This window comes from Dendrobates tinctorius, unplaced genomic scaffold, assembly GCF_039654945.1.
Source record: "Dendrobates tinctorius isolate UK_male_01 unplaced genomic scaffold, ASM3965494v1 ptg000145l, whole genome shotgun sequence".
Classification (NCBI taxonomy): domain Eukaryota; kingdom Metazoa; phylum Chordata; class Amphibia; order Anura; family Dendrobatidae; genus Dendrobates; species Dendrobates tinctorius.
Genome location: NW_027361812.1, coordinates 8300453 through 8444631, shown reverse-complemented (window position 1 = coordinate 8444631; position 144179 = coordinate 8300453). Strand labels below are relative to the sequence as shown.

Sequence of the window (144179 nt, the reverse complement as noted above, 5' to 3'; positions counted from 1 at the left end):
TGTATTGCTACATTGTGCCGCAGTGACTGTTGTCCTTGACGGCACTGTTGGGTTTCGTGCTAGGCGTATTCTAGCAGGAAACCCAACAGTGTCATCGGGGTCTACAGTGACTGCTTTGAGTATTGTATTGCTACATTGTGCCGCAGTGACTGTTGTCCTTGACGGCACTGTTGGGTTTCGTGCTAGGCGTATTCTAGCAGGAAACCCAACAGTGTCATCGGGGTCTACAGTGACTGCTTTGAGTATTGTATTGCTACATTGTGCCGCAGTGACTGTTGTCCTTGACGGCACTGTTGGGTTTCGTGCTAGGTGTATTCGAGCAGGAAACCCAACAGTGTCATCGGGGTCTACAGTGACTGCTTTGAGTATTGTATTGCTACATTGTGCCGCAGTGACTGTTGTCCTTGACGGCACTGTTGGGTTTCGTGCTAGGCGTATTCTAGCAGGAAACCCAACAGTGTCGTCGGGGTCTACAGTGACTGCTTTGAGTATTGTATTGCTACATTGTGCCGCAGTGACTGTTGTCCTTGACGGCACTGTTTTTTTTTTTTATCAACAGTGGACAAAGTCCGAACACGTTGGCGTTCGATCAAGGACCGCTTCAACAGTGATGTTCGTGCTGAGGGCCAGGTTCGCAGTGGATCTGCGTCAAGGACCAGAACTAGATACCGTCACTATCACGCGTTGCAGTTCCTAAGACCGGTCCTTGCCACAAGATCGTAAGTATTATACATTTTGGGTTTTTATTTTTATTAATCTGTGTTTTTCTAATCCACAGCTGATGCTTCTTGTAAAGGCATGGTAGTAATGATTTTCCTTTCTTCCACAGCACCTGGATCAGCACCCTGCAACCTGGCCCTGGAGCGGTCCTTCCTCGGACGTCCTCTGACCCGTCCCAGCCATCCGACAGCCAGGAAGCACCTTGCAGGTCCCACACACACACAGCTGGTGACCAGGAAGCTGGGCCATCAGGTGTTCCCCTGTCCCAGGTCTCTGCCACTGGTTATGCGGGCACTACCCGCCAGCGGCAGAGGGCCTTGGACAGGAATGTCTTGCCCGAGTTTATGCATTTGAGCGAGACATTTAATTCCAGCCTCAAGTCACTGTCCGACAGAGTTGAAAGCGGTTTTGCACTGATGGAACGTGGTTTTAACCACTTTGAACACCGCTTCAATTCTGTAGAACAGCGCCTTGACCGTCTGGAGGCCGACCTCAACAGACCAGCACACCATTTTTTTAGTAAGATTGAAAAGGGCATGGCGGAACACCTTAGTCCTGATCAACAGCTGAATGTGCTGCAGGCCTGCAACAATGCTTTCTTGCAGGCTATGCAGCATAATCGGTACGGTCAGCAGTCAGTGGTGTCCTTTCCACCTGTGCCACCATTGACTCGCTTCACCTCACTACCGACTTGTGCTGCATACCACTGGACGGACACCTCTCTTCAAAGCCAGGACACCCACCGTTACACCACCACAAGTCTGAGTGCAGCTGGTCACTTCACCGACACCACCATGGCAAGCGCTGCTCCTGTCTGGAGCACCACCGCCAATCCCATGCATGCGTGGAGCTCAGCCACCACTAGGCAAACATGGAACAGCCCTGCCGCTACAACAACATGTAGTAGCCCTGCCACCACCACTCTGCAAACCTGGACCATCACTGCCGCCACCAGTCCTCCTGCAAGGACGAGCACTGACAACGAAGAGCAGCAGCAGCCACCTCAGCAGCAGCAGCCACCTCAGCAGCAGCCACCTCAGCAGCAGCCGCCACCTCAGCAGCAGCAGCAACCACCTCAGCAGCAGCAGCCACCTCAGCAGCAGCCGCAACCTCAGCAGCAGCAGCCACCTCAGCAGCAGCCGCCACCTCAGCAGCAGCCGCCACCTCAGCAGCAGCCGCCACCTCAGCAGCAGCCGCCACCTCAGCAGCAGCAGCCATACCAGCAGACGGGGGACCTGCATTCCATATTTGCCCCTAGTTCAAGGCGAAATCAATCAAGGCGGGCATTGGGCCAAAGTCGGTCCAGGCACACAAGCCTACGGCGACATGCCATTACAACTAATGTACCTGAACAGATTTCCTCTCCTACAAGTGTTCCTACTTTAATTCCCTTAACTGGACTACCTTCCCCCACAAGTTTTGTTGCCCCTTCCCCTCAAACACCGTCTTCAACTGCAAGTGTTGCATATTCCCTGCACACCCCCAAATTGAAACCATCTGCCCCCAAACGCCGTAAAAAATAATTTTTAGTTTTATTTTTGTGATAAAAAATAAATTTACATTTGTGGTTCACCATTAATAAGTTTCATTAATGTTGTTTGCGCCGCTCACACACACTGATGGGTAAATACATGTTAAAAACAAACCCAAGGGCTAGTATAGTCATATGTGAAATACCACGGCCTAGTATAGTCATTCCAAGGCCTAGTGTAATAACTCTATTTTTACCAAATAGAATCTGGTTTCATGAAAAACAAACTGTTGAAACTTGTCTAAAAAATAAGTTTCTTTCTAGTTTCACCAGTTTGTTTTTTGTGAAACAAGATGCTAGTTGTTAAAAATCGAGTTATTACAGTAGGCCTTGGTATGACTATACTAGGCCGTGGTATTTCACATATTACTATACTACTAGCCCCAAGGCCTACTATACTCATATTTGAAATACCATGGCCTAGTATAGTCATTACAAGGCCTAGTGTAATAACTCTAGTTTTACCAAATATAATCTGGTTTCATGAAAAACAAACTGTTGAAACTTGTCTAAAAAATAAGTTTATTTCTAGTTTCACCAGTTTGTTTTTTGTGAAAAAAGATGCTAGTTGTTTAAAATCGAGTTATTACAGTAGGCCTTGGTATGACTATACTAGGCCGTGGTATTTCACATATTACTATACTACTAGCACCAAGGCCTACTATACTCATATTTGAAATACCACGGCCTAGTATAGTCATTCCAAGGCCTAGTGTAATAACTCTATTTTTACCAAATAGAATCTGGTTTCATGAAAAACAAACTGTTGAAACTTGTCTAAAAAATAAGTTTCTTTCTAGTTTCACCAGTTTGTTTTTTGTGAAACAAGATGCTAGTTGTTAAAAATCGAGTTATTACAGTAGGCCTTGGTATGACTATACTAGGCCGTGGTATTTCACATATTACTATACTACTAGCCCCAAGGCCTACTATACTCATATTTGAAATACCACGGCCTAGTATAGTCATTACAAGGCCTAGTGTAATAACTCTAGTTTTACCAAACTGTTGAAACTTGTCAAGTTTTGTGAAACAAGATACTAGTTTGCCAAAATCGAGTAGGCCTTGTGGCCTTGTTATGACTATACTAGGCCGTGGTATTTCACATATGAATATACTAGTAGGCACAAGGCCTAATATACTCATATTTGAAATACCACGGCCTAGTATAGTCATTCCAAGGCCTAGTGTAACTTACTTGTATTCCCCATGGACTTTCATTGGGGTTGGGTTTTGAGGGTTGTGTTTTGAGAAAATCACATACTTTGTTTTAAACTAGTTGCACAATTTTCGATTGAAAAAAAAATTGTTTCATGATTCATGGCCTGCAGCTTTGCTCATTCCAATATATTTCACGCAGACTAGCAATGCTGAATTTTAACTCATATGTGTATTTAACTGCCCAGGTGTGTGAACATAAAAAAATTCAGTTATACATGGGAAGTTTTTTAATTAATTGGAGTTTAAAAAATATAGTGCACTCAGTAATGGTATCAAATAAGGATTTTTATTACCATAAACAACAACATTACACCATTTCATCTTGCCAGTGCACCCGTCCTACATCAGAAATAAAGTAGGCCGCAAATTTGTCCCTCATTTGGCCAACTTCAACGGATGACCTGAGAGTGTGCTGAGTGAATTCAGGCAATGGGTTAGGAGCATCATCGTCCAGTTCAAAGGTCGGGTGCTCTTTAGCCATCACAAAGTTATGTAGAACCACACAGGCCTTCACCACCTCATCGACTGTTTCAAGTTTAAGATTAATGGCCGTGCCCAGAATTCGCCATCTGGAAACAAGAATCCCAAAAGCACACTCGACAGTTCTTCTGGCCCTGGTCAGCCTGTAATTAAATATTTTTTTGGTGTGGTCCAAGTCCCGGCTGGAGTAGGGTTTCAGTAAGTTTCCGCACATTTGAAAAGCCTCATCGCCAACCATTACAAAGGGCAGTGGCGGAGCTTCGGTGTGAGGAAGAGGCCGTGGCATAGGGAAATTAAATTGGTTGCCATACAACCTCCGGCCCATGTCTGAGTTTTTAAAAGCCTGCGAGTCATTACCACGGCCAAATGCTCCAATGTCCACTGCTACAAACATACATCCGGCATCCGCAATTGCAATGAGTACTATTGAAAAGTACTTTTTGTAATTATAGTACTCAGATCCCGTTCTTTGGGGTTTGATGATCCGTATGTGTTTCCCATCAACAGCTCCCAAACAGTTGGGAAAATTGCATACTGTCCAGAATTTGTCAGCAATTTCCATCCACTTTTCAGCGGTGGGCAGGGGCATAAATTCTGGGCAAAGAACATTCCAGAGAGCCCGGCAGGTGTCAGCAACAATTCCAGACAAGGTAGAGATTCCAATACGGTACTGGAAGTGTAGTGAGGATAGGGTTTCTCCAGTCGCCAGGAATCTGTGAACAGACAAAGAAGTAAAATTAATATTTATGTATATTATTTTTAAAAACTATAAAATAAGATATTAGTACATTCACGAAAACTAATTACCCAAGGTTTTGAATACTAAATTTCCATAAAAAAACATCAGACCACACCCCTTTGTTTTTAAAACATACCGTAATGTCACCAGTAGCCGTTCCTCAGGAGGAATCGCACGACGGAGCTGTGTGTCCTGTCTCCGGATGGATTGTTGGACACGAGCAAGCAAATCCATGAAACTTTCGTGGGACATCCGGATATAATCATTAAATTTCTCCGGGTTTGCACGTAGCTCGCTGTAGAGGGTGTGGTATGCCCCACGGCTCTCCCGGAGTTCAACAATCGGATGTATCCACATACGCCGCCGTCTTCGCTGCCTCTCTCTCTTCCTTTGTTCATGGCAAGCAACTGCATACGCCTGAGCCATCGCGATGTCCAAATCCAAGTTGAAGTGAAAACTCTTCCAGCGCAGATCCATGGTCACGAGAAGAATCAAGCAAATGTGAAGAATACTGTAGACAAGGTCTATATATATTAACATACCACACCCACAATGAAGTCCCATTGGTCTTGTGTGTTGTTGAATGGTTGTATTTTCTTTTTTGTGGGGTTTTTCCAAAATCTGTAAAAAAACGCAAACGCACAAAAAACGCATACAAACGCGCAAAAACGCTGCGTTTTTTTCCTGCATGCGCATTAAAATGCTGGAAAAAAACGCAGCGTTTGTATGCATTTGTATGCGTTTTTTTAATGCGTTTTTTTGCGGGAAAAACGCGCTGCAAAAAAAAGCAAGTGTGAAACTAGCCTTAGATAGCTTCAATTTGGCCGTGATAACAGCCGTTACACGGTACTGTGAGAGGAGCGTACACCTACACCGCTGTACGGTGTATGTAAAATTGTCAAGCTCTGTGTTTTTGTATACGGACTGACACACGCTGTCTCTCTCTAGTTTTGAATGTAATCAAACAGCAGATATACTAAACTGTTTGAAAAACGGACAAAACTATAAGGTGTAGGTCTGTAAGAACGGACAAACAAACTCCTTGGCTTTTCCTTACAGAGTCGCACACCTAGATAGCTTCAATTTGGCCGTGATAACAGCCAGTACACGGTACTGTGTGAGGAGCGTACACCACTGTACGGTGTGTGAAAAAATGAACGCTCAGTACCTCACCAGGACAAAACAATAAAATTTGGATTGCTTTTAAAAAAGCAGTTTTAACACCAGTGTGCACACAGCAATGCAGCTAGCCTTAAAAGGCAGGCTAATCACCACCAGCGCTGCTGCACAAAAGCAAAAATCTTCACCTTTCACTGCACAGTAACTACAGTGAAAAGCGGAAAAGCAGAAGCAGTTTTTCTTTCTTTTTGCCTTCCTAACGCTTTCCCTACAGAATCAGCAGCAGCAGCAGCTCTCCCTATTCTGAGATCAGCATGAGTAACATGGCGGTTGGCGTGCACGCCGTTTTATACCCCCTGTGACGCCCCACAAAGCAAGCCAATCACTTGCATGCCCTTCTCCAAGATGGTGGTGACCGTTGCCTATGTCATCACGTTGCCCACAGTGTCCGTTCTTCCTGATTGGCTGAAAAAGGGCGCTAAAGCATCTTTTGAAACGCGACTTTGGTGCTAAAGTCGCTGACCTCGTGGCCAACCTCAAGCTAAGGTCGGGTTTCGTTTCATGAAGCCCGATTTTGGCGAAAGTCGGCGACTTTTGAATTTTTTCAACCTGTTTCGCTCAACTTTATTCAGAACTATAAGTCTCTGTTGGATGATTTCCTTGCTCAATGCGATACAGCCTTGATTCAGCAAAGGAAAAAAGGTCATGATCATAATAAATAATGGCTAGGGCCCTGAAAAACTCTTCCACAGACTGCAGACACATAGAATCCTATGGAAGAGAAATCGCCCAGGACTGAGGATCCCCTTGCAACAGTGAAATAGCAATTCCTACTCCTTGCTCTTCATCTCCAGAAGAGTAAGGACACAGTTTAAACTACATTTTGCATGCCTCTTTAAACACATAAAACTTGATCCTACCCCCAGCAAACCTGTCCGGGAAGGCAATTTTGGACCAGCCTACCTGCAACATCCACCACAATAGGAGCCTGCAGCCACAGCCGTTGCTGCTGAACCTCAGAACACAAGGACAATCTCCAGTGACAACCTATGCAGCTGATCTAGCACAGCAACGGGATCAATGAACCCAGCAAAAAAAACCATAATTGAGCAAATTTTTTTGGATGAAAGAGGAACGATCATGTGAATCTAACCTAATAGCGGAAAGTGGAGCTGAGCTTCGCCTTCTGCTGCTGTGAGCAGGCTGCGGGATGCAGTGACAGACAAGAGGCAGAACAAGAGTTAACATTTTTATTACAGAGGAATACTCCACGCAGGGAGGTGATGGGTTAAACAGGGGGTATTGGAGGTGAGATATAGAAAAGAACAACTGTTTATGAAACGAGTACACTTATCAGTCCGCTGGCTTTCTGGCTGCAGAGGCGTGGAATCTAATGGTGGTGCCCATGCAAGCGGTACGTGAAGTCTCTGGCGTGGTCTTGAAGAAGTTGAGGATCTGGTTCCCGACGAAGGCGGCGTATCCTTGCTTTCCTAAGCGAGGTATTGCATTCATGGTTCATTGTGCGGGATGCGGCACAGTCTGTGACACTGCCGGAGCGTGACTCACTTTGGCGGTGAAGGCAGGGGAGGAATTACCCAGTTCTGTATGGGTCACCAGGTCAGTCTTAGGCGGCACGCTTGCAGCAATCACCGGACTGGAACGAATCGGCTTCTCAGTCACAGAAGTCAGCAGGCACACAGCAGCTTGCTGCTCACATTCAGTTTGCTTGTATGCAGGGGATCTACAGCACGGGCCTGCACTATCACGTTGCTCTAAGCAGGGAGCACCAACCTTCCTCTGCAGCATGCTCTATCTTCCCGCCAAGTCTCCCGCTTTCCCGCGCACAGTGCCTTTTATTCTTGACACGCCCCCTCCTGTCAAGTGCAGAGGTCGGTCCAGGTCAGAAAGTCTTCCCCCGGGCAACAATGGTGACAGCCCCAGCAGTTTCGAGACCAGTGCAAGAGAGGTACCCCCGTTCCGGTCAATCTTCCTACACTGCTAACCTATTAAATACTGCTGTTAATTTCTTTACAGCACATGGTTAGCAGACTTGCCTTTCAAAGATTCCATTGTTTTCCCTGCAAGTGGATCACAGGGGACTGACATGTTGCTATCACAGTAGAAGACCCCTATAACTGTTGTGATGGTGCTCCTATGAAAACCAAACTGTGGCTGATGTTCATATGAGACCGTGATCTTTACTGTATAGTTCAACACAACCCACTGGAAAGAAATCTACAACAAATATATCAGAAAAAAGTTTAGCATCGCCATAATAGTTATATAGACCTGGAGAATCATTTTTCCAATGTTTGTCGTAAAAACAAAATCCAAAAACAATTGCAGAATTATGTTTTTTGTGCAATTTCACTGCACTTTTTTATTTTTTCCCAGGACATTAAGTGGAAAAATTGGATGATGTAATTCAAAGCTACGACTCGTTTTTAAACAAATCAAACTTCTGTGTAAATCTTTATATATAAATCTGAATGTGTATGTGTGTATCTTTTCAGAATTCACTGGTACACAGGAGAACTTCACTGAGCAAATTATGTTGAATTAACAGCATTTACTTCTTATGGGTAAACATGAGATAAGAATTCAGAAGCACACAGCCATGCTGCTGTAATACATAGAGTTGAGCGAAACGGGTCACTCATATTCAAAAGTCGGCGACTTTCGCTGAAGTCGGGTTTCATGAAACGAAACCCAACCATAGCGTGAGGTCGGCCACGAGGTCGGCGACCAAAGCGCCAAAGTCGCGTTTCAAAAGATGCTTCCAGCGCGCTTTTTCAGCCAATGATGGAGGATGCACACTGTGGGCAACGCGATGACATGGGCATCGGTCACCACCATCTTTGAGAAGGGCATGCAAGTGATTGGCTTGCTTTGTGTGGCGTCACAGGGGCTATAAAAGGGCATGCATGCCGACCGCCATCTTACTTCTGCCGATCTTAGCATAGGGAGAGCTGCTGCTGCTGCTGATTCTGTATGGAGAGCGTTAGGCAGGGAAGAAGAACGAAAAAAACTGCTTCTGCTGTTAGTGATTTCCACTGTACAACACAACAATTTGTGTGCAGTGACAGGAGATGCTATATTTTGTGCATCAGCTCTGTTGGTTATTAGGCTGCCTTATAAGGCTCCCTGATAGCTGCATTGCTGTTTGCAAACTGCTGTGCAAACTGCTTTTTTAAAAGCAAAAATACTTTTCTTCCTCTTTTCTGCACAGTTACCAAGCGCTAATTTTTCCACCCTTTTGTGTGTGCAGCAGTCCTGCTTATTAGGCTGCCTGCGTCCATACTTGGACTGGTAGCATCAATGTCAGCAACCTCAAATCTCTAGTGAGATCCAAATTCTCATCAATCCTATAGACACCCTCCACCTTATCATACACCATCCAATTTCAGCCTGTTACATTGAGGTGTAATCTCTACTGGGCCAGAGACAATAGTTCAGCGTCCTCAAATCTCTAGTGAGATTCAAATTCTCATCAATACTATAGACACCCTCCACCTTGTCATACACCATCCAATTTCAGCCTGTTACATTGAGGTGTAATCTCTCCTGTGCCTGAGACAATAGTTCAGCGTCCTCAAATCTCTAGTGAGATCCAAATTCTCACCAATCCTATGGTAACAAACTACTTCTCCTCCCATATCGATGTTCTCCCTCACCGGTCATTCCCCTTTGACTATTGGGCCAGTAAACTTGACATCTGGCCTGAATTGGCACAATATGCCTTACAGGAGCTCGCTTGCCCTGCTGCTAGTGTGTTATCTGAACGAGTCTTCAGTGCTGCTGGATCAATCCTGACAGAAAAAAGGACCCGTCTGTTGACCCAAAATGTTGATGATCTAACCTTCATTAAAATAAACCATGCATGGGTTTCCAAGGATTTTGTCCCACCCTCCCCTCCTGACACGTAGGTTGCCAGAAAAATGGCTTGCTTTTGTCCTCCTCTTCTGCGGACTTCTCCAATTACTCCATTTGCCGCTGCTGAATGTCCAACATCAACTTATGCCATTTTTTCCTCCCTAACTGGGCTGCCTCCCCCCACAGGGCCGGGGTCACCACCTGGCGCACGCACCTGTGTGGGAATTTCCCACGCAGCAATGGCATAAAGTGAGACTAGGGACTTTTTTTTTTTAAGTGGCGGAGGAATACAGTGCGGAAGGATACCTACCTTCCGTCATTGGATTCCTGCAGCCCGTAGAGAACGGCAGCATCAGCTGATGCTTCCGTTCTCTACCCAAGATCGTCGTGGGACACACTCGTGGACTGCTTCGGATCGTGGGTGAGTATTTTTGTGGTTTGTTATGTTAATATTTATTCCGTAAAAGACAATGGCTTCGGGGAACAATGTGACAAGTATTGGTAAGTATGTTACTCTATGTTATATGTACTGTATGTCTATGTATGTATTGTATGAATGTATTGTATGTAGTATGTATGTAGTATATATGTGGTATGTATGTAGCATGTAGTATGTATGTAGTATGTATGTAGCATGCATGTAGCATGCAGTATGTATGTAGCATGCATGTAGTATATATGTAGTATGTATGTAGCATGTAGTATGTATGTAGCATGCATGTAGTATGTATGTAGTATGTATGTAGTATGTATGTGGTATGTATGTAGCATGTAGCATGCATGTAGTATGTATGTAGTATATATGTGGTATGTATGTAGCATGCATGTAGTATGTATGTAGTATGTATGTAGTATATATGTAGTATGTATGTAGCATGTAGTATGTATGTAGCATGCATGTAGTATATATGTAGTATGTATGTAGCATGTAGTATGTATGTAGCATGCATGTAGTATGTATGTAGTATGTATGTGGTATGTATGTAGCATGTAGTATGTATGTAGCATGCATGTAGTATATATGTGTTATGTATGTAGCATGCATGTAGTATGTATGTAGTATATATGTGGTATGTATGTAGTATGTATGTAGCATGCAGTATGTATGTAGCATGCATGTAGTATATATGTAGTATGTATGTAGCATGTAGTATGTATGTAGCATGCATGTAGTATATATGTAGTATGTATGTAGCATGCATGTAGTATGTATGTAGTATGTATGTAGTATTTTTTTTTTCTTTTTTTTTTTAACATTTAACACATTAGCCGGATGATGGGACTACTACTGTCCCATCATTGGCTAATGTGTCAATCACTGTCATGGTAGCAGGCATCGCCAGATGGGACTTATAGTCCCATCGGACGATGCTTGCACAGACCCCCGGACATCAGCACAGCCCCCCGGCAGGCCGGCACAGCCCCCCGGCAGGCCGGTACAGACCCCCACAGGGTGCACAGACCACCGGCAGGCCGGCACAGCCCCCCGGCAGGCCGGTACAGACCCCCACAGGGTGCACAGACCACCGGCAGGCCGGCACAGCCCCCCGGCAGGCCGGTACAGACCCCGGGCAGTCCACACAGCCCCCCGGCAGGCCGGCACAGCCCCCCGGCAGGCCAGTACAGACCCCGGGCAGTCCACACAGCCCCCCGGCAGAGACCCCCGGAAGGCCCGAAATGACGGCGCATCATGATGCGCCCACACCGCGCATCATGATGACGTCAGGCTGTCAATCAACTTTGAACTTCCGATTCCGATGCCGACTTCCGATATTGAAAAAATATCGGAAGTCGGTATCGGAATTCCGATACAGCAAGTATCGGCCGATACCCGATACTTGCGGTATCGGAATGCTCAACACTAGTGATGGGTTCCACAGTTCTGCGATACAGCAAACCTTTCTTCACTGTTTTCGCTGTCTCTACAGACAAAGTAATTGAGAGTCAGCATCGCCTCTGAGAATTCTCCCGGGAGTTTTTACCGTGATTAGTAATTCCAAAATTTCTGCAATCAGTCAACTTTCCGTCTGTACTTGAATCCATCTTGTTTCCTCTTGCGGAGAGTCTGGACTGTCTTACTGAGACTGAAATATATATGAAGATTGAAAAATACCCCAACAGTGTATACTGGTGTACGCTTCGAATACATAACCCTTTTTCTGCTTTTTAGATTCTTGTCTAATCCATACTGAGGCTGTGAGTATCTTTGTCCAACTCAGGAAATATACACGCAGATTTTTAATGTTTAAACTATGCTATATATACCTGTTATCCGTTGATACTGTACCCTTTCTCAACTTTGTACAATCACGTCAAATCCATACTGGGCCTGAGACCCTCTGAGTCTGCCTCCTGATATATAGACATAGGTTTTTTATGTGTAAACTACGCTACATAGATACCTGTTATCCGGTGATACTGTACCCTTTCTCAACTTTCTACAATCTTGTCAAATCCATACTGGGCCTGAGAACGTCTGAGTCTGCCTCCTGATTAGAGATGAGCGGTGTTCGAGTTGACCTGTTCGCCAAGTTAAAATTCCAGCTGTTTTGGGCGGTGTTAGATCTGTTCGTCGAACTCGAACACTTTGCTTAAAATTCGGCTGTTCGAGGCTCCATTCGAGAACAGTTCGTTCACCAAAAGCGTAACTTCATTTTCACATTAATAATGGTTTTCAATGTTAATAGACTGTTTCATGGCATAGTAGCGGTGTGTGGTAGCAAGCGGTGTAGTACACCTGTCAAGGAGCTACACCATGTGTGTTTCTAATTATTTTTTACCGCATCTTGTCCAGAAAATCCTTTTGGGCCTTGTAGCACTGTCTGCTACTCAGCAGAGCAGCCCACCAGTGAACCTAGCTATGCCGCCTGTTTATGAAAGAACCAGTTTTTGACTGCATTTAGCACAGTTAATACTTTAGGCCTAGTAACTATGTCTGCTACTCATCAGAGGAGCCCACCCGTGAACCAAGCTGTGCCGCCTGATTATGTAAGAACCAATTTTAACTCCATTTAGCCCAGTGAATACTTTGGGACTAGTACTGATGTCTACTGCTCAGCAGAGGAGCCCACCTGTGAACCTAGCTATGCCGCCTGTTTATGTAAGCACTGTCTGCTACTCAGCAGAGTTGCCCACCCGTGAACCAAGCTATGCCACCTGTTTATGTAAGAACTGCGTGCTACTCAGCATAGGAGCCCAGCTGTTAAGCAAGCTACAGCACCTGTGGTTTGGACACTTAATTTTTTCATTTTTTTCTGGAATGCCGGTTAGGCCTAATTCCGGTTGACCTGCACTTACTGGGAAATCCTCGTTCGCGGGGAAGAATTGGATTCCCAGATCCCCATCACTAACGGGGTTCAGCGGGTTATCTGCACCTGTAAGCGACACACGCTGGACCTTTCAGTGTAGCGCACAAGGAGCCCCGGACATGTAAGGGCATGACAGACCTGTTATTGATCGATCTCGCGTGCCAGAGCCTCGCGTGTCCCTCTATTAAGCTTCACGCGTACTGCGGGGGCATGCCGGAGTCTCGTTCGTTAACGGAATTAAGCTGACAAATCGCTAGCACAACTAAAGACGGACATCCACCACCACCCACAGAATTGACAAAGCTTGCAATCTGTCAATCTTTTCTGTAGCTGGCATGGTTGAGGTTTCCCGGGTGGAGTCGAATTAAGCTGCAGGCTCCACTCCTGGTGGTGCGCTTCTGGACATTCCTTTAAGGTTCAGCTTTGCAGTCATACTGCCCCCGGAAGCCAAACACTTTGCCTTCATGGACGCTGTTCGGAGGTTCGTGGGAATAACGCCGCCCGATCGGCAGTTTGCCTAATTTATGGTGGGAAGTCCGAAGGTATATGATCGTCTTCGATTTCAGATTTTTACTGTTTTTTGGTATTTTACATTTTTATTCCAGCCTTTCTTGACTTCATAAGGGCATGACATGCCTATATCTGTGTCTCCTCCTCCTTTTACTCCTCCACCTCTTTTCTATATGTAGTTGCCGTTTTCCATATGTTATTTTTGTATTCTGAGCATTTTGTCTGCTTTGGGACACCTTTTAAGGTGTTTTGTAATTGTTTTCTATGTGTCTGTATGTGTTTGTGTTTGCCTGCCATTGTTTTTAATGTTGTTCGACGTTGTTCGTCGAACGCTCGACAAACATTCGACAAACTTGCATCGTTTTCGACGAACCAAAACGAACTGGAACACTAGCGGGGTGGCTCATCACTACTCCTGAATTTATAGACATACATTTTTAATGTTTAAACTATGCTATATATACCTGGTATCTGGTGATACTGTACCCTTTCTGCCAGGAAGTCCTCCTCCACCCACCACTCTAAGTGTATCATTGACACCTGGAACATTGTCCCACATGTGTGATTATTTCTTACGGATCTTCTTGTTATATTGTGGTGTGATCCATCCTGAGCGTGTGACAGTCTGTGGGTTACTCCTGCAATTTAGATGTACATTTAAAAATTACCCCAACATTAGTGTATACAGCTCTACGCTTGTGATACATTACCCATTTACTGCTTGTTATATTCTGGTCTAATCCAAACTGACCAAGTGAGAGTTATTTTCTGACTGTGGAAATAAATACTGAGATTGACAACAATGACCCCCTACACTGTGTACATCTGTACACTTCAGATCCATTACCGTTTTCCGGCTTTTTATATTGTGTTGTAATCCATACTGAGCCTGAGAGCGTCTGTGTCTGTCTCCTGAAATATCTATGAAGATTTAGAATTTTTAAACTATACTATATATACCTGCTATCTGATGATACTGTACACTTTTTCTACTTTTTATATTCTTGTCTAATCCATACTGTGCCTGTGAGCATCTCTGTGTGACTGATGGTATATATAGGGAGATTGACAATCATCCTTTGACTGTATAGAGCTGTACGCTTTTGATACAGTACCATATATCTGATGTTATTTTGTGTTCATTTTCTGCAACATTTTGAAGTTTGGTGGAAGAGGCTGCGGACGTGGGCGTGGGGGGGCCAGCTGGTGCCGATGGTGGTGGTGCATCTGCTGGTAGTGGCAAAAGCACAATAGCAGCTAAGGCAGGAGGTGTTGAGCCTGCGTCATGGTCTGGCTCCGGAATGCCTGGAAGGCTACCTTTTCTGGGAGTAGGTTAACCGCTTTTAAAGCCGGAGCATCAGGAACTGGTTTTGGCTTACATTGCCAAAACAGACTCCAGCAAATATGCCCTCCTCTTCTGAAGTTCCAAAAAATGCAAGCACTGAGTGGTCAAGTGCTGGCTCCTGGTCAGGAAGAACCCCTTCCCTTGTGTTCTTCACCCCCATCAAAAGTGAATGATGTAGCAGGCCACACTTCACATTAGTCCATGTAGCTCTTTCTATCATACCATGCCTGGGTTATCAAGTCAAATCGTGAATTCCCCAGTCCAAGATGAATCTGACATGGAGTGTGGGTGGCCAGCCAGAGCAGTGGGGTTAATCGGTACCGGGCCAGTGTCTCAGAGGGATGTGTCATGTTGGTGGTGATGATGACCCATTCCGTGGCCCTGGGCGTCCATGCAAAGGGGTGAATAATGTTTATAGGTGAATGATACGTGACGCCACCTGTGGTTTCTGATCAGATTGACCCGCGCTGCAGTGTCGCTTCTCTGGGACAGATGTTGTGGTGCAGCTAAGATGCAGAAGCCCTGCACAGGTAGGGCCGTAGTCGCAGGGCAGATGAAAGAGTTGGTAGATGGTGTGCAGTGCAGGATGTAGCAGAGCCGTGTACCAGGTGCAGGAGAAAGATGACAGACACAGTCGTTCAGTTCCTTTACCTGTACTTGGTAAGTGCCGTCCAGGACCCAGAGTACAGATGGAGAAGGAGTTGGTGAGCCTGGAAGCAAATTTGGAATTCTCTCTCTGCTGATAGGTAGTATGGCATCTGTTCTAGCGCTTATCTGAGGTACTCGCTGTACTGAGTTCACTGAAGTTCCCCCTGTTGACTCTCTTTTGGAACTTTCTCGTATGGCAGGCAGGCAGCCATAGCCTTTTCCTTCTGGCTCACACACGTCGCTGCTGGGGCCTCTGAGCCTTAGTTGGGAACAGAGCATTTGCAGATGCTACTTCCTCCGGTTTCGGCTGCAGGAACGTCAGTGTGCCTACAAACTCGGAGACCGGAATCTCGACCATGCGCTCCAGCTAGGAGTGAGCCTTAACTCTGCTCATCCTCCAGCTCCCCTTCTCATGTCCACACACTTCCCCTTCCCTTCACAGACTGCCCAAACTTACCTCCTCCCAACCACAGAGAGCAGCTCCTCAGCAGTCAGGTTCAGAGGTCTCCCTGCTGGCCTGGAGTGGGAACTGAGTTGTGTGTTGGTTTAATGTAACTGCTAGAGAGATCCTTCGTTGCTCCCAAGCATGACATCACACTCCCTAGGAGGAAGGTAATGCCACTATGGCGACCGTACTCCTGGGGGCGCCACAAGTGCACTGATGCCCAGCCATTGCTAGATGATTCTGCTGGTACATTGACCCAGACCACTACATTCCCCTCGCACTCTACATAGCCAGAATATAACCCTGATGAAACTCAGGTTCCCCTTCCCGCATACTATACCACCTTACACGGTGACAAAGAGGAAGGTACAGATGAAAGTGCAGGTTCCTTGAGCAGGTGGGGGGCCATACTCATGGGCAACGGCACTGGCACAGGGCCCCTCATAGTACGCAAGAGTGTCTCTGCCGGTGGGAGGGCCCACCACCCGCCGTCAGACACACCGCCATACTATGAGGGGCCCTGTGCCAGTGCCATCGCCAATGAGTGGGCCCCCCCTGCTTGCTCAGGATCACAGCACTTGCAAAGTTGAAATACTTACCTCTCCCTGCTCCACCGCCATGACATCTTCCGCGTTTCCTGACAGTGATATTCTGATCAGAGAGCGCAATGACATCACGTCTGTACGCCCAGACTAGTACAGGGATTCCCTAGCGAGGAGACTTATTTGAAGAGACTTATTTAATTGTTTTCAATGTTGGGACAGCAATTTTTGGGGAGCACTATACTCTGGAGAATAATATATGGGGCCCACCATTCACTGGAGCATTCCAAAGGTGGACATCAGACACTGGAGCAGCATTTACAGGGCCCATTATACACTAGAGCATTAGAAATGGGGCCCATTATATATGGAGCATTATTTGGGCCCATAAGACAGTGCAGCTTCATCCATGGGGACCAACATATACTGTAGCATTATGTGGAGCTCATCATATACTGTTTCAGACATTATATGGGACCAATGATTCTGTATGGAGAAATATATGGGCTGCATTACTCTGTATAGCGCACTATGCGGTGGCCATAATACTGTATGGAGTAATATACTGTCCGTTTTTGGAGCTATTGGAGAATTTAAAATGGATATCAGTCATGAGATGTAAAAAGTGAAGTATTTTTCACTGTACTATACCGCTATTTCTGTGCCATATCGGAGCATCATGAGTTGTGCTATGTGTTAAAGGGGTGCTCTTTGGCCCAGGGCACATGAAAACCTGGAGCCAGCCCTACCCCCCCTCAAATTTAGCCAAATAACCCCCATTTTTCAGTGCGTAACTAGTATTATGAAGTAAATTAAGGTTGAAATGCTTCAGTAATAAGAATTGATGTTTTTGGCATTCAAAAGGGCACTGTAGGTGTGTTTCCTGTCCTCCACTCCCTGCCGACTTTGCTTCCCCATTGACTTGCATTGGGTTTCGTGTTTCAGTCAGCCTTCGACTTTTCACTAGTGTTGAGCATTGCGATACCGCAAGTATCGGGTATCGGCCGATATTAGCTGGATCGGAATTCCGATTCTTAGTTCCGATACTTTTTTCATATCGAATACCGGAATCGGTAGATCCCATAATGCTAGGAGCCCGCTCGATTTGATTCAGCCAATGGGGATCCTCAGAAGTGTGGGCACATCCTGTTAGGCATGTAGGCATGTTAACTACTGGCATGGCTGTGATTGGCTGCTAAAATGATGTCATGATGCACTATAAAAACCGCAGCAGCCGCCATTTCGGGTTCACTCTCTGTGAATTCAGTTAGGGACAGGCTGCTGTTGAAGACTGTGAGGGACAGTTAGAAATAGCGATCATCAAAAATATCTGTTGCTCTACCCAGGCTACATAATCCACCACTGTAGCATTTTTGTAGCCCAGCAGCGCTGTTTTAATAGCTGTCTGCAAGGGCTGTGTGAGTGCAGACCCACGCTGTGTACTGTGTCCTGCATGCATGTCTGCTTGTAGGCCACCCAGTGTGTGTCTCTGCCTCATACACATTTTTCTTTTATTGCTGCTTTTTTTTTCTCCTGTATAGTGTGCTTCCATACGTATCCATATACGTTGGTTGCAAACACTAAAGGAGTGGACAGCGGAGCCTTTCAGCAGGCTTTCAGTGCTATAGCCCATTTCTCTGCACTGTTTTTGGCTGTCTGATAGGTCTCTCTGTGTGTAAGTGCAGCTCACGTTGCAGTGTGTTCTACAGCCACCGCTGGTTGTAGTCCGCTCAGCGTGCGTCACTGCCTCATACACAGTCCTTTTTTTTATTTATAGCAGCAAATTTGTCCAGATTTTTGCTTCTATATTAGTGTGCTTCCATCCACATCCATTGTCATTGGTTGGTTGCAAACACTATATAGGATTAGATAGAGGAGCCTTTTTGCTGGCTTGTGCCCTTCAGGGCCAGCCAGACTAGTATCACCCTATTTTTTGGAGCCTCATCGATTGCATTGTAGGTTAGCTTCCTGCATTGTAATCGCTCCAAAAAGTTTGTGATACTATAGCTTTCAAACTTTGGTCACATCCTTTTATTTTTCCCCAAAAAAAAAAAAAGGAAGTAAAGTTCACCCAACACTCACTTTAGAGTTGTGTAGGCCACATTAGATCATATTAAAGTGTAGTACACACACTCTTGTCAAAATTAGTGTTTCTTATACTGGTTAGCAGGTGTTCAGGAATAAGAACACTAAGCCCCCACTTTTTTACTTTTCTGCCTATCTTTATCAGTCTACCAAGATGAAGAAGGCAGGGAGTAAGGCACGTGGTCGTGGCCGTGGAGTTTCAGCAGGGAGAGGACGGGGGATTCAGCAGGGAGAGGACGTGGGGATTCGGTGCCTGCTGCGGCCACCAGTGACCCGGCATCCCCCACTTTTACCAGGCAACAGCCCTTCATGCGCAGCTTTGTAGGACCTCGCCGTACCCCACTGCTGTGTGACGAACAAATTGAAGCCGTTGTCGGATGGATGGCAGCTAACGCATCCACTTCAATGACGTCTGCATCCTCCCAAGGCCAGAGCACTGAAGAGCAACCATCTATCTCTTCACCACCTGCCAAATTGCCCAGGCAGTCTGAGAGCCCTGGACAGGATCCATCTCAATCTTTACTTCTATTCTCCGAATCTGTTGTCTTGGAAAGAGGTGGCCAGCCAAGCAGCATTCTAGAGCGTGAAGAAGAGGGAGTATGCAGTGATGCGCAACTGCTTTGTCCCTCTGAATCTGAAGAGGCGAGTGGGCCAGTGCCTATTGTCAGCACACCTCAGTACTCATCTGATGATGATGAGACTCAGTTGCCAATTTCTGGTGCATACGGTGCTGGCGAGACAACCCAGGACCAGCCAGTGCTTGAAGAGGGGAGTGTAGATGATGAGGTCCTTGACCCATCATGGCGACAGCCACAGGAAGGTGGTGGGAGCAGCTCTGAGGAAGAGATTCCCCGAACGGCCAAAACAGGAGGAAGAGGGCAGGGGCAGACTTGGTTGCCTGTAGCCTCCACTTTGGCACCCGTGAGGAGCAATCCTCTTCCAAAACACAAAACGGGCGCTCCCAGGACTTGCAGTGCGTGGTCTTTTTTTGACACAGTTGCAGATGACATTTGCTTTGTCAAATGCAAGCTGTGTCATCAGAAAGTTAAACGAGGGAAAAATGTGAGCAACATCAATACCACAAATATGTGGAAACATGTGCGTACCAAGCACGAGGTGGAGTTACACAGACACACTGAAGATGTAGGCCAACCTTCAGCAGCACCTACCACCTCTTCAGCTCGTGTTGGGGCCTCTTCCTCCAGATCACACATAGCTGGCTCGGCTTCTTCACTGGAACGCCATGGAAGAACCACTGCCACTGTTGTCCAGAGACCCAGTGAAATTCCACCCACTGAACCATGTTCTCAGTCATCATCACACTCCCAGGCCACTCACCAGCAATCGGTAGCACAGGCATGGGAGAAAAAGCGGCCATACTCGGCAAACCATCCCCGAGCACTGGCTCTGAATGCCGGCATTGCCAAACTACTGGCCCTTGAGATGCTGTCATTCAGGCTGGTGGAGACTGACACCTTCCGGAACTTGATGTCATTGGCAGTTCCACAATACAATGTGCCCAGCCGCTTTTATTTCAGCAGGCAAGCCGTCCCTGCGTTGCAAAAGCATGTGGAGGGAAAAATTAAAAATGCGCTACTAAACGCTGTCAGTAGCAAGGTCCACCTGACCACCGATGCGTGGACCAGTAGCCATGGACAGGGACGATACCTTTCCCTCACTGCCCATTGGGTTAATGTTGTGGAGCCGGGTACAGATCTGGAGAGTGGCTCTGTACGTATTCTGCCAACTCCAAGGATTGCGGGAATGCAGTCTGTACATATTGAGTCCTACTCTAGTTCCTCGGAATCAGCACTGCATGAGCCTGTTAGGACAGATATGAGCACAGGTGTGGCCAAACGTCAACAGGCCGTACTTAAATTAATTTCTTTGGGGAATCAGAACCACACAGCACAGGAGCTCTGGAATGCCATCAAGCAGGAGAGCGATGTGTGGTTTGTGCCTGCGAATCTCCAGCCAGGTTTGGTAGTGAGTGACAATGGCCGAAATCTAGTTTCAGCTCTGGGCCTAGGCAACCTCACTCACATACCATGTCTGGCACACGTGCTCAATTTGGTCGTGCAGAGCTTTCTGAGGGACTATCCTGATCTTGATGCACTGCTGCACAAGGTTCCCCTAGAGTGTGCTCACTTGCGGTGTTCCAGCAAGGCAAGATCTCGCATTGCAACTCTGCAACGCCGATTCCGCCTGCCCGAACATCGCATCATATGTGACCTCCCCACCAGGTGGAATTCAACGTTACATATGTTGGAGCGTTTGTGTGAGCAGCAGGCAGCAGTAATGGAGTACCAGCTGCATCAGGCGCAAACAAGTTGCACTGTGCGCCGGTCACACTCCACCACCACTGAGTGGGCCACTATGAGGGACATCTGCCAAGTTTTGCGTGCCTTTGATGACTCCACGCGGATGGCCAGTGCAGATGATGCACTAGTCAGCATGACTGTCCCCCCTATCTGTCTCCTTCAAAAAACCTTACAAGCACTAAGTGAGGAGGTTTTTGAAGAGGTCGAGGATGAGGAGTCAGAAATGCCATCTGCTTCTGGCAAGTCTGCGCAACGTGGTTCCACACAAAGGCCTAGGCAGGGGACACTTAGTGAGGAGGATGATGAGGAGTCAATGGATGAGGAGGAACACATCTCTCCAGAGGAGGGAGGTACACAAGGCTCTAGTAGTCAGTGTGTACAGCGAGGGTGGGGTGATGCTGAGCAGGCTGAGATGCTGCCTCAAGCTGGGGACAGCATTTCCGGTCCAGTTGGCAGTCTGCAGCGCATGGTTGATTTCATGCTGCAGTGCTTGTTAAATGACCGTCGCATCGCCAACATTCTCCACACGGCTGATTATTGGGTGTACACCCTCCTAGATTCTCGCTACTGGGACAACTTACAAAGCCTCATACCACAGTTGAACCGGGAGCGTAAAATGCAGGAGTACCAAGAAACACTTGTGCAGGCCATCATGTTCTCCATTCCCCCCCGCAAGTGTTGCTGGTAGTGCTTTTCAAAGCAGCCATGTGGGTAGAGGCAGTGGAGGAAGCTCTGCACAAAGAGGTAGAAGAGGTAGTGCCGCAGGACAAGGTAAGGCCAGTATGGCCCAAATGTGGAAAAGTTTTGTGGGACCGCCACAAACGGCTACACCATCAAAGACGGCTCCAGTCAGCAGGAGGCAACGTTTCCATCAGATGGTGACAGACTACTTGTCTTGCCCTGTTAGTGTACTCCCAGACGCCTCTTCCCCGTTCAAGTTTTGGGTCTCTAAGCTGGATACATGGCCAGAGCTTAGCCAGTATGCATTGGAGGTGCTGGCTTGCCCTGCTGCCAGTGTATTATCAGAACGTGTCTTTAGTGCTGCAGGTGGTGTGGTAACAGACCGACGCACGCGACTATCCGCCGATAATGTTGACAGGCTTACTTTTGTGAAAATGAACAAGGCCTGGATCTCACCTGAATTTGCCAGTCCTCTTCCAGAACAAATAATTGGCTGGCAACAGGATCCAGGTCTCCTGTTGTGTTCATGTTTCTATGACCTGAACTGTAACTCCTGGGCTACAACAACGCCCGTTGTTGCTCAGAAGTGCTGTCCACACAGGCAAAACACTCACTCATGTGTAAGTGGGGTTTGGTAACGTCAGCTGATCCCCTGCTGTGTGTACGTCAAACTCTCCTGCTGCCTACAACTTCTGACTACCTCTGATTTAATATGTTCTCTGATTTGCCCTCTGTCTCCACTCTGTTTTGAGTATTTCCTCAGGCCTCCAACACCGCCTGTTTCTGCTCTCAAGTGCCGTCTGCACAATCAACACTTGTTCCTGTGTTACCATGGTCCTGTAACATCAGCTGATCTCCAGAGGTGAGTCCGGCAATGTCTCCTGCTTTGTCTACATTCCCACTACTTGTAGTGGAAAAGTGGACAGAGCAGGAGACATTGCCTGACTCACCTCTAGGGATAAGCTGCTGTTGCCGAACCCCAGTAACACAGGAACAAGTGTTGGTTGTGCAGACGGCATTTCAGAGCAGCAACTGTCGTGTTTGGAAGCCTGAGGAAATACTCGAAACAGAGTGAAGACAGAGGCCTAATTGGAGTACGTTGACAGTTAGTAGTAGTCTAGAAACAGTAGGCCTCAGCCTACTACCTGATTTTCCCTGGGCTCCGACAATGCCAGTTGGTGCTCAGAAGTGCTGTACGCACAGAAAAAACACTCGCTCATGTGTAAGTGGGGTTCGGTAACGTCAGCTGATCCCCTGCTGTGTGTATGGCAAAGTGTCCTGCTCCCTCCAAACTCTAAGTGCCTCAGATTTACACCTGGCTCCAAGTAGGCCTCGGCCTACTACTTGATTTTCCCTGGGCTCCGACATCGCCAGTTGGTGTTCAGAAGTGCTGTACGCACAGAAAAAACACTCGCTCATGTGTAATTGGGGTTCGGTAACGTCAGCTGATCCCCTGCTGTGTGTACGTCAAACTCTCCTGCTGCCTACAACTTCTGACTACCTCTGATTTAATATGTTCTCTGATTTGCCCTCTGTCTCCACTCTGTTTTGAGTATTTCCTCAGGCCTCCAACACCGCCTGTTTCTGCTCTCAAGTGCCGTCTGCACAATCAACACTTGTTCCTGTGTTACCATGGTCCTGTAACATCAGCTGATCTCCAGAGGTGAGTCCGGCAAAGTCTCCTGCTTTGTCTACATTCCCACTACTTGTAGTGGAAAAGTAGACAGAGCAGGAGACATTGCCTGACTCACCTCTAGGGATAAGCTGCTGTTACAGAACCCCAGTAACACAAGAACAAGTGTTGGTTGTGCAGACGGCATTTCAGAGCAGCAACTGTCGTGTTTGGAAGCCTGAGGAGATACTCGAAAGAGAGTGAAGACAGAGGCCTAATTGGAGTACGTTGACAGTTAGTAGTAGTCTAGAAACAATCTAAAACTGCCACCACGTAGGCCTCAGCATACTACCTGATTTTCCCTGGGCTCCGACAACGCCAGTTGGTGTTCAGAAGTGCTGCACGCACAGAAAAAACACTCACTCATGTGTAAGTGGGGTTCGGTAATGTCAGCTGATCCCGTGCTGTGTGTATCGCAAAGTGTCCTGCTCCCTCCAAACTCTAAGTACCTCAGATTTACACCTGGCTCCAAGTAGGCCTCGGCCTACTACCTGGTTTTCCCTGGGCTCCGACAACGCCAGCTGGTGTTCAGAAGTGCTGCACACACAGAAAAAACACTCGCTCATGTGTCAGTGGGGTTCGGTAACGTCAGCTGATCCCCTGCTGTGTGGACGGCAAACTGCTGCTGCCTCCAAATTCTAACTACTTCTGATTTAAACATTCTCTGATTTGACCTCTGTCTCAAGTATTTCCCCTGACCTCCTACACCGCCAGTTCCTGCTCACAGTTGCCGTCCACACATTCCACATGTGTTCCTGTGTTCCTGGTGTTCTGTTACGTGAGCTGATCCCCCAATGTGTGTCCGACACTGTCTCCTGCGCTGTCCACCTTCCCACCACAAGTGGCGGGAATGTGGACAGAGCAGGAGCCATTGCCAGGCACACATCAGGGGATCTGCTCACATTACAGAACCCCAGTAACACAGGAACACGTGTGGATTGGGCTGACGGCTACTGTGCGCATAAACTGGCGGTGTTGGTGGTCAGGTTAAATCCTGGAAACAGAGTGGAGACAGATGCCTAATTGGAGCACGTTGACAGTCAGTTGTAGTCCAGAACCGATATAAAACTGCCACCAAGTAGGCCTCGGCCTACACCATGATGGTCCCTGGGCTCCAACAACGCCAGTTGGTGCTCGGAAGTACTGTCCACACAGAAAAAACACTTGTTCATGTGTCACTGGGGTTCGGTAACGTCAGCTGATCCCCTGCTGTGTGGACGGCAAATTGTCCTGCTCCCTCCAAAGTCAAACTACCTCCGATTTACACCTGGCTCCAAGTAGGCCTCGGCCTACACAATGATGGTCCCTGAGCTCCAACAGCGCCAGTTCACAGAGCACAGTCGCACGAGCACTGCATCCGCAGTTGACAGTGTTGCAAACGAGGTGTCCCCCTATCGATCAGCTAGTGGAAAGCGTCAGCAGGCTGTGTTGCAGATGATGTGTTTGGGCGACAGACACACCGCGGAGGTGCTGGCCGAGTACTTTCAGCGACAAACTGAGTCATGGCTGGGCAGTATACATCTTGAGGCAGGCAAGGTAGTTAGTGATAACGGCCGTAATTTTGTGGCAGCCATAGCCCTTTCAAAACTCAGCCACATACCTTGCTTGGCTCACACCTTGAACCTGGTGGTGCAGTGCTTCCTCAGCAATTATCCGGAGTTAACAGCCCTGCTCCAGAAGGTGCGAAGACTGTGCGCGCACATCCGCCGGTCGCCTGTACACTCCATTCGTATGCAGAAGCTGCAGCGATTGCTCCACCTTCCCAACCACCGCCTCATTATCGACATTGCAACAAGGTGGAACTCCACCCTGCACATGGTTGAGCGGCTGTGCGAACAGAGGCAGGCCATAATGCATTTGTGGGAGGATACACGGTCAGGCACTTTGAGAGCAGACATGGAGTTGACAGATGTGCAGTGGTCGAAGCTGAAAGACCTCTGTAAAGTCCTTCAGTGTTTTGAGGAATGCACACGGCTGGTAAGCGCAGACGACGCCATCATAAGCATGAGCATCCCACTTATGCGTCTGCTCATGCAAACTTTGACGCACATTAAGGAGCAGGCGTCTGCAGCCGAGGATGATGAGGAAGAGGAGGAGGGAAGCCTTGATGACAGTCAGCCATTGTCTGCTCCAGGAAATCTCCTTGACGAGGTGGAGGAAGAAGAGGAAGAGGAGGAGGAGGATGATGATGGGGATGATTATTTAGGGGAGGAGAATGCTTCTCGTGGGGCAAAAGAAAATGTTGGCGTGGCAAGGTCTGGTACAGAGTTTGTGCGTGACTGGAGGGATGTGGATTTGCCAGAAAGTGCTCCTCCACCCAGCACTCGCAGTGCATCATTGACACCGGGAACATTGACCCACATGTCAGATTATGCCTAGCAGATCCTAAAAAGGGACCCCCGCATTGCCAAAATGATGAACGATGACGACTACCTGGTTGGACAGCATCCTGGTTCCACGCTATAAAGGCAAATTCCAAAACATCATGCCACAGGAGAACCTTGACCTAATATTGGCTACTAAACAAGCAACTCTGGTTAACCGGTTGGTTGAGGCATTCCCAGCACACAGCAGCGGTGATGGTTCTCACACGAGCCGTACGGGCCGGGGGCAGCTTGGCAGAGGTGTTCCTGGTGCACACAGCAGAAGTGGCGTTGGAGACAGGGGTTTCATGACAATGTTGTGGACTGATTTTTCACGGACCGCTCACACAACTGGTAATACTGCATCGATGGAAAGTGACAGGAGACAGCAGTTGTCAACTATGGTTAACAACTACTTTTCCTCCCATATCGATGTTCTCCCACACAGGTCATTCCCCTTTGACTATTGGGCCGCTAAACTGGACACCTGGCCTGAATTGGCACAATATGCCTCACAGGAGCTCGCTTGCCCAGCTGCAAGTGTGCTATCGGAAAGAGTCTTCAGTGCAGCTGGATCAATCCTGACAGAAAAATGGACCCGTCTGTCAACCCAAAATGTGGATGATCTAACCTTCATTAAAATGAACCATGCATGGGTTTCCAAGGATTTTGTCCCACCTTCCCTTGATGACACATAGGTTGCCAGAAAAATGGCTTGCTTTGGTCCTCCTCCTATTCCGCGAACTTGACCTATTTCGCCTTTTGCAGCAGCTGAATGACCCACATCTACATATGCCACTTTGTAAACCTCCCTAAGTGGGCGCCCCCCCCATGGCCGGGGTCACCACCTAGCGTACAAAACCGTGCGAGTGCCGTTGCCCTGGACAGGTGGGTAGGCTGACTCGGGCGCGGGCACTAGCATAGGGTCCCTCATAGTGCAATCAAGTGTCTCTGACAGTGGTGGTGCACACCCGCCGTCAGACACACCGCCGTACTATGAGGGGCCCTGTGCCAGTGCCATCTCCAACGAGTGGGCCCCCCCCGCTTGCTCAGGATCACAGCACTTGCAAAGTTGAAATACTTACCTCTCCCTGCTCCACCGCCGTGACATCTTCCGCGTTTCCTGACAGTGACATTCTGGCCAGAGAGCACGATGACATCACATCTGTAAGCCCTCTGCCTAAACAGTCCAAGTGCAGTGAGATGGAAGATGGGGATGACGAGGAGTCCAGACTAGTACACGGATTCCCTAGCGAGGAGAATTATTTAATTGTTTTCAATGTTGGGACAGCTATTTTTGGGGGGCACTATACTCTGGAGAATGATATATGAGGCCCACCATACACTGGAGCATTGTAGGGCCATAGTCGCAGGGCAGATGAAAGAGTGGGTAGATGGTGTGCAGTGCAGGATGTAGCAGAGCCGTGCACCAGGCGCTGGAGAAAGATGACAGACACAGTCATGCAGTTCCTTTACCTGTACTTGGTAAGTGCCGTCCAGGACCCAGAGTACAGATGGAGAAGGAGTTGGTCAGCCTGGAAGCAAATTTGGAATTCTCTCTCTGCAGATAGGTAGTGTGGCATCTGTTCTAGCGCTTATCTGAGGTACTCGCTGTACTGAGTTCACTGAAGTTCCCCCTGTTGACTCTCTTTTGGAACTTTCTCGTATGGCAGGCAGGCAGCCATAGCCTTTTCCTTCTGGCTCACACATGTCACTGCTGGGGCCTCCGAGCCTTAGTTGGGAACAGAGCAATTACAGTTGCTACTTCCTCTGGTTTCGGCTGCAGGAACGTCAGTGTGCCTACAAACTCGGAGACCGGAATCCCGACCATGAGCTCCAGCTAGGAGTGAGCCTTAACTCTGCTCATCCTCCAGCTCCCCTTCTCATGTCCACACACTTCCCCTTCCCTTCACAGACTGCCCTAACTTACCTCCTCCCAACCACAGAGAGCAGCTCCTCAGCAGTCAGGTTCAGAGGTCTCCCTGCTGGCCTGGAGTGGGAACTGTGTTGTGTGTTGGTTTAATGTAACTGCTAGAGAGATCCTTCATTGCTCCCAAGCATGACATCACACTCCCTAGGAGGAAGGTAATGCCACTGTGGCGACCGTACTCCTGGGGGCGCCACAATTGCACTGATGCCCAGCCATTCCTAGATGATTCTGCTGATACATTGACCCAGACCACTACATTCCCCTCGCACTCTACATAGCCAGAATCTAACCCTGATGAAACTCAGGTTCCCCTTCCCGCATACTATACCACCTTACACAGTGACAAAGAGGAAGGTGCAGATGAAAGTGCAGGTTCCTTGAGCAGGTGGGGGGTCATACTCATGGGCAACGGCACTGGCACAGGGCCCCTCATAGCACGCAAGAGTGTCTCTGCCGGTGGGAGGGCCCATCACCCGCCGTCAGACACACCGCCATACTGAGGGGCCCTGTGCCAGTGCCGTCGCCAACGAGTGGGCCCCCCCTGCTTGCTCAGGATCACAGCACTTGCAAAGTTGAAATACTTACCTCTCCCTGCTCCACCGCCGTGACATCTTCCGCGTTTCCTGACAGTGATATTCTGATCAGAGAGCGCGATGACATCACGTCTGTATGCCCTCTGCCTAAACAGTCCAAGTGCAGTGAGATGGAAGATGGGGATGACGAGGAGTCCAGACTAGTACAGGGATTTCCTAGCAAGGAGACTTATTTAATTGTTTTCAATGATGGGACAGCTATTTTTGGGGAGCACTATACTCTGGAGAATGATATATGAGGCCCACCATACATTGGAGCATTCCAAAGGTGGACATCAGACACTGGAGCAGCATTTACAGGGCCCATTATGCACTGGAGCATTGGAAATGGGGCCCATTATATATGGAGCATTATTTGGGCCCATAAGACATTGGAGATTCATCCATGGGAACTAACATATACTGTAGCATTATGTGGAGCTCATCATATACTGTTTCAAACATTATATGGGACCAATGATTCTGCAGATTCTGTATGGAGAAATGTATGGGCCTATTACTTTGTATGGCGCACTATGCGGTGGCCATAATACTGTATGGAGTAATATACTGTCCATTTTTGGAGCTAATGGAGACTTTAAAATGGATATCAGTCATGAGATGTAAGAAGTGAAGTATTTTTCATTGTACTATACCGCTATTTCTCTGCCGTATCAGAGGGTCATGAATTGTGGTATGTGTTAAAGGAGCCCAGTGACACTCTTTTGCCCAGGACCCTTGAAAATCTGAAGCCAGCCCTACCCCCCCCCCACAACTTTAGCCAAATAACTCCCAGTTTTCAATGCCTAACTATTATTATAACGTAAATTAAGGTTGACAATCTTATGTACTAAGAATTGATGTTTTTGGCATTAAAATGGGCACTGTAGGTGTGTTTCCTGTCCTCCACTCCCTGCCGACCTTGGTTTCTCGTTGACTTGCATTGGGTTTCGTGTTTCAGTCTGCCTTCGACTTTTCACGATAATCGGCCGATTGCGTTTGACTCGACTTTTGAGAGTCGGGTTTCATGAAACCCGACTCGACCCGAAAAAAAGGCAAAGTCACTCATCTCTAGTAATACAGTCAAAAACTAAAGTAAAACTAACATCAACAGCAGAGCTTCCCTCCCAACAAAATGGCGAACATATAACTTCACACTATCGCGATCTGCTGTCAGGCTAGTGTAAAGTCCTCCTTTATATAAACAATAAGTCCATTTCTGTTGCATATGCAAACAAAAACTACGACTCATTTTTAAACAAATCAAACTTCTGTGAAAATCTCTATACATAAATCTGAATGTGTGTGTGTGTATCACCAACCAATCACGAAGCAGCAGAGTGGGACACCAACCAATCACGAAGCAGCAGAGTGGGACGTGGGTGGAGAGCAGGGCTGAGGATAGATACAGCAGGACAGTGCATGGAGAGCGGGGCTATGAGGAAGACAGTGTTCTGGACAGGGACCAAATAGTGCCAGCACCCTCCCAGCACTGTCCTGGCTCAGTCGGTGCTCCCCTTCGCCAACTGCGCTATCCCCCCTCTCCGCTGCAGCTTCCCAGCCTAAATTTAGTCCCCAGCTTCTACTGCGGCCTACTACAGTGCTAGGCCACGGCACCGCAGGCCGCCCAATCATATGCGCTGCAGCTCCGCCCACTCCGACAAGTTCCGCCAACTCCGGCCGAACGAACAATCTGCGCACCTCTCTCTCCTGGTCCCAATGTCACCGCGTGTGGTGCATGGAGAGCGGGGCTGTGGAGGAAGGAAGACAGCGGGGCTGTAGAGCAGGGGACTCAAACACGCGGCCCACGGGCCACATGCGGCCCCTGAGGCAGGCGTTTGTGGCCCGCGGTGCACTCACTCCCTGAGGCAGGGGGAAGGCACGCATTCAGGAGCAGCGATGGCATTGGCTGTTCTGTGCGCACACACTGCACAGGACCTGTGATGAGGTCACAGGAGGGAGAGGAGTCAGGGGGTCACATGATCAGGGGCCTCAGTGTGTGCAGGATGGATGCTGCTGTCTGTGTGCTGGTTGTCATGGTACTGGATGAAGGTAAGTTTATGCGTGGGGTCAGGAAAGGTTTACAGGGTGGATGGAGCAGAGCCCTGTGTGTTTGAGGTGTATGGAACGGAGCCCTGTGTGTACGAGGTGTATGGAGCGGAGCCCTGTGTGTACGAGGTGTAAGGAGCGGAGCCCTGTGTGTACGAGGTGTATGGAGCGGAGCCGTGTGTGTACGAGGTGTATGGAGCCCTGTGTGTATGAGGTGTATGGAGCGGAGCCCTGTATGTACGAGGTGTATGGAGCGGAGCCGTGTGTGTACGAGGTGTACGGAGCCCTGTGTGTATGTGTTGTATGGAGCGGAGCCCTGTGTGTTCGAGGTGTACGGAGCGGAGCCCTGTGTGTATGAGGTGTACGGAGTGGAGCCCTGTGTGTACGAGGTGTAAGGGGCAGAGCCCTGTGTGTACGAGGTGTAAGGAGCAGAGCCCTGTGTGTTATGAGCTCATTTTCTCCTTCACCTTTAATGTCCGATGAACTCCCTCTGCTGGTGAAAGGAGGTAGTGAAATTGATTTGGATGGGAAAAACCTGTCATCTGAACAGGTGTAGTGTGATTGGACATCCGGAATCTCTGAGTGGATATAAGGCCGCCGACGCCCTGCTGGGTTGCTGGTGATCCTCTCTGCTCTGAGCTCTGGCCTCCAGTTTAGTCCTGTCTACTAAAGCTAAGTTTTTGCTCTGCTATTGTTCCATGAGATTTTGTCTGTTTACTTAGTGTTTGTGTTCAGCCAGCCCTGGTTGGGACTGGCTGAACTCCATTTTTGTCTCTGATCAGTAGATCTCTTTGCTCTGTTTTCAGATTATACCTGAGTGCTGATATAGTGATTTTGAAGTCTAGTGACTTCAGGGCCTTTTCTATCAGACGTGTTCGACATTATTTTTGGCAGGGTTTTTGCGTGATTGCAGACAGTTGCTTTTCTTTCCTGTCCTATCTAGTTAGTGAGGGCCCCATCGTTTGCTTAGCCTGTCTTTCTGTCTGCGTTTGTGTTTTCATCTGTTTTCACCGTCAATACATGTTGGGGGCTGTCTATTGCTTTGGGGTCTGCTCTGGGGCAGTTTAGATTTCCCCTTTCTTTCTTTAGCATTATTTAGTTCTCCGGCTGTGAACGAGGTGTCTAGGAACACCCCACGGCTACTGTTAGTTGTTGTGAATAGGATCAGGGGTCTGCAATCCGCTAGCTACCAACCTCTCTGATTTTCTGGACTTAGCTTGTATTTTTGTTTTTTCCTCCTCCGGTGACTCATTCATAACAGAATCACCAGCCATACCGAGATTCTAGGGTACTCAATAGCAGGAAATAATTGTAAAAAAAAAAAGTGTCAGAATTTTTTTTTTTTTATGTATATTTTTTCCTCTTTTTCTCTCAGGCTGTAGGAGGAATTTTCTTAATGGAGATTAAGCAATTGTCTGATCGTGTGGAGTAGCTGGCTGCTGAAGTGCGGGGAATTTCCGCCTATCTTGCTCATTCACATGCTGCTGAACCAAAGATTCCTACTCCTGATGTGTTTTTTGGGCATCGGTCTAAATTTTTGAATTTTAAGAATAATTGTAAATTATTTCTTGCCTTGAAGCCTAACTCATCGGGGAGCTCTGCGCAGCAGGTTAAAATTGTCATCTCTTTGCTGCGCGGCGATTCCCAGGATTGGGCGTTTTCTTTGACACCTGATGATCCTATTCTAACTAATGTGGATGCATTTTTTCAAGCCTTGGGGTTGTTGTATGATGAACCTAATGCTGTTGATCAAGCTGAGAAAGCCCTGTTGGCATTGAGCCAGGGTCAGGATTCTGCAGAGTTATACTGTCAAAAATTCCAAAAGTGGGCGGTCCTTACTACATGGAATGATGGTGCCTTGGCAGCTTTCTTTCGGAAGGGTTTGTCAGAAACCGTAAAAGATACTATGGTGGGATTTCCTGTTCCCTCTGGTCTTGATGATTCTATGTCATTAGCCATTCAGGTTGATCGGCGTTTACGTGAACGTAAAAGCACACGAGAAATGTTGCCACCTGTTGAACAAATGTCTGAACCTATGCAATGTGATAGAGTTTTGTCTAGGGCGCAACGTCAGGAGTTCAGAAGACGTAATAAGCTGTGTTTTTTCTGTGGAGATGCCTCTCATATGATTTCTGTCTGCCCTAAACGAGAGAAATGTTTTGCACTCACATTTGCTGTGGGTGGTGTTCAACCTAAGTTTTTTTTTCATGGCCAAGAAAGATGGTTCATTAAGGCCTTGTATTGACTATCGTTCCCTCATCAAAATTACTGTTAAATGCCCCTTCTGTCTTCCAGTGCTTCATGGATGATATTTTCCGGGACTTTGTGGAAACAATTCAAAGAAGTGGGCTGAACCCAATCATAAATGACCTGTTCCTTGGCCGGGTCCATTTCAATAGTTGACAGAGACAAAATAAATCCCAAAAATGAAATCCTCTGTACACCAAAAAGGCATTTCGATCCCTTAACATACAGGGAATTCTCCCTCAAAATCCGGAACACAGTCCGAACATGTTCCAGATGAGAGTCCCAATCCCTGGAAAAGATCAAAATATCATCCAGAGAGATGATCAAAAATTTATCCATAAAGTCCCGGAAAATATCATTCATGAAGCACTGGAAGACAGAAGGGCCATTAGTGAGCCCAAAAGGCATCACCAGGTACTCAAAATGTCCCTCCGGAGTATTAAACACCGTCTTCCATTCATCCCCATGCTTAATGCGAATAAGATTATACGACCCCGTGGGGTCAAGCTTAGTAAACCAGCAAGCACCTTTAACTATGGAGAATAGATCAGAAATCAGGGGTAACGGATACTGATCTTTAACAGTAATTTTGTTGAGGGAACGATAGTCAGTACAAGGCCTTAATGAACCATCTTTCTTGGCCATGAAAAAAAACCCAGCACCCAAGGGTAAAGAGGATGGTCTAATATGACCCTTCTCCAACGACTCCTTAATATAAGATCGCATAGCCTCGTGCTTGGGTACAGATAAATTGAAAAGTCGACCCTTGGGAAATTTACACCCAGGGCTCAATTCAATTGCACAGTCATAACTCCTATGAGGAGGCAAAGACGCAGACCTATTCTCACTAAATACATCATAAAAATCAGCCAAATAGTCAGGAACATCATGCGACTGGGGAGAAGTGGAGAAAACAGGAGCGTCACCAAGAGCACACCGACAACCCCAACTCATCACAGACACAGATTTCCTGGATTTCCTGGATTATGGATTTTCAACCAGGGAAATTCCAGAACAATGGTATCATGCAAATTATGCAACACCAAAAATCTGCAATTTTCTTGATGGTCTGGGGTGACCCGCATTACCACCTGGGTCCAAAACTGAGGTTTATTCTTCACCAAAGGAGTAGCATCAATACCCCTCAAAGGGATAGGCGTCCACAGAGGTGTAATAGGAAACCCACAACGTTTAGCAAAATCCAAGTCCATCAGGTTCAGAGCCGCTCCCGAATCCACAAAAGCCTTAGCGGAAAATGTGGACAGGGAGCAGATCAGAGTAATTGCCAGAAGAAACTTAGGTTGAACACCACCCACAGCAAATGTGTGTGCAAAACGTTTCTCTCGTTTAGGGCAGACAGAAATAATATGAGAGGCATCTCCACAGAAAAAACGCAGCTCATTACGCCTTCTGAACTCCTGACTCTGTGCCCTAGACAAAACTCTATCACATTGCATAGGTTCAGAAATTTGTTCAACAGGTGGCAACATTTCTCGTGTAATTTTACGTTCACGTAAACTCCGATCAACCTGAATGGCTAATGACATAGAATTGTCAAGACCAGAGGGAACAGGAAATCCCACCATAGTATCTTTTACGGTTTCTGACAAACCCTTCTGAAAGAGAGCTGCCAAGGCACCATCATTCCAGGTAGTAAGGACCGCCCACTTTTGGAATTTTTGACAGTACGACTTTGCAGAATCCTGACCCTGGCTCAATGCCAACAGGGCTTTCTCAGCATGATCTATAGCATTAGGTTCATCATACAACAACCCCAAGGCTTGAAAAAATGCGTCCACATTAGTTAGAATAGGATCACCAGGTGTCAAAGAAAACGCCCAATCCTGGGGATCGCCGCGCAGCAAAGAGATGACAATTTTAACCTGCTGCGCAGAGCTCCCCGATGAGTTAGGCTTCAAGGCAAGAAATAATTTACAATTATTCTTAAAATTCAAAAATTTAGACCGATCCCCAAAAAACACATCAGGAGTAGGAGTCTTTGGTTCAGCAGCATGTGAATGAGCAAGATAGGTGGAAATTCCCCGCACTTCAGCAGTGAGCTGCTCCACACGATCAGACAATTGCTTAATCTCCATTAAGAAAAAAAAAAATTCCTCCTATGGCCCCAGAGAAAAAGAGGAAAAAATATACATAAAAAAAATTCTGACACTTTTTTTTTTACAATTCCTTCCTGCTATTGAGTACCCTAGAATCTGTGGTATGGCTGGTGATTCTGTTATGAATGAGTCACCGGAGGAGGAAAAAACAAAAATACAAGCTAAGTCCAGAAAGCCGGAGAGGTTGGTAGCTAGCGGATTGCAGACCCCTGATCCTATTCACAACAACTAACAGTAGCCGTGGAGCATTCCTACGGTGGTCCTAGATGCCTCGTCACAGCCAGAAAACTAAATAAGCCTAAAGAAAGAAAGGGGAAATCTAAACTGTCCCAGAGCAGACCCCAAAGGAATAGACAGCCCCCAACATGAATTGACGGTGAAAACAGATGAAAACACAAACACAGACAGAAAGACAGGCAGAGCAAACGATGGGGCCCAACTAACTAGATAGGAAAGGACAGAACAGACGCTGGCTGCAATCCGCAAAAACCCTACCAAAATGTCCCAACACGTCTGATAGGAAAAACAGCCCTGAAGTCACTAGACTTCAAAATCCCTATATCAGCACTCTGATATATTCTGAAGACAGAGCAAAAGAGAATTAACCGATCAGGGACAAAAATGGAAATTCAGCAAAGCCCTAGCCGGGGCTGGCTGAACACAAAACTAAGCAAATCAGTTAAAATCTCATGGAACAATAACAGAGCAAAAACTTAGCTTTAGAAGACAGGAACTGAACTGGAGGCCAGAGCTCAGAGCAGAGAAATCACCAGCAACACTACAGGGCGTCGGCTGCCTTATATCCACTCAGAGATTCCGGATGTCCAATCGCAATCCACCTGTTCAGGTGACTGGTTTCTCCCATCCAAATCAGTTTCATCACCTCCTTTCACCAGCAGAGGGAGTTCATCGGACATCAAAGGTGAACGAGAAAATGAGCTCATAACAAACGGGGCTGTGGAGGGAGAGAGCGGGAGAGCAGGGCTGTGGACGAAGAGACCGGGGCTGTGGAAGAAGAGAGCGGGGCTGTGGAGGGACATCGGGACATGGCTGCGGAGGGATATAACGGGATAGCGGGTGGAGACCGGGGACGTTAAGGAAGACATCAGGACCCATAGTTAGGTACTATGCCCGGGCAACGCCGAGCTCTTCAGCTAGTAGAAAAATAAAACATTTATAACGCTTTCAAGATGAGGAGGAAAAAATGAAAACCAAAAAATGGAATATTGTCCAATTAGGAAGGGAATAAAATCATGGATGATTGTTGTATATCTCAAATGTGGTTTCATTCGCTAACTTTGAAGTAATAGTCGTTCTTCATGTATTGTATAAAAAAACATGTTCAATAATCAGTGAAGTCATGCTCAGAAGTCAATAGGCATGAATATGAGGAACCTATGATTATATATTACTTTAATGCTAAAAAAGAAGGAGAATGAAGGAGTCATCTAAACTTGTGATATTACAGCTTGTTTTGGGGGTATTTGACTCATCATTCGGCCCATCATGGATCCATTATCAATCAATGTACCTTTCCACAAGCCATTTTTTTTCTGGACCAATTGTTGGCCAAATCAAAAAAATAGATCCATGTCCTACATTGATCAGTGCTGCAGATCAAACTTCACAGTCCAAGTCAATGGATCTGTGAAAAAAACGGATAAGACACAGAGGTCATGTCTGCACAACATATTTTACTGCTTAATGCGAGTAAGAAAGTAAGAAATGCATTTCTTCATTTGAAAAAAGCGAACGCAACAAGAGTTGTAATAACTGACACAAGGACCAAAAATGGATCCAGCACATTAGTGATGTATGAGAAGAAAATAGATGTGTGAAGCTAGCCTTACTGGTATTTTTAGTTAAATCTAAGTCTTTGTATCCTGGTGGTAATTTTTGCCCAATTTTACTCTCTATTACTAATTTGCTACCTTTGCCCAGCAATAAATGTCTGAAATCCAATAGATTATTTTATGGCAATAGATAATTTTGTATGTTTTATTATGCCATCACTTATCATCGCTTTATAAGAACCAAGAGTAATCAGGTAACGAGTTTTGCAATCAGCTCAGTTTATTGAAGGCAGCATAGACAAGCACTCGCTATTACAATGCATCTTAAAAATTCAAGTGAAACAACCAGAATAAAACACATTGAACTACTTCTAAATATATGCTATAATGATATCCACTGGGTATTCTGGACCTATAGTCCACCAATCCACTTCAACAATGGTGGCTGTGGCCAGAGTGATGCTTGCTGGAGACATGGGTGTTGGATTTGTGGTGGTGATGAGAATGGTGATGTCCACCATGGTGGCCTCCTGAATGATGTCTTCCTCCAGTGCTGGAGTGTAGAACAGCTGCAGAATGTTGGAAACAAATTAGTTTCACAAATTATTGGATATACAAGTTTTAATAGAAAGTTAAAATGATAATGTTCAATGGCTCATAGCTTTTAAGGTGGAAAGAAATTCATTGTGTTTAACCGACAGCCTAACATGTAGATTAAGATAAAGGCAAAAAACCCATGCTAAGCTCCCCATATTAGGGGAAAATTTATTTCCTGACTCCACATATGGCAATCAGACTGGTTCGATATATTAACATCCCATCACAAAATCTCGTGCCCGTATCCTGTAATATATCCATCAATAAAGACATCCAGGCCTTCCTTGAACTTTTGCAGTGAGTATCCTCTATTTGCAGCTCATTCCGTCATAATAAAAAGAGTAATGGCAAGGAGTGGCATTGGGCATGGTGCACTTTAGGGGTGGCATTAGGGGAAATTGTGTGACCGGCTCTGTTAGCCTCTTGAATGTGTGGCCAACCTGTCTCCTTCTTTCTCAAGTGTGAACTGGGAGCTGAAGAATTCCATATGTCCTAGAAGTGGAACCCACTAGGCATTTATGACAAAAATGTTTCAGATATGAATACTATGAATCTCAAGAGTAGAGGAACCTGACAAGTTGTTCCTCTTGCGATATAAAGATATCAATGGAATTACGGATACTTACATATATTCACAGAGCTGTCACCAGACATCCTGAAACAGAAGATAATTTTTTGAGTTGTATGCTGGTTCTTTACTAACATATTTGTGTCTTGTTTTAAGATTACTATGATATACAATGACAGCATTTTACCATGTAGGCACGTTATGGCTGTACATAATTTTACACATTATACGCTAGTTGAGAAAGAAGACTAAAAGCTGCTATACTACAACGTCATTGGAGATTGTACTGTATTTACCTGCATTCTTCCCCTTCCAGCATTTTCTTGTAAGTGGCGATCTCAATATCCAGAGCCAGTTTGACGTTCATCAGCTCCTGGTATTCCCTCAGTTGGCGAGCCATGTCCTGCTTGGCCTTCTGTAGGGCAGACTCCAGTTCTGCCAGTTTTCTCTTTGCATCTCGGACAGCAGCTTCGCCACGTTCTTCAGCCTCTGCAATGGCAGCTTCCAGGGCAGCCCGCTAGAAATATGTGAAGAATTAGTATTGTTGTTTGGATTCTCAGGTAAAATGTGTTTTTCACTGAATTTTGTTGTTTTTACCTGGGCCTTAGCACATTCAATCTCTCCTTTAAGTCTCTGGATTGTTTGAGTAAGTCCAGCAATCTCATTTCTGCTGCTCTGCAGATCATCTCCATTTCTTCCAGCTGCCATACGCAGCTCATCAAACTGCCGGCCCAAAGAATATGCAAGGTTTAAAAAATCCTTTTATTCCAGACAGAATTGAGTTATGTGCTCATGTTTTATCTTTACCCTTGACTGGTACATGGCTTCGGCCTCAGCTCTGCTCCTGTTGGCAATCTCTTCATATTGGGCTCTGACCTCAGCGATGATGCTGTCCATGTCCAGGTCTCGGCTGTTGTCCATGGACACAACCACTGAGGTGTCTGAGATCTGAGCCTGGAGCTGACTGATCTCCTGTAAAAAAAGAGTAAATGTATATAATATTATATGATACAATACAACTAATAAAGTATTCAATGGTAATTAATCGCAAGTAGCAAACTTACCGCATCATATAAAGTCCTTAAGAAGTTGATTTCATCAGAGAGAGAGTCAGCCCTGGCCTGAAGTTCAGCTTTGTTCATAAAGGCAGCGTCAACATCCTAAGGCACATATATAATTCATAAAATTATATATAACACATAAATATCATATCTACATTTTCATGTTCTCTTAAAGGGGTTGTCCTCGCTTTTTTATTTTAAGAACCCATGTTGTCTTAGAATAAAAACCTATATTCTACCATCCAGTCTCTCACAGCTTCTCTGCATCATACCTGAGTTCATCTTCCAGAGGGACAGCGCATGACGGAGGCAGCCAGTCACTGACTACAGTGATGAATAATCCCTTTTACTGGTTTTAGCATACCATAGTTATTTTTACACTTTTTAGACTTACTCTCTTTATACTGACAAATTCATTCTCTGCTGCTGTGCGACGGTTCAGCTCTTCTTCATAGCTGTAGGGAACACACTATTGGTTAATATCTTGTGTGTGACTTTTTATTTGATAACTTATTTTTTGAAGATCATTCTACCACAAGAAGACAAAGGTAATGAGAATGGCACAAGGAAGGTGGGAGAGGGCCTTGTTAAATATGCACAAAGACTTTAACTTGCTGCTATAAAGTTCATCCATGAATAAAAGTCACTCAGGTATTCTGTAAACTCATGATCCATAAAGCATTTAAATGGCTGACTAGACGACACATCAAAAAGATCTGATCTCTTTGTTGACAATCTTATTCGGGTAAGCCCTATTTTTAATATTGAATGTAATACAATATGGCAACAAATGCAACAACACAGCACCATAGAATTGGATGAATGGCCCAAAAATTAAAATTGAACCATATTATCACTTTTCTATGTGGTATGCAATGGAGGACCACATTGGCAGCAACCAAGGCTGAAGAACAGCCATGCACCCAGACCTCTATCCACTGCTATCTGAATATTTATAGGACAGCATTGTAACAGTGTCTGAATTTTCAATTAGAAAGTTTTACAAAAAATGAATGTTAAAGATTTTAGCTGCAAAAAAATATATTATATTCAAGATGGGAGAATGTAAAGATTAGATCATATAAATTCCATAGTAATGATACTTAATGTTGGGAGAAATACAAACAATTGGACAGTTAGTACCTTCTTCTCAGGTCTTCAACAGTTCTTTCCATGTTGTTTCTCTCTGTGTCCAGCCGAGCTCTCTCACATGCCAGGTTCTCCAGTTGACTTCTGAGGTTGCTGATAAAAGCCTCAAACAAAGGTTCGATCTGACAACGAGCTGTCCTTTGTTCTTGCAGAAGGGACCATTTGGTTTCCAGCATCTTATTTTGCTGCTCTAGAAATCTCACCTTTGCGGGAAAAAAACACATATACGTGAGTTAGTAAATATTATCTAATATTTAGATAATTGTAATCTATGTGACCTGGTAAAATATGATTGTAGTTTCTTCTGTGCCCGTTGGATTCGTTTGTACAGTATTTTGACTTGCCTGGTTTTTCACGTGACCATAAATGGATCCAAGGTACTTGCAACTATGGTTTGAATATTGGGAGATTCCATTAATTTCATTTGGTGTCTTAAGGTAACAGAAACTGAGCAGAACTGGTGTAGGCACTAAATGAGCCTTGCTTACCATCTCCATTTGAAAAAATTTTGGCTCAGATTTTTAATGCCAGTTTTGGAAAATTGAAAGTTGGAGGGATTTTCACATAATTTAAACAAATCCAAATGTGATTTAATACATATGACACATATGAATCTTTGAAAAATTCCGAATATTACTTGTACCAAAGTTTACTCTGTTTTCTATCTTTCCTGTTAATAAATCTACTAAACTTAGAGTCAATGCCCACTATGTGAAGCACACAATCACTTTTATTGAGAAAAGTCAATTTTTTATGTAAAATTGATGCAAGTCACGTCTTGCAACTTTTTTTCATGCAGTTTATGCTAAAAGCAGCAGTTAGAAAAGTAATTCAGTCTGCTGGTATCAATTTTTCATCCATATGAGGGGTGAGCATGGGAATTTGCAAATAATTTTATAATTTCTTTCTGTGAAAAACATACAGCAGCATATCTAAACTTCCAGTTTTTCTTACCTTGTCAATAAAGGAAGCAAACTGATTGTTGAGGCCTTTAATTTGGTTCTTTTCATCATTTCTAACTCTTTGGATGTTAGTGTCAAGCTCCAAGTTAAGTGGAGCCAGAAGACCTATGTTCACAGTCACAGGGGTGATACCTCCACATCCTGATTGTCCTCCAAGACCACCACCCATTCCTCCAAATCCAGATCCATGTCCACTTTTATGTAGACTTCCATATGACATCTTGTGACCCTTGGATCCAATGTTGTGGGCACTTGAGCTGCTGAAGCAATGTTTTGTCTTGTGTCCATGTCCTGTGTGTTTAGAAGAGTGGGATAAGATGCTGTGAGAGCTGGAATGTTTGGGTAAAGCTACGGAACAAGAGCTGAAGTGCTTGTGTCCAGAGGAGGAGAGGATGGAGTGATGAGACATGATGGTTCTTCTTGGAAAGTTAGCTGAAAGAGGATGTGAAGTGCTCAGAAGAAGCCTCTTGACTGCTGTCTTCTACAGCTGTTACATGGAGCTTTTATACTCAAACTGGGTGTTTCCATTCTCAATGCACTATTACTATTGTAGCATCATCAACTTTTATAGAAATCATATAAGCTACACGCCTGTATTATTTAAACTAAATAAAACAGTGTGGGCAAAAAAAGCTTATAAATATGTGTCATGATTTCACTTCTTAAAAGTGCACATAATGGTTGAGATATATATAAAAACTTTCTATTAGCAAGACAGTCTTGGTTGCCCATAGCAATCAATGAATGCTCAGCTTTCACTTCTCAATATTAATTTTATTATTAATATTTTAAATAATACAACACTTGAATTTTAACATTTCTTGGTTTAGTTGAACCTACAAAGATTCTTTTGCCGGCACTGTATAGATAGATAGCTAGATAGAGAAACTGGAGAGCGATACATAGATAAACTGAAGGTAGATATAGATACAGTTGTGGCCAATAGTATTGACACCCCTGCTTTTCTGTCAGATAATACTCAGTTTCTTCCTGAAAATGATTGTGTGGCGCCGCTGAGGCTCAGTCGCCACAGAGGTACTGCACCTTCTCCTAAGGTGTGGTGCCCCACCATCCAGTTAAGTTGGAGGCTACTGACCACGCTCCAACACTCGCACCCCACACAATAGAGTAGTTCAGCAAAACCACATTGCGGCTCCTTGCTTAGAGAGAAGCAGAGCACCTTTGGTGGTTCCCTGCTTGGAACACTAAACGTGCTGGGAGGTGGGTGTTGAGAATACATATAAAAGAGCGGGATGGTTCCAGGATTGAGGTTCTTTGAGGTTCAGTCTGACAGAGGGTCAGTTCAGGCCACTCGGAGAGGAGTGGGGATCCCTGGAAGAGGGATGGAGGAAGGAGTGCTGCGACTGCCTCAGTGAACTGAGCCAGCTGGCACGAGAAAGGAAAGGAGGAGAAAGACATTGAACCGAAGCCTGAGCTTCCATAGAAGGGAAAGACAAGTACAGAACGTAGGAGTAAAAGGGAACACAGAGGACGTGGGTTAGAGGAAGAACCCTGCCTAGAAGCTCTAAGCGCAAGGCCGGGGCCCGGTCCCCAAGGTTGTATGGACACTAATGGTTCTGCAGCAGACACCGGTGGAGTAGTGGGCTGTAAATACACTACTCCCATCAAAAACTTGGGGGCACAACAGCAGCACGGATAGAGAGCCGTGACTCAGGAGTAGAGAGTCCCCGAAGCAGGCTACAGCTGTCTGCCATACAAGTTGAGTTCTTGGGAACATCTGTCAGGAGGAACTCAAGTGTAACTCAGTACTAGGAGATCTTCACATTTAAAGGCGCTATAGAGGAGACGTTCAGAAAGGGCACATAAGTTGGCGGAGTGTTGGAAGGGAGCATTCCTTCTTGCCTGGAGGCTGACTGAGTCCCTGACCCGGAGGACACGGCACAGAAGCGGGCACTCCAGACTGTGAGTAAAGCTTTGGAACTACATGCCCTGGTGTCCTCCATTCCTTCCTGCTTCCGTCCGCCTGGCACTGCTACATCCCCTGCGCCAAACACTACACCATCTAAGTGTCTCCACATCTACACTGTCCTGGGACAACAGCCCTGCCTCTGGAGGGCTATAACATCGTTGCTGCACCACACCATTTGTCCTGGAGGATCTGCATGCAGCGTCGGCTTAACACCTCCCTTGCCGAACACCACAGGTGCCGTCACGAACTATTCATCTAACTACATTCCACCATTCACATCTTCCCCTATTAATTGGGCGCCCAGGGCCACGGACCGGGTCACCACTGACACACGTCCCACTGATACCGGCCCGGTACCGAGTACCCCACAGCCCTGGGAGGGCGACCCAACTGCAAACACAAATTCTTTGGTATTATCTTCATTTAATTTGTCTTAAGTGAAAAAACACAAAAAGAATTGTCCTAAAGCCAAATTGGATATAATTCCACACCAAACATAAAAAAGAGGGTGGACAAAAGTATTGGCACTGTTTGAAAAATCATGTGATGCTTCTCTAATTTGTGTAATTAACAGCACCTGTAACTTACCTGTGGCACCTAACAGGTGTTGGCAATAACTAAATCACACTTGCAGCCAGTTGACATGGATTAAAGTTGACTCAACCTCTGTCCTGTGTCCTTGTGTGTACCACATTGAGCATGGAGAAAAGAAAGAAGACCAAAGAACTGTCTGAGGACTTGAGAAACCAAATTGTGAGGAAGCATGAGCAATCTCAAGGCTACAAGTCCATCTCCAAAGACCTGAATGTTCCTGCGTCTACCGTGCACAGTGTCATCAAGAAGTTTAAAGCCCATGGCACTGTGGCTAACCTCCCTAGATGTGGACGGAAAAGAAAAATTGACAAGAGATTTCAATGCAAGATTTGTGCAGATGTTGGATAAAGAACCTCGACTAACATCCATACAAGTTCAAGCTCATTTGTTTTCCTACCTCCCAATTCATCATTTGCTCTTCGCCCACTCCCAATTTATCATTTGCTGTTCTCCAAGATCATTTAATTAATTCTATAAAATAAGTTTTCTATACTTACCTCTTATGCGATCCCCTGCAGCTCTGCTTCTGGACTGGCTTCCTGGTGCTCTTACATGACAGTGTGTACACTGTCAGCAGCAGGTCACAGAGGAAGCAGAGGGATTCCTTTGGAGCTGCATGGCCATCACAGCCATGAGAGCGCCAAAACTCCCTAAGTCGAAATGTACGCCACTGGTACACGATGCCATGGAGCCTGGTCAGCAGAAGCACAAGAGAGGGGACCCGGTCTAGACCCCTGCACTTTAGTTTTGTTCACTGGGCCCCATACAGCAGTGAAGGCAGTAATGCCCTGATGTCAGCCCTGCTTGGCAACACCACTAGATGTTCCACATGGTTCAGGCTCCTCAGCCTGGATCACTTAATCCTCACCCTGATCCTTCTTCCTCCCAAAATGTTGAATCACAAAAGACTAGTGATCCCACACTAGGATACTCCAAGGAGCTCTTTGCAACATAATTTCTTGATTGTGGTCTCTCAACCTGCATGCTCCAAGAGAGACAGAAGAACACTGTTTAGTGATGCCCAAACCTTACAGCAGCCACAGCCACAAGAACATGACAGAAGGAATGGCAACTTTTGGATAACGAGGAAGATGGTGATGAGACACAGTTGCCGCTAAGTCTTGTTGTTGTTAAGTCACGAGCTCAGGAGAACCAGGGTGTGGTGGTGGAAGACGAGGTGGAGGATGACAAAGTCATTGACCCAAACTGGGAATCTGGCATGCAGAGTGAGGTCAGCAGCACTGAGTGGGAGAGATCAGCAGCACAAAAAGGAGAGGCAGTTGGGTGACCAGAGGGAGAAGGTGGGACACTGTTCTGCAGAGCAACCAGTGCCATGCCAAGAAGAGCAGGGGCATTACCATTAACAACCTAACCACCACCATCATGATCAGGCACATGTCATCTAAGCACCAGAATCAGTGGTCTGAATGCAAACGCCTGTGATTGGTGACATCGGGTAACACCAGTGCCGGCTCCATGATTACATTGACCTGGGGTGAAAGAATCTCAGTGAGCCCCTTTATTACATACGATTCATAATGCACAAATATGATGGAAAAATATAGGCATACAACACAGGTTCCATCCTGCCCCCTCATCCTTCACATTTAAAGACATGCACACACATACAGTACGCAGACATACACACACATACAGTATGCAGACATAAACACACATACTGTACAGTATGCAGACATAAACACACATGCAGTACGCAGGAATGCACACACATACAGGATGCAGACATGTACACACTTTAGATGCATCAACCTCAGCAATAAATAGTTGAGAAATATCGGGTTGAATGAGTACAGGAGTAGTGAAAAAGCAATTCTTCAGATAATAAAATGCCTGATGGGTGCAGTTGGATCACCTTGAGAAGTCCTTTCTTTGTCATGTCATTGAGGGATTTGACAAGAAGTTTTTGATAAATTTTCTATAGCGGTTAGTAAACCCCGAAAATCATTGTTATGCTTTCATATTTTCTGGCAGAACGCATTCCAGAACTGAACGGACCTTATCAAGGTGTCACACACAGTATAGGACAGACTAAGTGCAGCATAAAGTGATAAAGGAAAGGGAACCAAACACTATGGAAGGGTGAAGTGCAGACCCCTAGACTGATCTAATGTCACCCTGTCTGTCCTACCATCTCGATATAGGTTTCGCACCTGTCACCAAGCAGGATACCTAGTTCCTGTGTGCCCCTAACAATAAGCCCTGTGCCAGGAAGGACACAATGAACACTAGTCAACCCACTAACACTAAAGATAGTAAGGATAAATGCAACCAGTGGGACACTTAGTTTGGGTAGACTCAGAGAGAAATTCCAACGTCCTCCAAACTCCTAGAGGACACCAGCAGACTGCTACAGCTCCAAGCTTCAACAGAGAAATGCAAACAGGTAAGCTATAGACTGGACCAAGGTGAGTGATTGGACATGGTATATCTTGATTTTTCTAAAGCGTTTGATACCGTACCACACAAGAGGTTGGTACACAAATGGAGAATGCTGGGTCTGGGGGAGAATGTGTGTAAATGGGTAAATAACTGGCTTAATGATAGAAAGCAGAGGGTGGTTATCAATGGTATATTCTCTAACTGGGTCGCTGTGATCAGTGGGGTACCACAGGGGTCGGTGTTGGGACCTATTCTCTACAACATATTTATTAATGATCTTGTAGAAGGTTTAGACAATAAAATATCGATATTTGCAGATGATACAAAACTATGTAAAGCAATCAATACAAGAGAAGATAGTATTCTGCTACAGATGGATCTGGATAAGTTGGAAACTTGTGCCGAAAGGTGGCAGATGCGGTTTAAAAGTGATAAATGTAAGGTTATACACATGGGAAGAAAGATTCAATATCACTATTACACACTGAACAGGAAACTATTGGGTAAATATGACATGGATAAGGACTTGGGGATCCTAGTTAGTTATTATTATTTTTATTATTATTATTTCTTTATATAGCACCATTGATTCCATGGTGCTGTACATAAGAAGGGTTACATACAAATTACAGATATCACTTACAGTAAACAAACTTACAATGGCAGACTGATACAGAGGGGAGAGGATCCTGCCCTTTTGGGCTTACATGCTACAGGATGGTGGGCAAGGAGACAGTAGGTTAGGGGGTTGCAGCAGTTTCAGTGTTGGTTGAGGTGATATCTCCGGTAGTGGTGAGGAGGTAGTGGGGTCATTGCAGGCTGTAGGCTTTCTTGAAGAGGTAGGTTTTTAGGTTCCATCTGAAGGATCCGAATGTGGTTGATAGTCAGACATGTTGGGGCAAAGAATTCCAGAGGATGGGGGCTATTCGGGAGAAGTCGTGAAGGTGGTTGGATGAGGAGCGAATAAGTGTGGAGGAGAGAAAGAGGTCTTGGGAGGATCGGAGATTACGTGAGGGAAGGTATCGGGAGATTAGTTCAGAGACATATGGGGGAGACAGGTTATAGATGGCCTTGTAGGTCAGTATTAGTAATTTGAACTGGACACGCTGAGGAAATGGAAGCCAGTGAAGAGATTTGCAGAGGGGAGAAGCGGAGGAGTAGCAGGGAGAGAGATGAATTAGTCGGGCAGCAGAGTTAAGGATGGACTGGAGAGGTGTGAGGGTGTTAGCAGGGAGACCACAGAAAAGGTTGTTGCAGTAGTCGAGGCGGGAGATGATGAGGGCATGCACAAGCATTTTAGTAGATTGAGGGTTGAGGAAAGGACGGATTCTGGAAATATTTTGAGCTGGAGGCAACAGGAGGTAGAAAGAGCTTGGATATGTGGTTTGAAGGACTGGGCAGAGTCAAGGGATACACCGAGGCAGCGGACTTCCGGTACTGGGGAAAGCGTGATGTCATTAATTGTGATAGATAGGTCAGGTACGGAAGATCTGTGAGATGGAGGAAAGATGATGAGTTCGGATTTGTCCACATTGAGCTTGAGGAAGCGAGAAGAAAAGAAGGAGGATATGACTGATAGACACTCCGGGATTCTGGACAGGAAAGAGGTGACGTCTGGGCCAGAGAGGTTGTGGTGCTAATAAAAATATGGATATCTTATAGCCTACATATTGTAATATATTGATTAGTCCATATTGAAATTAACCTGTAATGTCAGCATTAGAAGGCCCCATATCCAGTACCAGAGTTCATGGGGTCAGACCTGCAATGGCTATTGAAATGCAGCCTGTGTGCTGAGTATACTGAAAGACAATGCTTGTTGAAACAATATGTTTAATCTGGATTACTGGAAAGGATTAACCTTTGTGTACGCTGTTGACTTACTTGAATTTTAAGATCAGTGAATGGTGCAGTATATTGACAAGACATAATCTGATATTTGTGTCATATGGAGGTTAAAAGTGGACTAGGCATATAGACTAGAGTTGAGCGACTTTTGCTTTTTTAGGGTCGAGTTTCGTTTCATGAAACCCGACTTTTCCAAAAGTCGGATCGAGCAAAATCGGCCGACTATAGGGAAAAGTCAGGGGTCCGACCGAAATATGAAACCCAATGTAAGTCAATGGGGAATTAAAGTCGGCAGTGAGAGGAGGACAGGAAACACACCTACAGTGCCCATTTGAATGCCAAAAGCGTCAATTCTTCTTACTTAAGCTTGTCAACCTTAATTAACTTCATAAAACTAGTTACGCACTGAAAAATGGGGGTTATTTGGCTAAAGATGTGGGGGGTAGGGCTGGCTCCAGGTTTTCATGTGCCCTGGGCAAAAGAGCGCCCCTTTAACACATACCACAACTCATGATGCTCCGATACGGCAGAGAAATAGCGGTATAGTACAATGAAAAATACCTCACTTTTTACATCTCATGACGAGGCCCATCTATTTCTCCATACAGAATCATTGGTCCCATATAATGTTTGAAACAGTATATGATGAGCTCCACATAATGCTACAGTATATGTTGGTCCCCATGGATGAAGCTCCACTGTCTTATGGGCCCAAATAATGCTCCAAACACAATGGGCCCCATTTCTAATGCTCTAGTGTAGAATGGGCCCTGTAAATGCTGCTCCAGTGTCTGATGTCCACCTTTGGAATGTTCCAGTGTATGGTGGGCCCCATCTATCATTCTCCAGAGTATAGTGCTCCCCAAAAATTGCTGTCCCAACATTGAAAACAATGAAATAAGTCTCTTGTACTAGTCTGGACTCCTCGTCGTCCCCATCTTCCATCTCACTGCACAGTATTTCAACCTTGCAAGGGCTGTGATCCTGAGCAAGCACGGGGGGCCCACTCGTTGGGGACGGCACTGGCACAGGGCCCCTGATAGTACGGTGGTGTGTCTGACGGCGGGTGTGCCGAACCTGCACTTTCATCTGCAGCTTCCTCTTTGTCACCGTGTAAGATGGAACTGTATATGGGAAGGGTAACCTGAGTTTCATCAGGGTCAGATTCAGGCCAAGTAGCGTGCGATGGGAATGTAGTGGTCTGGGTCAATGTACCAGCAGATTCATCGAGCAGTGGCTGGTAGAGTTGAGCGAAATGAGTCGAAAAAATTCAAAAGTCGCCGACTTTTGGCAAAGTCGGGTTTCATGAAATGAAACCCGACCCTAGGATGAGGTCGGCCACGAGGTCGGCGACTTACGCGCCAAAATCGCGTTTCAAAAGTTTGTTTTGTGCTCTTTTTCAGCCAATCAGGATCCACGGACACTGTGGGCAACGTGATGACATAGGCACGGGTCACCACCATCTTTCAGAAGGGCATGCAAGTGATTGGCTTGCTTTGGTGGGCGTCACAGGGGGTATAAAAGGGCGTGCACGCCGACCGCCATCTTACTTCTGCCGATCTTAGTATAGGGAGAGGTTGCTGCTGATTCTGTAGGGAGAGCGTTAGGCAGGGAAGAAGACAAAAAAACTGCTTCTGCTGCTAGCGATTTGGCCTGCACAACACACCAGTCACTGTGTGTGCAGTGCAAGGGGAGGCTATATAGTGGTGTATCAGTGGTGTTGGTTGTTGGACTGCCTTCTAAGGCTTCCTGACATTCCTGCATTGCTGTTTACCCACTGCTCCGCAAACTGCTTTTTTAAAAGCAATCCCAATTTTTTTTTTTTGTCCTGCTGAGAAGACAAAAAAACTGCTTCTACTGCTAGCAATTTGGCCTGCACAACACACCAGTCGCTGTGTGTGCAGTGCAAGGGGAGGCTATATCGTGGTGCATCAGTGGTGTTGGTTGTTGGGCTGCCTTCTAAGGCTTCCTGACATTCCTGCATTGCTGTTTACCCACTGCTCCGCAAACTGCTTTTTTAAAAGCAATCCAATCTCCCTTATCCTCTAGTCACTTTTGTCACAGCTGTGCCATCGAGCCTGTCACATAGCGCTCAGATATTCATTGGGCCTCACACAATCCAAAAGTGTCCAGTGTCCAAAAGTGTGTGCAGAGATTCATATCTCCCTTATCCTCTAGTCACTTTGGTCACAGCTGTGCCATCGAGCCTGTCACATAGCGCTCAGATATCAGTGGGCCTCACACAATCCAAAAGTGTCCATCCAGTGTCCAAAAGTGTGTGCAGAGATTCAAAATCTCCCTTATCCTCTAGTCACTTTGGTCACAGCTGTGCCATCGAGCCTGTCACATAGCGCTCAGATATCAGTGGGCCTCACACAATCCAAAAGTGTCCAGTGTCCAAAAGTGTGTGCAGAGATTCAAAATCTCCCTTATCCTCTAGTCACTTTGGTCACAGCTGTGCCATCGAGCCTGTCACATAGCGCTCAGATATCAGTGGGCCTCACACAATCCAAAAGTGTCCATCCAGTGTCCAAAAGTGTGTGCAGAGATTCAAAATCTCCCTTATCCTCTAGTCACTTTGGTCACAGCTGTGCCATCGAGCCTGTCACATAGCGCTCAGATATCAGTGGGCCTCACACAATCCAAAAGTGTCCATCCAGTGTCCAAAAGTGTGTGCAGAGATTCAAAATCTCCCTTATCCTCTAGTCACTTTGGTCACAGCTGTGCCATCGAGCCTGTCACATAGCGCTCAGATATCAGTGGGCCTCACACAATCCAAAAGTGTCCATCCAGTGTCCAAAAGTGTGTGCAGAGATTCAAAATCTCCCTTATCCTCTAGTCACTTTGGTCACAGCTGTGCCATCGAGCCTGTCACATAGCGCTCAGATATCAGTGGGCCTCACACAATTCAAAAGTGTCCATCCAGTGTCCAAAAGTGTGTGCAGAGATTCAAAATCTCCCTTATCCTCTAGTCACTTTGGTCACAGCTGTGCCATCGAGCCTGTCACATAGCGCTCAGATATCAGTGGGCCTCACACAATCCAAAAGTGTCCAGTGTCCAAAAGTGTGTGCAGAGATTCAAAATCTCCCTTATCCTCTAGTCACTTTGGTCACAGCTGTGCCATCGAGCCTGTCACATAGCGCTCAGATATCAGTGGGCCTCACACAATCCAAAAGTGTCCAGTGTCCACAAGTGTCTGCAGAAATTCAAAATCTCCCCTGTCCTATAGACACCTTGTACCTTGTTTTACATTACTATATAGCTTGTTGGATTTTGTCTACATTTCTACCAAAAATGATGAAGGCTGGTGGAAGAGGCCGTGGAATTGGGCGGGGGTTGGCAGCTGGTAATGATGGTGTTGGTGGTGGATCTGATGGTAGTGGCAAGAGCAAAATAGGACCAAATGCAGGAGGTGCTGACCCTGCGTCATCGTCTGGCTACATAAGGCCTCGAACGCTTAGTTTTCTAGGAGTTGGCAAACCGCTTTTAAAGCCAGAGCATCAGGAAAAAGTTTTGTCTTACATTGCTGACTCAGCCTCCAGCTCTATCGCCTCCTCTTCTTCAGTTGTAAAAAGTAAAAGCACTGAGTCGTCATTGGAGGCTCATGTTCATGAACCACACCTTTCCTTGTGTCCTTCACCCCAACCAAGATTGAAGGATGACGCAGGCCATACTACTGATTACTCCATGGAGCTGTTTTCACATACCATGCCTGGATTATCAAGTGAAATGGTGAATTACCCAGGCCAAGATGAATCTGACATGGAGTGCACTGATGCACAGCCGCTGATGGATGATTCTGCTGGTACATTCACTCAGAGCACTACATTGTCCTCGCAGTGTACAGAGCCAGATTCTGACCCTGATGAGACTCAGGTGCCCCTTCCCGCACACTATACCACCATACACGGTGACACAGAGGAAGGTGCACATGACATAGAAGAGGAGGTGATGGATGACCCAGTTGTTGACCCAGATTGGCATCCATTGGGGGAAGAGGGTGCTGCTTCCAATAGCTCAGATGAGGAGCATCCACAGCAGACATCGACATCTCAACAGCTGTTATCTGGCAGGCCCGGAGCACTCCAAAGACAGGTTCCAAACATCAAAAGAGTTGCTGGACAGCTTGTCCAGAGGGTCAAAAGATCACAGCGTGCTAGGCCGCAAAATGTCTGCCAAAGTAGGAAGAGTGCAGTGTGGCACTTTTTTGAACAAAATCCTCATGATCAGGCCAAGGTTATCTGTAAGAAGTGCGCAAAGACCTTTAGCCGAGGGAAAAATCTGAAAAATTTGAATACCAGTTGCATGCTTAGACATTTAACCAGCATGCACTTGCAAGCGTGGACACAACACCAAACCTCAAGTGCCACATGTGCAACTGATCACAACGAAGGTAGTCAGCAACGCTACATTGTTTCCCCCACTGTAAGCCCACCGGTTAGCACAGCAGCAAATGTTGAGGTGTCGTTGCAAGACCACAGCAGTCAGGGAATCCCACTGTTATATCAAAGAAAGACTGATTCTAGGCCATCAGAAAGAACACCAACTCCATCACCATCATCAACCCTCTCTCAGTCCGCCCTGTCCACCGCTACTTCCACCATATGCAGCTCTCAAGTCCAGCTCACCCTCCCAGACACTATGAGTAGGTCAAGAAAGTACTCAGTCTCTCATCCGCATACACTGGGTTTGAACGCCCACATTGCCAAACTAATCTCGTTTGAGATGATGCCCTTTCGGTTGGTGGAAAGCACAGCTTTCCGCGAACTCATGGCCTATGCAGTACCACGCTATGACCTACCCAGTCGCCACTTCTTCTCTCGCAAAGCCATCCCAGCCCTCCACCATCATGTGAAAGACCGCATTGTCCATGCACTCAAGCAGTCAGTGAGCGGAAAGGTGCACCTCACAACTGATGCATGGTCCAGTCGGCATGGCCAGGGCCATTACGTGTCCATCACTGCGCACTGGGTTAATGTGGTGGATGCAGGGTCCACAGGGGACAGCGGTGGTGGGACAGTGCTGCCTAGCCCACGGTATAGGAAACAGTTGGCTGTAGGCGTTCGACCCTCCTCCTCCTCCTCCTCCAGAAGCGAAAGCTCGTCCACAGAGCGCTGTCGTACGAGCTGTCACGTCCGCCATGTCTGCCATGTCTGTTTGTCTCAAGAACTCCTGGAGCGATGTGCATGCGCATGTTTTGTCTGCTGTCCTGCATGTTCGCTAGAGCTGTGTGCAGACTCACCTCATGTCTGAGCTGCAGGATCCCTGCGTTTCTGCTCTGCCTTCTGTGATCTTCTCGTCATGTCTGGAGTCCTTGATCATGTGATGTTTCTTAAGATCCTGCACTGTCTGGTTCTGCAATCATCTCGTCATGTCTAGAATCCCGGATCATGTGTTCTTCCTAGGATCCTGCACTGGTTGGTTCGGTGATCATCTCGTCATGTCTGAAACCCTGATCATGTGACGTTTCCTAAGATCCTGCACTGTCTGATTCTGCTATCATCTCGTCATGTCTAGAATCCCGGAAGTGCCCCCCCTGGTCCTGACCTGGAGGAGGAGGTGCTATGCCCTATATCAGGCCGCCTCTTCCTATGCTCAGGGCCTGATTATTGTGTTGCTTCCCTGCAAGGCTCTGGGTCTGTGGGGTTGCTCCCTCTATTCTGTGCCCTTGCACTTTGCTCTGTAGTGCGTCTCTGCACACGCTCCGTGCTCGTATTCCGCCTTTTGTCTTGTGCCATGTCTTGTGTTGTCTCTCGTGCCATGTTTGTCTTTGCCTTGCTTTGCCTTGTAGTCCTTCTGCTGTTCTTTGTCTTAGTCTGTTTTGCTATGTCTCGCCTTAGCTATGCTTTGACTTGTAGTCCTTCCTGTGTTCTCTGCCTCGCCTGTTTTGCTATGTCTTGCTTTTGCTATGCTTTGACTTGTAGTCCTCCCTGTGTTCTCTGCCTTGCTATTCCTTGCTTTGTGTTCCTCCCTATGGTCTCAGTCTTTGCTTGCTCTGCCTCGCTCTCTCCTATGGTGCTCTGTAGTGCTCCCTGGCACACGCACCATTTCTCCTCTCCTTAGTGCTCGTTTCTTTGTCTAGTCCCAAGGTCTTCCCTTGGCCCGGCTCTGGGCTTCTGCCTACGCTCCGCTGCTAGACTCTGTCCTCTCTCTGACCTGGCTCTGTTTCTGCCTGTATTCCTTGCCTTGTTCCCTGCCTTGTCCTTGCATTGAACCCCGGCGTGGGTTCCCCTTGGCCGTCTCCTGTGCCGTGGTAAGTGCCACGTGTTTGTGTACAGCCGTGTGTACTGGCCAGTGTGGCGTGCCCCCTGCGTGGCTCCTAGCATGCAGCCCTTCCTTGTGCCCTGGCGTGGCTCCTAGCACGCACCCTGCCTTGAACCCTGGCGTGGCTACTAGCACGCACCCTGCCCTGAACCTGGCGTGGCTCCTAGCACGAAGGTTCCTTTGCCCCCTCCTGTGCCTTAGTCGTGCCTCGTGCTGGCGTTACAGCCGTGTGCATTGGCCAGTGAGGTGTGCGTCCCTGCGTGGCTCCTAGCACGCAGCCCTTCCTTGTGCCCTGGCGTGGTTCCCTAAACACGCACCCTGCTTGGATATCTGTCGTGCCTCCTTGCCTGAACCCTGGTTTGCCTGCCGGATGCCCGGAACCTGCCGACCGTTGCCAGAGGTCCGGAACCAGATGACTACGGCCTGATGTCCGGAGCTGACGTCCGCAGCCTGATCCCTGGACCCTGTCGGTTTGCCAGCAGTCCGGAGTCCGATGCCATCTTGCCATTACCTGTGCCTAGGCGTGCCATCTGGCACGTACCATGTTATGGACCTTGGCGTGCCCACGCGCGCACCTTGCACGTTTTGCTTGTTTTCTCTGTATGTGGTCTTGTGTTATTCTAATGAAGATACCTTGCACCTACGTCTAGTCTCGTCTTGCTTCCTGCTTGTCGTCAGACACTCGTCTAGTGTCCCCTGAGCCGGCCGTCTGGTCCCAGCAGTCGTGGTGGCTCACCCCCTTGGTCTTGCCCCTGACACTCCCTGTATAGGGGGTGGATTCTCACAAGGTCAGCTCGCCCTCGGTGGGTGGGTGCCACGACCCAGAGGGTCCACTCAAAAAATGGGCTCAGCAGGAGCTGAGTCCGTCACACGAGCACTCCATCTGCAGCTGCCACTGTTGCACACGATGTGTCCCCCTATCGAGCAGCTAGTGGAAAGCGTCAGCAGGCTGTGTTGCAGATGATGTGTTTGGGCGACAGACACACCGCCGAGGTGCTGGCCGAGTACTTGAAGCGACAAACTGAGTCATGGCTGGGCAGTGTACATCTTGAGGCAGGCAAGGTAGTTAGTGATAACGGCCGTAATTTTGTGGCAGCCATAGCCCTTTCAAAACTCAGCCACATACCTTGCTTGGCTCACACCTTGAACCTGGTGGTGCAGTGCTTCCTCAAAAATTATCCGGAGTTAACAGCTCTGCTCCAGAAGGTGCGAAGACTGTGCGCGCACATCCGCCGGTCGCCTGTACACTCCGTTCGTATGCAGAAGCTGCAGCGATTGCTCCACCTTCCCAACCACCACCTCATTATCGACATTGCAACAAGGTGGAACTCCACCCTGCACATGGTGGAGCGGCTGTGCGAGCAGAGGCAGGCCATAATGCATTTGTGGGAGGATACACGGCCAGGCACTTTGAGAGCAGACATGGAGTTGACAGGTGTGCAGTGGTCGAAGCTGAAAGACCTTTGTAAAGTCCTTCAGTGTTTTGAGGAATGCACACGGCTGGTAAGCGCAGACGACGCCATCCTAAGCATGAGCATCCCACTTATGCGTCTGCTCATGCAAACTTTGACGCACCTTAAGGAGCAGGCGTCTGCAGCCAATGTTGATGAGCAGGAAGAGGAGGAGGGAATCCTTGATGACATTCAGCCATTGTCTGCTCAGGGACCTCTCCTGGACGAGGTGGAGGAAGAAGAGGAGGAGGAGGATGATGATGGGGATGATTACTTAGGGGAGGAGGATGCATCTCGTGGGGCAAGTGAAAATGTTGGCGTGGCAAGGTCTGGTACAGGGTTTGTGCGTGACTGGAGGGATGTGGATTTGCCAGAAAGTGCTCCTCCACCCAGCACTCGCAGTGCATCATTGACATCGGGAACATTGGCCCACATGTCAGATTATGCCTTGCGGATCCTAAAAAGTGACCCCCGCATTGCCAAAATGATGAACGATGACGACTACTGGTTGGCCAGCATCCTGGATCCACGCTATAAAGGCAAATTACAAAACATCATGCCACAGGAGAACCTTGACCTAATATTGGCTAATAAACAAGCAACTCTGGTAAATCGGTTGCTTGAGGCATTCCCAGCACACAGCAGCGGTGATGGTTCTCACACGAGCCGTACGGGCCGGGGGCAGCTTGGCAGAGGTGTTCGTGGTGCACACAGCAGAAGTGGCGTTGGAGACAGGGGTTTTATGACAATGTTGTTGACTGATTTTTCAAATACCGCTCACACAACTGGTAATACTGCATCGATGGAAAGTGACAGGAGACAGCAGTTGTCAACTATGGTTACAAACTACTTTTCCTCCCATATCGATGTTCTCCCACACAGGTCATTCCCCTTTGACTATTGGGCCGCTAAACTGGACACCTGGCCTGAATTGGCCCAATATGCCTTACAGGAGCTTGCTTGCCCAGCTGCAAGTGTGCTATCGGAAAGAGTCTTCAGTGCAGCTGGATCAATCCTGACAGAAAAAAGGACCCGTCTGTCAACCCAAAATGTGGATGATCTAACCTTCATTAAAATGAACCACGCATGGGTTTCCAAGGATTTTGTCTCACCTTCCCCTGATGACACATAGGGTGACAGAAAAATGGCTTGCTTTGGTCCACCTCTTCCTGGTACTTCACCTATTTCGCCTTTTGCATCAGCTGAATGTCCAACATCAACATATGCCACTTTCTAAAACTCCCTAACTGTGCTGCCTCCCCCTCCATGGCCGGGGTCACCACCTAGCGCATGACACCGTGCGAGTGCCGTTGCCCTGGACAGGTGGGTAGGCCGACTCTTGGGCGCGGGCACTGGCACAGGGTCCCTCATAGTGCAATCAAGTGTCTCTGACGGTGGTGGTGCACACCCGCCGTCAGACACACCGCTGTACTATGAGGGGCCCAGTGCCAGTACCGACGCCCACGAGTGGGCCCCCCTTGCTTGGGCAGGGCCCCAGCATTTGCAATCTTTACCTCTCCCTGCTCCTCCGCTGTGTAATCTGGGCCGTCAAAGCTATACTGTGCCTGACACCGTCTGAGCCTGCCTCCTGATGTATAGACATATATTTTGAATGTGTACGCTATCCATACATGTTATCCGGGGATACGGTACCCTTTCTAACCTTTGTGCAATCACGTGCAATCCATACTGGGCCTAACACCGTCTGAGCCTGCCTCCTGAGACATATATTTTGAATGTGTACGCTATCCATACATGTTATCTGGGGATACGGTACCCTTTCTAACCTTTGTGCAATCACGTGCAATCCATACTGGGCCTAACACCGTCTGAGCCTGCCTCCTGAGACATATATTTTGAATGTGTACGCTATCCATACATGTTATCTGGGGATACGGTACCCTTTCTAACCTTTGTGCAATCACGTGCAATCCATACTGGGCCTAACACCGTCTGAGAATGATAGATGGGGCCCAAAATACACTGGAACATTCCAAAGGTGGACATCAGACACTGGAGCAGCATTTACAGAGCCCATTATACACTAGAGCATTAGAAATGGGGCCCATTATGTTTGGAGCATTATTTGGGCCCATAAGACAGTAGAGCTTCATCCATGGGGACCAACATATACTGTAGCATTATGTGGAGCTCATCATATACTGTTTCAAACATTATATGGGACCAATGATTCTGTATGGAGAAATAGATGGGCCTCGTCATGAGATGTAAAAAGTGAGGTATTTTTCATTGTACTATACCGCTATTTCTCTGCCGCATCGGAGCATGATGAGTTGTGGTATGTGTTAAAGGGGCGCTCTTTCGCCCAGGGCACATGAAAACCTGGAGCCAGCCCTCCCCCCCCACAGTCTGTAGCCAAATAACCCCCACTTTTCAGTGCGTAACTTGTATTATGAAGTTAATTAAGGTTGACAAGCTTAAGTAAGAAGAATTGATGCTTTTGGCATTCAAATCGGCACTGTTGGTGTGTTTCCTGTCCTCCTCTCACTGCCGACTTTTATTCCCCATTGACTTACATTGGGTTTCGTGTTTCGGGACGACCCCGACTTTTCCCTATAATCGGACGATCTTGCTCGACCCGACTTTTGGAAAAGTCGGGTTTCACGAAACGAAACGCGACCCTAAAAAACCAAAAGTCGCTCAACTCTAGTGGCTGGGCATCAGTGCACTTGTGTCGCCCCCAGGAGTACGGTCGCCACAGTGGCATTACCTTCCTCCTAGGGAGTGTGATGTCATGCTTGGGAGCAATGAAGGATCTCTCTAGCAGGTTAACTTATTGGGCGGCGTTATTCCCACGAGTCACGACCCTCCAAACAGCGTTCATGAAGGCAAAGTGTTTGTTTTACGTGGGCAGTATGGTTGAAAAGCTGAACCTTAAAGGAATATCCAGAAGGGCACCACCAGGAGTGGAGCCTATGGCGTAATTTGACTAAACATGGGCAACCTCAACCATCCAGCCACAAAAAAGATGCACACATTGCAAGCTTAATTCCGTTAACGAACGAGACTCCGTCATGCCCCGCGGTACGAGTCCGGCTTACTAGAGGGACACGCGAGGCTCTGGCACGAGAGATTGGCCAATAACTGGTGTGTCATGCCCTTACATGTCCATGGCTGCATGTACGCTACACTGAAAAGGCCAGCGTTTGTCGCTTACAGGTGCAGATAACCCGCTGAACAATGTTAGTGAGGGGGATCTGGGATTTCAATTATTACCCGCGAACGGGTAATTTTGGGTTGACAGACGGGTCCTTTTTTCTGTCAGGATTGATCCAGCTGCACTGAAGACTCTTTCCGATAGCACACTTGCAGCTGGGCAAGCGAGCTCCTGTAAGGCATATTGTGCCAATTCAGGCCAGGTGTCCAGTTTAGCGGCCCAATAGTCAAAGGGAAATGACCTGTGCGGGAGAACATCGATATGGGAGGAAAAGTAGTTTGTAACCATAGTTGACAACTGCTGTCTCCTGTCACTTTCCATCGATGCAGTATTACCAGTTGTGTGAGCGGTACTTGAAAACTCAGTCCACAACATTGTCATGAAACCCCTGTCTCCAACGCCACTTCTGCTGTGTGCACCACGAACACCTCTGCCAAGCTGCCCCCGGCCCGTACGGCTCGTGTGAGAACCATCACTGCTGCTGTATGCTGGGAATGCCTCAACCAACCGGTTTACCAGAGTTGCTTGTTTATTAGCCAATATTAGGTCAAGGTTCTCGTGTGGCATGATGTTTTGTAATTTGCCTTTATAGCATGGATCCAGGATGCTGGCCAACCAGTAGTCGTCATCGTTCATCATTTTGGCAATGCGGGGGTCCCTTTTTAGGATCTGCAAGGCATAATCTGACATGTGGGCCAATGTTCCCAGTGTCAATGATGCACTGCGAGTGCTGGTTGGAGGAGCACTTTCTGGCAAATCCACATCCCTCCAGTCACGCACAAACCCTGTACCAGACCTTGCCACGCCAACATTTTCACATGCCCCACGAGATGCATCCTCCTCCCCTAAGTAATCATCATCATCCTCCTCATCCTCTTCTTCCTCCACCTCGTCCAGGAGAGGTCCCTGAGCAGACAATGGCTGAATGTCATCAAGGATTCCCTCCTCCTCTTCCTCCTCATCAACATTGGCTGCAGACACCTGCTCCTTAAGGTGCGTCGAAGTTTGCATGAGCAGACGCATAAGTGGGATGCTCATGCTTAGGATGGCGTCGTCTGCGTTTACCAGCCGTGTGCATTCCTCAAAACACTGAAGGACTTTACAGAGGTCTTTCAGCTTCGACCACTGCACACCTGTCAACTCCATGTCTGCTCTCAAAGTGCCTGACCGTGTATCCTCCCACAAATGCATTATGGCCTGCCTCTGTTCGCACAGCCGCTCAACCATGTGCAGGGTGGAGTTCCACCTTGTTGCAATGTCGATAATGAGGCGGTGGTTGGGAAGGTGGAGCAATCGCTGCAGCTTCTGCATACGAATGGAGTTTACAGGCGACCGGCGGATGTGCGCGCACAGTCTTCGCACCTTCTGGAGCAGGGCTGTTAACTCCGGATAATTGCTGAAGAACTACTGCACCATCAGGTTCAAGGTGTGAGCCAAGCAAGGTATGTGGCTGAGTTTTGAAAGGGCTATGGCTGCCACAAAATTACGGCCGTTATCACTAACTACCTTGCCTGCCTCAAGATGTATACTGCCTAGCCATGACTCAGTTTGTTGCTGAAAGTACTCGGCCAGCACCTCCGCGGTGTGTCTGTTGCCCAAACACATCATCTGCAACACAGCCTGCTGACGCTTTCCACTAGCTGCTCAATAGGGGGGACACCTCATGTGCAACAGTGGCAGCTGCAGATGGAGTGCTCGTACGACTGCGCTCTGTGGACGAGCTTTCGCTTCTGGAGAAGGAGGAGGAGGGTCGAACGCCTACAGCCAACTGTTTCCTATACCATGGGCTACGCAGCACTGTCCCACCACCGCTGTCCCCTGTGGACCCTGCATCCACCACATTAACCCAGTGCGCAGTGATGGACACGTAACGGCCCTGGCCATGCCGACTGGACCATGCATCAGTTGTGAGGTGCACCTTTCCACTCACTGGCTGCTTGAGTGCATGGACAATGCGGTCTTTCACATGATGGTGGAGGGCTGGGATGGCTTTTCAAGAGAAGAAGTGGCGACTGGGTAGGTCATAGCGTGTTACTGCATAGGCCATGAGTTCGCGGAAAGCTGCGCTTTCCACCAACCGATAGGGCATCATCTCTAACGAGATTAGTTTGGCAAAGTGGGCGTTCAAACCCAGTGTACGCGGATGAGAGACTGAGTACTTTCTTGACCTACTCATAGTCTCTGGGAGGGTGAGCTGGACTTGAGAGCTGCATATAGTGGAACTAGCGGTGGACAGGGAGGACTGAGAGTGGGTTGATGATGGTGATGGAGTTGGTGTTCTTTATGATGGCCTAGATTCAGTCTTTCGTTGATATAACAGTGGGATTCCCTGACTGCTTTGGCCTTGCAACGACACCTCAACATTTGCTGCTGTGCTAACCGGTGGGCTTACAGTGGGGGAAACAATGTAGCGTTGCTGACTACCTTCTTTGTGATCAGTTGCACATGTGGTACTTGAGGTTTGGTGTTGTGTCCACGCTTGCAAGTGCATGCTGGTTAAATGTCTAAGCATGTAACTGGTATTCAAATTGTTCAGATTTTTCCCTTGGCTAAAGGTCTTTGCGCACTTCTTACAGATAACCTTGGCCTGATCATGAGGATTTTGTTAAAAAAGTGCCACACTGCACTCTTCCTTCTTTGGAAGACATTTTGCGGCCTAGCACGCTGTGCTATTTTGACCGTCTGGACAAGCTGTCCAGCAACTCTTTTGATTTTTGGAACCTGTCTTTGGAGTGCTCCGGGCCTGCCAGATAACAGCTGTTGCGATGTCGATGTCTGCTGTGGATGCTCCTCCTCCTCATCAGAGCTATTGGAAGCAGCACCCTCTTCCCCCAATGGATGCCAATCTGGGTCAACAACTGGGTCATCCATCACCTCCTCTTCATTGTCATGTGCACCTTCCTCTGTGTCACCGTGTATGGTGGTATAGTATGCGGGAAGGGGCACCTGAGTCTCATCAGGGTCAGAATCTGGCTCATTACACTGCGAGGACAATGTAGTGCTCTGAGTGAATATACCAGCAGAATCATCTATCAGTGGCAGTGCATCAGTGCACTCCATGTCAGATTCATCTTGGCCTGGGTAATTCACCATTTCACTAAATAACCCAGGCATGGTATGTGAAAACAGCTCCATGGAGTAATCAGTTGTATGGCCTGCGTCATCCTTCAATCTTGGTTGGGGTGAAGGACACAAGGAAAGGTGTGGTTCATGAACATGATCCTCCAATGACGACTCAGTGCTTTTATTTTCTACAACTTCAGAAGAGGAGGCGATAGAGCTGGAGGCTGAGTCAGCAATGTAAGCCAAAACTTTTTCCTGATGCTCTGGCTTTATAAGCGGTTTGCCAACTCCTAGAAAACTAAGCCTTCGAGCCAGACAATGACGCAGGCTCAACACCTCCTGCATTCGGTCCTATTTTGCTTTTGCCACTACCATCAGATCCACCACCAACACCATCATTACCAGCTGGCAACCCCCGCCCAATTCCACGGCCTCTTCCACCAGCCTTCCTCATTTTTGGTAAAAATGTACACAAAATCCCACAAGCTATATAGTAATGTAAAACAAGGTACAAGGTGAATATAGGACAGGGGAGATGTTGAATTTCTGAACACACTTGTGGACACTGTTGGATTGTGTGAGGCCCAGTTAATATCACATCGCTACGTCACAGGCTCAATGTCGCAGGTGTGAAAAATGTCACTATAGGACAGGGGAGATGTAGAATTTCTGAACACACTTGTGGACACTGTTGTGGGAGGCCCAGTTAATATCACACCGCTATGTCACAGGCTCAATGTCGAAGGTGTGAAAAATGTCACTATAGGACAGGGGAGATGTAGAATTTCTGAACACACTTGTGGACACTGTTGTGTGAGGCCCAGTTAATATCACACCGCTATGTCACAGGCTCAATGTCGCAGGTGTGAAAAATGTCACTATAGGACAGGGGAGATGTAGAATTTCTGAACACACTTGTGGACACTGTTGTGTGAGGCCCAGTCTATATCACACCGCTATGTCACAGGCTCAATGTCGCAGGTTTGAAAAATGTCACTATAGGACAGGGGAGATGTAGAATTTCTGAACACACTTGTGGACACTGTTGGATTGTGTGAGGCCCAGTTAATATCACACCACTATGTCACAGGCTCAATGTCGCAGGTGTGAAAAATGTCACTATAGGACAGGGGAGATGTAGAATTTCTGAACACACTTGTGGACACTGTTGTGTGAAGCCCAGTTAATATCACACCGCTATGTCACAGGCTCAATGTCACAGGTGTCAAAAATGTCACTATAGGACAGGGGAGATGTAGAATTTCTGAACACACTTGTGGACACTATTGGATTGTGTGAGGCCCAGTGAATATCACACTGCTATGTCACAGGCTCAATGTCGCAGGTGTGAAAAATGTCACTACAGGACAGGGGAGATGTAGAATTTCTGAACACACTTGTGGACACTGTTGGATTGTGTGAGGCCCAGTGAATATCACACCGCTATGTCACAGGCAGAAATTGGCTAGTGTATGACAAACTACAAGGTGTATATAGAATTGGGCAGAATAGGAATCTCCCTAGAGTGTAGGTCTGTAAGAACGGAACATGTCCTCAACTTATCCTTACAGAGTGACACACAGCTTCACTGTGGCCATGATAACAGCCGTTACACGGTACTGAGAGAGGAGCGTGCACGTACACCGCTGTCCGGTGTCCGTAAAATTGTCAAGCTCCGTGTTTTTTAAGTATACGGATTGACACACACTGTCTCTCTATAGTTTTGAATGTGATCAAACAGCAAATATACTTAACTGTTTGAAAAGCAGACAAAACTAGAAGGTGGAGGTCTGTAAGAACGGAACATGTCCTCGACTTATTCTTACAGAGTGACACACAGATAGCTTTGCTGTGGCCATGATAACAGCCGTTACACAGTACTGAGAGAGGAGCGTGCACATACACCGCTGTCCGGTGTCCGTAAAATTGTCAAGCTCTGTGTTTTTTAAGTATACGGACTGACACACGCTGTCTCTCTATAGTTTTGAATGTGATCAAACAGCAAATATACTTAACTGTTTGAAAAGCAGACAAAACTAGAAGGTGGAGGTCTGTAAGACCGGAACATGTCCTCGACTTATTCTTACCAAGTCACACACAGATAGCTTCACTGTGGCCGTGATAACAGCCGTTACACAGTACTGTGTGAGGAGCGTACACCGTTGTATGGTGTGAAAAAATGCACGCTCAGTACCTCACCAGGACAAAAAAAAAATTTGGATTGCTTTTAAAAAAGCAGTTTGCAGAGCAGTGGGAAAACAGCAATGCAGCTATCATGAAACCTTATGAGGCAGCCTAACAACCAACACAACTGATCCAGCAAAATATAGCCTCCACTTGCACTGCACACACAGTGACTGGTGTGTTGTACAGGCAAAATCGCTAGCAGCAGAAGCAGTTTTTGGTGTCTTCTTCCCTGCCTAACGCTCTCCCTACATAATCAGCAGCAGCAGCAGCTCTCCCTATTCTGAGATCAGCATGAGTAACATGGCGGTCGGCGTGCACGCCCTTTTATACCCCCTGTGACGCCCCCCAAAGCAAGCCAATCACTTGCATGCCCTTCTCAAAGATGGTGGTGACCCCTGCCTATGTCATCACGTTGCCCACAGTGTCCGTGGATCCTGATTGGCTGAAAAAGGGCAGAAAACAAACTTTTGAAACGCGACTTTGGCGCTAAAGTCGCCGAGCTCGTGGCCGACCTCACCCTAGGGTCGGGATTCGTTTCATGAAACCTGACTTTACCAAAAGTCGGCGACTTTTGAAATTTTTCGACCCGTTTCGCTCAACTCTAATATAGACAATTGCAGATTCTTTTACATAAAGCTATAGAAATATAGCTGGGGTAAAACCAGAAATATAGTTGGCGATCTGAAACCATTATAGTATATTCAATCTTAAAGATCTCTTTAACCGTAGTCTGAAATATATATATATTTTGTGCTCATAGCATGTTGTTGGAAACTTTGTTCTGGTGTATGATTTACTCTTATCATATGTAAATGTTAGGGCAAGAGCAAATAGTCCGAAGAGGCAAGCCTTGTTTGATGTTATTTATTCATGATAGCTGGCCACTGTCATGTGATTGGAGCATCAGACAACTAACTTGTGTATTTTCATGTTTACACAATATTATATTGTGTAAACCTTTTGTTTAAAGCATATAAAAGCTGGAGAAGCAGTCACTGAAGGCAGGAGCTTGTGGACCTGTGTGAGAGCCACAGTGTAGATCCTAGGACAGCATTCTCTGTCTTCACTGACTGCTCTTCCAGTTGAAGTATTTTCCGGACAGACGTAAATGCCCCTAGTGAAGATTCTTTTCTTTTCTTCTTTCTGATGTGAGTATGTGTACCAAAACCTTTGTAATTTGAATATATAAGTATACGCAATATCATACTATTTTCTATTTCGATATCATTGTCATACATTCCATTAATTTGGTGTTTTATAATCATTGTAGGATAAAATTGTGCTATATCCAAGTAGTAGCCTTCTTTAAAGCCGTATCCGAACCTTATTGCTGAACAGTTGGCAATACATAAATAGATCTGAGTGTCGTCAGCATAAAGGTGGTACTGGAATCCATGGGACTTTATGAGTTTACCCAGGCCAAGGGTATAAATTGAGAAGAGTAGGGGTCTTAGAACAGAACCTTGGGGGACTCCAACAGAGAGAGGGTGGGATGAGGAGGTAGTGTGGGAGTAGGAGACTCTGAATGTGTGGTTTGAGAGGTATGAGGAGATCCAGGATAGGGCGAGGTCTTTGATGCCAAAGGAGGAGAGGATCTGTAGTAGGAGGCAGTGGTCAATTGTGTTGAATGCAGAGGACAGTTCTAGAAGCAGGAGTCCGTTTGCTTTGGCTGTAAGTAGGTCGTTAGTAATTTTGGTCAGGGCTGTCTCAGTGGAGTGATGGGGGTGTAAACCAGATTGTAGATTGTCAAAGAGCAAGTTAGATGAGAGGAGGGAGGAAAGTTCAGCGTGGACGTGCAGCTCCAGGAGTTTGGAAGGGAATGGGAGCAGTGATATTGGGAGATAGCTGGACAAAGCGGTTGGGTCGAGGGTTGGCTTTTTAAGGATAGGTGTGATTATGGCATGTTTAAAAGCAGAAGGGAAGGTACCGGACGTTAGCGATAGGTTGAGGAGGTGGGTTAGGGATGGGATAAGTATGGTTGGAGGTTGGGGAGGAGGTGGGATGGGATGGAGTCAAGTGGACAGGTTGTGAGGTGCGATTTGGAGAAGAGGCGATTAAGCTCCCCTTCAGTGATGTTGGAGAGGGAGGTTATGGGATTTGGACATTGGTATGGTATACCAAGGGGTTGTGGTGGTTGAACAATAAAGACTTGCCTTGTTTGGTTGATCTTATTTTTGAAGTGTGTGGCAAAGTCCTCAGCAGAGATGAGGGAGGTTAGAGGGGGCAGCGGTGGGCGGAGGAGGGAGTTGAAAGTTTTGAATAATTGTTTGGGATTGTAGGATAGGGAAGATATGAGGGTTGTGAAGTAGGCCTGTTTAGCAGAGGTGAGGGCAGATTTGAAAGCGAGTGTTGCCTGTTTGAATGCAGTGAAGTCGTCTTGCGAATTTGTTTTGTTCCAACACCACTCTGCAGCCATGGACACTTGCCGGAGCTTTTTAGTGGTGTTATTGTGCCAGGGTAGTCTATTGGTACGTTGCATTCTGCCATGAACGAGATGGGCGACCGTGTCAATAGCTGATGCGAGAGTAGCATTGTAGAAAGCAGTGGGGATATGGATGCCAGTGGTAGAATAGAGTCAGAGAGCGTGTGGGTGTTTAGGTGTGCAAGGTTTCTGCGGGGGTGCGTGTTGCTGGACATGGTGCCAGGAGAGGAGGACAGGGATAAGAAAGTGAGTAGATGGTGGTCAGATAGAGGGAGAGGGGAGGTGGTGAAGTTAGAAAGAGAGCAGAGGCGGGTGAAGAGTAGGAATAATGTATGTCCATCTGTGTGGGTGGCTGAGGAGGACACTCATGCTCCTGCTGCAGAAACCGGAGGAAGTAGCAGATGTAAATGCTCTGTACCCAACTAAGGCTCGGAGGCCCCAGCAGCGACGTGTGGGAGCCAGAAGGAAAAGGCTACGGCTGCCTGCCATACGAGAAAGTTCCAAGAGAGTGTCAACCGATAAGCGCAAGAATGGAGGCCACACTACCTATCTGCAGAGAGAGAATTCCAAATTGGCTTCCAGGCTGACCAACGCCTTCTCCATCTGTACTCTGGGTTCTGGATGGCACTTACCAAGTACAGGTAAAGGAACTGCACGACTGTGTCTGTCATCTTTCTCCTGCGCCTGGCGCACAGCTCTGCTACATCCTGCACTGCATACCATCTACCAACTCTTTCATGTGCCCTGCGACAATGGCCATACCTGTGCAGGGCTTCTACATCTTAGCTGCACCACAACTTCTGTCCCAGAGAAGCGCCACTGCAGCGCTGGTCAATCTACTCAGAAACCACAGGTGGCGTCACGTATAATTCACCTATAAACGTAATTCACCCCTTTGCATGGACGCCCAGGGCCACGGAACGGGTCACCACCACTGTGCCCTGCCTGGCCACCCACACTCCATGTCAGATTCATCTTGGACTGGGGAATTCACGATTTGACTTGATAACCCAGGCATGGTATGATAGAAAGAGCTACATGGACTAATGTGAAGTGTGGCCTGCTGCATCATTCACTTTGGGTGGGGGTGCAGGAGACAAGGAAAGGGGTTCTTCCTGACCAGGAGCCAGCACTTGATGACTCAGTGCTTGCATTTTTTGAAACTTCATAAGAGGAGGGCATATTTGCTGGAGTCTGTTTCGGCAATGTAAGCCCAAACCAGTCCCTCATGCTCCGGCTTTAAAAACGGTTAACCTACTCCCAGAAAAGGTTGCCTTCCAGGCGTTCCATAGACAGACCATGACGCAGGCTCAACACCTCCTGCCTTAGCTGCTATTGTGCTTTTGCCACTACCAGCAGATGCACCACCACCATCAGCACCAGCTGGCCCCCTCACGCCCACGTCTGTGGTCTCTTCCACCAAACTTCCAAATTTAGCACAAAATAGACACAAAATAACATAACATATATGGTACTGTATCAGAAGCGTACAGCTCTATTCAGTCAAAGGATAATTGTCAATCTCCATATATATTCCATTAGTCACACAGAGACACTCCCAGGCTCAGTATGGATTAAACAAGAATATAAAAAGTAGACAAAATGTACAGTATCATCAGATAGCAGGTATATATAGCATAGTTTAAACATTAACAATGTACGTCTATATATCATGAGTTGTGTTGAGCCACCCCGTTAGTGTTTTGGTTCGTCGCACAGGAGGCAAGTTTGTCGAATGTTCGTCAAACCACACTGAAAACAATGGCAGGCAAACACATACTAACACATACAAAACAATTACAAAACATCTTAAAAGGTGTCCCAAAGCCGACAAAATGCTCAGAAGCCAAAAATAACATATGGAAAAGGGCAACTACATTTACAAAAGAGGTGGAGGAGTAAAAGGTGGAGGTGGAGGAGACACAGATCTAGGCTTGTCATGCCCTTATGAAGTCAAGAAAGTCTGGAGTAAAAATGTAAAAACCCAAATCTGAAAACGAACACGATCATATACCATCCTACTTCCCACCAATAAATTATGCAACTGGTGATCGGGCGGTGTTATTCCCATGAACCTCCAAACAGCGTCCATGAAGCCAAAGTGTTTGTTTTCCGGGGGCAGTATGATTGCAAAGCTGAACCTTAAAGGAATGTCCAAAAGGGCACCACCAGGAGTGGAGCCTGCGGCTTAATTGGACTCCACCCGGGAAACCACAACCATGCCACCTCAAAAAAAATGCACACATTGAAAGCTTTGTCGATTGTGAGTGTGTGGTGTGGTATGTCTGTTTGTAGTTGTGCTATCGATTTGTCAGCTTTATTCCGTTAACGAACGAGACTCCGGCATACCCATGCGGTACGCGTAAAGCTTACTAGAGGGATACGCGAGGATCTGGCACGCGCGATCGAGCAATAACAGGGCTATCATGGCCTTCCATGTCCGGGGCTACATGCGCGCTACACTGAAAGGACCATGTTTTGTCGCTTACAGGTGCAGATAGCGCGCTGAACACCGTTAGTGATGGGGATCTGGGATTCCAATAATTCGCCGTGAACGATGATTTCCCAGTAAGTGCAGGTCAACAGCAATTCCTGATTTCGGCCTAACCGCCATTCCAGAAAAAATGCAAAACATTACGTGCCCAAACCACAAGTGCTGTAGCTTGCTTAACAGCACTGCAGCCGTTCTCAGGCCCAGTATGGATTCTACAAGATTCGAGAAAGTTAATAAAGGGTACAGTTTCACCGGATAACACGTATATATGTTGCATAGTTTACACATTAAAAACCTATGTGTATCGATCAGGAGGCAGGCTCAGACGGTCTCAGGCCCAGTATGGATTAGACCAGATTGTACAAAGTTGAGATAGGGTACATTATCACTGGATAGCAGGTATATAGGGCATAGTTTAAACATTTAAAATCTCCGTGTTCTCTGCATGGATTACACAACAATCTAAAAACTAGAAAAAAGGAAATGTATTTCAAGCGTACACCATGGTACACTTTTGGTGGTATTTTTAAATCTTCATTTATATTTCTGTCTCAGTAAGACAGCCCAGACTCTCTGCAATAGGAAATTAGATGCATACAATTATTTACCTAAAGTCTAGTGACTGCAGAAATCTACAAATTGCTATTCACGGGAACAACTTCCATCACAATTCTCAGAGGCGATGCTGACCCTCAATTAATTAGTGTGTGGACACAGCAAAAACCTTTCTTTGTGAAGAAAGTGTTGCTGTATCGCAGTACCGTTGATCCCATCGCCGTTACTCATATCCATCCAATTTTGATCACAGGGAGAGATGTAAACATGGTGCTCACTGCCTATCATGATCTGTCACGTAACTTTGGAGTGCAAAACACAGAAGCCACAGGCAGTAGGCGATTCAATTGGATTGGCATGAGAGGGAGGGCACATTTTAAAATGTGCACTAGAATGTCACACGTCTGTGGGTAGGAAAACTGTTAAAGCTGATGAGAAACCACCACTGCATCTCATTGTGAGTCGACGTCCAGATGAAATGGAAGCCACTGATCATCTGAAGCTGGATCCCGGCCAGCGGGACAGGGCATAGCTACGTCTTAACCATCATCTTCTATCAGTTCACCAAATTTGAAGTGCCAGTCCCAGTGATGGAATTGACAGCCCAGACTACACAGCGGAGGAGCAGGGAGAGGTAAACATTGCAAATGCTGGGGCCCTGCCCAAGCAAGGGGGGCCCACTCGTGTGCGTCGGCACTGGCACTGGGCCCCTCATAGTACGGCGGTGTGTCTGACGGTGGGTTTGCACCACCACTGTCAGAGACACTTGATTGCACTATGATTGCACTATGAGGGACCCTGTGCCAGTGCCCGCGCCCATGAGTTGGCCCACCCACCTGTCCAGGGCAATGGCACTCGCACGGTTGCGTGCGCTCGGTGGTGACCCCGGCCATTGGGGGGAGGAGGCTGCCCAGTTAGGGAGGTTTAAAAAATGCCATATGTTGATGTGGGACATTCACCTGCTGCTAAAGGCGGGAAAGTCCCAGGAACAGGCGGACCAAAGAAAACAATTTTTCTGGCAACCTATGTGTCATCAGGGTAAGGTGGGACAAAATCCTTGGAAACCCATGCATGGTTCATTTTAATGAAGGTTAGATCATCCACATTTTGGGTCGACAGACGGGTCCTTTTTTCTGTCAGGATTGAGCCAGGAGCACTGAAGACTCTTTCCGATAGCACGCTTGCAGCTGGGCATGCGAGCTCTTGTAAGGCATATTGTGTCAATTCAGGCCAGTTGTCCAGTTTTGCTGCCCAATAGTCAAATGGGAATGACCTGTGAGGGAGAACATTGATATGGGAGGAAAAGTAGTTTGTAACCATACTTGACAAGTGCTGTCTCCTGTCACTTTCAATCGATGCAGTATTACCAGTCGTGTGAGCGGGACTTGAAAAATCAGTCCACAACATGGTCATGAAACCCCTGTCTCCAACGCCACTTCTGATGTGTCCACCACCAACACCGCTTCCAAGTTGCCCCCGGCCCCAACGGCTCATGTGAGATCCATCACCGCTGCTGTGTGCTGGGAATGCCTCAACCAACCGGTTTACCAGAGTAGCTTGTTTGTTAGCCAATATTAGGTCAAGGTTCTCCTGTGGCATGATGTTTTGGAATTTGCCTTTATAGCGTGGATCCAGGATGCTGGCCAACCAGTAGTCATCATCGTTCATCATTTTGGCAATGCGGGGGTCCCTTTTTAGGATCTGCAAGGCATAATCTGACATGTCAGTCAATGATGCCCTGCGAGTCCTGGGTGGAGGAGCACTTTCTGGCAAATCCACATCCCTCCAGTCACGCACAAACCCTGTACCAGACCTTGCAAAGCCAACATTTTCTCTTGCCCCACGAGAAGCATCCTCCTCCCCTAAATAATCATCCCCATCATCATCCTCCTCCTCTTCCTCTTCTTCCTCCACCTCGTCCACGACAGTTCCCTGACCAGACAATGGCTGACTGTCATCAAAGCTTCCCTCCTCCTCTTCCTCCTCATCAACCTCGGCTGCAGACGCCTGCTCCTTAATGTGCGTCACAGTTTGCATGAGCAGACGCATAAGTGGAATGCTCATGCTTAGGATGGCGTCGTCTGTGCTTACCAGCCGTGTGCATTCCTCAAAACACTGAAGGACTTTACAGAGGTCTTTCAGCTTCGACCACTGCACACCTGTCAACTCCATGTCTGCCCTCATAGTGCCTGCCCGTGTATCCTCCCACAAATGCATTATGGCCTGCCTTTGTTCGCACAGCCGCTCAACCATGTGCAGGGTGGAGTTCCACCTTGTTGCAACGTCGATAATTAGGCGGTGCTTGGGAAGGTGGAGCAATCGCTGCAGCTTCTGCATACGACTGGAGTGTACCGGCGACCGGCGGATGTGCGAGCACACAGTCTTCAAACCTTAAGGAACAGGCCTGTTAAATCTGGATAATTAGTGAGGAAGCACTGCACCACCAGGTTCAAGGTGTGAGCCAAGCAAGGAATGTGGCTGCGTTTTGAAAGGGCTATGGCTGCCACAAAATTCCGGCCGTTATCACTAACTACCTTGCCTGCCTCAAGATGTAGACTGCCCAGCCATGACTCAGTTTGTCGCTGAAAGTAGTCGGCCAGTACCTCTGCGGTGTGTCTGTCGCCCAAACACATCATCTGCAACACAGCCTGCTGACGCTTTCCACTAGCTGCTCAATAGGGGGGACACCTCGTGTGCAACAGTGGCAGCTGCAGATGGAGTGCTCGTACGACTGCGCTCTGTGGACGACCTTTCGCTTCTGGAGGAGGAGGAGGAGGGTCGAACGCCTATAGCCAACTGTTTCCTATACCATGGGCTACGCAGCACTGTCCCACCACCGCTGTCCCCTGTGGACCCTGCTTCCACCACATTAACCCAGTGCGCAGTGATGGACACGTAACGGCCCTGGCCATGCCTACTGGACCTTGCATCAGTTGTGAGGTGCACCTTTCCATTCACTGACTGCTTGAGTGCATGGACAATGCGGTCTTTCACATGAAGGTGGAGGGCTGGGATGGCTTTGCGAGAAAAGAAGTGGCGACTGAGTAGTTCATAGCGTGGAACTGCATAGGCTATTAGTTCGCGGAAAGCTGCGCTTTCAACCAACCGATAGGGCATCATCTCTAGCGAGATTAGTTTGGTAATGTGGGTGTTCAAAGCCAGTGTACGCGGATGAGAGGATGAGTACTTTTTTGTCCTACTCATAGTCTCTGGTAGGGTGAGCTGGACTTGAGAGCTGGATATGGTGAAGGAGGGGTGGACATGGCGGACTGAGAGAGGGTTGATGATGGTGATGGAGTTGGTGTTCTTTCTGATGGCCTAGATTCAGTCTTTCGTTGCAATAACAGTGTGATTCCCTGAATGATTTGCCCTTGCGACAACTCAACATTTGCTGCTGGTGGTGTGCTAACCGGTGGACTTACAGTGGGGGAAACAATGTTGCGTTGCTGACTACCTTCTTTGGGAGCAGTAGCACACGTGGTACGTGAGTTTTGGTAGTCCATCCACGCTTGCAAGTGCATGGTGGTTAAATGTCTTAGCATGCAACTGGTATTCAAATTTCTCAGATTTTCCCTCGGCTAAAGGTCTTTGAGCACTTCTTACACTTCTTACAGATCACCTTTGCCTGATCATTAGGATTTTGTTAAAAAAAGTGCCACACTGCACTCTTCCTACTAGGGAAAACAGTTTGAGGCCTTGCATGCTGTGCTATTTTGACCGTCTGGCCAAGTTGTCCTGCAATTTTTGGGGTTTTTGTAACCCGTTTTTGGACTGCTCCGGGCCTGCCTGATAACAACTGTCGTGATGTCGATGCCTGCTGCGGATGCTCCTCCTCCTCTTCTGAGCTATTGGCAGCGGCACACTCTACCCCCAATGGATGCCAATCTTGGTCAACAACTGGGTCATCCATCACCTCCTCTTCAATGTCATGTGCACCTTCCTCAGTGTCACCGTGTATGGTGGTATAGTATGCGGGAGGGGGCAACTGAGTTTCATCAGGGTCAGATTCTGGTTCAGTACACTGCGAGGACAATGTTGTGCTCTGAGTGAATGTACCAGCAGATAAATCTAGCAGTGGCTGTGCATCAGTGCACTCCATGTCAGATTCATCTTGGCCTGGGTAATTCACGATTTGACTTGATAACCCAGGCATGGTATGTGAAAACAGCTCCATGGAGTAATCTGTAGTGTGGCCTACCGCATCCTTCAATTTTGGTAGGGGTGAAGGACACAAGGAAAGGTGTGGTTCATGACCATGAGCCTCCAATGACGACTCAGTGCTTTTATTATTTAAAACTTCAGAAGAGGAGGCGATAGAGCTGGAGGCTGAGTCAGCAATGTAAGCCAAAACTTGTTCTTGAAGCTCCGGCTTTAGAAGCGGTTTACCTACTCCCAGAAAAGGGAGCCTTCGAGGCCTTGTGGAGCCAGACGATGATGCAGCCTCAGCACCTCCAGTATTAGGTGCTATTTTGCTTTTGCCACTACCAGCAGATCCACCACCAACACCATCATTACCAGCTGACAACCCCCGCCCACTTCCACGGACTCTTCCACCACACTTCCTCATTTTTTGGAAAAATTTACCCAAATTTACACCAACTCTCTGGTACTGTAAAACAAGGTACAAGGTGTATATAGTACTGGGGAGAATTGGAATGTCTCTACACTTCAAGACACTGTGGGATTCAGTCAGGCCCTGTTTATTTAACACCGCAATATGACAGGCAGATTCTCTATGCTGTTAGAAAGGTGTATAGAGGACTGTTTAGAATTGGAATGTCTCTACACTTAAGGACACTGTAGGATTCAGTCAGGCCCTGTTTATTTAACACCGCATTATGACAGGCAGATTCTCTATGCTGTTAGAAAGGTGTATAGAGGACTGTGTAGAATTGGAATGTCTCTACACTTCAGGACACTGTGGGATTCAGTCATGCCCTGTTTATTTAACACCGCAATATGAGAGGCAGATTCTCTATGCTGTTAGAAGGGTATATAGAGGACTGAGGTGAATTGGAATGTCTCTACACTTCAGGACACTGTGGGATTCAGTCAGGCCCTGTTTATTTAACACCGCAATATGACAGGCAGATTCTCTATGCTGTTAGAAGGGTGTATAGAGGACTGTGTAGAATTGGAATGTCTCTACACTTCAGGACACTGTGGGATTCAGTCAGGCACTGTTTATTTAACACCGCAATATGACAGGCAGATTCTCTATGCTGTTAGAAGGGTGTATAGAGGACTGTGTAGAATTGGAATGTCTGTACACTTCAGGACACTGTGGGATTCAGTCAGGCCCTGTTTATTTAACACCGCAATATGACAGGCAGATTCTCTATGCTGTTAGAAGGGTGTATAGAGGACTGTGGAGAATTGGAATGTCTCTACACTTCAGGACAATGTGGGATTCAGTCAGGCCCTGTTTATTTAACACTGCAATGTGACCAGCAGAAATTGCCTAGTGAATGACAAACTACACGGTGTATATAGAATTGGGCAAAACTGGAATCTCCCTACAGTGTAGGTCTGTAAGAACGGACCAACTCCTCGACTTATCCTTACAGAGTCACACACAGATAGCTTCATTGTGGCCGTAATAACAGCCGTTACACGGTACTGAGAGAGGAGCGTGCACGTACTCCGCTGTCCAGTGTATGTAAAATTGTCAAGCTCCGTGTTTTAGTATATGGACTGACACACGCTGTCTCTCTATAGTTTTGAATGTAATCAAACAGCAAATATACTAAACTGTTTGAAAACCAGACAAAACTATAAGGTGGAGGTCTGTAAGAACGGAACAACTCCTCGACTTATCCTTACAGAGTCACACACAGATAGCTTCACTGTGGCCGTGATAACAGCCGTTACACGGTACTGAGAGAGGAGCATACACCGCTGTATGGTGTGTGAAAAATGAATGCTCAGTAACTCACAAGGACAAAACAATAAAATCTGGATTGCTTTGAAAAAAGCAGTTTGCTCAGCAGTGGGCACACAGCAATGCAGCTACCAGGTAGCCTTAAAAGGCAGCCTAATAACCAACAGAGCTGATGCACCAAAATATAGCCTCCCCTTGCACTGCACAGTGACTGGTGTGTTGTACAGGCAAAATCGCTAGCAGCAGAATCAGTTTTTGGTATCTTCTTCCCTGCCTAACACTCTCCCTACAGAATCAGCAGCAGCTCTCCCTATTCTGAGATCAGCATGAGTAACATGGTGGTCGACATCCCCGCCCTTTTATACCCCCTGTGACGCCCCACAAAGCAAGCCAATCACTTGCATGCCCTTCTCCAAGATGGTGGTGACCGCTGCCTATGTCATCACGTTGCCCACATTGTCCGTTCTTCCTGATTGGCTGCAAAAAGGGTGCTCAAGCATCTTTTGAAACGCGACTTTGGCGCTAAAGTCGCCGACCTCGTGGCCGACCTCATGCTAAGGTCTGGTTTCGTTTCATGAAACCCGACTTTGGCGAAAGTTGGCGACTTTTCAGTTTTTTCGACCCATTTCACTCAACTCTAGTGTCAGTGTTCTTTTCGCAAGTGTTGTTGAGTCCTTGGCGCAAATAGCAATAGGTTTAGTCAAGTTAAAGCAGACAAAACCATGAGTTCTAGCAAACTCGGCATCCACCATACTGACTCCAGCTCCACTGTCTACAAACACAGAATTTTTTTCAGACCTGCTCTCTAGCACCACCTCTGCTGTCAGGACAAAGCAAGAATTGAAGGTTGAAGATAAACACACCCCTTGATTATCAAGCTCAAGGCTCCCAATGGTTAGTCGAATCTCTTTTTGCTTTGGGATTGTAGGACGTGCCCCAATAAAATGTACCTTGTTCCCACAAAAAAATACACTTTTTCTTGCAAATGGGGGGAAAAATGCAACGTGAATGCACCTCTCAAGTTCATGGGTTGCTTTAACTCCACAAGTATAGGTTCACACACGGACCTTTCCTCCAACATCTGGATCTTGACCAGGAAAGAGGGTTCAGAAGCAGGTGGTCTTAGCCATTTGTCCCTCAGACGTCTATCCACCTGTATAGCCAAGGACCTGGCAGCCTCCAGTGACACAGGAGTTTCATACACTGCTAATGAATGAGTCCTTTAACCTTTCAGTGAGGTCCTGAAGGAATTGGCTTTTGAGAGCCGGGCTGCGTAATTCAGAACTATAAGTCTCTGTTGGATGATTTCCTTGCTCAATGCGATGCAGCCTTGATTCAGCCAAAGAAAAATGGTCAGGTTCATAATAAATAAGGGCTAAGGCCCTGAAAAACTCTTCCACAGACTGCAGACACATAGAATCCTATGGAAGAGAAAACACCTAGGACTGAAGTTCCCCTTGAAACAGTGAAATAACAATTCCTACTCCTTGCTCCTCGTCTCCAGAAGAGTAAGGACACAGTTTAAACTACATTTTGCATGCCTCTTTAAACACATAAAACTTGTCCCTACCTCCAGCAAACCTGTCCGGGAAGGCAATTTTGGACCAGCCTACCTGCAACATCCACCACAATAGGAGCCTGCAGCCACAGCCATTTCTGCTGAACCTCACAACAAAGGATAACCTCCAGTGACAACCTATGCAGCTGCTCTGCCAGCACAGCAACGGGATCAATGAACCCAGCAAAAAAACCCATAATTGAACCAATTTTATTGGTTGAAAGAGAAACGATCATGTGAATCTAACCTAATAGCGGCAAGTGGAGCTGAGCTTTGCCCACTGCTGCTGTGAGCAGGTTGCAGTGACAGACAAGAGGCAGAGCAAGAGTTAACATTTTTATTACAGAGGAATACTCCGCTCAGGGAGGTGATGGGTTTAGCAGGGGGTGTTGGAGGTGAGATATAGAAAAAAACAACTGTTCATGAAATGAGTACACTTATCAGTCCGCTGGCTTCCTGGCTGCAGAGGTGTGGAATCTAACGGTGGTACCCACGCAAGCGGCTCGCGAAGTCTCTGGCGTTGTCTTGAAGAAGTTGAGGATCTGGTTCCTGACGAAGGCGGCTTATCCTTGCTGTCCTAAGCAAGGTATTGCATTCACGGTTCATTGTACGGGATGCTGCACAATCTGTGACACTGCCGGAGCGTGACTCAGTTTGGCGGTGAAGGCAGGGGAGGAATTACCCAGTTCTGTATGAGTCACTAGGTCAGTCTTAGGCGGCACGCTTGCAGCAATCACCGGACTGGAACGAATCAGCTTCTCAGTCACGGAAGTCAGCAGGCACACAGCAGCTTGCTTACATTCATACTACGACTCATTTTTAAATAAATCAAACTTCTGTGAAAATCTGCATGTGTGTTTGTGTGTGTATCACTAACCAATCACGAAGCAGCAGAGTGGGACACCAACCAATCACGAAGCAGCAGAGTGAGATGCGGGTGGAGAGCAGGGCTGAGGACAGATACAGCAGGACAGTGCATTGAGAGAGGAGCTATGAGGAAGACAGTCTTCAGGACAGGGGCCGAATAGTGCTAGCACCCACCCAGCCCTGTCTTGGCTCAGTCGGCACTCCCCGTCGCCAACTGCACTATCCCCCCTCTTCCCTGCAGCTTCCCGGCCTAAATTTAGTCCCCGGCTTCTACTGCGGCCTACTACAGCGCTAGGCCACGCCCCTGCAGGCCGCCCAATCACACGAGCTGCAGCTTGTTCTAGCTCCGCCCACTCCAACAAGCTCCACCCACTCTGACCGAACGAACAATCTGCACACCTCTCTCTCCTGGTCCCGGCGTCACCGCGTGTGGTGCATGGAGAGCGGGGCTGTGGAGGAAGGAAGACAGCGGGGCTGTAGAGCAGGGGTCTCAAACACGCAGGCCGAGGCAGGCATCAGTGGCCCGCGGTGCACCACATGTCTCACTCCCTGAGGCAGGGGGAAGGCATGCATTCAGGAGCGGCAATGGCATTGGCTGTTCTGTGTGCACACTGCACAGGACCTGTGATGAGGTCACAGGAGGGGGAGGACTCAGGGGGTCACATGATCAGGGGCCTCAGTGTGTGCAGGATGGACACTGCTGTCTGTGTGCTGGCTGTCATGGTACTGGATGAAGGTAAGTTTATGCGTGGGGTCAGGAGGGGTTTACAGGGTGGATGGAGCAGAGTCCTGTGTGTTTGAGGTGTATGGAGCGGAGACCTGTGTGTACGAGGTGTATGGAGCCCTGTGTGTATGAGGTGTACGGAGCGGAGCCCTGTGTGTATGAGGTGCATGGAGCAGAGCCATGTGTGTACGAGGTGTACGGAGCCCTGTGTGTATGTGGTGTAAGGAGCGGAGCCCTGTGTGTACGAGGTGTATGGAGCGGAGCCCTGTTTTATCGAGGTGTACGGAGCAGAGCCCTGTGTGTACGAGGTGTAAAGAGCGGAGCCCTGTGTGTACGAGGTGTATGGAGCGGAGCCGTGTGTGTACGAGGTGTACGGAGACCTGTGTGTATGAGGTGTATGGAGCAGAGCCCTGTGTGTTCAAGGTGTACGGAGAGGAGCCCTGTGTGTACGAGGTGTACTGAGAGGAGCCGCATGTGTATGAGGTGTGCGGAGCTGCGTGTGTACGGGGTGTATTAAGTTTGAAAGGAATGCGGCCCCCCAGCTCAAATTTTTTTTATGTGCGGCTCATTTACTCTGCCGAGTTTGAGACCCCTGCTGTAGAGGGAGAGCAGGGCTGTGAAGGAAGAGAACGGGGCTGTGGACGCAGAGAGCGGGAGAGCAGGGCTGTGAAGGAAGAGAACGGGGCTGTGGAGGGAGAGAGCGGAAGAGCAGGGCTGTGGACGAAGAGACCGGGGCTGTGGAAGAAAAGAGTGGGGCTGTGGAGGGACGCCGGGACATGGATGTAGAGCACGGCTGTGGAGGGATAGAACGGGACAGCGGGTGGAGAGTGGGGACGTTAAGGAAGACATCGGGACCCACAGTTAGGTACTATGCCCGGGCAATGCCGGGCTCTTCAGCTAGTAGAAAAATAAAACATTTATAACTAGTGTTGAGCTTTCCGATACCGCAAGTATCGGCCGATATTTGCTGTATCGGAATTCCAATACGGACTTCCGATACTTTTTTCATATCGGATATCGGAATCGGAAGTTCCCATAATGCTATCAGCCCGCTCGCTTTGATTCAGCCAATGGGATTCCTCAGAAGTGTGGGCACATCCTGTTAGGCATGTAGGCATGTTAACTATTGGCATGGCTGTGATTGGCTGCTGAAATGATGTCATGATGCACTATAAAAGCCACTGCCGCCGCCATTTCTGGTCACTCTGCTGTGAATTCAGTTAGAGACAGGCTGCTGTTGAAGACTGTGAGGGACAGTTAGAAATAGCGATTCTCAAAACAATATTGTGCTTTACCCAGGCTACATAAACCACCACTGTAGCTTGCTTTTCCCTAGCAGCAGTGTTCACAGCTGTCTGCAAGGGCTGTGTGAGTGCAGCTCACGCTGTGGAGTGGGTCCTGCAGCCATGTCTGGTTGTAGGCCGCCCAGCGTGCCTCACTGCTGCCTCATACATATTTTTCTTTTTGAGCTGCTTATTTTTAAAAAATTCTATCTAGTGTGCTTCCATTCCATATCCATATACGTTGGTTGCAAACACTCTAGGAGTACACAGCAGAGCCTTTCTGCAGCCTGTCAGTGCTAGTGCCCACTTAGCTGCACTGTTCACGGCTTTCTGAGAGGTCTCTGACTGTGTGTGAGTGCTCACGCTGAGTAGTGTGTCCTGCAGCTACGTCTGGTTGTAGCCTGCTCAGCGTGCGTCACTGCCTCACACATACAGTTGTGGCCAAAAGTATTGACACCCCTGCAATTCTGTCAGATAATACTCAGTTTCTTCCTGAAAATGATTACAAGCACAAATTCTTTGGTATTATTATCTTCATTTAATTTGTCTTAAATGAAAAAACACAAAAAGAATTGTCCTAAAGCCAAATTGGATATAATTCCACACCAAACATAAAAATGAGGGTGGACAAAAGTATTGGCACTGTTGGAAAAATCATGTGATGCTTCTCTAATTTGTGTAATTAACAGCACCTGTAACTTACCTGTGGCACCTAAAAGGTGTTGGCAATAACTAAATCACACTTGCAGCCAGTTGACATGGATTAAAGTTGACTCAACCTCTGTCCTGTGTCCTTGTGTGTACCACATTGAGTATGGAGAAAAGAAAGAAGACCAAAGAACTGTCTGAGGACTTGAGAAACCAAATTGTGAGGAAGCATGAGCAATCTCAAGGCTACAAGTCCATCTCCAAAGACCTGAATGTTCCTGTGTCTACCGTGCGCAGTGTCATCAAGAAGTTTAAAGCCCATGGCACTGTGGCTAACCTCCTTAGATGTGGACGGAAAAGAAAAATTGACAAGAGATTTCAACGCAAGATTGTGCGGATGTTGGATAAAGAACCTCGACTAACATCCAAACAAGTTCAAGCTGCCCTGCAGTCCGATGGTACAACAGTGTCAACCCGTACTATCCGTCGGCGTCTGAATGAAAAGGGACTGTATGGTAGGAGACCCAGGAAGACCCCACTTCTTACCCCGAGACATAAAAAAGCCAGGCTGGAGTTTGCCAAAATTTACCTGAAAAAGCCTAAAACATTTTGGAAGAATGTTCTCTGGTCAGATGAGACAAAAGTAGAGCTTTTTGGGCAAAGGCATCAACATAGAGTTTACAGGAGAAAAAAAGAGGCATTCAAAGAAAAGAACACGGTCTCTACAGTCAAACATGGCGGAGGTTCCCTGATGTTTTGGGGTTGCTGTGCTGCCTCTGGCACTGGACTGCTTGACCGTGTGCATGGCATTATGAAGTCTGAAGACTACCAACAAATGTTGCAGCATAATGTAGGGCCCAGTGTGAGAAAGCTGGGTCTCCCTCAGAGGTCATGGGTCTTCCAGCAGGACAATGACCCAAAACACACTTCAAAAAGCACTAGAAAATGGTTTGAAAGAAAGCACTGGAGACTTCTAAGGTGGCCAGCAATGAGTCCTGACCTGAATCCCATAGAACTCCTGTGGAGAGATCTAAAAATGGCAGTTTGGAGAAGGCACCCTTCAAATATCAGGGACCTGGAGCAGTTTGCCAAAGAAGAATGGTCTAAAATTCCAGCAGAGCATTGTAAGAAACTCATTGATGGTTACCGGAAGCGGTTGGTCGCAGTTATTTTGGCTAAAGGTTGTGCAACCAAGTATTAGGCTGAGGGTGCCAATACATTTGTCTGGCCCATTTTTGGAGTTTTGTGTGAAATGATCAATGTTTTGCTTTTTGCTTCATTCTCTTTTGTGTTTTTTCATTTAAGACAAATTAAATGAAGATAATAATACCAAAGAATTTGTGTTTGCAATCATTTTCAGGAAGAAACTGAGTATTATCTGACAGAATTGCAGGGGTGTCAATACTTTTGGCCACAACTGTATATTTCTTTAATTGCAGCTCATTTTTTCTTCTCCTATTAGTGTGCATCCATCCATATCCATCTACCTTGGTTGGTTGCAAACACTATATAGGAGTAGATAGAGGAGACTTTTTTCTGGCTTGTGCCCTTCAGCTGCATCCAGATTAGTATTACCCAATTTTTTTTGGAGCCTCATCTTTTGCATTGTAGGTTACCTGCCTGCATTGTAATAGCTCCAGAAAGTTGGTGATACTCTGACTTTCACATCTTTGGTCGCATCCTTTTAGTTTTTTTTCCCCAAAAAAAAGCAACAAAGTTCAACAAACACTACATTTGAAAGTTGTGTAGGCCACATTAGCTCCCATTAAAGTGTAGTCGACACACACACTTCATAAAATTAGTGTTTCTTATACCTGTAACCAGCTGTTCAAGAATAAGCACACTAGCGCCCCCCTTTGTACTTTTCTGCCTATCTTTCTCAGTCTAGCAAGATGAAGAAGGCAGGGAGTAAGGCACGTGGCCGTGGAGTTTCAGCAGGGAGAGGACGTGGGGATTCTGCAGGGAGAGGACGTGGGGATTCTGCAGGAAGAGGACGTGGGGATTCTGTGCCTGCTGTTGGCACCATTGAGTCAGCATCCCCCAGTTTTAGCAGGCAACAGTCCTTTATGTGCAGCTTTGTAGGACCTCACCGTACCCCACTGCTGCGGGATGAACAAATTGAAGCCGTTATCGGATGGATGGCAGCTAACGCATCGACTTCAATTACTTCCACATCCTCTCAGGGCCAGAGCACCGAAGAGCAACCATCTGTCTCTTCACCACCTGCCAAAGTGCCCAGGCAGTCAGAGACCCATGGACAGGAGCCATCACAGTCTCTACTTCTGTTCTCGGAATCTGTTGGTTTGGAAAGAGGGGGCCAGCCAAGCAGCATTCCAGAATGTGAAGAAGAGGGAGTATGCAGTGATGCGCAACTTCTTTGTCCCTCTGAATCTGAAGAGGTGGGTGGGCCAAAGCCTATGGTCAGCACACCTCAGTACGCATCAGATGATGACGAGACTCAGTTACCACTTTCTGGTGCGTACGGTGCTGGCGAGACAACCCAGGAGAAGCAGGTGTTTAAAGAGGGGAGTGTAGATGATGAGGTCCTTGACCCATCATGGCATGAGGAACAGGAAGGTGGTGGGAGCAGCTCTGAGGAAGAGATTCCCCGAACGGCCAAAACCGGAGGGAGAGGGAGGGGGCAGACTTGGTTGCCTGTAGCCTCCACTTCGGCACCCGTTAGGAGCATTCCACTTTCAAAAGGCAAAAAGGGCGCTCCCAAGACTTGCAGTGCGTGGTCCTTTTTTGACACAGTTGCAGATGACATTTGCTTTGTCAAATGCAAGCTGTGTCATCAGAGAGTCAAAAGAGGGAAAAATGTCAGCAACCTCAATACCACTAATATGTGGAAACGTGCGGACCAAGCACAAGCTGGAGTTACACAGACACACTGAAGATGTAGACCAACGTACAGCACCACCTACCACCTCTTCAGCTCGTGTTGGGGCCTCTTCCTCCAGCTAACACACAGCTGGTTCGGCTTCCTCACAGGATCGCCAAGGTAGAACCTCTGGCACTGTTGTCCGGAGACCCTGTGACATTCCACCCACAGCACCACGTTCCCAGTCATCCTCACACTCCCAGGACACTCGGCAGCCATCGGTAGCACAGGCATGGGAGAAAAGGCGGCCATACTCGGCAAACCATCCCCGAGCACAGGCTCTGAATGCTGGCATTGCCAAACTACTGGCCCTTGAAATGCTGTCATTCAGGCTGGTGGAGACTGACACCTTCCGGGACTTCATAGCATTGGCAGTCCCACAATACACTGTGCTCAGCCGCTTTTATTTCAGCAGGCGAGCTGTCCCTGCCCTGCAGAAACATGTGGAGGCAAACATAAAACATGCGCTACTAAACGCCATCAGTAGCAAGGTCCACCTGACCACCGATGCGTGGACCAGTAACCATGGACAGGGACGATACCTTTCCCTCACTGCCCATTGGGTCAATGTTGTGGAGCCGGGTACAGATCTGGAGAGTGGCGCTCTACGTGTTCTGCCAACTCCACAGATTGCAGGAATCCAGTCTGTACACATTGACTCCTCCTCCTACTCCATTTCCTCTGAAACAGCGCAGCAGGAGCCTGTTATGACCGATATGAGCACAGCCGTGGCCAAACGTCAACAGGCCGTAATGAAGTTAATTTCATTGGGGAATCAAAGCCACACAGCTCAGGAGCTCTGGAATGCCATCAAGCAGGAGAGCGACGTGTGGTTTCTGCCAGCGAATCTCCAGCCGGGCTTGGTAGTGTGTGACAATGGCTGAAATCTGGTGGCAGCTCTTGGCCTTGGCAACCTCACTCACATCCCATGTCTGGCACATGTGCTCAACTTGGTCGTGCAGAGCTTTCTGAGGGACTATCCGGATCTTGATGCACTGCTGCACAACGTCCGCATAGAGTGCGCTCACTTGCGGCGTTCCAGCACGGCAAGATCGCGCCTTGCTGCTCTGCAGTGCCGATTACGCCTTCCGGAACATCGCACCTACCCACCAGGTGGAATTCAACGTTACATATGTTGGAGCGGTTGTGTGAGCAGCAGGCAGCAGTCATGGAGCACCAGCTGCATCAGGCGCAAACAAGTCGCAATGTGCGCCGGTCACACTTCAGCACCACTGAGTGGGCCTCTATGAAGGACATCTGCCTCGTTTTGCGTGCCTTCGATGATTCCACGCACATGGCGAGTGCAGATGATGCACTAGTCAGCATGACTGTCCCCCTTATCTGCATTCTTCAAAAAACACTGCAAGCACTAAGGCATGAGGTTTTGGAAGAGATGGAGGATGAGGAGTCCCAAATGCCATCTGCTTCTGGACAGTCTGCACTACGTGCTTCCTCACAAAGGCCTAGGCAGGGGACACTTTGTGAGGAGGATGAGGAGGAGTCGATGGAGGAGGAAGACATCTCTCCACAGGAGGGAGGCACACAAAGCTCTAGTCAGTATGTACCGCGAGGGTGGGGTGATGCAGAGCAGGCAGAGATCACGCCTCAAGCAGGGGACAGCGGTTCTTTGGCAGTTGGGAGGTTGCAGCACATGGTTGACTTCATGCTGCAGTGCCTGAGAAACGACCGCCGCATCGCCCACATTCTCTACATGGCTGATTATTGGGTGTACACCCTCCTAGATCCTCGCTACCGGGACAACTTGCAAACCCTCATACCAACGTTGAACCGGGAGCGTAAACTGCGGGAGTACCAAGACACACTGGTTCAGTCCATCATGTTTTCCATTCCACCCGACAGCAGTGGTGCTAGTGCTTTACAAAGCACCTCTGTTCGTCGACCCAGTGGAGGAAACTCGGCACAAAGAGGGAGCAGAGACAGCGCCTCAGCACAAGGCAAAACCACTATGGCCCAAATGTGGCAAAGTTTTGTGTGTCCGCCACAATTGTCTACACCATCACAGACGGCTCCAGTCAGCAGGAGGCAACGTTTCCGTCAGATGGTGACAGACTACATGTCTTGCCCTGTGAGTGTACTCCCAGATGGCTCTTCCCCCTTCAAGTTTTGGGTCTCTAAGCTGGATACATGGCCAGAGCTTAGCCAGTATGCATTGGAGGTGCTGGCTTGCCCTGCTGCCAGTGTATTATCGGAACGCGTCTTTAGTGCCGCAGGTGGTGTACTAACAGACCGTCGCACGTGACTTTCTTCCGATAACGTCGACCGGCTTACTTTTCTGAAAATGAACAAGGCCTGGATCTCCACAGAATTTGCCAGTCCTCTTCCAGACTAAGTAATTGGTTGGCATCTGTATCCGGGTCTCCTGTTGTGTTCATGTTTCTACCACCTGAACTATAATCCCTGGGCTTCAACACAGCCAGTTGTTGCTCAGATGTGTCGTCTGCACAGAGAAAAACACTAGCTCCTGTGTTAGTGGGGTTCAGTAACGCCAGCTGCTCCCCTGCTGTGTGGACGGCAAAGTCTCCTGCTCCATCCACATTCAAACTACTACTTTTAACCCTGCTCCACTTAGGCCTCTGGCTCCACCGTCTCTAGTATTTCCCCTGGCCTCCAACCCCACCAGTGACAGTTCTTAAGTGGCGTCTGCATAATCCACACTTGTTCCAGTGTTACTTGGCCTCAGTCATGTCAGTTGATCCCCTGATGTGTGTCCGGCAAGGTCTCCTGGTCTGTCCACATTCCCAGTACTAGTAGTGTGAATGAGGACAGAGCAGGAGACCTTGCCGGACACACATCAGGGGATCAACTGACGGGACTGAGCCCAAGTAACACAGGAACAAGTGTGGATTGTGCTGACGCCACTTCAGAGCTGTCACTGGCGGGGTTGGAGGCCAGGGGAAATACTAGAGACGGTGGAGCCGGAGGCCATAGTGGAGCACGGTTACAATCAGTTGTAGTCTCCTACCTCTATAAAACGTGCTGCAAGTTGGCCTCAGCCAGCTCCATGCCTCATCCTGGGCTCCAACAACGTCAGTTGGTGTTCAGAAGTGCCGTCTTCACAGAGAAAAACACACTAGCTCCTGTGTTAGTGGGGTTCAGTAATGCCAGCTGTTCCCCTGCTGTGTAGACAGCAAAGTCTCCTGCTGCCTCCACATGCCAACACCATCAGGCCTCAGCCTGCTCCATGCCTCATCCTGGGCTCCAACAACGCCAGTTGGTGTTCAGAAGTGCCGTCTCCACAGAGAAAAACACTCTAGCTCCAGTGTCAATGGGGTTCAGTAATGCCTGCTGTTCCCCTGCTGTGTAGACGGCAATGTCTCCTGCTCCATACACATGCCAACACCATCAGGCCTCAGCCTGCCCCATGCCTCATCCTGGGCTCCAACAACGCCAGTTGGTGTTCAGAAGTGCCGTCTTCACAGAGAAAAACACACTAGCTCCTGTGTTAGTGGGGTTCAGTAATGCCAGCTGTTCCCCTGCTGTGTAGACGGCAAAGTCTCCTGCTGCCTCCACATGCCAACACCATCAGGCCTCAGCCTGCTCCATGCCTCATCCTGGGCTCCAACAACGTCAGTTGGTGTTCAGAAGTGCCGTCTTCGCAGAGAAAAACACACTAACTCCTGTGTTAGTGGGGTTCAGTAATGCCAGCTGTTCCCCTGCTGTGTAGACGGCAAAGTCTCCTGCTGCCTCCACATGCCAACACCATCAGGCCTCAGCCTGCTCCATGCCTCATCCTGGGCTCCAACAACGTCAGTTGGTGTTCAGAAGTGCCGTCTTCACAGAGAAAAACACACTAGCTCCTGTGTTAGTGGGGTTCAGTAATACCAGCTGTTCCCCTGCTGTGTAGATGGCAAAGTCTCCTGCTGCCTCCACATGCAAACTACTACAGATTTGTAACTTTGGTCAACTTAGGCCTCTGGCTCCACTGTCTCTAGTATTTCCCCTGGCCAACAACCACGCCAGTTACAGCTGTGAAGTGGCGTCTGGACAATCCACACTTGTTCCTGAGTTACTGTGGCTCAGTCCCGTCAGTTGATCCCCTGATGTGTGTCCGGCAAGGTCTCTTGCTCTGTCCACATTCACATTACTAGTAGTGTGAATGAGGACTGAGCAGGAGAGCTTGCCAGACACACATCAGGGGATCAACAGACAGGACTGAGCCACAGTTACACAGGAACAAGTGTGGATTGTGCAGACCTCACTTCACAGCTGTAACTGGCGGGGTTGTTGGCCTGGGGAAATACTAGAGACAGTGGAGCCGGAGGCTATAGTGGAGCACGGCGACAATCAGTAGTAGTCTACAACCTCTATAAAACCAGCTGCAAGTTGTCCTCCGCCTGCTGCATGCTTCATCCTGGGCTACAACACAGCCAGTTGTAGCCTGGAAGTGCCGTCCGCACAGATAGAAACACTCGCTCCTGTGTCTGTGGGGTTCAGTAATGCCAGCTGCTCCCCTGCTGTGTGGACGGCAAAGTCTCCTGCTCCATCCACATTCAAACTACAACTGATTTTTAACCATGCTCCACTTTGGCCTCTGGCTCCACTGTCTCTAGTATTTCCCCTGGCCTCCAACCCCACGAGTGACAGCTCTGAAGTGGCGTCAGCACAATCCACACTTGTTCCTGTGTTACTTGGCCTCAGTCACGTCAGTTGATCCCCTGATGTGTGTCCGTAAAGGTCTCCTGCTCTGTCCACATTCCCATTACTAGTAGTGTGAATGAGGACAGAGCAGGAGTCCTTGCTGGACACACATCGGGGGATCAACTGACGGGACTGAGGCCAAGTAACACAGGAACAAGTGTGGATCATGCTGACGCCACTTCAGAGCTGTCACTCGTGGGGTTGGAGGCCAGGGGAAATACTAGAGACAGTGGAGCCAGAGGCCTAAGTGGAGCATGGTTACAATCAGTAGTAGTCTACAACCTCTATAAAACGTGCTGGAAGTTGGCCTCAGCCAACTCCATGCCTCATCCTGGGCTCCAACAATGTCAGTTGGTGTTCAGAAGTGCCGTCTTAACAGAGAAACACACACTAGCTCCTGTGTTAGTGGGGTTCGGTAACGCCAGCTGTTCCCCTGCTGTGCGGATGGCAAAGTCTACTGCTGCCTCCAACATCACACTACATGTTATTTTCCACTTGCTCCAAGTAGGCCTCAGCCTGCTCGGAGCATTGATCCTGGGCTTCAACACAGCCAGTTGTAGCTTGGAAGTGCCGTCTGCACAGATAGAAACTGTCAGGAACACCGCACTGCACTTGCTCACTGAGCCAGTGCGGGTGTCCTGAGTACAAAGACAGTACTCAAAGATACCTGTGGAGCAGGGCAGCAGCGGTGACGATGCAAGCTTCAGAGTATCAGGACCTGAAGCACATGACTGCTGGGGGCATGGCCTAAGCTCCACAGATCTAGGAGCTGCAGGGAAACTCCTAGAAAGGTAACTACGGGACAATGTTACCAAGGGGCATAGACAGAGACAGAAACCAGACGAAGCCAGGGTCAAAGCACCAGATAGCAATACAGTACCACGGGGTTAAGACAGAAAGGATAGTCAGGACGTAGCAATAGGTCAGAAAACCAGAACGGGCAATAGACGGTACAATAGGGACAAACTGTAACGGAGTAATGATAGCCAAGCCAGGAGGTCAGAACCGGAGAAGACAGTAGTACCAAAGCGAGAGACGGAGTACAGAGTGAGGGAACAGGCCGGGTCATACACGGGAAGCAAACAAGCAATGCAGAATACACGCACACCAGGGGTCAGACGCATCAGAACAACAGTATAGCTGACAGAGAACCCTGGTAAAGAGTGAGTATAAATACCCCTCCCAGATCCAGAAAGAGGCCACGAACACTTAACCCTGTGAGTGCAGGGCAAGAACCCTGTTCAAACTATGACAGTACCCCCCTCTTAATGGGGGCCACTGGACCCCCAGGCTTGTCTGGGTATCTGGCGTGGAAAGCCCGCACCAGACGATCGGCATGCACCGAACTGGCCGGAACCCATGACCTATCCTCCATAGAGTACCCCTTCCAGTGTATCAGATACTGGAGTCTCCGGTGCACCCACCGGGAGTCAACAATGCGCCCTACTTCATACTCAAGCTGCCCCTCTACCAGCACTGGCGGAGCATTTGATGAGGGATCCTCTCTCACCGTCCCCACAGGCTTTAACATGGACCTGTGGAAGACATTAGAAATTTTAAAGGAGGTGGGCAGCTGCAGTCGGTAGGCTACTGGGTTAACAACCTCCACAACTTTGTATGGGCCAATAAACTTGGGGCCCAGATTTATAGAAGGTATCTTAAGCTTGATATTGCGGGTGGATAGCCACACCTTCTCCCCTACTGCAAATGCTGGACCTGGCCCCCTCCTCCTGTCAGCAAACCGCTTATAGTTTTCCTGGGCCTTGGAAATATTCCTCTGAACCTCCCTCCAAAGAATTCTAAGACGTTGTGTCACATCCTCAGCACCAGGACAACCTGAATCCATACGGGAAAACTCTCCAAAATGTTGGTTAAAGCCATAGTTGACCTGAAAAGGAGACTTCCCAGTAGACTGACTCACACGACCGTTGAATGCAAACTCTGCCATGGGCAATACCTCACACCAGTCCTCCGGCCTGGAAGAGGCCAAGCATCTCAGAATCTGCTCCAACGACTGGTTCGTGCGCTCCGTCTGTCCATTAGACTCTGGGTGGTAGGCAGAGGAGAAGGACAACGAAATCCCCAGCTTTTTGCAAAAAGCCCTCCAGAACCTGGCTACAAACTGTACCCCTCTGTCTGACTAAATAAGCGGGCCAGGGTTTCAGCAGATGGTAACGCGGGGAGAGGTACAAAGTGAGCTTGTTTTGAAAACCTATCCACCACCACCCATATCACCGAGTTGCCCCTAGAAGGAAGATTTGTGATAAAATCCATGGACAAATGTGTCCATGGTCTATCCGGAATTGGCAAAGGCACCAATTCCCCGGCCGGCCGGACCTGAGAACTTTTAGAACGAGCGCACACCCCACATGCAGTCACAAAATTTTTTATATCTGTTACCATAGAGGGCCACCAGAAATCCCTCTCAATTGCCCCCTGGGTAGCTGCAATCCCAGGATGAGCACTCAACACAGAATCGTGAAATTCCTGCATAAGTCCGAGACGGAAACGTTCCGGTACAAACAATTTACCCGGGGGTTTACCACCAGGAGCCCGAGCCTGGGCCTCCAAAATCCCTCTCTGTAACTCAGATAAGATTTCGGCCACCACTACTCCTGGCTGAAGAATGGAGGAGGGAGGTTCTGGAGGGGACACCGAATCAAAGCTTCGGGATAAGGCATCAGCCTTGATGTTTTTAGATCCCGGGCGGAATGTGATGGTAAACTGAAAACGAGAAAAAAAAAGCGCCCACCGAGCCTGTCTGGGGGTCAATCTCTTGGCAGACTCGATATAGGCCAAATTTTTGTGATCAGTGATGACTGTAATGGGATGAACAGACCCCTCCAGGAAATGCCTCCATTCTTCAAAAGCCAACTTTACCGCCAACAACTCTCTATTGCCGACATCGTAATTTCTCTCGGCAGAGGAAAATTTTTTAGAGAAGAAGGCGCAAGGCCTCAGGTTAGTAAGGGTAGGAGGGCCCTGAGACAAAACTGCCCCCACCCCCACTTCCGAGGCGTCAACCTCCACGACAAAAGGTCTTGACGGGTCGGGTTGTACCAATACAGGGGCTGAAGAAAAGCACTTTTTTAATGTCATGAAAGAGTTTTTTGCAGTTTCAGACCAATTTTTTACATCAGCTCCCTTGAGAGTGAGGTCCGTTAGAGGCTTTACCACCTGCGAAAAGCCCTTAATAAATTTCCTATAAAAGTTGGCAAAGCCCAAAAATCGTTGCACCCCTTTCAAGTCATGAGGTTGCACCCACTCCGTAACAGCCTGGACTTTCTTAGGATCCATGCGGAACCCCTCCCCTGACACAATCAACCCCAGAAAGGATACTTCTTGCATGAAAAATGAGCATTTTTCCAGCTTGGCATACAAATGATTCTCCCTCAGTCTCATGAGAACCATCCGCAAATGGTGCAAGTGAGATTGACTGTCCACCGAGTACACCAGAATGTCATCCAAATAGATAACCACAAAACAACCGATTAAATCAGAGAAAATTACATTAATAAAATTCTAAAAAACAGCAGGAGCGTTGGTGAGACCAAAGGGCATAACCAAGTTTTCGAACAGCCCTTCAGTCGTCAGGAATGCTGTTTTCCATTCGTCCCCTTCACGGACTCTTATAAGGTTATATGCCCCACGTAAATCCAGTTTAGAGAACCACTTGGCCCCGGTGAGTTGGTTACATAGATCAGGAATTAGGGGGAGAGGGTATGTATTTTTCACAGTAATTTTGTTTAATTCCCGAAAGTCGAGGCACGGCCGCAAACCACCATCTTTTTTCTTAACAAAAAAGAAGCCCGCTGCCACAGGTGAAACAGAAGGCCTAATATGCCCTTTGCGGAGACTCTCAGTAATGTACTCCTTCATGGCTAGACGTTCGGGCCCGGACAAATTGAACAGGCGAGCCTTGGGTAACTTGGCTCCAGGGACTAGATTAATGGCACAATCAAAGGGTCTATGTGGTGGTAGCGCCTCAGCCTCACTTTCAGAAAATATGTCTTCAAAATCTTTCAGGCACTCCGGAATACCTTGCAGATCGACAGACGACACTGACACAGATTTTACTGGGGTGACAAGGGTTGTCAAGTTACAACATAGACCATTAGCCATACAACCCCACTGAATGATCTCCCCTGTGACCCAGTCAATAGTAGGATTGTGACATTGAAGCCAAGGCATACCCAGTATCAGTCCAGCCGGCAGATTATTTATGACAAAACATCTTAATTTTTCCACGTGAGTGGAACCCACTTTCAGAGAAAAGGTATCAGTCATGAAACAAATTCCCTCCTGGGTGATAGGAGAAGAATCAATTGCCACGATTTTAACAGGATCTTTTAACCTGACTGTCCCTATCTTATGAAAAGTCACAACTTTGGCATAGATCAGATTAATAGAAGAACCACAGTCAACAAAGGCGGTAGTCCCAACCGGACCGCCTGTAAGTTCCAGTTCCACCGGAAGCAGAATTTTAGTAAGCGAGTAAAAGGGTACCTGGGAGTCTGGGCAACCTCCTCGATTGTTACCCAGACTCAGTCGTTTTCCTGACGGCTTCACTGAAGAAGGGCAAGAAGGACAGTTCCTTCTCCAATGTCCAGCGGATCCACAGTAAAAGCACAATTGGTTGTTTCTTCGGTGTCTCCTCTCTTTTTCCTCCAATGACGTGGCACCAACCTCAATGGGCTCAGGACTAGATGCAGCGTCTCTCAGATTGGAGAATAAAGGGGTCTCCTGCAGCATGACCCCTCTTGCCCGCAGCCTACGGTCCATGCCGACAGCCTGGATCATAGCGTCCTCCAAAGAATCCGGTGGAGGATGAAGGGCTAGGGCATCTTTCAAACGTTCGGACAGGCCTCTACAGAACAAACCCCGGAGGGCAGCGTCATCCCAGGAGACCTCCGCTGCCCAGCGCCTGAACTCAGAGCAGAACCATTCAGCAGAGTTCCTTCCCTGTGTCACACTCATCACCATATCCTCTGCCAGATGCACTCTATCAGGCTCATCATAAATGTGCCCCAGAGCCTCAAAGAACAAATTCACAGACATGCGTTCAGGAGCAGAGGAAGAGAGAGAGAAAGCCCATGCCTGTGGAGCCCCCCGAAGTAGGGAAATGACGACCCCCACCCTCTGGAACTCATCCCCGGAAGAGCGGGGCCTCAGAGAAAAAAACAGCTTGCATCCTTCTCTGAAAGACCTGAACTCCTTTTTATCCCCTGAGAAAAGGTCTGGCAATTTGACCGGAGATTCTGGGAATGCCAATGACACATCTCTATCCCCAGCACAAGAATCCCCTGTAGCGGCAGCCCCCTGTACCGTATCCACGAACTGTTGCTGGGTCTGGACCATCGTGCGCTGTTCCACATTAAGTTTGTGGAACATTTGGGTCAGGTGCTTGACCTGACCAGCCAAAGCTTGTATGGGATCCATGAGGATAACACACATTTTTTTTTTTTTTTCCCCAGAGGGGGAAAAAAAACCCTGAAATGGTCAGCTATAATGTCAGGAACACCGCACTGCACTTGCTCACTGAGCCAGTGCGGGTGTCCTGAGTACAAAGACAGTACTCAAAGATACCTGTGGAGCAGGGCAGCAGCGGTGACGATGCGTGCTTCAGAGTATCAGGACCTCAAGCACATGACTGCTGGGGGCGTGGCCTAAGCTCCACAGATCTAGAAGCTGCAGGGAAACTCCTAGAAAGGTAACTACGGGACAATGTTACCAAGGGGCATAGACAGAGACAGAAACCAGACGAAGGCAGGGTCAAAGCACCAGATAGCAATACAGTATCACGGGGTTAAGACAGAAAGGATAGTCAGGACGTAGCAATAGGTCAGAAAACCAGAACTGGCAATAGATGGTACAATAGGGACAAACTGTAACGGAGTAACGATAGCCAAGCCAGGAGGTCAGAACCGGAGAAGACAGTAGTACCAAAGCGAGAGACGGAGTACAGAGTGAGGGAACAGGCCGGGTCATACACGGGAAGCAAACAAGCAATGCAGAATACACGCACACCAGGGGTCAGACACACCAGAACAACAGTATAGCTGACAGAGAACCCTGGTAAAGAGTGAGTATAAATACCCCTCCCAGATCCAGAAAGAGGCCACGAACACTTAACCCTGTGAGTGCAGGGCAAGAACCCTGTTCAAACTATGACAGAAACACTCGCTCCTGTGTCTGTGGGGTTCAGTAACGCCAGCTGTTCCCCTGCTGTGCGGATGGCAAAGTCTCCTGCTGCCTCCAACATCACACTACTACTGACTTTTAACCGTGGTCCACTTAGGCTTCTGGCTGTACTGTCTCTAGTATTTCCCCTGGCCTCCAACCCCGCCAGTCGCTGCTCTGATGTGCCATCTGCACAATCCACACTTGTTCCTGTGTTACTGGGGCTCAGTCACGTCAGTTGATCCCCTGTGATGTGTCCGGCAATGTCTCCTGCTCTGTCCCCATTCCCATTAATAGTTGTGGGAATATGGACAGAGCAGGACACCTTGCCGGACACACATCAGGGGATCAACTGACGTGACTGAGCCCCAGTAACTCAGAAACAAGTGTGGATTTTGCAGACAACTCTGCAGAGCAGCAACTGCCGTGGTTGGAGGCCAGGGGAAATACTAGAGACAGTAGAGCCAGAGGACAAAGTGGATAACGGTTACAATCAGTAGTTGTGTACAACCAATATAAAACTCGCTCCAAGTTGGCCACAGCCTGCTGCCTGATTGACCCCTGGTCTTCAACATCGCATGTTGCTGCTCAGAAGAGTGTTTGCCACAGGTACTCCCTCCTGCCCAGCCAAGTTCCAGCAATGTCTGCTGGTCCTTGGTAGTGCTTTTTAGCACAGGTGCCTCCTGCTTAGAAACTGTGTTCTAGCACCGTCAGCTGGTCCACGGTTGTCCCATTGGCTCTTGTTCCTTCTGCTGCCCCTCCTGGTTCCAGCACCGTCAGCTGGTCCTCGCTAGTGTCATTTGCTCTTGCAGCTTCTGCTACCCATCCGGGTTCCAGCACCGTCAGCTGGCTCTCAGCAGATCCTTTGGCCTAAGTGCCTCCTTCTCGGTATCTGAGTTCCAGCAACGTCTGCTGGTCCTTGGTAGTGCTTTTTAGCACAGGTACCTCCTGCTTAGAAACCGTGTTCTAGCACCGTCAGCTGGTCCACGGTTGTCACATTGGCTCTTGTTCCTTCTGCTGCCCCTCCGGGTTCCAGCACCGTCAGCTGGTCCTCGCTAGTGTCATTTGCTCTTGCAGCTTCTGCTACCCATCCGGGTTCCAGCACCGTCAGCTGGCTTTCAGCAGAGCCTTTGGCCTAGGTGCCTCCTTCTCTGTATCCGAGTTCCAGCAACGTCTGCTGGTCCTTGGTAGTGCTTTTTAGCACAGGTACCTCCTGCTTAGTAACCGTGTTCCAGCACCATCAGCTGGTCCACGGTTGTGCCATTGGCTGTTGTTCCTTCTGCTGCCACTCTGGGTTCCAGCACCGTCAGCTGGTTCCCGGTAGTTCCATTGACTCTTGTAGCTAATGCTACCCCTCCGGGTTCCAGCACCGTCAGCTGGTTCTCGGAAGTGTCTTTGGCACGAGCACTCCCTCCTGCCCAGCCTGGTTCCTGCACGCCTGCTGTTTCCGGGTAGTGTCAACGTCACTTTGCCACCGATACGTTGTCCTGTCGTGTTGCGGTTGGGTTAGCCGAGTCTATGGTGCCTGTAGTTTTCGTGCTTCCTATGTGGGCTGCGGGTTCTGGTAATAAAGGCTAGTTCCGTAGTGCCAATAGGACATGCACCCTCTGTTGGACTGTGGGTTTCGGTAACTGCGGCCGGCTCACGGCCTTGCAACTTTGCTTTTTCCTGGGTACCTTCTGCTACCCATCCGGGTTCCAGCACCGTCAGCTGGTTCTTGGCAGTGCCTTTGGCCTAGGTGCCTCCTTCTTGGTATCCGAGTTCCAGCAACGTCTGCTGGTCTTTGGTAGTGCTTTTTAGCACAGGTACCTCCTGCTTAGTAACCGTGTTCCAGCACCGTCAGCTGGTCCACGGTTGTTCCATTGGCTGTTGTTCCTTCTGCAGCCACTCTGGGTTCCCGCACCGTCAGCTGGTTCCTGGTAGTTCCATTGACTCTTGTAGCTAATGCTACCCCTCCGGGTTCCAGCACCGTCAGCTGGTTCTCGGAAGTGTCTTTGGCACGGGCACTCCCTCCTGCCCAGCCTGGTTCCAGCACGCCTGCTGTTTCCGGATAGTGTCAACGTCACTTTGCCACCGATACGTTGTCCTGTCCTGTTGCGGTTGGGTTAGCCGAGTCTATGGTGCCTGCAGTTTTGGTGCTTCCTATGTGGGCTGCGGGTTCTGGTAATAAAGGCTGGTTCCGTAGTGCCAATAGGACAAGCACCCCCTGTTGGACTGTGGGTTTCGGTAACTGCGGCCGGCTCACGGCCTTGCAACTTTGCTTTTTCCTGGGTACCTTCTGCTACCCATCCGGGTTCCAGCACCGTCAGCTGGTTCTCGGCAGTGCCTTTGGCCTAGGTGCCTCCTTCTTGGTATCCGAGTTCCAGCAACGTCTGCTGGTCCTTGGTAGTGCTTTTTAGCACAGGTACCTCCAGCTTAGTAACCGTGTTCCAGCACCGTCAGCTGGTCCACGGTTGTGCCATTGGCTGTTGTTCCTTCTGCTGCCACTCTGGGTTCCAGCACCGTCAGCTGGTTCTCGGTAGTTCCATTGACTCTTGTAGCTAATGCTACCCCTCCGGGTTCCAGCACCGTCAGCTGGTTCTCGGAAGTTTCTTTGGCACGGGCACTCCCTCCTGCCCAGTCTGGTTACAGCACGCCTGCTGTTTCCGGGTAGTGTTAACGTCACTTTGCCACTGATACGTTGTCCTGTCGTGTTGCGGTCGGGTTAGCCGAGTCTATGGTGCCTGCAGTGCTTCCTATGTGGACTGCGGGTTCTGGTAACAAAGGCTGGTTCCATAGTGCCAATAGGAAAATCACCCCCTGTAGGACTGTGGGTTTCGGTAAATGCGGCCTTCTCGCGGACGCGACACTTTGTTAATCATGGGTACCTTCTGCTACCCATCTGGGTTCCAGCAACGTCAGCTGGTTCCCGGCAGAGCCTTTGGCCTAGGTGCCTCCTTGTCGGTATCCGAGTTCCAGGAACGTCTGCTGGTCCTTGGTAGTGCTTTGGAGCACAGGTACCGCCTGCTTGGTAACCGTGTTCCAGCACCGTCAGCTGTTCCACGGTTGTCCCATTGGCTCTTGTTCCTTCTGCTGCCCCTCCGGGTTCCAGCACTGTCAGCTGGTCCTCGCTAGTTTCATTTGCTCTTGCAGCTTCTGCTGCCCATCTGGGTTCCTGCACCGTCAGCTGGTTCTCGGCAGTGCCTTTGGCCTAGGTGCCTCCTTGTCGGTATTCGAGTTCCACCAACGTCTGCTGGTCCTTGGCAGTGCTTTGGAGCACAGGTACCTCCTGCTTAGTAACCATGTTCCAGCACCGTCAGCTCGTCCACGGTTGTGCCATTGGCTCTTGTTCATTCTTGTTCATTCTGCTGCCACTCCGGGTTCCAGTACCATCAGCTGGTTCTCGCCAGTTCCTCAGCCTTCTTGTAACTTCTGCTACTTTTCAAAGTTCAAGCTTGTGGAAATGGTTTTTGATTCTCACTCTGGATCTCCCTGACAATGACCCTGAAGACGACGACCCTGAAGACCACACAGAACAATACCTAAAAGATGACCCTGAAGAAGATGACCAAGAGGACAAAGAACAGGAAGACAACCACCAAGATGCAGAACAACAAGAGACAGAAGACCAAGAAGCATAAAAACCAAAAGCAGAAGAACATTAAGCATAAGACTAAAAATCTGAGCAAATGAGATTATGAAATTTATAAGCAGAAGAAGACTAAGCAGTGTATGGGGGTGAGTCCGTTCCTCCTCGTGGTGCCCCTGGAAAAGGCCTGCTGCTGCAGGCCAAACTGAACGCAGACAAATCCTGTTGTAAATCTTTTGTGACAGGCTGAACGGAAGGTGTAATCTTCAAACTTTTAGAGATAACAACTACAGGGAATGCCTGACACAAATAAGAATATGATGAAGAAGAATAGGAAGAAGAAGAAGAATAGGAAGAAGAAGAAGAATAGGAGGAAGAAGAAGAAGAAGAATAGGAAGAAAAAGAAGAATAGGAAGAAGAAGAAGAAGAAGAAGAAGAAGAAGAAGAAGAAGAAGAAGAAGAAGAAGAAGAAGATACTGCTGCTGAAGATGATGAAGGAGAAAGTGTGGGAGAAGTAAAAAAGAAGGTGAAGAGCATGGAAGTAGTGAAACATACATATCTGGCAAAAAATTAAAGACTTTAACATAGTCAATATCTTTGTAACTACGAACGTCTTTAAAAAAAGAAAAAATTCCTGCTATTCCATTTCATTGGGCTAAACCTCTATGGCTTTAATGTCTCCTACACCTCCAACAATACATTCTACATTATTATTAGTTGCTTTTCTCCATGTAGAATTAACCAACAGGGAAAGAAAGGGTTTTTTAATTCCGATATTTCTGTTCCATTGACTTGAATGGGACTTCCGGGATCGGAATCGGCGATACCCGATACTTTTTTAGATCGGCCGATCCATTCCGATACGATATTTTTCAGTATCGGGTGGTATCGCTCAACACTATTTATAACTCTTTCAAGATGAGGAGGAAAAAATGAAATCCAAAAAATGGAAAATTGTCCAATTAGTAAGAGAATAAAATCGTGGATGATTGTTGTATATCTCAAATGTGGTTTCATTCGCTAACTTTGATGTAATAGAAAGGAATAGTCGTTCTTCATGTATTGTATAAAAAATCATGTTCAATAATCAGTGAAGTCATGCTCAGAAGTCAATAGGCATGAATATGAGGAACCTATGATTATATATTACTTTAATGCTAAAAAAAGAGAATGAAGGAGTCATCTAAACTTGTGATATTACAGCTTGCTTTTGGGGGTATTTGACTCATCATTCGGCCCATTATGGATCCATTATCAATCAATGTACCTTTCCACAAGCCATTTTTTTTCTGGACTAATTGTTAGCCAAATCAAGAAAATAGATCCATGTCCTACATTGATCAGTGCTGCAGACCAAACTTCACAGTCCAAGTCAATGGATTTGTGAAAAAAACGGATAAGACACAGAGGTCATGTCTGCACTACATATTTTACTGCTTAATGGGAGTAAGAAAGTAAGAAATGCATTTCTTCATTTGAAAAAAACGAATGCAACAAGGGTTGTAATAACTGAAATGAGGACCAAAAATGGATCCAGCACATTAGTGATGTATGAGAAGAAAATAGATGTGTGAAGCTAGCCTTACTGGTATTTTAAGTAAATTTAAGTCTTTGTATCCTGGTGGTAATTTTGCCCAATTTTACTCTCTATTACTAATTTGCTACCTTTGCCCAGCAATAAATGTGTGAAATCCAAAAGATTATTTTATGGCAATAGATAATTTTGTATGTTTTATTATGCCATCACTTATCATCGCTTTATAAGAACCAAGAGTAATCAGGTAACGAGTTTTGCAATCAGCTCAGTTTATTGAAGGCAGCATAGACAAGCACTCGCTATTACAATGCATCTTAAAAATTCAAGTGAAACAACCAGAATAAAACACATTGGACTATTTCTAAATATATGCTATAATGATATCCACTGGGTATTCTGGACCTATAGTCCACCAATCCACTTCAACAATGGTGACTGTGGCCAGAATGATGCTTGCTGGAGACATGGGTGTTGGATTTGTGGTGGTGATGAGAATGGTGATGTCCACCATGGTGGCCTCCTGAATGATGTTTTCCTCCAGTGCTGGAGTGTAGAACAGCTGCAGAATGTTGGAAACAAATTAGTTTCACAAATTATTGGATAAACAAGTTTTAATAGAAAGTTAAAATGATAATGTTCAATGGCTAATAGCTTTTAAGGTGGAAAGAAATTCATTGTGTTTAACCGACAGCCTAATATGTTGATTAAGATAAAGGCAAAAAACCCATGCTAAGCTCCCCATATTAGGGGAAAATTTATTTCCTGACTCCACATATGGCAATCAGACCGGTTCGATATATTAACATCCCATCACAAAATCTCGTGCCCATATCCTGTTATATATCTATCAATAAAGGCATCCAGGCCTTCCTTGAACTTTTGCAGTGAGTATCCTCTATTTTCAGCTCATTCCATCATATTAAAAAGAGTAATGGCAAGGAGTGGCATTGGGCATGGTGCACTTTAGGGGTGGCATTAGGGGAAATTATGTGAAGACCGGCTCTGTTAGCCTCTTGAATGTGTGGCCAACCTGTCTCCTTCTTTGTCAAGTGTGAACTGGGAGCTGAAGAATTCCATATGTCTTAGAAGTTGAACCCACTAGGCATTTATGACAAAAATGTTTCAGATATGAATACTATGAATCTCAAGAGTAGAGGAACCTGACAAGTTGTTCCTCTTGCGGTATAAAGATATCAATGGAATTACGGATACTTACATATATTCACAGAGCTGTCACCAGACATCCTGAAACAGAACATAATTTTTTGAGTTGTATGCTGGTTCTTTACTAACATATTTGTGTCTCGTTTTATGATTACTATGAAATACAATGACAGCATTTTACCATGTAGGCACATTATGGCTGTACATAATTTTACACATTATACCCTAGTTGAGAAAGAAGACTAAAAGCTGCTATACTACAACGTCATCGGAGATTGTACTGTATTTACCTGCATTCTTCCCCTTCCAGCATTTTCTTGTAAGTGGCAATCTCGATATCCAGAGCCAGTTTGACGTTCATCAACTCCTGGTATTCCCTCAGTTGGCGAGCCATGTCCTGCTTGGCCTTCTGTAGGGCAGACTCCAGTTCTGCCAGTTTTCTCTTTGCATCTCGGACAGCAGCTTCGCCATGTTCTTCAGCCTCTGCAATGGCAGCTTCCAGGGCAGCCCGCTAGAAATATGTGAAGATTAGTATTGTTGTTTGGATTCTCAGGTAAAATGTGTTATTCACTGAATTTTGTTGTTTTTACCTGGGCCTTAGCACATTCAATCTCTCCTTTAAGTCTCTGGATTGTTTGAGTAAGTCCAGCAATCTCATTTCTGCTGCTCTGCAGATCATCTCCATTTCTTCCTGCTGCCATACGCAGCTCATCAAACTGCCAGCCCAAAGAATATTCAAGGATTAAAACAAATCCTGTTATTCCAGACAGAATTGAGTTATGTGCTCATGTTTTATCTTTACCCTTGACTGGTACATGGCTTCGGCCTCAGCTCTGCTCCTGTTGGCAATCTCTTCATATTGGGCTCTGACCTCGGCGATGATGCTGTCCATGTCCAGGTCTCGGCTGTTGTCCATGGACACAACTACTGAGGTGTCTGAGATCTGAGCCTGGAGCTGACTGATCTCCTGTAAAACAAGAGTTAATGTATATAATATTATATTATACAATGCAACTAATAAAGTATTCAATGGAAATTAATCGCAAGTAGCAAAATTACCGCATCATATAAAGTCCTTAAGAAGTTGATTTCATCAGAGAGAGAGTCAGCCCTGGCCTGAAGTTCAGCTTTGTTCATAAAGGCAGCGTCAACATCCTAAGGCACATATATAATTCATAAAATTATATGTAATACATACATATCATATCTACATTTTCATGTTCTCTTAAAGGGGTTGCCCTCGCTTTTTTTATTTTAAAAACCCATGTTGTCTAAGAATAAAAACCTATATTCTACCAACCAATCTCTCACAGCTCCTGTGCATCATACCTGAGTTCATCTTCCAGAGGGACAGCGCATGACGGAGGCAGCCAGTCACTGACCACAGTGATGAATAATCCCTTTTACTGGTTTTAGCATACCATAGTTATTTTTACACTTTTTAGACTTACTCTCTTTAAACTGACAAATTCATTCTCTGCTGCTGTGCGACGGTTCAGCTCTTCTTCATAGCTGTAGGGAACACACTATTGGTTAATATCTTGTGTGTGACTTTTTATTTGATAACTTATTTTTTGAAGACCATTCTACCACAAGAAGACAAAGGTAATGTGAATGGCACAAGGAAGGTGGGAGAGGGCCTTGTTAAATATGCACAAAGACTTCAACTTGCTGCTATAAAGTTCATCCATGAATAAAAGTCACTCAGGTATTCTGTAAACTCATGATCCATAAAGCATTTAAATGGCTGACTAGACGACACATCAAAAAGATCTGATCTCTTTGTTGACAATCTTATTCGGGTAAGCCCTATTTTTAATATTGAATGTAATACAATATGGCAACAAATGCAACAACACAGCACCATAGAATTGGATGAATGGCCCAAAAATTAAAATGGAACCCTATTATCACTTTTTCATGCGGTATGCAATGGAGGACCACATTGGCAGCAACCAAGGCTGAAGAACAGCCATGCACCCAGACCTCTATCCACTACTATCTGAATATAGGACAGCATTGCAACAGTGTCTGAATTTTCAATTAGAAAGTTTCCAAAAAATGAATGTTAAAGATTTTAGCTGCAAAAAAATATATTATATTCAAGATGGGAGAATGTAAGGATTAGATCATATAAATTCCATAGTAATGATACTTAATGTTGGGAGAAATACAAACAATTGGACAGTTAGTACCTTCTTCTCAGGTCTTCAACAGTTCTTTCCATGTTGTTTCTCTCTGTGTCCAGCCGAGCTCTCTCACATGCCAGGTTCTCCAGTTGACTTCTGAGGTTGCTGATAAAAGCCTCAAACAAAGGTTCGATCTGAAAACGGGCTGTCCTTTTTTCTTGCAGAAGGGACCATTTGGTTTCCAGCATCTTATTTTGCTGCTCCAGAAATCTCACCTTTGTGGGAAAAAAATATCCATAAAGATGAGTTAGTAAATAGTGATTTTTTTCTTAGTTCTACTAATATTTAGATAATTGTCATCTATGTGACCTGGTAAAATACGATTGTAGTTTCTTCTGTGCCTGTTGGATTCTATTTTTTACAGTATTTTGAATTGGTAGCTTTTTCACGTGACCATAAATATATCCAAGCTACTTGCAACTATGGTTATGAATATTGGGAGATTCCATTAATTTCATTTGGTGCCTTAAGGTAACAGAACCTGAGCAGAACTGGTGTAGGCACTAAATGAGCCTTGCTTACCATCTCCATTTGAAAAAGTTTGGGCTCAGATTTTTAATGCTAGTCTTGGAAAATTGAAAGTTGGAGGGATTTGCACCTAATTTACAAAAATACAAATGTGATTTAATACATTTGGCACATTTGAATATTTGAAAAATCCTGAAGGTACTTGTACCGAAGTTTACTATGTTTTCTGTCTTTCCTGTTAATAAATCACTAGTAAACTTGGAGTCAATGCCCACTATGTGAAACACACAGTCACTTTTCTTGAAACTTCAAATTTGACAAATGCCAAGAAAAGTCACAATTTTTTATGTAAAATTGATGCAAGTCACAGCTTGCAACTTTTTTCATGCAGTTTATGCTAAAAGCAGCAGTTAGAAAAGTAATTCAGTCTGCTGGTATCAACTTAATTTTTCATGTATATGAGGGGTGAGCATGGGAATGTACAAATAATTTTATATTTTCTTTCTGTGAAAAACATACAGCAGCATATCTAAACTTCCAGTTTTCTTACCTTGTCAATAAAGGAAGCAAACTGATTGTTGAGGCCTTTAATTTGGTTCTTTTCATCATTTCTAACACTTTGGATGTTAGTGTCAAGCTCCAAGTTAAGTGGAGCCAGAAGACTTTCGTTCACAGTCACAGGGGTGATACCTCCACATCCTGATTGTCCTCCAAGACCACCACCCATTCCTCCAAATCCAGATCCATGTCCACTTTTATGTAGACTTCCATATGACATCTTGTGACCCTTGGATCCTATGTTGTGAGCACTTGAGCTGCTGAAGCAATGTTTAGTCTTGTGTCCATGTCCTATGTGTTTAGAAGAGTGGGATAAGATGCTGTGAGAGCTGGAATGTTTGGGTAAAGCTACTGAACAAGAGCTGAAGTGCTTGTGTCCAGAGGAGGAGAGGATGGAGTGATGAGACATGATGGTTCTTCTTGGAAAGTTAGCTGGAAGAGGATGTGAAGTGCTCAGAAGAAGCCTCTCGACTGCTGTCTTCTACAGCTGTTACATGGAACTTTTATACTCAAACTGGGTGTTTCCATTCTTAATGCACTATTACTATTGTAGCATCATCAACTTTTATAGAAATCATATAAGCTACACGCCTGTATTATCTAAACTAAATAAAACAGTGTCGGCAAAAAAAAGCTTTTAAATATGTGTCATGATTTCACTTCTTAAAAGTGCACATAATGGTTGAGATATATGTAAAAACTTTCTAATAGCAAGACAGTCTTGGTTGTCCATAGCAACCAATCAATGCTCAGCTTTCACTTCTCAATACTAATTGTATTATTTAAAATATTAATAATAAAACACTTGAATTTTAACATTTCTCGGTTTAGTTGAACCTATAAAGATTTTTTTGCCGGCACTGTATAGATAGATAGCCGTATTTTTAGCTTTGTAAGACGCACTTTTTTCCCCAAAATTTGGGGGGAAAATAGGGGTGTGTCTTACAATGCGAATATACCTTTTTTGTGCTGCCGCTGCAGTTGTCCGGTGCTTGCTGCCACCGCGCTGTGTCCCCCAGAGCTGCCGCCGCGCTGTGTCTTCCGGTGCTGCCGCCCCCGCGCTGTGTCCCCCGGTGCTTGCCGCCACCGCCGCGCTCTGTCGCGTGCTGCATGGGGGGCTCTTGCGTTCCATCCATGCTTGCAATGCCCTGTGTGGTAGATTGCTTCCGGGAAAATGGCCACCACGCAAGCGCAGATGGAGACCTCGCCACTGAAATCTCGTGAGATGAGATTTCAGGGCTGAAATTACATCTCCCGAGATTTCAGTGCCAAGATCTCCATCTGCGCTTGCGCAGCGGCCATTTTCCCGGCAGCATTGAGGCGACAGAGAGCAGCGGCATCACCGGGGGACAGAGCGGGTGGCAGAACCGGGGGACAGAGCGGGCGGCAGCACTGGGCGACAGAGCGAGCGGCAGCACCAGGTACAGAGCGCAGCGGCAGCACGGGGGACAGAGCGGGTGGCAGCACCCGGCAACACCAGGTACAGAACGCGGTGACGGCAAGACTGGGGACATAGCACAGCGGCAGCATCGGACACCCGCACATCAAAACACCCCTTCATCCTGGCAGCAACATTCCTCTCCTGCCTCTTCCAGCAGCAACCCTGGGACCCCACTTCCCGCCACCCCCAGTAAGCAATAAGATGCCTGGATTATAAGAAGCAGCACCATTTCATTAAAAAAAAATGTCCTATTTTTCCCCTCAAAACTTGGGGTGTGTCTTATAATCCAGGCGAATTCCTGGCTTCAGTGCGGCGTGCAGCCTGCTGATTCAAAATAAAATGAGCGCTCTCTTTACTAATAGAGATCTCTCTCTCTACTCTTTCTTCATCCACTTACCCAGTCGTCGAGTGCCGATCTCCTGGAAAAATGCTCAAGTCCTTCATTGACTTACATTATGTTTGGTACTCAAGTCGGGCAGGTCCAATCATCCGACCTGCTCAATTTCAGTTTGTCATCCCCTGAGGAAGAAGTAGTCCTTACTTCGAAACGCGTTGGGAATAAATGATTTATCTTTCACCATAAGTGGGATTCTGTATTTTGTCAAGCAGCGCATGGAAGTCCACAAATTATTTCCATAAGAATTGATGTATCAGCAGTCACTCGGTTTGACCTTTGGACGTGCAGCAGCTGACTATGAATCCTATGTGCTTGATCTCTCCTACAAATAGGTGAGTGAATTTCTTTTAATCTTTTAATATTAACTCGGATAAGACCCTATTGCGCTTTTCTGTTCCTTTAGTATATTGCAATTTCAGTTCCGAGCACTTGAGCAGCTTACTGCACGCTCATCACTAATATATATGCAAATAAGCACGATATGGTGAGTAGCAGTAATACGGGTAATACAGTATGCTGCGACGAACAGAATAAAATGTAATATCTTATCCAACATCCTATTTATATGCACCGTCCTTATTATCTAGTCGTTAAAGGACTAGCATTAAGTAATGCTTAGTCTTGATGCCTTGGCTTAATGGGCAACACTTTCAAAACTAGGCCCATCACAGTCATATTCTCTTTAAGCGGCTCTGATCGTCACATTGGCCACCTTCATTCCCTGAAGCATGGCCCCAGGTCACACGTTGAACCATACGTCTATGCTGAAAGTAATGGCTCGGTTCACTCTGAGTCTTCTTGTAGGGGCGACAGGTATTTCTCTCTGACTGGTGATCAGCGTCTGACTTTCGAGGCATGATCTACGTAGTTGGTCATCTGTACTTGACCTATGTAGTCGAGACCGCCCCAGGATCAGACCGCTCTCAAGTAGTTCTAGGACAATGTCAGCCTTGAGCCTGATCTGTTGCTCACATATGTTTTTTCTTTCACATCCTGGCACCAACTGACTCGTGCCTCTTAGATTCTTGTCAGCAGCAACTGCCATCTCTATCTCACTAATATAAAGTCCGTATTAACCAAATAGAGATTTTACCTGTGAGATGATAATTCTCAGAATAACTGATCAGTCCTGGATCAGAAAGAAGATTTCTTATTTCCATGTGTACCACTGATTTATGAAATAAAAATGAAATTGACGGTTACATTTAAAGCAGAGTTTTCCACCCCTCCTGTAAAGTGACAACTCTTTCTAGCTTTCTGCTGTCTTTTAGGGAACCCATAAAACAGATTCTAAGAAATAAGAGACTTGTAGAAAGCTGTTATTTGAAATAATATAGATAATACCACGTGCTGAATTGTTACGGTAATTTTATTTGTCATTTACAGCTTCTCATCTAATCTTAAACTTAATATAGTTATCCAAGTGGGAAATTCCAATGGTTATAAACATCCATGGTAAAATAATATAGGTTGTGAGAGGTTGAATGTCTAGATCTCCTGCCACTGGAACAATTAATGAAAAAATTGGTAGGATAAAGATAAAGTTGGATTTGTAAAGTGAAGATTAAATGTTGTTTTAAATATTTATATATTTAAATAAAGACTGTACAGATAGACAGATATTAGAAAGATCGATAGAATATAGACAGATACAGTGGATAGATAGATAGATAGATAGATAGATAGATAGATAGATAGATAGATAGATAGATAGATAGATAGAGACAGACTGACATTTTGGACATGAAGAATTGTCTAATACCTTTTTAATTCCAATAATTGAACCTGACTTATTAATGTGTACTATAACATTTGTAAAATTTGCTTATAAGATGAAGGATACTAATGAGGTGCTAGATTATCTGATATGAAATTTCACCAAAGATCATTTGGATACAGATATTGTATGCACATACAGCGTGATTTATCAGATTATTTTACTAGTAATTTTCAACTCAAAGGGTTGTCCAAAGATGACATCTATTCTATGTCTTTGAAGTGACTACCACCACATATTGAGTCCTGATGTGCTTACTGTTGTATATCATCACTGCTTTGGTTTATAACTAGTACATTTTCACTGTTTCTTGTATGCCAATAAAGTTGCTCAGCTGAAAATATCTGATTGTAATGGAATTATTTATTTCAAAGTTACTCTGAGTCCAAATCCTTCCAAGACATTGAAGGGGTTGGGCGAGTTATACAGAAAGCCACACACTGGCAGCAATACTGTTAAGTTAATGAATATGGATGAGCGAACGTGCTCGCTGATACTCAGTTATCACCCGAGTATCACGGTGCTCGGATGTGCTTGTTACTTGGCAAGCAACATTTTTTCTAAGCTATATTTCTCAGTCATACACTTTTCCGTAGTGTGTGGAGTAAATTCATGTGATCTCTAAAACTGAGAAAAAGCTTTTAACAATGTTGCAGCATTCCATTTTTCAGTCATACAGTGTTACGTGGTCTGGAAACATTTCTAAGGCTGGTTTCACATTTGCGTTTTTTAGCGCTGGAAAAAAACGCATACCTGCGCATGCGTTTTTTCCCCTATATTTAACATGGGTGCGCATACCTGCACGCTGGTAAGCGCATGTATGCGATTTTCATGCGCTGCGTTTTTTTGGGGTGTGCGTTGGTATTTTCCAGACGCAGCATGTTGCATTTTTTGGCCCTGCAAAAAAGCGCATGCGCACATATGCGCACGTTTTGCGCTAAAAATGGCCATTATAGCCTATGGATGCGCATATGTGCGCACTGGCATGCTCATGTATGCGTTTTTTTGCATATGCGTTTTTTTTTTTTAACCATGGAATTTAGGGGTTTGGGTTAGAGTTAGGGTTAGTTAAGGGGGTTTAGGGTTAGGGTTAGGGTCAGGGTCAGGGTTAGGGTTGGGGTTTGGGTCAGGGTTAGGGTTAAGTATGGTTTGGTTAAGGGTTAGGGTCAGGGTTAGGGTCAGGATTAGGGTTAAGTATGGTTTTGTTAAGGGTTAGGGTCAGGGTTAGGGTTAGGGTTAGGGTTAGGGTCAGGGTTAGGGTTAGGGTTAGGGTCAGGGTTAGGGTTAGGGTCAGGGTTAGGGTTAAGTATGGTTTTGTTAAGGATTAGGGTCAGGGTTAGGGTCAGGATTAGGGTTAAGTATGGTTTTGTTAAGGGTTAGGGTCAGGGTTAGGGTTAGGGTTAGGGTCAGGGTTAGGGTTAGGGTTAGGGTCAGGGTTAGGGTTAGGGTCAGGGTTAGGGTTAAGTATGGTTTTGTTAAGGATTAGGGTCAGGGTTAGGGTCAGGATTAGGGTTAAGTATGGTTTTGTTAAGGGTTAGGGTCAGGGTTAGGGTTAGGGTTAGGGTCAGGGTTAGGGTTAGGGTTAGGGTTAGGGTTAGGGTCAGGGTTAGGGTTAGGGTTAGGGTTAGGGTTAGGGTTAGTTAGGGTTTAGGGTTTGGGTTAGGGTTAAGTATGATTTGGTTAAGGGTTAGGGTCAGGATTAGGGTTAAGTATGGTTTTGTTAAGGGTTAGGGTCAGGGTTACGGTTAGGGTTAGGGTCAGGGTTAGGGTTAGGGTTAGGGTCAGGGTTAGGGTTAGGGTCAGGGTTAGGGTTAAGTATGGTTTTGTTAAGGATTAGGGTCAGGGTTAGGGTCAGGATTAGGGTTAAGTATGGTTTTGTTAAGGGTTAGGGTCAGGGTTATGGTTAGGGTTAGGGTCAGGGTTAGGGTTAGGGTTAGGGTTAGGGTCAGGGTTAGGGTCAGGGTTAGGGTTAAGTATGGTTTTGTTAAGGATTAGGGTCAGGATTAGGGTTAAGTATGGTTTTGTTAAGGGTTAGGGTCAGGGTTAGGGTTAGGGTTAGGGTCAGGGTTAGGGTTAGGGTTAGGGTTAGGGTCAGGGTTAGGGTTAGGGTTAGGGTCAGGGTTAGGGTTAGGGTTAGGGTTAGTTAGGGTTTAGGGTTTGGGTTAGGGTTAAGTATGATTTGGTTAAGGGTTAGGGTCAGGGTTAGGGTTAGGGTCAGGGTTAGGGTTAGGGTTAGGGTCAGGGTTAGGGTTAGTAAAGTCATGGTTTGGGTAGTGTGAGGGGCCACCTAAAAATGTTGGAAAAAAACGCAAACGCGGTAAAAACGCACTAAAAACGCGTACAAACGCTTAAAAACGCTGCGTTTTTTTCATGCATGCTCATAAAAATGCTTGAAAAAAACGCAGCAGTTGTATGCTTATGTATGCGTTTTTTCAATGCGTTTTTTTGCGGGAAAAACACGCTGCAAAAAAAAGCAAGTGTGAAACTAGCCTATGATCTGTAAAACTGACAAAATGCTCTAAAACATTTTGTTGGATTCCATTTCTCAGCCATACAGTGTTACATAGTCTGGGGACCTTTCTGTGATCAATAAAACAGAGAAACAACTTTTAAAAATGTTGAAGGGTTCTAATTCTCAGCCATACAGTATTACGTGGTCTGTGAACATTTCTGTGATCTTTAAAATTGAGAAAAAGCTTTTAAAATTTTTCCATGGTTCCATTTCTCAGACATACTGTCCGACGTGGTCTGGGAACATTTCTGCCACACTCTAAAATAGAGAAAAACTTTAAAAAGTGTTGTTGGGTTACATTTCTCAGCCGTATAGTGTTTTGTGGTCTGGGAACATTTATGTGATCTCTAAAACTGAGAAAAATCATTTAAAAATTTTGTAGGGATCCATTTCTCAGTCATTCAGTGTTACATGGTGTGGGAAAATTTCTGTGATATCTAAAAATGAGAAAAGCTTTTAAAATGTGTTTAGGGTATCATTTCTCTGTATACAGTAACATTGTTCTGGCAATACAGGGATCACCAGTGACATTATACACAGAAGCTGTAGGTAGTGTATAGTGTGCAGGTAATACAGTAATCAAGCGTGACATAATAGGAGCTCTGTATATAGTATCAGTGTACAGGTAATACAGGGATCACCAGTGACATTATGCACAGGAGCTCTGTATATAGTGTCGGTGTAATGGTAATACAGGGATCACCAATGACATTATACACAGCTGCTCTGTATATAGTTATATATAGTATACAGGTAACAAATTTATGATCACGAGTGATATTATACATATGGGCTTTGTATATAGTGTAGAGGTAATGCAAGGATCACCAGTGACATTATACACAGGAGCTCTATATCTAGTGTATAGTTTACAAGTTTACAAGTAATAACATGATCACCAGTTACATTATACACAGGAGCTCTGTATATGCTATATAATGTATAGTGTCAGTGTATAGGTGACAAACTGACTCACCGATGACTTCTCTAGCTGAAGTCCTTCATTTTCGCTTTTTTACTTCATCCAGCGCAGACGTTCCTCACATCTTCCAGACAGGATTCGTTTCTACATAAAATAACACACAGTTATCTGGAGCACTGCTTCCAGAACACATTCCTCAACTGCTACACTTTGCAGCTGAATATAGAAGTGCACCCACCATTAATATATAGTTAGTTAATATGCAACCCATCATTCCAAATATTATTATTATACATTTATATAATGCCATTTATTCCATGGCGCTGTACATGTGAAAAGGGGAAATATAGACAAGTACAATAAACATGTGCAAGACAAGGGACACACAAGTACAGAAGGAGAGAGGACTCTGCACAGTCTACAAATAACAAATATAAATTGCAATCCACCAGTGTGCCTCCACTAACTATACATAGCCACTCTCCCCAACAAATAAATATATAAATTAGCTCCTGTACTCTTTCCCCAATAAATTACCAGTCACACTCCATCATCCTGAAAGCCCCCACTCTGTACCTCCCCGATTCATTATATTTACGTGTACCCCTCAGTCCCAATTCATTATGTCATGTCCTCTCTGCCTCTCACTCCTACCCTTTATTTATCATCATTTACTCTTCCCCACCCCCAATTCATTATCATTTGTTGTTCTCCACACTCAGTTCATCATTTGCTGCCCCCCACCCTCAATTCATTATCATTTGCTCTCCCCAACTTCAATTAATCATTTACTGTCACCCACCCTCAATTCATTATTTGCTCTCAACTGTCCCACCACCCTCAATTCATAATTTGCCATCTCCACCTCAAACTCCCAATTTGCCATTTCCTCTCCCTACCACTCCCAATTCATCATTTGCTCTCCCCACCATCTGCTTCCAATTCATCATTTTCTCTCCCCATCCCCACTCCCAATTTATTATTTGCTCTCACCACCCACCACTCCCAATTCATTATTTGCTCTCCCTACCTCTCACTCCCAACTCTTCATTTGCTCTCCCCACCCCCTCTCCCAATTCATTATTTGCATTCCCTACCCCTCACTCCCAATCCCTCATTTGCTCTCCCAAACCCCATTCTCAATTCATCAATTGCTCTCCCCACACCCTCTTCCAATTCATCATTTGCGCTCCCCACCCCCTACTCCCAAATTAATCATTTGCTCTCCCATTCTCCACTTCCAATTCATCATTGGCTCTCTACCCCCACCCAATTTGTTATTTGTTTTCCTCCCTCCCAATTCATCATTTGCTCTACCTCCCACTCCCAATTTGTAATTTGCTCTAAACCACCCCCACTCCCAATTCATCATATGCTCTCCCCACCCCCCACCCCCAATTCATCATTTGCTCTCCCCACCCCCACGCCCAATTCATTATTTGCACTCCCCACCCCTCACTCCCAAATTCACAATTTGCTCTCCCCACCCCCCACTCCCATTTTATCAATTTCTCTCTCCACCCCCCCTCTCAATTTATCATTTGCTCTCACCACCCCCACTCCCAATTAATTATTTCCTCTCCCCACCTCTCACTCTCAATTCATCATTTGCTCTCTCCACCCCCAAACTCTCAATTCGCCATTTGCTCTCCCCCAACCCCCAATTCATCATTTGCTCTCTACCCACCACACCCAATTTATCATTTATTTTCCTCCCTCCCAATTCATCATTTGCTCTCCCTCCCACTCCCAATTCATCATTTGCCCTCCCCCACTCCCAAATCATCATTTGCTCTTCCCCCACTCCCAATTCATAACTTGCTGTTCTCCAAGACCATTTAATTAATTCTATAAAAAAGTTTTCTATACTTACCTCTCATACAATCCCCTGCAGCTCCGCTTCTGGACTGGCATCCTGGTGCTCTTACATGACAGCATGTACACTGTCAGCAGCGGGTCACAGAGGAAGCAGAGGGATTCCTTTTGAGATGCACGGCCTTCACAGCCGTGAGAGCGCCAGAAATCCCTAAGCCGAAATGTATGCCACTGGTACACGATACCCTGGAGCCTGGCGACCAGAAGCACAAGAGAGGGGACCCCTGCACTTTACTTCTGTTCACTGGGCCCCATACAGCAGTGAAGGCAGTAATGCCCTGATGGCATCCCTGCTTGGCAGCACCACTCAGTGTTCCACATGGTCCAGGCTCATCAGCTTAATCCTCACCCTGATCCTCCTTCCTCCCACTATGTTGAATCACAAGAGACTAGTGATCCCACACTAGAATACTCCAAGGAGCTCTTTACAGCATAATTTCATGATTGTGGCCTCTCAACCTGCATGCTCCAAGAGGGAAAGAGGAACACTGTTTAGTGATACACAAACCTTACAGCAGCCACAGCCACAAGAACATGACAGATGGAATGCCAACTTTTGGATAGCGATAAAGATGGTGACGAGACACAGTTGCCGCTAAGTCTTGTTGGTGTTAAGTCACGAACTCAGGAGAACCATGGTGCGGTGGTGGAAGACGAGGTGGAGGATGACAAAGTCATTGACCCAGCCTGGGAATCTGGCATGCAGAATGAGTTCAGCAGTGCTGAGTGGGAGAGATCAGCAGCACAAAAAGGAGAGGCAGTGGGGTGACCAGAGGGAGAAGGTGGGACAATGTTCTGCAGAGCAACCTGTGCCATGCCAAGAAGAGCAGGAGCATTACCACTAAGAACCTAACCACCACTATCAAGATCAGGTACATGTCATCTAAGCACCCGAATCGGAGGTCTGAACGCAACCGCCTGGGTCTATGATTGGTGCCATCGGGTAACACCAGTGCCCAGTGTCGGCTCCAGGATTACATGGGCCTGGAGTGAAAGAGTCTCAGTGAGCCCTTTTAACACATACAACGATTCATAATGCACAAATATGGTGGAGAAATATAGGCATACAACACAACACATATGAATCAAAAAATGTCAACTTACCAGTGAACTTACTGTGATTATTGCTTATGGCAAACTCAGCTAATGGCAGAAAACACCTGAGGTTTGTCTCCAGACTTTGGTTTAAACATTCAAACGCCAAATAAAAAGATAGATGCATCCCCAGGCAAAAACAAAATGCCCTCCAGAATTTAGAAACATGCTGGGTACCTCAATCTGACACCAAATTGGAGGGAACCTTGTGTAGCTTCACAATCTCGTTGACAAACACCTGAGCCGGGGTTTTAGCATTAGGTAGATCAGGTAAAGCAGTGAAGTGTAACATTTCTCTGCACCAATCCACAACAACTAAGATAACAGAAATATCAAAAGGGAAAGGAAGATCTGTTATAAAAACCATGTATAAGTGTGTCCATGGCTGGTTGGGTTTGGTTAATGGTAGAAGAGCCCCAAATGGACGAGTATGCGAGGTCTTAGAATGCGCAGACATTACAGGAAAGACACAAAGTCGACTACATCCAAATGCGACCTTGGCCACCAAAAACGATGAGTAAGGAACTCTAAGGCTGCTTTACTATCTGGATGACCAGCTAGAGCAAAGTTATGACGTGCCCCTAAACCCTAAAAATTTGCGATGCAGATGCAATGGTACAAATAATTTCCCTGAAGGACAAGCATGGGCATCTCTTTGAGCCTTCAATACTTCTCTCTCCAGCTCAGAACACACATCAGAAATGACCACCCCTTCCTTTACAATAGGGACTGCGTCATCCGAACAGCCACCCCCCCCAGGGAAACTTCAAGAGAAACTGCAATAAAGTGCAGGAGCTGAGTATGTCACCACGGAACAGACGGACCAACAGTTAAGGGGAGGTTTATTTACAGGGGATAATACTGACAAAATAACAGTGTAGATATTAATATTGTGAAAGCAAGTTCTGAAAGCAGTCGGGAAATAAATAACAGTATTAAACAGTATTAAGAGAGATTTTCTATGAAGGAACTTATCAGTCTGAGGAGGGTCTTGATTAAAGGGTCAAACTTCTACCACGTTGGCGCCGAATCACCAGCAGTGCTTGTCGTCTGCAGTCACTCTGCATTCTGTGTCTTTAGATGTGTCGAGCCGAAATATGAGGGAATTGCTGCGGGAGCAAGAAGGGTACGAGGCAAATGAGATCCCCTCTGCTCTGAGTCCTTCTCTCCAACTCTACAGCGATACCCTTTCACCGGAATCAGGGGCTCTGCTCTAACACCGCGTTTAACGGGACTTCGTACATGGGACAGTCTCTCTAAACAGGTAACAGCCTTGTCAAAGGGCACAGTCTCTTGCACGGCACAGTATTATCACAGGGCGCAGTCTCTTTGCAGTCTTATCACAGGGATGAGAGCGCAACTTTGCTGACACTGCAGTACCCAGCTTCACGTACTCACGGTCTGCAGTCTTTGTGCACGGTCCTTCGGTCTCTGACTGTGAACGGGAGATCTATCTCTCTCCCTGTCTGTGTCATCCTTCCAGATTAACCAAAAGGGACTGAGAGTCTCCCTCATCTTCGTCTTCAGCAGTGGTCATTGGTTCAGCTGGCGGGGGCACTGGGGCCGATGGTACTACTTGAGGGTCCTGAGACAAGCATGGACGCAACATATTCCGATGCAGTGTACGGGTGGGAAACTCTTCACCCGATTCAGGCTGAATCTCATAGACGGGACCCTTGCCACCGAGCCGTCGGTTCACCCTATACGGCCTCTTCTCCCACCAGTACTCCAACTTGTTGTGGGTAGAGTTGAGCGAAACGGGTGGTCATATTCAAAAGTCGCCAACTTTCGCTGAAGTCGGGTTTCATGAAACGAAACCTGACCATAGCGTGAGGTCGGCCACGATGTTGGCGACCAAAGCGCCAAAGTCGCGTTTCAAAAGATGCTTCCAGCGCCCTTTTTCAGCCAATGATGGAGGACGCACACTGTGGGCAACGCGATGACATAGGCATCGGTCACCACCATCTTTGAGAAGGGCATGAAAGTGATTGTCTGGCTTTGTGTGGTGTCACAGGGGCTATAAAAGGGCGTGAACGCCGACCGCCATCTTACTTATGCCGATCTTAGCATAGGGAGAGCTGCTGCTGCTGCTGATTCTGTAGGGAGAGCGTTAGGCAGGGAAGAAGAGCCAAAAAACTGCTTCTGCTGTTAGCGATTTCCACTTACAACACAACACTTTGTGTGCAGTGACAGGGGAGGCTCAATTTTTGTGCATCAGCTCTGTTGGTTATTAGGCTGCCTTCTAAGGCTCCCTGATAGCTGCATTGCTATTTGCACACTGCTGCGCAAACTGCTTTTTTTAAAAGCAAAAATACTTTTCTTCCTCTTTTCTGCACAGTTACCAAGGGTTCATTTTTCCACCCTTTTGTGTGCGCACTGTGCAGCAGTCCTGCTTATTAGGCTGCCTGCATTCATACTACCACTGAGAGCACCATTGTCAGCGTCCTCAAATATCTAGTGAGATCCAAAATCTCACCAATCCTATAGACACCCTCCACCTTGTCATACACCATCCAATTTCAGCCTGTTACATTGAGGTGTAATCTCTACTGAGCCAGAGACAATAGTTCTGCATCCTCAAATCTATAGTGAGATTCAAATTCCCACCAATCCTATAGACGCCCTCCACCTTGTCATTCACCATCCAATTTCAGCCTGTTACATTGAGGTGTAATCTATACTGGGCCAGAGACAATAGTTCTGTGCCCTCAAATCTATAGTGAGATTCAAAATCTCACCAATCCTATAGACACACTACACCTTGTCATACACCATCCAATTTCAGCCTGTTACATTGAGGTGTAATCTCTACTGGGCCAGAGACAATAGTTCTGCATCCTCAAATCTATAGTGAGATTCAAATTCTCACCAATCCTATAGACACCCTCCACCTTGTCATTCACCATCCAATTTCAGCCTGTTACATTGAGGTGTGATCTATACTGGGCCTGAGACAATAGTTCTGCGTCCTCAAATTTATAGTGAGATTCAAATTCTCACCAATCCTATAGACACCCTCCACCTTGTCATACACCATCCAACTTCAGTCCGTTACATTGAGGTGTAATCTCTACTGGGCCAGAGACAATAGTTCTGCGTCCTGAAACCTATAGTGAGATTCAAATTCTCACCAATCCTATAGACACCCTCCACCTTGTCTTCACCATACAATTTCAGTCTGTTACACTGAGGCGTAATCTCTACTGGGCCAGAGACAATCCTATGGACACCCTCCACATTGTCTGCACCATCCAATTTCAGCCTGTTACATTGAGGTGTAATCTCTACTGGGCCAGAGACAATAGTTCTGCGTCCTCAAATCTATAGTGAGATTCAAATTCTCACCAATCCTATAGACACCCTCCACCTTGTCTTCACCATACAATTTCAGCCTGTTACATTGAGGTGTAATCTCTACTGGGCCAGAGACAATAGTTCTGCGTCCTGAAACCTATAGTGAGATTCAAATTATGACCAATCCTATAGACACCCTCCACCTTGTCTTCACCATACAATTTCAGTCTGTTACACTGAGGCGTAATCTCTACTGGGCCAGAGACAATAATTCAGCGTCCTCAAATCTCTAGTGAGATTCAAATTCTCACCAATAGTAGATACACCTTCTACTTTGTTTTACAGTACCATATAGCTGGTGGTATTTTGGGTACATTTTCCCCAAAAATGAGCAAGTATGGTGGAAGACGCCATGGAAGTGGGCGGGGTTTGCCAGCTGGTCCCGATGGTGGTGGTGGTGGTGTTGCATCTGTTGGTAGTGGCAAAAGCACAATAGCACCTAAGGCAGGAGGTAATGAGCCTGCGTCATCGTCTGGCTTCACAAGGCCTCGAAGGCTCTCTTTTCTTGGAGTAGGTAAACCACTTTTAAAGCCGGAGCTTCAGGAACAAGTTTTGGCTTACATTGCTGACACAGCCTCCAGCTCTATCGCCTCCTCTTCTGAAGTTTAAAAAATAAAAGCACAGTCGTCATTGGAGGCTCCTGGTCCGGAACAACACCATTCCTTGTGTCCTTCACCCCTACCAAAAGTAAAGGATGTGGCAGGCCACACTACTGATTACTCCATGGAGCTCTTTTCACATACCATGCCTGGGTTAGCAAGTCAAATCTTGAATTCCCCAGTCCAAGATGAATCTGACATGGAGTCCACTGATGCACAGCCACTGCTAGATTTTTCTGCTGGTACATTCACTCAGAGCACTACATTGTCCTCGCAGTGTACTGAGGCAGAATCAGACTCTGATGAGACTCAGGTGCCCCTTCCCGCACACTATACCACCATACACTGTGACACAGAGGAAGCTGCACATGAAATTGAAGAGGAGGTGATGGATGACCCAGTTGTTGACCCAGATTGGCATCCATTGGGGGAAGAGGGTGCCGCTGCCAATAGCTCAGAAGAGGAGGAGGAGGATCCGCAGCAGGCATCGACATCGCAACAGCTGTTAACTGGCAGGACAGTAGCAGTCCAAAAATGTGTTACAAAAACCAAAAGAGTTGCAGGACAGCTTGGCCAGACGGTCAAATTAGCACAGCGTGCAAGGTTTCAAAATGTCTTCCATAGTAGGAAGAGTGCACATGGTTCAGATGCTGTGCGAACAGAGGCAGGCTGTAATTCATTTGTGGGAGGATACACGGGCAGGCAGTTTGCAGGCAGACATGGAGTTGTCTAGTGTGCAGTGGTCGAAGCTGAAAGACCTCTGTAAAGTACTTCAGTGTTTTGAGGAATGCACACGGCTGGTAAGCGCAGACGACGTCATCATAAGCAAGAGCATCCCACATATGCATCTGCTCATGCAAACTTTGACGCACATTAAGGAGCAGGCGTCTGCAGCCGAGGAGGAGGAGGAGGGAAGCCTTGATGACAGTCAGCCATTGTCTGCTCAGGGAAGTCTCGTGGACGAGGTGGAGGAAGAAGAGGAAGAGGAGGAGGAGGAGGATTATGGGGATGATTATTTTGGGGAGGAGAATGCTTCTCAGGGGGCAAGAAAAAATGTTGGCGTGGCAAGGTCAGGTACAGGGTTTGTGCGTGACGGGAGGGATGTGGATTGGCCTGAAAGTGCTCCTCCACCCAGCACTCGCAGTGCATCATTGACACCTGGAACATTTTCTCACATGTCTGATTATGCCTTGCAGATCCTAAAAAGGGACACCCGCATTGCCAAAATGATAAACGATGATGAATACTGGTTGACCAGCATCCTGGATCCACGCTATAAAGGCAAATTCCAAAACATCATGCCACAGGAGAACCTAGAGCTAATATTGGCTAACAAACAAGCAACTCTGGTAAACCGTTTGTTTGAGGCATTCCCAGCACACAGTGGCGGTGATGTTTTTCCAACAAGCCGTAGGGGGCAACATGAAAGAGGTGTTCGTGGTGCACACCGCCAAAGTGGCATTAGACACAGGGGTTTCATGACCATGTTGTGGACTGATTTTTCAAGTACCGCTCACACGACTGGTAATACTGCATTGATAGAAGTGACAGGAGACAGCAGTTGTCAACTATAGTAACAAACTACTTCTCCTCCCATATCGATGTTCTCCCTCACCGGTCATTCCCCTTTGACTAATGGGCCAGTAAACTTGACACCTGGCCTGAATTGGCACAATATGCCTTTCAGGAGCTCGCTTGCCCTGCTGCTAGTGTGTTATCTGAATGAGTCATCAGTGCTGCTGGATCAATCCTGACAGAAAAAAGGACCCGTCTGTCGACTCAAAATGTTGATGATCTAACCTTCATTAAAATGAACCATGCATAGGTTTCAAAGGATTTTGTCCCACCCTCCCATGGTGACACGTAGGTTGCCAGAAAAATGGCTTGCTTTTGTCCTCCTCTTCCGCGGACTTCTCCAATTACTCCATTTGCAGCTGCTGAATGTCCAACATCAACATATGCCAATTTTTCCACCTCCCTAACTGGGCTGCCTCCCCCCACAGGGCCGGGGTCACCACCTGGCGCACGCACCCGTGCGAGTGCCGTTGCCCTGGACAGGTGGGTGGGCACACTGTTTGGCAACGTCACGGGCACAAGGTCCCTCATAGTACAATCAAGTGTCTCGGACGGTGGGGGTGCACACCCGCCGTCAGACACACCGGCGTACTATGAGGGGCCCTGTGCCAGTGCCATCGCCAATGAGTGGTCCCCCCATGCTTGCTCAGGATCACAGCACTTGCAAAGTTGAAATACTTACCTCTCCCTGCTCCACCGCCGTGACGTCTTCCGCATTTCCTGACAGTGACATTATGGTCAGAGAGCGAGATGACATCACGTCTGTATGCCCTCTGCCTAAACAGTCCAAGTGCAGTGAGATGGAAGATGGGGACGACGAGGAGTCCAGACTCGTACAGGGATTCCCTAGCGAGGAGACTTATTTAATTGTTTTCAATGTTGGGACAGCTATTTTTGGGGAGCACTATACTCTGGAGAATGATATATGAGGCCCACCATACACTGGAGCATTCCAAAGGTGGACATCAGATACTGGAGCAGCATTTACAGGGCCCATTATGCACTAGAGCATTAGAAATGGGGCACATTATATATGGAGCATTATTTGGGCCCATAACACAGTGGAGCTTCATCCATGGGGACCAACATATACTGTAGCATTATGTGGAGCTCATCATATACTGTTTCAAACATTATATTGGACCAAAGATTCTGTATGGAGAAATATATGGGCCTCATTACTCTGTATAGCGCACTATGAGGTGGCCATAATACTGAATGGAGTAATATACTGTCCATTTTTGGAGCTATTGGAGAATTTAAAATGGATATCAGTAATGAGATGTAAGAAGTGAAGTATTTTTCATTGTACTATACCGCTATTTCTCTGCCGTATCAGAAGATCATGAATTGTGGCATGTGTTAAAGGAGCCCATTGACACTCTTTGGCCCTGGGCCCACAAAAATCTGGAGCCAGCCCTACCCCCCCCACAACTTTAGCCAAATAACCCCCAGTTTTCAATACATAACTATTATTATAAAGTAAATTAAGGTTGTCAAGCTTAAGTAATAAGAATTGATGCTTTTGGCATTAAAATGGGCACTGTAGGTGTGTTTCCTGTCCTACTGTCATGATCTCAGTGCGGGTTTGACTCGCACACGTGGGGTTAATGTCTGGAACCAGTGCTGATGACTGGCATTTCTGGGGTTAAAGGTTGTGATCCCAGTGCAGGCTTACCTGCACACCTGGGGCTGTGAGAGGCTGGTTCTGGGAGAGGCTTCTTACAGCCTCAGGACGCTCCCATCCCACGTCAGTTATACTTTCGCCCTTGGCAATGTGTGTGACCCCTGAGTGTGTTTGTGCTGTGTTCTGATTGCTTGATTCTCTGTGTACGACTCGGTCTGTTCTCTGGATATTGCTTTGGATTCTGCTTGGTACCTTCTATGTCTGTTTGGTTTTGACTTTTGCTTGGCCCTGACTATCCGTTCTGTCTCATCCCTGGTACTTTACTGATATCTCTTTGTGTAACCTCCGTTTTGCCTGACTCTGAGTATTTCTGTATAGTGTCCTGCCATCTCTGAAAGCAGGACGCTAAGCCCCACCCTGTGTATCTGTACTTTCCGGCTGTACCTGACCCCGGGCCCCCCTCCAGTGCGGGTGAGTCCCTACTCAGTGGAGGTTGCACGCCGGCGCTGACAGGATCCTGACTTTATAACTGACCGGTAAATTTTTTTTTTTTTTCTCTTTCTCTGCTGAGAAATATGGATCCCATACAATCTCTTGCTGAGCAAATGAAAAATCTGAGTCAGATGTTTCAGGATTTATCTCTGGAGCAGCAAGCTCTGGCTTGCTCTCAGCAGCATGTTTCTGAGACAGTGCTGGGGCTTTAGCTGCTGGGTCTCTGGGGGCTGGGGCGAGTGATGTTGTTTTGGTGTCCCCAGAACCACCTGTTAAACTGCCTGATTTATTTTCTGGGAACAAAAAGGAGTTCAGGGTCTTCATGGAGGGGTGCAAACTCTTCTTTAGTTTGAGGCCACGTTCCTCTGGGGACGAAAGTCAGAAGGTTGGGGTCATTATGTCTCTGTTAAGAGGGTCCCCACAAGCTTGGGCTTTCTCCCTTCCTCCCACTGCCCCTGAGAGAGTGTCTGTGAATGCGTTCTTTGAGGCCCTCAGGCACATATATGATGAGCCGGACCAAGTGCGATTGGCAGAGGACATGGTGATGAGTGTCTGTCAGGGGAAACACTTGGCTGAGTGGTTTTGTACAGAATTGTGCCGCTGGGCCGCAGAGGTCTATTGGGACGACGACGCACTCCGAGGACTCTTTCACAGAGCCATGTCCGAGCGGTTACAGGAAGCCTTGGCATTACATCCCCCACCTAACTCACTCGAGGACGCCATGACCCAGGCCGTCCAGATGAACCGCAGGCTGCGGGCCAGGGGGGTGATGCAGGCGGAGACTCCATTGTTCCCTAGTGGAAAAGAGACTGTTTCTGTGCCCATGGATGTAGGGGCTCTCTCCCTGAAGGAAAAGGAGAGACAATGCCGGAGAGAAAAGCAGTTATGCTTCTACTGTGGTAAAACGGGACATTGGAAAAGGGAGTGTCCTGATTGTCCATCCTTAACCCGGTCGACGGGAAATGACTAGGTCTGGGTAGTCAGTGGGGAGACTACTCAGACCCTCAGGTACCCTTTTCCTCATTTTCTAAGGTATTGCTTCATGTGGAACTGTTAGTGGACAATTGTTGTTTTCCCTCTACAGCTTTCGTGGCCTGCGAATCATAAATCAATCTCATTGACTCCCAATTGGTCACACGCTGTAAGATAGGGACAGTTAGACTTAAGGTTCCGATCAAAGTGGTGGCCATTGACTCCTCCCCCCTCACTAAATAGGGAATTCTCTTTATGTCTGATTGTTTTCGCTCAAAGTGGGCGCTACCCATGTGGAAAAATTAAGTTGTTTGGTTCTGGACAATCTACCAGCAGGATTGGTGTTGGGCATGCCCTGGTTACAATGCCATAACCCAGTCATTAACTGGAAAACAGGGGAGATTGTTCAGTGGGGGTTTAATGATTCGATGTTATGTGATAAGTCTGCACTATTGGTTGAACCTGTTAAATCTGTATCTGTGTCATCTGTCGAGCTGAAAGGTATTCCGGAGTACCTGAAAGAATTTGAAGATGTGTTCTCTGAAAGCGAGGCCGAGACGTTGCCGCCATATAGACCCTTTGACTGCGATATTGAGTTAGTCCCGGGGGCTAAATTGCCTAAAGCCCGTTTGTTTAATTTATCTGGCCCTGAGCGCTTGGCCATGAAAGATTACATTGCTGAGAGTCTTCGCAAAGGACACATACGTCCCTCAGTCTCACCTGTGGCGGCAGGGGGGTTTTTTGTAAAGAAAAAAGATGGTGGTTTATGTCCCTGCCTCGATTTTCGTGAGCTCAACAAGATTACTGTACGAAATACGTACCCCCTTCCGCTGATTCCAGATTTGTGTAACCAACTTTCAGGGGCCAAAATGATTCTCCAAACTGGATCTTCGGGGGGCATATAATTTGATAAGGGTCCGGGAGGGGGATGAATGGGAAACCGCGATTCTCACGACCGAGGGACTGTTTGAAAATTTAGTCATGCCATTTGGTCTTACCAATGCCCCAGCCATAGTTCAGAATTTCATCAACGTGGTATTCTCGGATCTCATTGGTCATTTTGTTGTTATTTACTTAGATGATATTCTGATATACTCTCCCAACAGTCAATCTCATCTGAATCATTTACGAACTGTTCTCCAAAGACAGAGGGAAAATCATCTGTATGCCAAATTGGAGAAATGTGTGTTTTTTGTTCAAGAATTGTCTTTTTTGGAATTAATGGTGTCCTGTGAGGGTTTTCGCATGGACCCCAAGAAGGTGCAGGCCATTGCGGATTGGGTGCAACCCTGAGACCTTAAGAGTCTTCAGCGCTTCTTGGGGTTCACCAATTATTACCGCAAATTTATTTGGGGGTTTTCACAGGTGGTCAAACCACTCACAGATCTTACTTGTAAAGGTGCGGATGTGAGAAACTGGTCCTCGCTCACAAAAGAGGCCTTTGCGACCCTGAAAAGAAGCTTTATGTCTGCTCCCGTGTTAGTACAGCCAGATCCGTCCAAACCATTCGTCTTGGAAGTGGACGCCTCTGAGGTGGGGGTGGGCGCGGTGTTGTCCCAAGGGCCTGCCACTGTAACCAAACCTCAGGCCATGTGCTTTCATTTACAAGAAGTTCTCTGCTGCGGAAAGAAATTACGACGTAGGCAATAGAGAGCTTCTTGCGGTCAAATTGGCGTTTGAAGAATGGAGACACTTTTTGGAGGGGGTCAGTCACCCAGTCACGGTGATCACGGATCACAAAAATTTGTCATACATTGAGTCTGCTAAAAGACTAACGCCCAGACAGGCCCGTTGGTCACTTTTTTTTTCCCGTTTTCAGTTTACGATTACATTTCATCCAGGGTCTAAGAATGTCAAGGCTGACGCCTTATCGTGCAGTTTTCAGCCGGTATCGCCCCCTAAGCCACCGTCCTCCATTCTTCACCCTGGGATTGTGATAGCAGAGGTCTCGTCTGAATTGGAACGGGAGATTCAGGGGGCCCAGTCACAGGCCTCGGCGGCCAAGCCAGAGGGGAAGTTGTTTGTCCCAGAACAACTTCGCCTGAAACTCTTGCTGGAGTTCCATGAATCCAAGCTGAGTGCTCACCCTGGTATTTCAGCCATGCGTCTGGCAGTGGCTAGGATCTTTTGGTGGCCTACCCTTGGTTCGGACATAAAAAAATTCATTGCTGGTTGTGGGGTCTGCGCTCGTTCTAAAAGCTCTCATAGCCGGCCAGCAGGGGAACTGATGCCCTTGGCAGTGCCCGAAAGACCATGGACTCACTTATCCATGGATTTTGCTACCAATCTCCCTCCATCTAAGGGTAATACAGTGGTATGGGTAGTAGTGGACAGGTTTTCTAAGCAGGCTCATTTTGTACCCCTGTCCGCACTACCGTCAGCTGAGATGTTGTCCAGGTTGTTTGTGCAGCATGTGATCCGGTTGCATTGGGTACCCCTGAATGTGGTGTCTGATCATGGTGTGCAGTTTGTGGCTAAGTTTTGGTGTGCTTTCTGCAAAAAATTAGGGATGTCTCTGTCCTTTTCATCTGCATACCATCCTGAGAGCAATGGTCAGACGGAGCGCACTAACCAGTCCCTGGAACAGATCCTCAGGTGTCTAACCTCTGCTAGACAGAATGACTGGTGCGATGCACTGCCGTTGGCTGAATTTGCCTTCAATAGTCGGGTGATTCAATCCACGGGTATGACTCCTTTTTTGATGAATTATGAGTTCAGTCCTCATTTTGGTGAGTTTTCTCGTCTGGACTCGGGGTGTCCCGGGGCTGAGGGCTCTGTTCAGCGATTACAGAATACATGGGCAGAAGTTCAGCGGAGTATATCTAGGTCTCAGGGCAGGTATAAGTTTTTCGCGGACAGGAAACGAACACCAGGGCCCACGTTTCTGGTTGGAGACAAGGTTTGGCTCTCCATGCGAAACATTAAGTTGAAGCTTCAGCCAAGTTGGGGCCCAAATTCATTGGCCCATACAAGATTGTGGAAAAAATCAATCCAGTGGCGTATAGGCTGTGCCTTCCACCCTCTTTCAAGATCCCTAACGTCTTCCACAAATCTCTACTGAAACCTTTTGAAGAAGTCCGGGGAGACTCCAAGTCTGGTGCTCCTCTTGTTTTGGTCGAGGGGCAGGTGGAGTACGAGGTTGGTCATATCGTAGATTCCAGGTTGGTACGGCGGTCGGTACAGTACCTGGTTCATTGGAAGGGGTATGGACCGGAAGACAGGTCCTGGGTACCGGCCCAGTTGATGCATGCTGATCGCCTGGTTCGGGCTTTCCATGCTAAGTACCCGGGCAAGCCTAGGGGTCCAGAGGCCCCCCGTTGAGAGGGGAGTACTGTCATGATCTCAGTGCAGGTTTGACTCGCACACGTGGGGTTAATGTTTGGAACCAGTGCTGATGACTGGCATTTCTGGGGATAAAGGTTGTGATCCCAGTGCAGGCTTACCTGCACACCTGGGGCTATGATTGTGGCCTCTCCCTGGTTCTGGGAGAGGCTTCTTATAGCCTCTGGACGCTCCCATCCCCGTCAGTTATACTTTCGCCCTTGGCATGGTGTGGTGACCCCTGAGTGTGTTTGAGCTGTGTTCTGGTTGCTTGATTTTCTGTGTACGACTCGGTCTGTTCTCTGGATATTGCTTTGGATTCTGCTTGGTACCTTCTATGTCTGTTTGGTTTTGACTTCTGCTTGGCCCTGACTATCCGTTCTGTCTCATCCCAGGTACTTTACTGATATCTCTGTGTATGACCTCCATTTTGCCTGACTCTGAGTATTTCTGTATAGTGTCCTGCCATCTCTGAAAGCAGGATGCTAAGCCCCGCCCCCTTGCAGTCACAAGACTGTAGGTCCTGTGACTGCTTGCTAAACTTCAGCATCCACAGGTCCTGTGTATCTGTACTTTCCGGCTGTACCTGACCCCGGGCCCCCTTCCAGTGCTGGTGAGTCCCTGCTCAGCGGAGGCTGCACGCCGGCGCTGACAGGATCCTGACACCTCCACTCCATGCCGACCTTGGCTCCCCATTGACTTGCATTGGGTTTCGTGTTTCAGTCGGCCTTCGACTTTTCACGATAATCGGCCGATTTCGTTCGACCCGACTTCTGAGAAAGTCGGGTTTCATAAAACCCGACTCGACCCGAAAAAAGGCAAAGTCGCTCATCTCTAGTTGTGGGGGTGCTTCTCCCTTACCAAGACTTGATCCCCAGGTCATAGAGCTGTCCCTTCTTGAGGAGTTACCTGGGAGTGTTCCAATTCCTGGACTCGGTACTGCATCAGCCGTTGAATGTTCCGCAGCCGATGACGATGTTCTCGAACCAAGGAGTACACCCCCGTCTGCGGGTAGTTCTCCTCAGGCTCAGCGCCAATTCTGTCAGTCCCTTCCTGGGCCGGCTGTAGAACAGTGAGTAAGGCGTGAATCCTGTTGTACTGTGTTTACGATTATTGTACGCCCACACCAATTCGGGGACAGACTCAGTCCAGCGTGCTTTCTGGTCCTCTTCCAGTGTCCTCAGCATCTGAATCAGGGTGCGGTTAAATGTTTCACAAGCCCCGTTCCCCTGTTGATGGTAAGGGGTGGTCCAGGACTTATCGATTTTGTACATCTGATGCAACTCTTCCATCACCTTCCCAAGGAAGCAGGTTCCTTGATCAGAATGGATGCGCTTGGGACACCCGTATTGCCTGGATGAAGTGTTTGCAGATTGCATATGCTGCAGACTGGGCAGTCTGATCCCGAGTGGGCATCACCACGGCAAATTTAGAAAAGTGGTCTATCATTACCAGGCAATGCTCGTAGCCCTGATGCGCTGGTTCAATCGTCAAGTAATCTATGGCCAGTAGTTCCATGGGGCCAGAAGACCTCACCATCTCTGTGGGAGCTCGTTGCTCCGGTGGCTTGACTAGTTCACAATTCTGGCACTGTTGACATACTCTCTTCATGATGTTTCTCAAGTGGGGATGGTAAAATAAACACTGCAGCCACTGGAACTTTTTTTCTTGCCCGAAGTGTGCTCCTTTCTCATGCGCCTCCTTAGCCACCTGTTCTACTAAGGACGAGGGGATGATCATCTGCCAAACAAGATTAAGTTCAGATTGAAGGTACAGTACAGGATACCATCCCGCAACTGCTGTAGCCTTTCCCACTGACGCAGCATCCGTAGCATCTCAGGAGACGTAGATCTCCTCTCGCACTGACTGAGTACCTGTCTGGATACGAGCCACTGTCTCAACTGGGCTATCTCCCGATCCTCCTGCTGCATTCTGACTGACTCATCGCGGGGTTGCTCCAACAAACTCTCCTGCGTGTCTTCCTGAACTGTTTCCCGCGTTGCTGCCATCGTCCTGGCAGTCTCTCCACAGCCTCCAACTCTTCATCCCAACTGGGCGCTGGTTTATGATAGATCACTCGAGAAAGGGTATCAGCATGAGCATTCTCCACTCCCCTCTTATAGGAGATCCTGTACCAGAACTTTGCCATTCGGGTTTCTCAACGTTCTAGGGCCCCTAGTTTTGCTGTCTCAAGATGAGCCAACGGATTTTTTTCCGTACGCACGCAAACCTAAGAGCCGGCCAGATACTCTGCAAACTTCTCAGTCATTGCCCACACCAGCGCCAACAACTCCTGCTTAATTGAACTGTAATTATCCAGATTTTTTTCCGAGTCATGTAAGGAATAGCTGGCATACGCTATGACGTGTTCTTTCCCATCCTGCATCTGCAAAAGCACTGCCCCGAGTCCCTGTAGACTTCCATCGCTATGCAAGATAAACGGCTGTGTGAAGTCAGCATAAGCCAACACAGGGGCCTCCGTCAAGGCTTTCTTCAAGGCTTGAAATGCTTTCTCCTGGTGCTCTCCCCATTGTATGTTCCTGTTTTTCACATAAGAGGGCACTCCTTTCAACAATTAGAGGAGGGGATTGGCGATGCGGGTAAAGTCTTTTACAAAACGCCGGAAGTACCCTGTGAGCCCCAGGAATGCTCGCACATCCTTCACGGTTTTAGAAGTCGGCCACTCCTGCACCGCAGCGATTTTCTCCTGAGATGGCCTTACTCCTTCAGCAGAGACAACGTGCCCCAGATAGTCAATCAGGGTATGAAAGAGGTGGAACTTCTTGGGCTTCACTTTCAGCCAGTACTTTTGAAGCCGACTCCGGACTTGCTCCAGTCTCTGTAGATGTTCATCAATGGTGGGAGCAAAGATGATAATATCGTCCAGATAAATCAGAGTGGCTTCAAAGTTCAAGTCTCCCAGACATCTCCCCATGAGGCATTGAAATGTTCCGGGGCGTTGGCTAGCCCGAATGGCATGTGGTCGAACTCACATAAACCCATCGGATGAATGAAAGCTGTCTTGGCCCGATCTTGTTCAGGCATTAGTACTTGCCAGTAACCGCTGGCCAGGTCTAGCGTGGAGAAGTATCGGGCATTTCCTAGTGCCGAAAGGGACTCTCCTATTCTCGCACTGTACAGGCGTTTAGCCAGCGGTAATCCACACAGAAGCGTAAGGATCCATCCTTCTTTTGCACCAAGGTGATGGGGGCAGCTCACGGATTACTCCTTTTTTCAACATCTGCAACAGCATACCCTTTACTTCCGGATACATCTGTGGGGGTATCTGACGATACCATTCCCATATTGGTGCCGCATCCCCGGTGGGTATCTCGTGGGTGATGGTCGTTGTGCGCCCAAAATCGCCTTAGTTTTTTACAAACACTTCCTGGTATTTTCCTAACAAGGCTTCCACCCGAGGAACCTGCTGAAAGGGCAATTCTGAGAGTTCTGCCCGCATGTGCTCTAGTATCCGCCATCCTTCTTGCAGCAACCTGGCATCTGGGGCGGCCTCTGCCTTTACAGTCACCAGCCACGGGTCTTCTGACTTTGCAGACAGCTGTACTGTCTCAGATGGAACCAGCTCGACTGGCATGCCCAGGATATGGGCAATGTCACTCCTGGGTGGGCAGAGTTACGTCAGTCTCTCCCAAATTCACACAGCGTACGAGGACGGTGCCATCCCGCACAGTGGCCAAGGTCCGTGCGACCAATATTCCTGATGGTGGCTGATCGGCTCCACTAGGTTCCACTTGTACCTCCACCCCCTCCAGGGGGATACCCGTTCGGACAGGAAGGGGGAGCACGGTCTGTCAGGGGGGCAACACTTGAAATAAGCGGGGGCGATAATTTTGCCTAATTCCTTCCCGTTGCTGCATATTTCCCGGACATGAGCTGTCCGTATCAGGTGCTGGAAGATCTTCCTCTGAGGGGTCTGGTCGCTCCATTGTTGCAGGAACTGGTCTGGGGACTCATTGAAAAGAATACTCCCGAGGTCTTTAAGCACGTTCATGACCAGGGTTACGGTATGATCCTTAGAGGCTTCTCCATCTACTAGCACTACTCCTTTTCTCCCCACATCTTTTCCACAGACTTCTATGTTCAGCCATACCACCCCTGCGACCAGGATGGGTAACTGGTTGGCCGCCGTAAGCTTGATGATCAGGCCCCATTCAAGCCACAACACCTCCGTGAAGTGTCTGCGAAAAAAATTTCAGGCATGGTGGTCACTTGCGAGCCGGTGTCTCTCCCATTGATTTTGGCTCAGACCAGGGGGCACATGGAAACAAGGCTGGTGGGTCTTTTATTACTCCTCCTTTGCTCTTCACGCTCTAGGCGGTGTCCCTCGTGCTCAGAGTCACCTAGCTTAACGGCGGCCACGGGGATGGTCGGCTCCGCTGGGGACACCACCGGGCAATGTGGCCGGGCTCTCCACAGGTATAGCATGTGAGGGAACGTCTCCTCTGGGTACCTGCAACTTCTCTTCAGGGAACAGCTCCTCTAAGCCTCTCTGCCTGGGTTCTCCTTGAAGCCATCATTTCTTCACGGAACTGGCTGATCTCCAATCTCAGGTCTTCTACCCATCTGGGGACTTTGTCTGTGGTGGTGATTGCCTCCCCGCTCTGCACCCTTCTCGCCGGCCCTGTCGCGTCCTGTTCGCGCGTGCGTGCCTCACTACCAACTTCAAAGAAGGTCATGTCTGGCTTTAACCGCAGGCGCTCTCGCATAGCCCTGCTTCATCATTCCATCATGCAGCCTCATCACCATCTGATCCCTGAGCACCACGTCTACTGACCCTACGCCTACACCGTCCTTCCATTTAATAGTAGTATGGAGCTCTTGTAGGGCGTTCATGAACTGAGTCACGGTCTCCCCCTCGCTTTGCACCTGGTAAAACAGTCACATACGGAGTTCCCCTTTGTCAATGGAATCTCCATGTGTCTCCTCAAGTATGCGCAGCACCTTGTCCAGAGTGTTCCTATCTCAGCACCTTGTCCAGAGTGTTCCTATCACAGGGTGCAGTCTCTTTGCAGGGCACAGTCTTATCCCAGGGATGAGAGCGCAACTTTATTGACACTGCAGTACCCGGCTTCACATACTCACGGTCTGCAGTCTTTGTGCGTGGTCCCTTGGTCTCTGACTGGTGAACGGGAGATCTATCTCTCTCCCTGTCTGTGTCAGCGTCCACTCGTGTCTGCTGCCCAGGCTGCTCTGAGGAAAGTGCACACACTTTTCCCGCTCTTTGCTCTGCTCTCTTCCTGTTTCCAGCTCCTTTACTGTCCCCCGGGGAACCTGCTGTCCTGCTCAATGGTTCCGGGCACGGAGCAGAGGAGGCAACCCTCCCCCGGCTCTTCCTGCACTTCACCCCCTTACAAAAGCATTGGCTTTGACATTCTTAATCCCATGATGGTAAATGACAATAAAATGAATCCTGGTAAAAAGCAAAGACCATCTAGCTTGTCTAGGATTAAGATGTTTAGTGGATTCAAGGTATAACAACAGATTTTTATAATCAGTAATGACAGTGACAGGATGGACTTCCCTTTCAGAAAAGTGACGCCACTCCTGAAAAGAAAAACTGGATGGCCAAAAGTTCTCTATTGCCTACATCATAGTTCCTTTCAGCTGATAATAATTTTTTAGAGAAGGAGGCACATGGATGCCACTTACCAGGGGATGACCTTTGAGACAACACAGCCCTGACCCCACTTTAAAAGCATCAACCTCAGCAATAAATGGTTGAGGAATATTGGGTTGAATGAGTACAGGAGTAGTGGAAAAGCAATTCTTCAAAGAATAAAATGCCTGACGGGTGCAATTGGATCACCTTGAGACGTCCGTACCTTTCTTTGTCATGGCATTGAGGGATTTGACGAGAAGTTTTTGATAAATTTTCGATAGTGGTTAGCAAACCCCAAAAATCATTGTAACGCTTTCAGATTTTCTGGCAGAACCCATTCCAGAACTGCACGGACCTTATCAGGGTGTCACGCACAGTATAGGACAGACTAAGAACAACACAAACAGATAAAGGAAGGGGAACCAAACACTACGGAAGGGGGAAGTGGAGACCCCTAGACTGATCTAATGTCACCCTGTCTGTCCTACCATCCCAATATAGGTTTCGCACCTATCACCGAGCAGGATAACTAGTTCCTGTGTGACCCTGGCAATAAGCCCTGGGCCAAGAAGGACACAAAGAACACTAGTCAATCCCACTAACACTAAAGATAGCAAGGATAAATACAACCAGGGGGACACTTAGCTTGAGTAGACTAAGAGAGAAATGCCAACGCCTTCCAAACTCCAAGAGGACACCAGCAGACTGCTACAGCTCCAAGCTTCAACAGAGAAATGCAAATAGGCAAGCTATAGACTGGACCAAGGTGAGTGATTGGACATTGTATATCTTGATTTTTCCAAAGCGTTTGATACCGTGCCACACTAGAGGTTGGTACACAAAATGAAAATGCTTGATCTGGGAAAAAATGTGTGTAAATGGGTAAGTAACTGGCTTAGTGATAGAAAGCAGAGGGTGGTTATTAATGGTATATTCTCTAACTAGGTCGCTGTGACCAGTGGGGTACCGCAGGGTCGTTGTTGGGACCTATTCTCTTCAACATATTTATTAGTGATCTGGTAGAATGTTTACACAGTAAAATATCGTTATTTGCAGATGATACAAAACTATGTAAAGCAATCAATACAAGAGGAGATAGTATTCTGCTACAGATGGATCTGAATAAGTTGGAAACTTGGGCCGAAAGGTGGCAGATGCGGTTTAACAATGATAAATGTAAGGCTATATACATGGGAAGAAGGATTCAATATCACCATTACACACTGAACAGGAAACCACTGGGTAAATCTGACAAGGAGAAGGACTTAGGGATCCTAATTAATGATAAACTTACCTGGAGCCACCAGTGCCAGGCAGCAGCTGCCAAGGCAAACAGGATCATGGGGTGCATTAAAAGAGGCCTGGATACACATGATGAGAGCATTATACTGCCTCAGGAAGGATATAATAGAACTAGAGCGAGTACAAAGGAGGGCAATAAAATAAAAAAAATGGGATGGGGGAGCTACAATACCCAGAGATTACCAAAATTAGGATTATTTAGTCTAGAAAAAAGACGACTGAGGGGCGAACTAATAACCATGTATAAGTACATAAGGGGACCATACAAATATCTCTCAGAGGATCTGTTTATACCAAGCAATGTGACTGTCACAAAGGGGGCATTCTCTGAGTCTGGAGGGGAGAAGGTTTTTCACCAACATAGAAGAGGATTCTTTACTGTTAGGGCAATGAGAATCTGGAATTCCTTTCCTGAGGAGGTGGTGATGGTCAACTCAGTCGAGGGGTTCAAGAGAGGCCTGGATGTCTTCCTGGAGCGTAACTCTGCCTCAACCCATCGACCTCCGGGCCGGGGATCGGGTACTCATACGAGATCAGTGCCCTCAGAACAAGCTGGAACCCCACTGGGAAGAGAGTCCATATCGAGTGTTGCACCGAGTAAGCCCCGACGGGCCAGTGTACGAAATACAACCTGAGAAAGACGGGGATCTCCCTACCTGTACCGTGCACCATAATATGTTACGGCCCTGTAGTTCCACCGATCACACATGACCCGAGACCATGCCTCAGGTCTCAGAACCCCTGCCAGCAGTATGGGATGAGGATGACGAGGAAGACCTCCCAGCTGTACAAATGGACACTTCAAGGAATAATATCCCAGCAGACACAGTCGACCCACCAGGCCTAACTGACCTGACACCTTCCACCACCCCAGAAGACTCTACCACAGTCGAACCAAGATGCTCTGAGCGGTCAACAGCTGGCAAAACCCCCCCGAATGCTACAAACAGGATTAGTTCATATGGCAAAGGAAACTTTCGTCTCGAGACACCGACCCAGGCCTCCCCAAGCCCTCGCCCGAGGACTGGCGAGCATACAGGATGGAGGAGTGTAGGAGGAGGAGTCCCCGCTGTGTATCCGGGCCGGAACTAAGGGGGCAGGCACCAAGGTTCCAAGGGAGACTGTTTTCAGAGGACACAATTGGGGGATGGACCACAGAGACTTCTAGAAGGGTTGGGGAGGAGCTACTATAAAAGGGGCTGAAGACGCCAGCAGGAGTTAGTCGACGCAGCAGGAGAGGAGAAGCGAGGAAGCTAGAGGGCACCAGGGAGCCAGAGCGAGAGCCAGAACCAGAGCAAGGAGAGCAGAGCAGCAACGGGAGAGACTGAAGGGAGACTCACCACTGACAGAAGGGAGGCGGCACTGAGCCGTCCAATGGAGAGACATCGCTCGACTCCACCCCGCAGGTGCGGCCTGTCCGCTCCCACCCACAGCAGCCGCTGCCTGACTCCACCCCACTGGCGCGGCCCACCCGCTGCCACCCACGGCTGACGCCCAGCTCCAGCCCGTGGGTGCAGCTCACCCGCTGCCATCCGCAGCCGCTGCCACCTCAGTCCAGCCTGCGGCTGCGGCCTGCCCGCTGCCAGCCGTGGTCCCCGCAGCACAGTTCTGGGCTGTGCCTATGGCTTGTCTGCAGCCGCTCAAGGCCGTCACTGCCCGCTTCCTTCCCGGGGCTGCGGCCTCCATTCTCCAGCCCCCAAGCGGCAACAAACCGCCTCCGCCGGGGTATGCCACGTCGCGGAACTCTTCAGGGGCCTGTTGTGCCCCCACCTCGCCTGGGCATAGGAATGCCGAAGTCTTCGCCAGATACGGACATCAGAGAGGATAAGTGACACTTTTGTAACTAAGGACCAGTAGTCAGCCATACCGCGGCCCTGTAGTGACTGGCCTTCACCGGGTTAGTCGCGTTCTCATTACCGTGTATTCTTGTGTTGATCCCCTGCGTCAACAGTTATTGTTAGCTTGTTTGGTTGCTTAGGATAGCCCTAAAGGCATCCTTATACATTAAAGTTACACTTTAAAGTTCACCCCGTCTCCCGCCTCGTCACTGCATCCCGTGGGCCTGCGAGTTCTACATTTGCACAAATAACATCCCCGAAGGGCAGGAGGCAGGGGCATCCCACTGAGTCTCCAACACCTTACTCTCCAGGTCAGTGTACAAGGCCAAGATGCCTACTCCCTTCTGTGAAATTGGGGCAGGGTCCTCCAAGCCTGACAAAAATGCCGGTAAGGACCCTGTAGATACAGCAGAAGGGAAAACGTTTGGGCAGTTACCATGACAGTAATCTCCCCACTAGAGATTAGCGAAACGGGTTGAAAAAATTCAAAAGTCGCCGACTTTCGCCAAAGTCGGGTTTCATGAAACGAAACCCGACCTTAGCGTAAGGTCGGCCACGAGGTCAGCGACCATCACGCCAAAGTCGCGTTTCAAAAGATGCTTTTGCGCCCTTTTTCAGTCAATCAGGAAGAACGGACACTGTGGGCAACGTGATGACATAGGCAGCGGTTACCACCATGTTTGTGAAGGGCATGCAAGTGATTGGCTTGCTTTGTGTGGCGTCACAGGGGGTATAAAAGGGCGTGCACGCCGACCGCCATGTTACTTATGCTGATCTCAGAATAGGGAGAGCTGCTGCTGCTGCTGATTCTGTAGGGAGAGCGTTAGGCAGGGAAGAAGATACTAAAAACTACTTCTGCTGCTAGCGATTTTGCCTGTACAACACACCAGTTACTGTGCAGTGCAAGGGGAGGCTATATTTCGGTGCATCAGCTCTGTTGGTTACTAGGCTCCCTGATAGCTGCATTGCTGTTTTCACACTGCTGAGGAAACTGCTTTTTTCAAAGCAATCCAAATGTTATTGTTTTGTCCTGGTGAGTTACTGAGCGTTCATTTGTTCACACACCGTACAGCGGTGTATGCTCCTCACACAGTACCGTGTACCGGCTGTTATCACGGCCAAATTGAAGCTATCTACGTGTGTGACTCTGTAAGGAAAAGTCGAGGAGTTTGTCCGTTCTTACAGACCTACACCTTATAGTTTTGTCCGTTTTTCAAACAGTTTAGTATATTTGCTGTTTGATTACATTCAAAACTAGAGAGAGACAGCGTGTGTCAGTCCATATACAAAAACACGGAGTTTGACAATTTTACATACACCGTACAGCGGTGTACGTGCACGCTCCTCTCTCAGTACCGTGTAACGGCTCTTATCATGGCCAAATTGAAGCTATCTACGTGTGTGACTCTGTAAGGAAAAGTCGAGGAGTTTGTCCGTTCTTACAGACCTACACTCTAGGGAGATTCCAATTCTGCCCAATTCTATATACACCTTGTAGTTAGTCATACACTAGGCAATTTCTGCCTGTCACATTGCGGTGTAATCTGTCCTGGGCCTGAGACAATAGTTCAGCAGCCAAATTGAAGCTATCTGTGTGTAATTCTGTAAGAAAAAGCCGAGGAGTTTGTCCATTCTTACAGACCTACCCTCTAGGGAGATTCCAATTCTGCCCAATTCCATATACACCTTGCAGTTAGTCATACACTAGGCAATTTGTCACATTGCGGTGTAATCTGTCCTGGGCCAGAGACAATAGTTCAGCGTCCTCCAATCTACATTGAGATTCAAATTCTCACCAATACTCTATACAGCTTTTGCCTTCTCATACACCAGCCAATTTCTGCCTGTCACATTGCGGTGTAATCTATACTGGGCCTGACAGAATCCAACTGTGTCCTGAAGTCTAGAGAGATTCCAATTCTCCCCAGTCCTCTATACACCTTTCTTACACCATCCATAATCTGCCTGTCACATTGCGGTGTAATATCAACAGGGCCTGACAGAATCCATCTGTGTCCTGAAGTCTAGAGAGATTCCAATTCTCCCCAGTCCTCTATACACCTTTCTTACACCATCAAGAATCTGCCTGTCACATTGCGGTGTAATATAAACATTGCCTGACAGAATTCAACTGTGTCCTGAAGTCTAGAGAGATTCAAATTCTCCCCAGTCCTCTATACACCTTTCTTACACCATCCTGTTGTGAGTTCATTTTCCCCTTCACCATTGAGGTCTGATGAACTCCCTCTTCTCGTGAAGGAAGGTAGTGAGGCTGATTACCAAGCATCTGGGCAGGATGATGATGACTGGGTGATGGGAATTGCTGACTGGATATAAGGCAGCCGACGCCCTTCTGCCTTGCTGGTGATCTCTCTGAGGGATTCTAGGAGACCAGTCTGATTCCTGCTCCTCAAAAGCTAAGTTTTCTGCTCTGTTTTTTGCATTTGTGTTTTGGTTTTGTTTTTCCTTGTTTTTCTGGATTTCTGCCATTCCCTGCCTGGGTGTGCTGAATTCCTTTTTGCTCTGTCTTCAGAAAATACCTGAGTACTGATATAGTCTTTTTGAAGCCTAGCGTCTTCAGGGCTTTTTTCCCTATCAGCTGTTGGCTCTTGTTTTGATAGGGTTTTGGTGGATTACAGACAGCAGCTTTTCTATCCTGTCCTATGTAGTTAGCTTTGGCCCCATCGTTTGCTCAGCCTATCTTTCTATCTGTGTGAGTGTTTTTTCATCTTGCTTCACCGTCATTATATGTTGGGGGCTGCCTATTGCTTTGGGGTCTGCTCTGGGGCAGTTTAGATTTCCCTTTCTGTCTTTAGGCTATGTAGTTCTCCGGCTGTGATCGAGGGGTCTAGGGCACCGTAGGAACCCCCCACGGCTACTGCTAGTTGTTGTTGATAGGTTCAGGGGTCTGTAATCCGATAGCTGCCAACTTCTCTGGTTTTCTGGACTTAGCTAGTATTTCTGTTTTTGCCTCCTACGGTGACTCATTCATAACAGAATCACCAGCCCTACCGCAGATCCTAGGGTACTCAATGGCAGGAAAGAATTGTGTAAAAAAAAAAAAAGTGTGTATATTTTTTCCTCTATATCTCTGAGGCCGTAGGGGGAATTTTTTTTTTCTCTCAATGGAGATAAAGCAATTGTCTGATCGTGTGGAGTAGCTCGCTGTGGAAGTGCGGGGAATTTCCGCCTACCTTGCTCATTCACATGCTGCTGAACCAAAGATCCCTACTCCTGATGTGTTTTTTGGGGACCGGTCTAAATTTTTGAATTTCAAAAATAATTGTAAATTATTTTTTGCCTTGAAGCCTAACGCGTCAGGGAGCTCCACGCAGCAGGTTAAAATTGTCATCTCTTTGCTGCGTGGCGATCCCCAGGATTGGGCATTTTCTTTGAAACCAGATGATCCTATTCTGACTAATGTGAACACATTTTTTCAAGCCTTGGGGTTGTTGTATGACGAACCTAATGCTATTGATCAGGCTGAAAAGACCCTGTTGGCATTGAGCCAGGGTCGAGATTCTGCAGAATTGTACTGTCAAAAATTCCAAAAGTGGGCGGTCCTTACTACCTAGAATGACAATGCCTTGGCAGCTCTCTTTCGGAAGGGTTTGTCAGAAGCCGTAAAAGATACTATGGTGGGATTTCCTGTTCCCTCTGGTCTTGACGATTCTATGTCATTAGCCATTCAGGTTGATCGGCGTTTACGTGAACGCAGGACTGCACGAGAGGTGTTGCCACCTGTTGAACAAGTGTCTGAACCTATGCAATGTGATAGAGTTTTGTCCAGGGAGCAACGTCAGGAGTTCAGAAGGCGTAATAAGCTGTGTTTTTTTTGTGGAGATGCCTCGCATATTATTTCTGTCTGTCCTAAATGAGAGAAACGTTTTGCACACACGTTTTCTGTGGGTGGTGTTCAACCTAAGTTTCTTCTGGCAATTACTCTGATCTGCTCCCTGTCCACATTTTCCGCCAAGGCTTTTGTGGATTCGGGAGCAGCCCTGAACCTAATGGACTTGGATTTTGCTAAACGTTGTGGATTTCCGATGACACCTCTGAGGACGCCTATACCTTTGAGGGGGATTGATGCTACTCCTTTGATGAAAAATAAATCTCAGTTTTGGACCCAGGTGGTAATGCGGGTCGCCCCAGACCATCAAGAAAATTGCAGATTTTTGGTGTTGCATAATTTGCATGATACCATTGTTCTGGGGTTTCCCTGGTTGCAAATTCATAATCCAGTTTTGGATTGGAAATCTGTGTCTGTGGTGAGTTGGGGTTGTCGGTGTGGCCTTAGTGATGCTCCGGTTTTTTCCACCTCACCTCAGTCGCATGATGTTCCTGACTATTTGGCGGATTTTTATGATGTGTTTAGTGAGAATGAGTCTGCATCTTTGCCTCCTCATAGGAGTTATGACTGTGCAATTGAACTGAGCATGGGGTATAAATTTCCCAAGGGTCGGCTCTTCAATTTATCTGTACCCGAGCACGAGGCTATGCGATCCTATATTAAGGAGGCGTTGGAGAAGGGTCATATTAGACCATCCTCTTCACCCTTAGGTGCTGGGTTTTTTTTCGTGGCCAAAAAGGATGGTTCATTAAGGCCTTGTATTGATTATCGTGCCCTCAACAAAATTGCTATTAAATATCAGTATCCGTTACCCCTGATTTCGGATCTATTCTCCAGAGTTAAAGGTGCTTGCTGGTTTACCAAGCTTGACCTCAGGGGGGCGTATAATCTTATCCGCATTAAGCATGGAGATGAATGGAAGACGGCGTTTAATACTCCGGAGGGACATTTTGAGTACCTGGTGATGCCTTTTGGGCTCACTAATGCCCCTTCTGTCTTCCAGTGCTTCATGAACTATATTTTCCGAGACTTTGTGGATAAATTTTTGATTATCTATCTGGATGATATTTTGATCTTCTCCAGGGATTGGGATTCTCATGTGGAACATGTTCGGACTGTGTTCCGGATCTTGAGGGAGAATTCCCTGTATGTCAAAGGATCGAAATGCCTTTTTGGGGTACAGAGGATTTCTTTTTTGGGATTTATTTTGTCTCCATCAACTATTGAAATGGACCCGGCCAAGGTAAAGGCCATTTATGATTGGGTTCAGCCCACTTCTTTGAAGGCCCTCCAGAAGTTTTTGGGTTTTGCTAATTTTTATCGGAAATTTATAGCAAAATTTTCTAGTATTGCCAAGCCATTGACTGATCTGACTAAGAAGGGTGCTGATGTGTTGAATTGGTCTCCGGAGGCTGTTTCTTCCTTTCAGGAGCTGAAGCAAAGATTCACTTCTGCCCCGGTTTTGCGGCAACCTGATGTCTCACTCCCGTTCCAGGTAGAGGTGGACGCTTCTGAGATTGGTGCAGGAGCTGTTTTGTCCCAAAAGGATCCTGTAACATCTAAAATGAATCCCTGTGCTTTCTTTTCCCGAAAGTTCTCTCCATCTGAACGTAACTATGATGTGGGGAATCGGGAACTGTTAGCCATGAAATGGGCATTTGAGGAGTGGAGACATTGGTTGGAGGGAGCTAAACATCAAGTCGTGGTCCTCACTGACCACAAGAATTTGATTTACCTGGAGTCGGCCAAACGCTTGAACCCTAGACAGGCTAGGTGGGCCTTGTTTTTTACTCATTTTTTTTTGTGGTCTCTTTTCTTCCTGGCACTAAGAATGTCAAGGCTGACGCTCTCTCTAGGAGCTTCTTTGCTGATTCTCCTGTGGTGACCAAGCCTGCTACCATCTTAGGCGAAGGGGTAGTTCTTTCTGCCATCTCACCCAATTTGAGACGTGCTCTGGAAGAGTTCCAGGAGGACAAACCTGAGCGTTGTCCCAGTGGAAAGTTGTATGTTCCTGACCAGTGGAAGAAGAGAGTGATGTCTGAAGTTCATTGCTCTGCATTGGCTGGTCATCCAGGTATTTTTGGTACTAGAGATCTGGTGAGTCGGTCTTTTTGGTGGCCCGCCTTGTCTCGTGATGTCAGGAATTTTGTGCAGTCCTGTGGGACTTGCTCCCGGTCTAAACCTTGTTCTCGCTCTAGTGGGTTGTTGATGCCTTTGCCGGTCCCCAGGAGGCCATGGACCCATATTTCAATGGATTTCATCTCTGATATGCCTGTCTCTCAGAGAATGACTGTTATTTGGGTGATTTGTGATAGGTTCTCTAAGGCTACTTTCACACATCAGGTTTTCGTCGTCAGGCGCGATCCGGCGTCGTGCCGGAATGCCGGATCCGGCAAATGTTTTGTAAAACCTGATGTGCCGGATCCGGTTTTCTGCCGGATCCGTCTTGTTCTTGACAGACAAAACCGGATCTGTCTCATCCGGTTCATCCGTTTTTCTATCCGTTTTTCGACGGATTACGCCGGATCTGGTTTTTAAAATTGACCCTTGTGGCCTTCCGAACGGGATTGGCTACTGGAAAACTATATATAGCATGTTCCTACAGCCCTTCTTTGACAGGTTGTAGAGGAGAAAGTACAGGTTGGAGAGAAGAGCAAGTTACTGGCGAAGATGGATGTTGTCATTGGAAATATTACCACTAGAAGTTCTGTGACGGTTTCAGTAATGAGGGACAATTTTGCACTATACTTTATGTCACCTCAAGGCAGAGTACACTGGCAGGATGACAGAGTGTGAAAGATTTGTGCCCTAACCAAACTTGTGTACCTTCTGGACCAACAGTATATACCTTTGCCAACCAAAGTTGGCTATCTTGTCATGGTCTTACTATTTTTAGCTTTAGGCCACAGGTGTGTACCTGGTTGTGTTTTATGCAAAGTATTTCACCTTTTAACAAAAGTTGTGTACATTGTTAGGAAATCACCAACAATAAACACAACTTTTCAGGTGAAATACTTTGCTTCAAACACAACCAGGAACACAATTGTGGCAAAAAGCTAAAATTTACCCACAGTTATATACCTGGTTTTGAATACCTTTTTACCTTTTAAATACCCTGTATTTAACCTTTTTTTTAAACATATTTCGCCGCAGAAAGAAATGACAGACAACCAGTGTAAACAATAATTTAACTTTTATTTAAAATATTTTTTTTTTGTAAACTGTTTTTAAAGTTAAAAAAACTTTTTTAATAAAGGTTTGAAACCAACAGGGCATTTTTATTACAAAACACATCATAAATCTGTGTAGTGTGGGGTGGAAATACTGCTGGAGGGGCTGCGGGACACTTCGACAATGGGAGTGTGGAGAGAGGACTGGGATCGTGGTGGGGAAGGAACAGTTAGAGGTGATGGTGTGGAAAAAGCTACAGAATGGGTGGACATGTGGGAGGCAGAAGAGGTGGTGGGCGGTGGAGTGGAGGGTTGGGCAGGGACTGTAGGAGCAGATGATGTTGATGGAAAGTTGTATGGGGAAGGAGTTTGGTACGGGGAAGGAGTTTGGTACGGGGAAGGAGTTTGGTACGGGGCAGTTTGCTGGAAGTGGGGAGATGTCTGGTAATGGGGAGGTTGCTGGTACTGGGAAGGTTGCTGGTACTGGTGAGGTTGCTGGTATGTAATAGGAGGGGGAGGATGGAAAGTGGCTGGAGGGGGTGCAGATGTAATAGGAGGGGGAGGATGGAAAGTGGCTGGAGGGGGTGCAGATGTAATAGGAGGGGGAGGATGGAAAGTGGCTGGAGGGGGTGCAGGTGGAGGAACTACTGGGGTGGGAGGAGGAGGTTGGGAGGTAACCTGCTGTAGAGCACCGTGGCACGAATGCATTACATGCATCTGCTGGGTAGGAGATAGTTTTGCCATGCGCTCCACAACAGACCTGAAAAAGGTGTGGTTTGGCGAAGTTCTTGCTTCTGAATGCATGGTTTGCAGAAGTGTCTTCACCTCCAGAATGCTGGAGTTGATCTGCTGAAAGCCTGCGGAGATTTGCTCTGACAAGACTTTTAGACAGTTCTGGAAAGATGCATTGAGATGCAAGAACTCTGGCGCATAACTCTTTTCCTGACCCCTCTGCCGCTGCCGCCCAGTACCCGCAGGTGTACTAGAGGTGGCAGGGGCAGAAGGGTGGGGTAAAGGGAAAGCGATCTCCTCACCAGCAGCTTCATGTAATGTGGACGGCCACGATGCTCCTGTGCTGGTGGATGGGACAGATGGGTCGAATGTGTGGGAAGGCTGGGAAGGTGCAGATGTACCAGGGCGGTCGAAGTGTCCCTCGGTGCCGGTCTCCTCAGGGATCGCCTCAGAAGGGTCCAATCGTGCAGGCTCCCGAGTGCTGCTCACCGTGCTGTGGAATAAAGAGAAAAAAAAAACAATTAAAATACTGACATGGTATGGCCCTGGCTGAAAAAAAAAAGTTACATCTAACATTTTTTTTCACATGTGGTGTGTAATATTTACCTTCTAGTGACCATTGTTTCCCGGAGGAACGACAGGGCTTGTGCGTACTTGTACTTGCTCCTGCGTCCTCCAGATCCACTCGGGGCCCGCATCTCTTTATTGAACTCCTTCTTGAAACGATCCCTCACAGACCGCCACCGATTCACAATTCTGTTCCCTGAAACGAGAAAGGAGTGGTTAGTATACAACATCAGTGTTTCACAAACTCCAGTCCTCATGGTCCCCAGGGGTCATGTTTTCAGGATTTCCATAGTAAATAGAAATCCTGAACACATGATCCGTGGGGACCACGAGGACTGGAGTTCGGGAAACACTGGTTTACATCAAGCAACCGGTACTGTATATACTTACGCTCTTTAATCTGGCCCCGAACATCGAGGTCCTCCCAGCGGCCCACAAGGAGCGAACAGATTTCCTCCCAGAGTCGTCGGGTAACGATAAGGTCAGCGTGGCGGCGGTCAGCCATATTCCAGAGCGGCTCCCTTTCTCTGACGAGATCGATGAGGTGGTCCACATCGAGTCCTCCATCCTCACCATCAGAGTCGGGAGCACGCTGTGAAGGCTGTTAAAGAAAAAGACAAAAATAACATAATTAACCTCCACAAAAGAAATGAAATAAAAAGTGCAAAAAAACAAAGCAAAAATATTTATACTTACACGCTGGTGACCGCCGCGTTGCTGTCGCCGACGACCCTGGGAGGCACTGCGAGGACCTCTTGGCCGAGCACCAGATTGGGAAGACTAGAGAAGAAAACAAAAAATGTTATGTCTTTGGATGTAGGCATTTGTTTGCTGTGTGTGGTCTGCAGAACATTGTTTTCTATGTGTTGTGTGTAGTGTGATGTTGTGTTTCTGCGTTTGATGCAAAAAACTTACCAATTGTGAGCCCACTCCAAGTGTCTGTCCACCCCTTCCTTCTTCTTCTGGGAGCTCCTCTTCATCTTGTGAATCCTGTTTTGAAATAAAAGGCAATGAATAGACATATATTACAGAGATGATGGATTTTGGAAATAAAAACTTACCGTCAAACGCTGACGATGCGAGGGAGGGCTCCCAGAAGATGATGTGCTGTCTTCCTGGTGGCCACACTCCATGCCTATGGGTGGTGTTCCAGCTGCTGCCATTGCTGCTGCTGCTGCTGCTGCTGCATCTATTGGGCAGCTGTTGAATAAAGAGAAACAAAGGGCCAATGAATATCTTGATATTCAATAGCCCTAGTTGGGAGGAATGGGGGATTTGATAATTACCGTCTCTCATCTGCTGCTGGCCTCCCCTCCTCAGCATGTTCCATTTGCTGCTCCATTTGGGGTGGTGGTGGTGCTGATGGTGCTGCAGTGGTCTCCTGCCTTCTCCTGCTGCGCTTGGTTGCTTTCTTGGGTGGCATGTTGGGTGTGGCTGTGGGTCCCACTGTCTTGCTTTTATATATGTCTTGTGGGCAGAGCTACTGAGCATGCTCAGACCAAAAAAACCGGATCCGGCCACCGGATCCGGCTTTCGCCGGATCAGGCGCATTGCGGCGCTCATAGGCTTTCATTGTGTGAAAAAGCCGGACGCGCCGGCGTGTCCGGCTTTTTCGCCGGAGACAAAAAACGTTACAGTAGCCGTTTTTTCCAGACGCCGGATCGCGACACATTGCCGGATCCGGCGAAAACCGGATGAAACGCATGGCTATCCGGCGCGATCCGGCGCAAATGCAAGTCAATGGGGGGGGAACCGGATCCGGCATTGCATTTCGCCGGATCCGGTTTCTGTCAAAAGCGCCGGATCGCGCCTGACGGCGAAAACCTGATGTGTGAAAGAGGCCTAAGATGGTTCATCTTGTACCACTCCCTAAGTTGCCATCTTCCTCTGAGTTGGTGCCCATATTTTTGCAACAGGTGGTTCGCTTGCACGGGATTCCTG

General features: G+C 47.3%; 2 protein-coding genes across 3 annotated transcripts; both read right to left on the bottom strand.

Moving 5' to 3' along the window:
• Positions 1-36715: 36715 nt before the first annotated feature.
• LOC141049586 (keratin, type II cytoskeletal cochleal-like) lies at positions 36716-76635 on the bottom strand. 2 transcript variants are annotated; one of them, XM_073546150.1, is made up of 9 exons: positions 76530-76635; positions 39681-39889; positions 38932-38992; positions 38541-38636; positions 38284-38448; positions 38074-38199; positions 37773-37993; positions 37535-37563; positions 36716-36880 (listed from the first exon to the last, which is right to left on the bottom strand). In XM_073546150.1, exons 1-9 carry the CDS (start codon positions 76536-76538, stop codon positions 36744-36746), a joined length of 1053 nt encoding a protein of 350 aa, XP_073402251.1. In that variant the 5' UTR covers positions 76539-76635; the 3' UTR covers positions 36716-36743. The 2 variants fall into 2 exon arrangements, with proteins under 2 accessions (XP_073402251.1, XP_073402252.1); XM_073546151.1 differs by lacking the exon at positions 76530-76635 and adding an exon at positions 52664-52901.
• Positions 76636-99243: 22608 nt separating this feature from the next.
• On the bottom strand, positions 99244-103609 carry LOC141049522 (keratin, type II cytoskeletal cochleal-like). Its single transcript, XM_073546065.1, has 9 exons — positions 103193-103609; positions 102181-102389; positions 101437-101497; positions 101045-101140; positions 100788-100952; positions 100576-100701; positions 100276-100496; positions 100038-100066; positions 99244-99380 (listed from the first exon to the last, which is right to left on the bottom strand). Exons 1-9 carry the CDS (start codon positions 103607-103609, stop codon positions 99244-99246), a joined length of 1461 nt encoding a protein of 486 aa, XP_073402166.1.
• Positions 103610-144179: the final 40570 nt, after the last annotated feature.

Excerpts from the sequence above, each read along its gene's own strand:
- LOC141049522 (XM_073546065.1), bottom strand. The coding sequence starts at position 103,609 with ATGTCTCATCACTCCATCCTCTCCTCCTCTGGACACAAGCACTTCAGC. Across the intron at positions 101,141-101,436 it reads AATTTGTCAGTTTAAAGAGA|GATGTTGACGCTGCCTTTAT; the intron begins GTAAGTCTAAAA and ends TATGTGCCTTAG. Across the intron at positions 100,497-100,575 it reads TTGAATGTGCTAAGGCCCAG|CGGGCTGCCCTGGAAGCTGC; the intron begins GTAAAAACAACA and ends ACATATTTCTAG.
- LOC141049586 (XM_073546150.1), bottom strand. Across the intron at positions 38,200-38,283 it reads AAGCCATGTACCAGTCAAGG|TTTGATGAGCTGCGTATGGC; the intron begins GTAAAGATAAAA and ends TTGGGCCGGCAG. Across the intron at positions 37,994-38,073 it reads TTGAATGTGCTAAGGCCCAG|CGGGCTGCCCTGGAAGCTGC; the intron begins GTAAAAACAACA and ends ACATATTTCTAG.